The sequence below is a fragment of the Strigops habroptila genome, chromosome 16, assembly GCF_004027225.2.
Source record: "Strigops habroptila isolate Jane chromosome 16, bStrHab1.2.pri, whole genome shotgun sequence".
Lineage (NCBI taxonomy): Eukaryota > Metazoa > Chordata > Aves > Psittaciformes > Psittacidae > Strigops > Strigops habroptila.
In genome coordinates, this window is record NC_044292.2 from 5,328,116 (window position 1) to 5,448,750 (window position 120,635).

The window sequence follows — 120,635 nt, forward strand, 5'->3', positions numbered from 1 at the left end:
AGCTCTGCCTTCAGTGCCCCCTCTGCCTGCCCTATTCACCCTGATGGGCCTTGAAGACTCACACCTCATCCTCATCTTCATCCTCACTGGTTTGTGGTCCTCCATGTTATCAATTCACACCAGATAAGGTAAGGCAGAGACAGGCAGTGACTTGCCCAATGCCCAGCTCTGGGTGGCTCTGCTCTGTCTCAGCAGCATCCCTTCGCTTTGCAGTGAAGAGCAGGCAGCAAGAGGTTAACTCAGCCTCAGTCCCTGCTCCTCGTGTGTGCACAGAATAATGAATGCAGAGGAAAGCATTTGGGAGATGCAATGTGAGGCAGCATCGCCCCAGTGCTGGCTTCTCTCAGCTTGGCACTGAGAGGATGAAGTATTTCCTGACCATCCTAGGTGTGGACACTAAGAAATTGATTTTCAGATAGAAGAAGTCTTTTAAGTGCTGATAGTTTCAGTGTCTTTTTTTCCCCCCCTTTTTTTTCCCTTTTGCCCATGCTAATGGCAACAGCAGCAGCTGCATTAACTGTTTTGGATAAAACTCAACACAAAAGCCTCCATCTCCCTGAGAGTCTGGCTCAATCAATCCTGCCTTTAACTATGAAATGGGTTTAGGGGAGTGTGGAAACACAAGCTGTGAGGGCTCAGTCTCTGCCTGCCAGCCTGTGGGCATCCCAGCCCCGTAGCATCGCTGGGTACCACGCAGACCTTTTGTCATAGCCCAGTGAAGAGGAGCTGGGCAGCATCTCCAGCAGCTTTGCAGGGGTTGCCAAGGGCCTTCTAACCGAGTGCTAAAACCTTGGCTCCTCAAAAAAGAGGGGGCAAAGGAAAAAGCCGGATCCCTGCATGCCCTGAATCTTAATCTCTTCTCTTTCAGCTCGAGTCTTGCTTCCCAGCATCATCAATGTTTCCCATTAAAGCTGGCTGTCTTTGTGGTGTCTGCCAGCTCCAGTGCTGGGGATGCTGGCTGGAGCCTGCAGGACGGTGGCTGCTGCAGCCCTCAGCACCCAGGGCTATCATCCTGCACCCAGGAGCAGCGTCTTACACAGGCCAGAGGGTGTGATCCATAGGAATTGGGACTGAGCAGGGGGAGCGCTGGGATTCTTGTTGTTTGAAAGAGCTTGTTGCAGAAGGAAAATGGGATATTTCTCTCGGACAAGTGAAAGAGTGGGGCTGGGTTATTAACATTGTGTGTGCATCGTGTGTGATTCTTACAATCAAGCTTGAGCCAAGTTTGGTCTGAAGAGAGCTCTGATCTCAAAGAGAGTAACACCCTTTGGGTTGCCTTGGCATAGGGTGGAAACCAGGCCTTGCCAGCTAGGAGATCTAAACTGAAATAGCTGTCCCAGATCCTGAGGACACGCTGGGGGAACCCACGGAAGCTGTGGTAGGAAGTGGACAAGATGAGAGCAGGAACTGGGTGCATCCAGTTTCAGCTGGGTAAGAACTGCAGCATCCCTTCTGGATGAACATGCGTGGAAAAGAACCTGGTCTTTAAAGCAGGAAAGGCTCTTTGTGTTTCACTTGGACACTTCATCAGGGATTGTAGTGATAGGACAAGGGGTGATGGGTTCAAACTTCAACAGGGGAAGCTCAGGTTAGATATAAGGAAGAAGTGAGGATGATGAGGCACTGGAACAGGTTGCCCAAGAAGTGGTGAATGCTCCATCCCTGGCAGTGTCCAAGGCCAGGTTGGACAGAGCCTTGGGCAACATGGTCTAGTGTGCGGCATCCCTGCCTATGGCAGGGGATTGGAACTGGATGATCTTAAGGTCCTTTCCAAACCAAACCAGTCTATGATTCTATAATTCTTCAGCCCATCACTGCCATACCCGTGGCCCCCAGGTCAAAGCCTGAGCCATAGCTCCTACCAGGCATCATGCTGATGCTATAGGCTAACCAGTGTCCATGGGGCTGGCTTCTGTCTCTTCATCTCCACCTGAGCATTGGCGAGCTGAAATGTCTGCTTTATAGTAATGCTAAAGAAATGCTTTGGTTGCACTTTCTCGCCAGCTAATCCAATTTGTCTCCTTACTGCTTCCAAATGCCTTTTAAAGATCCCTAGCAATGTATTAGAGAAATCCATTTGGTGAGCTACAGCAGAGAGGGGCACTTTTCTTTTATAGTTATTAGCGAGTGACAAGGTAAGGAACTTGGGGAAGATTGATCACCCAACGAAGCATTTTTACTTTCTCAATTAATCCTGGCATGATTGTAATAAATCCTGGAGTGGGAGTAATTAGATGTGAACGGACCTCACTTCCTTCTGCTGCTGCGTGTCAGGGGTAATGGAGAGAGACATCTTTCTCTTGGAAGTGGCCTAAGGAGACGGCCAGTTAGATGGGATTTCTGGATAGAAAGATAGATGTCAGAGGCCAGCGTTGGCTTTTTCCTCAATGGGGAACAGATTTATGCTATCAATCCACATTAAGAAGACTTCATGGCTACATAGAAATCCAGCAAGAGTAATTCAATTAGCCCCGTGCACTTTTTAAGATGGGATTTGATAATGAAGGATCATTTGCCCCCAAGTTCACGCTGAATTTTCTTTCTCTTTTCTTCTTTTTTTTCCTTTTTTGATTAAGAGTCATTGTGGTTCAGTGGGTGCTTTTGCCTCCAAGCTGAGGGGTTGCTAGGTTAAGTCCGAAACCATGCTGGAGGTTCATGGCCACTAAAACCACAGTGAGATGGCACCTGTACGTGCATGAGTGCTCCATGCTGATGCCTGGTCCCTTTTGAAGTGCTAAATTGAGCCCATCTTTGCGAGCTTAGAGCCTGCCCCTTGTACTGAGCACTTACAGGGGATGACAAGAGGGGCTTTGGATAAGGGATGTAGGGACAGGCCAAGGGGAATGGCTTTAACCTGCCAGAGGGGAGACTGAGATGAGCTCTTGGGCAGAAGTTGTTCCCTGTGAGGGTGCTGAGGCGCTGGCACAGGGTGCCCAGAGAAGCTGTGGCTGCCCCATCCCTGGCAGTGTTCAAGGCCAGGTTGGACACAGGGGCTTGGAGCAACCTGCTCTAGTGGAAGGTGTCCCTGCCCGTGGCAGAGGAACTGGATGAGCTTTAAGGTCCCTTCAACCCAAACCATTCTGTGGTTCTGTGGGTGTCTCATGTTCCCCATTACCACACAGGGACAGTATCTCTCTGTGACTCACTCCACTTGTGATGCTGCAGTGCCCATTGAGGCCAATGTGTCACGAAGCCCCTGTCATGTGTGTCCATTGACAGGGAGCTGCTCCCCAGCCCTCAGCCCTGCTCCCACTGAGATCTCATTAATAGATTTACCTATTTGAAAGCCATTATAGAGGCAGACAGCCTCATAGATGTAGGATCCCAGGGGCAACTTGTTAGCAGCTGCTCTGTAGCTACATCAAGAGATTCTCTGACAGTACACAAAAGCCATTTGACAATGTCAAAAACCACCGAGAGGGATTAACTTAAAGGAGGAAAGGAGGGAGGGGGGGAAATAACCCACATTAAGACATGATCTTGGAGCTTATCAGAGAGCCTCAGAGCAGAGAAAACCAGGCAGTGGGGTGTAGAGGGAACCAATGCAGAAACCAGGGGCCAGCCCAAGAAGGAATGGGGATGCTGTTTCTCACCCCTGCTTAATGTTGGGGCTGTTCTGGTTTTCACCCACGTCTTTTATTTGCTTTGAAGGCTTGGCCTGAAATCTTGTTTCCTGCTATGACGTGGGTGCCATAGCAATGTGAAGGGCTCTGCCCTCGGCCCCTCGCTGTGCTCAGGGTGAGGATTTACACTGTGGTTACTGATCCTGGGGCTGCTTTCAGATACCAAATCTCATACATCTTAAAGGATCTGCTCAGAGCAAGCATTGAGCCTGCAGACATGAGGGCCCCACCAAGTTGGAGAATGAAGGTCTGACCCTTGTGATAGCCTCGGCTAAGAGCTCTGATAATGAATATCTTGAACGGGAAGTGCTTTAGGGTCAAGCAGCAGAGAGATGCTGGCATGAAACTGCTGAGTGCAGCAGGAGTGCCTGTACAGTCATTCTGAGGCGCAGTAACTCGCAATAAATGAGAGACCTTTCCAGAGTTACTCAGCCCAGCCTAAAAGAGGCTCATTTGCCTGTGTCATGAGCTGTTAAAATTGGAAAAGGAATCTTCAAAGGATGTGGAAAGAATTATAGTCCTGTCAAGAACACCACAGCAGCCACTGCTGGAGGGAAGAGACCGGATCAGGCAAAGCTTACCCGGGCACTTGACTTCAGATGTGGAAGGAATGACACGGATATTGCTGAAGCTTGCAGAGGGTTGGGAGTTAAATGGGTGCCTTAAGGTCAGCTCAGCCATGCAGCACCAGCAGCGGTACTACAGCACTGGGGGCTCACCAGGCCCATGGCATAGCGACGACCCCATTGGGAATAGCACAGTCTCTTCTCTCTTTTCTCTTTTCTCTTTTCTTTTCTCTTCTGTTCCTTTTTCTCTTTTCCCTTCTCTTTTCTCTTCTCTTTTCTCTTGTATCTCTTCTGTTTTCTCTTTTCTTCCCTCTTCTCCTCCCTTTTCTCTTTTCCCTTCTCTTTTCCCTTCTCTTTTCCCTTCTCTTTTCCCTTCTCTTTTCCCTTCTCTTTTCCCTTCTCTTTTCCCTTCTCTTTTCCCTTCTCTTTTCCCTTCTCTTTTCTCTTCTCTCTTCTCTTCTGTTTCCTATTCTCTTTTCTCTTCTTTTCCCTCTTCCCTCTCTTCTCCCTCAACATTTCAGGCCCCTCCAGCAAGCACACCCCAGGAATGCCATCCGAAGGTGTGCAGAGGTGTCAGGAAACAACCACCACATCAGTTCTTGTCACATTTCCAAGACCTCTTGATTTTTCAGAGCCTGACTGAGCCGCTCCATTGTGAGCTTAGCCCCAGGTTTACAATAGCTGTCTTGTAGAGAGCCTGGACCAGCCGCAGTGATTGATGTGTTTGTGGCAGTTAACACCGTTTATTTATCATCTGCACTGATTTGCCAAATAGTTTGTTTCACTTTTCCCACCATCAGTTTCTTGGCTGGTTTCTCCTCTTGTCAGCGTGAGGCTTTAGCACGTAGCAAAGCGGGAATGTGCTGCTCCGTGATGCTTCCCAACGCACGTTGTCTGTCAAAGGGTGCTCGGGATGGCTGTGCTCCTTCTTTGGGTGCTGTCCTTTGGAGAAGCCAACTGCCACGTGGAGTTCAACAAGGCCCTGCATGTGGGTCAGGGCAAACCCCACCAGAAACGTAGAATGGATGGAGCAATTGGTGTTGGTCAATGAGAAGCTCCCCATGACCTGGCTTCGGTGTACGCTTGAGCCCAGAACCCTGCTGGGGAGATCCCCCCTGCATCCTGCATCCAGCTCTGGGGCAACAGCACAAGAGGGACGTGGAGCTGTTGGAGCGAGGCCAGAGGAGGCCATGGAGATGCTGCGAGGGCTGGAGCAGCTCTGCTCTGGAGCCAGGCTGAGAGAGCTGGACTGGGGCAGCCTGGAGAAGAGAAGGCTCCTGAAGGGGAGACCTTAGAGCAGCTCCAGTGCCTAAAGGGGCTCCAGGAAACCTGGAGAGGGGCTTTGGACAAGGGCCTGTAGGGACAGGACAGGGGGGAATGGCTTTAACCTGCCAGAGGGGAGATTGAGATGAGCTCTTAGGCAGAAGTTGTTCCCTGTGAGGGTGCTGAGGCGCTGGCACAGGGTGCCCAGAGAAGCTGTGGCTGCCCCATCCCTGGCAGTGTTCAAGGCCAGGTTGGACACAGGGGCTTGGAGCAACCTGCTCTAGTGGAAGGTGTCCCTGCCCGTGGCAGGGGTTGGAACTGGATGAGCTTTAAGGTCCCTTCAACACAAACCATTCTATGACTCTTTATGATTTCTGTGACTCTATGATTCTTTATTAGCTTTATTATGAACTTTATTAAACCTGCACATGGACTGCGGGCTTAGTGTGGCAAAAAGCCTACAAGGATGAGTAAACCCACTGAAAGAACTGACCAAATAGGGGCAAACACATCAGAAAAGCCTGCGAAACCCATTTTCTCTCTTCACAGCTTTGAAAGCAGATGGTGGGGTGGGGCCAGAAGGAGAGAACCAACAAATAATACAACCCCAGCATAAATCATTCCTCCCCTCTCCTCTTTGCAGCAGTGTTGGGAGCAGAATGAGCACAGCCAGTTCCTTCCACCTTGAGCCCAGGTTGTTTCTGGGTTTACAGTGGAGCAGAGCTCAAGGACGACAATAAGAATTAAGAATGAAAATAGCAAAAGCAATGTGCCAGGCACTGGAATATTTTTAGCTGGTTGCTGGAGTTTCTAATAGCAGCAGTGTAATAATGGAGCCCTTTGTGCTAAAGCTCCTCTGTGTGACAGCGATGACTTCAGAGCCTGGACTCTGTGGTGCTCTTGGCTTGGGATGGAGTCTTCCCACTGCCCCTCATGCAGAAAACACATGTTTCAGTGATGGGTTTTAGTTAGCACAGGAAGAGAACCTGACATTGTGCGTCCTTTGCCCTATGGCACCATCTCAGCATCCTCACATCCCTCCCTGGGGTTTTCAGATGAGTGGTCCGGAGCAGGGTTTGAAGAGTTGAGCCCCATCAGATGAATCCAGGTTTCCTGTGTATGCTATGGGCCACTTCCTGCTGAAAACCCTACCTCTGAAGACCTCACTGAGGTGATTAAATACTCCATGCTTTTGAATAGGCAGCCTTCCTTCGGGATTAAACTGGGAACTGAGTTTTGTGGGATAGGAATGGAAGGGGACCTGTGAGACGGTGCTGGGTTTACACAAAGAGCCCCAGTGTTGAGACCAAAGTCACTGTGGAGATGCCAAGCACATGGTTTAAGACAGCATCCATACAATATGCCTTCCCTGTAGAACCCATGGCAGTTGTGCTGTCTGCAGGCAGATTTAGGCCATGTCTAGTATCTCATCCTCTTCATGGTAGCAGGTAGGCTTGGACAGCATTTTGAACACTCAATAAGATTCATTTATTCCCATTCTGGTACTTAATTCCTGTTTATGTTCTGGGGGGGAGAAAAGTGATTGCGCATACACAATTGCAGGGGCAAACAGCATCAACAGCTCAAAACTTCATGGATGGACAGGGTGGATGGGCATCTGCTGAGCCTTATGGCACAGGATGCTGCTGTGTATGGAAACAGAGCAGGACACAGGGGCACATCACTGGCACCGTGGGGTGGTTAAACTTCACCTTGGGTCACAAACACAAATGTTTGAGGCCATCAAGTAAAACAGGCTTGTAAAACGCCTCTGGGAGAGTGGTTAATTTATGGAGGACAGAAACACTATCCCTCCCCTGGTGCCACTTAACTTTTAGCTTTATATCTGCAGTAATTGCACATGACATCTGGAAATAGTGTGGTCCAGCTCCTGTGGGAAGCCAGGGCAGGAGGTCACAGTGCTCCAGGGGCAGGCAGTGGTGCTGCTGTGGGTCAGGCAAGGTATGGGGAGCCCTGGGTGCTATCTCACCCCATGGTAACTGAGGACACGGTGATGGGTGTGTGGGTGACTTGGTGTGTCTGGGGATGTGGAAGGGGTGCTGGGGGTGGCAGGGAGGGAGGCACTGGGAGGGGGTCATAGATGATGGGTGACATGATGGGGGTTACACATGATGGGGTCACACGTGGTGGGATCACGTATGCTGGGGTGACACATGATGGTGTTACACGTTATGGGGTTGCGCATGATAGGGTTGTACATGATAGGGGTGACACACAATGGGGATGACACATGATGGAATCACACATGATGGGGTCGCACATGATGGGGTCGCATCTCCCCCCCCGGGTGCGGTGTCCAAGGGGTGGCAGTGTCCGTGCTGCGGGACCCCTGTGCAGAGCCGAGGCAGGGGAAAGCCGCAGCGGGTGCAGGGGGTGGCGGAGCGAGCAGCCGCTCCTACACCTTTAAAAGTCTCCTCACGTTGCGGCGCTGATTATCCATTAACCTGATGCGAGCTCCCTTTCCTGGGGGTGGCGTCCGCGGCAGCGCTGCAAGAGGAGCCGGCAGCAGGGCCGGCTGCCTTCCTCCCTCCATTCCCCCCCCCTCTAACTCGCTCCTTCCTTATCAGCAATTCAGATTGCATGCAAATCTGCGCGCTTTCTTACAGGGGCAAAGCAGAGGACCCAGCGCTTGGCCGCGGCTTCAGGGGAGAGATATCTCCTCCTCCTCCTCCTCCTCTTGGGATTTTCTTCCTTCTCCCCTCCCCTGCACTCCCCTCCCCTCTTTCCCTCCCTCTCTTTCTTTCCTCCTTTTCACCTCCCCGAACAAAAGTAGCCCTTCTCTCCGCTCCAGCCCTGCTTGCGAGCGGCTTCGCTTTGTCTCCCCGCTCCGTCGGGGTGCCGGGGGCCGGGAGCGGGGCCCGCGGGCCATGGCGGGGCGGGCAGCGGCGGCTTCCCGGTTGCTCTCGGTATTCCCGGTGCTCCTGGTGCTGTTGGGTGGTGGCGGATGGGCGACGTGCCCCGAACGGGAGCTGGAGCGGCGGGAGGAAGAAGCCAACGTGGTGTTGACGGGCACGGTGGAGGAGATCATGAACGTGGATCCCGTCCATCACACCTATTCCTGCAAGGTAACCATTTGGGAATGGGAATGGGGGGGCTGCAGGGAAAGTTTCGGCCCCGGGCAGGCGCTTGCTCGGGCGGCCGCATGTGGTTCTTATTGTACGCTTTGGTGTGTAATTAGGTATTTTTAGCCTGCGGAGGCTCTTCCCCGCCGGGGCTCCCGCCGCTGTGCCCAAGGGAATCTCTCAAGGTTGCTTTTTATGGGCATTTTTCCCCTCCGTGCCCGGGATGAGCAGCGGGATCCCAACTTTTCTCCCCCGGCGGGGCGGTGGGAGCCGCTCCTGGCTCTATCCCTGTTGACTTTAGCAGCATCTTGAGTTCCTCCAGCTCAAGCTATTGTTTAACTACGAATCTGGCCTCTGGCTATGTTTTTTTTTCCCCTCTCCCCCCTCCTCCTCTAAGCTGAAAGACTCTTAAAGTACTGAGCAACCTGAAATACCATCCGCCTGGTTGTCAGAAAACGTGCTGTATGGCTTAACCCTTCCCGGGGCAGGAATCTCACTTGTGAGGACATGCTGCTACATTGCCTTTCCCTCTTCTTCTCCCCCTCCCAATCCCCTTTTCTGCTCATCCCTAAAAAGTGCTGCGGTTCCTGCCTGTGGTTAGTGCTAAGCAGGGCCTGGGGGTGATGCACAGCAGCGGTGCAGAGGTAGGTTAACTTTACCCTCTTGTTCTGGAGCATCTCTGCTTAGTAAAGTAGTTGAACAGCTTCTGTCTGTCCAGCTGGTGCCCGCTGCTTCATGCTTTGCTCCCACCGCTCTGCCTGTCGTGATACAACACGGTACAATCTGTCCCCTTGTAAATGAGATCCCAGATCCTCCAGGCTAGAGCAGGGACCGTATGTTTGCAAAGTGTCTGGCACATCCTGGGTGCTATGTGGAAAACTAATAAGCTGCTGCGAGCAGCCGGTGTCCTGCAGCAGCTTGGGGCACATATGGCTGGATGGATGCGGGCCACCTGATGCCAGGGCAGGGGTTGCCATGTAGGAGGTGGTCCAGCAAGGCTAGTGATGGGGTAGAAATGCTTAGCTAAGAAATAGGGCTCTTTCCTTCCACTGTGGACAAGCAGTGTGGTGTCTGGCTTCATCTTCCTGCATCAGAGCAAAGCTTTAGTCAGGAAAAGCATTTTGCTTCTGATGGAGAACCTGCTTGCTCAGCAGCTGTGCCTTTGGAAGGGTGCAATCAAATCTAAGAGCAGCTAGGGAGCAATGGGGAGGAACCTGGCTTTATGTGAAACCCAGTTTGCATTGCTCAGGTTGGGAACAGAGTCTTTTGCCTGCTGCTTCCTGAGCCATCCCAAGGAATGCGGTGGAGAAGGTTTGTGCTGCTTACTCATCGAATCATAGAATGGTTTGGGTTGGAAAGAACCTTAAAATCTTCAGTTCCAACCCCCTGCCATTGGCAGGGACACAAAGAGACAAGATGCAAGAGATGCAGGACTTCAGAGTTAATAACTGGTGCCGTAACAGCACTTGAAGGCCAGAACATGCTCCCAAGATACATTTGCAGCCCTGTAAAAGGAAGTGAAAGGAGCAAAACCTTCTAGCTTGGCTGGAAGTGCCCGTCCCATCTCGCTGTGGCAGTGCTGATGGCTCTCCTGGTCATGCTGTGACACTCAGATATTTCTTAGCACAGTGGCTCTTCAGTCCTTTCTATGTAATTCTTAATGGTATATTCATAGTGCGTTTGCAGGAAAAAGCACTTTGAAATGGGACTTGGGGGTGTTTTAAGAACCTGGGAGCAGATAAATCTCTCCTCAATGTGACTTAGAGTGTATTGCCGATAGCTTGTTTCACCCTGAGATCTCAAGGGGTTGCACCTTTGAAGGTCCCCTTCTAACCCCAACTATTCTATGGTTGTATGATTCTGTCTCTCAAAGTATTGTCATTGCTGTGATTCTGCTGGTGCAGGGAAGGACACATCTGCATTTTGAGTTGGTTTGGGTGTTCTTTTACCAAACACCTCGATTTCAAAAGGGCAGTTTGGGCATTAAACCTGGTGCTCTGTGGAGCTGGAATAAACCCAGGTGCAGAAAGGATGTTGCTAGTTAGCTGGTGAGAAGATACACGTCCACTTCCTCACTGTCATACTTTGGTAACTGTTCTTAGCCCCTGGGGTTGCCTCCAAATACCACAGTTATCTCTTGTCAGCTCTTTATCTGAAGGGCAAAGGCAAGGGCCAAGTGTGCGGTGGGAGTTCCCTAGAGCCCACACCCAAAACAGTGTTATTGGGTGGTCTGGGAGGGAGCAGGGATCTCCCAGTGCTGCACTGGTGTCTTGTTGGCCCCAGTTAAACCCTAAACCCTCCCAGCTGAAGCCTTTGATAGGTGAAGATAAGCACATTGCAGCTGAGAAGTAATGTGAAGTTCATGTTAGACGAATACCTGTGAAGAGCTAACAGCCATTCCTTTGTTGTTAGAGAAGATGGATAGTAAGGAAGAACAGGCTGACAGATCCCTTCACATTGAAACTAGCTTATGTCTCAGTGAGGGATGTGACGTGGGGACCTGGGCTCTGTGCTGGCTCCTGGCTTGCTCTTCCCAAGCTTTTGGTCCTGCTGTTCATCCCTATGTGCTGGCATTACCCCTGCTTTGAGCCCTCTGATGTGCTTTATTCTGCTCCGACCTGGTATTTATGAAGGGAGCTCCTATTTATAGGACAAATACAGGTTCTATAGGAAGTGTTGCCAAGGATGTGGATCCTGTTCCAAACAATAGAGCCTGTATTTTGGGGGGTAACAGCGGCAGTTCTCCAGCTGGGGTTGCATGTGGAAGTTGCTGGGGGAGGTGGGTTTGACTCTTCTTGCTCCTAGGGGAAGAGCTGCTGGCTTCTGACAGGGAAAGGCATGGAGAGGGACAAGCAAGAGGAGAAGGATGACAAAGGAAGGGTTTGGCAGAGCTGAGTGTGAAGCTGCAAGCAGAACTGATGCTAATAGTAGTGGTGACCCTACTTCTGCTCAGTGACAGCTCTCTTCCTATGAGGCTATGCTCTAACTCCTCACCTTTCTTTACAGCATCTTCTTTCTCAAAGCATCTTCCTGGCAAGGATCCTTTAGCACTGCACACGCCTGTGCAGGTGGTCCCGTTCCCTCCTGTGGAATGGGACCAACAGCACTTTGGAAAACCCTTTTACTCGCTGGTTTTGTGCAGCACTTAAAATACACCCTTGCAAGGATCTGCTTAAATAAAGTTTTCACTCTGCCTCCCTGCAGCTGCCAGGAGTCTTGTAAAACAGCCTTAATTCAGTGTTTTATGTGCTCTCTGGCAAGGAGTGAGTTAGTCTGCTCTAGGGAAGGCACCTCTTGGAACTAGGTTCCAGCCCAATTCTTTCTCTCTGCCTTTTCTTCCCCCATCCTTGATGTAGCCGGTGAGTCACCCCTGACAGAGTCTTAATTGCCTGTGATGATGAATGGGATGCCCTACAGGTAATTGCTCGGTCTTTGGTGCCTTCCCATCCATTCATTATAAGGGGAGTAAGGGTGGGGAGAAAGCTGGTGGACTCTGCTGTTGCTTGTGAACGCTGTGGCCTGGCTCCGAGGTGCATGACTACAACAGCCATGCCAATTAAATCAGATCACCATCTGCTTCAGAACAAGGGGGAGGCATTCCCCTTCCTTAGACCTACCTGTGAAATGCCCCACTGCTGTCTTCCATCACGAGCCTCAGGCTGTGCTCGCTGCCTGCTCCCTGTGTGTATTCCCCCCGTCTCCTACCTTTTGTCTCCTTTGTGTTGCTGGGTTCTTGCCCTGGTTGCTTTGTGCACCTCACTGCTCGCAGCCAGCGCCTGCCCTGCGGCTGCTGCTGCTGCTGGAGGAAGAGGAGGTGGAGCTGGTGGGGCTACAGGAAGGTGTCTTGACTTGACTGTGGGCAGGAGCACGACCGCAGGGAGCTGTGCTGATGATGGGGAGCAGGAGGATGGTGGTAGCGCTGAAGCTGTGCTCTTTAACACCCTTGGAGGTGCTGTGCTTGCTGGTGGCCACAGCCTGGCTCTTTGAAGGGGGCTGCCTCCCGTGGCATCGCCTGCATGTGGTGGAGCAGATGTCTGTGCGGATGCTGGGATTCCTGGATGATCAGAGGGGAGGGAATCTGCCTGTCACAGCTACCCTGCCTTGCCATCTGAAGCTCCCTCTGCTTGCTGGTTGATTGCCATCTCTCTCAAGAATAGAGCTCATGCTGACAGGGTTGAGTACAACCAAGCAGCTCTTTAAGAGGGCTTTTTGGGCTGAAATAAGCTGTGCAAATGGCTTCGAATTCATTGCTTCAGCCCCTCTTCTCCCCCCTGCCCAGCAGCTTGGAAGGGCTGGTACCCTGCATATAAGTTACTGCTTGCCCTCTGGTTGCTGGGGCATTGCTTAGGCCTGGCCCAAGGGGAGGTGATTCCATGCTGGAAGACAAATGTGTGTGGGAGCGTGTGGGTCCATCGTCTCCAGCTAACCTGGGAGCAGCTATGGCATGCACAGCTTCCACACAGGAGCTGTCACAGGGGTGTTGATGCCTGGGATGGTTTTTGATCTCAGGTATGCAGGAGAACAAGGCTCGCACCAGTAACGCACACGACCTGCTGGGCTAGGTGGGAGCTGAGACCCATCAAGCCCAGATTCCTTTGGCAAGGTGGGCAAATATCACACCTAAAGGAGAAGGTGTGAGAAGCAGGAGGATGTGAGAATAAAATACACTCCTAAACTTTGTTCTTAACCTTCAGATGTGCCTGAGGAGTAAAAGCAGCATTCAATGTGTTCCCTTTTTATGCTTGACAGGAGGATCTTGTGCTGAGCAGGAGGGTCTCAGCCCAGCTTGCTTGTTCCTATGGGAATGGCCCTGTTTGCTTGCCCCATCACCTATAGCTGCCTGCTCCTAGCTGTGGCAGGGACAATGTGTTGGAGTTAGGCTCAAGAGCATTGTGGATCTTGAAGCAATGGGTCTTGAACATCAGGACTGATCTCACACCCCTGAAGTTCTGGATTTAGGGTTTCAAACAGCAACAAGATTGATTAAAGGCCATGAGAGCTGCACTCCCCCTCGCCCCCAGCATGGTTTTGAACCATGCTTGAACTCGAACTTTGCACATCAGATCATTATGTGTGTCTTCTGTAGTCACTGAGTAATGGGATGGAGCTATTTGGTACAGAGTAAGTGTCTGAACAGTCTCAAGCCCACAAAATGCACTTGAAGGGCTGCACAGGGCAGATGACAGTGATTTGCACTTGCAGATAACTACAAACGTGGTTCATTCTCCAGTGGGATAATGTCTGCTTTGTGCTTTCCTCATCAACTATAACAAGTCCCCTCACCTAAACCCCTATGTCAAGCATAGAAGTTGTCCTATCACTACCTGCCCCTGCCAAAAGCCCCTCTCCAGCTCCCTTCTCAGCCTCTTTAGGCACTGGGAGCTGCTCTAAGGTCTCCCTGGAGCCTTCTCCAGATTGAACCAGCCCAGCTCTCTCAACTTCAACATATGAGCATCCTCTCTCTGCCCCTGCATTCCCCTTGGAACTGCACTCCTCAAGTACATATGTGCGTGCCTGCTTCAGGGAGGGGATCAAGAGCCCCTTGTCTGTGAGCTGCTATTTCCCTGGCTGCCTTGGTGCTTGGCACAGAGTGCTCAAGTGCTCTTTGGCCTGTGTAGACAGCCGGAGAACGCAGCCCAGTGGGCTCTTGGGCTGCTCTAGGAGAGGAGATGCTGGCAGGGAGTGTGATAAGCAGGGCCAGGGATGCCTGTGGTCACAGTAATGCCCATGCACTGCAGCAGCCACCCTTGCTCTGAGCTGAAACCTCAGGCAGCTCTCTGATGAGATGCTATTACGTGCAACTCGCCAACTCAGCTTTGTGTTGTGCCTGCTATAGAATTGCAGCAGGAGGAGAGTTTCTGACCTCTCCGTGGATGGGGACATGCCTCTGGTATCCCATATGCACTAAAGATCCATTTTAGTTTGCCACAGAGAAGCTGGCTTGTACTTGTGTCCAGATCATGCTGTTTTGGGCAGGGGGATGAGCCAGTGATGAAGTCCAAGGAGACTGTTCTAGAGCTGCTGGCAGCTCCAGTGGCCAGGACTTATTTTAGTTCCTGAAGTTTGGATGAGTAAAGAGAACAGGCTCCTCCTGCCAAATCCTCTATGTGTTTTAGCAAATCCAGCCTGCTAAGGCAAAGGTTTTCTCTACTTGTTCATAAGTTGAATAAGTAAAGAAACTTGAACATAAGTTGCTTTTGACATTTCTACATGGCATGTTATCTGCTCTGCCTTTTGTCTTCCTTGTCAGAGCCAGAAGATTCCCTCCTTTTATTCACCCAACCCATCTGCCTCCTCCTGCCCCTGTTTTAAGGCTCAAAGCCTCCCCCATGGATGCTCTGCAGCCTTCCCTGGTTGGGAGCTTCCAGCCATTGAATGTTCCCATCAACGCTTTTGTTTTATTCAGAAGTGTTTTCTTCTCCCTTGATGTATTTCACCACTGAGATTTTGGTGTGGATCAGGATGAACTGTACAGGCTGGAGGCTATCACCTCCAATGATGCTGCTAACACCAGCATCCTGCCCTTGGTAGGGCTTGAATCATTTCCCTGTGCTCTGTGGATGATGGATCACAGCTTCTTTACATGGAAAGGGTCAGTGGCAGGCGAGTTGGATCTCACTTTTAATCCAGGAGGGGATCTCCTGCTATCCATTTGGATTCTTTATTAGTAATGGGCAGAGAGTTGGGGACTGCTTTGGTAGAAAGAGCACGTGCTTTAGTCTTTGTTGTCCATGTTTTGTGCTTTTAGAGGAACGTCTAATGAAATCAGCTCTGTTGGAAGCCCAAACCACCCCTGTGCATCTTGTGACAGTGCGATAAAACTAAACCAGGGCCAGAGAGTGCTAATTGTGTGTGGAATGATCTCACGTGCTCCTTCTCATTCCAGGTGAGAGTGTGGCGCTACCTGAAAGGCAAAGACATCGTCACTCACGAGATCCTCTTGGATGGTGGGAACAAGGTGGTTATCGGTGGCTTTGGGGACCCTTTGATCTGCGACAACCAGGTCTCGACTGGGGACACGAGGATATTCTTCGTCAACCCTGCCCCGCAGTACATGTGGCCGGCGCACCGCAACGAGCTGATGCTCAACTCCAGCCTCATGCGCATCACGCTGCGCAACCTGGAGGAGGTGGAGCACTGCGTGGAAGGTGAGGCTGGAATGTGGCTGCTCTGTGGTGCTCTGAGCAGTGGTTCCATTGGGAATCGTGTGCTCTTGGCTGGTAAATGGTTGATTTCCCTGCCCATGGCAGGGGATTGGAACTGGATGATCTCAAGGTCCTTTCCAACCCAAACCGTTCTGTGATTGGCAAATGCTCTCGCTGGAGATGAGGTGGAGCAGTTCTGTGTGTGTCCAGGGTATGGTCATGCTGCTCTGTGGACTCTGCTGTCACAGGGACAGTGCCTGGCATTGACTTTGTTGTCAGAGACAGTGATTGCAACCAAGTTACAGCCAAGCAAAGTTGTTGTTACCCCAGATTTGATGTAGGTTCTCTCTGCAATGACCCTGATGTGGCTGGGAGCATCCCCACTGCAAGTCCCAATACACCTGTGTTGCAGGCATTTAGAAGGGAATTTAGGTTCCTCACACCTGAGTTAGATTTTCCTATAGGTTTAGAGATAAGTTAATGGGTTAATCTTGTGGTGAAGGCCTGTCCTTCATGGTAGTCACTCCCTGCTTTCCAAGTCAGCCCTGTGGACTCCTGCAGGGATCCAAGAAGCCAGCCAAGTTCTGCTTATGGGTAAAGCTTGCTTCTCCAAGGTGTAACTAAGAACCAAGCTGAGCAGCTAAGTGATTGGAGTGGGTATGAGGTGTGCTTCTGTGTTGTGGTGAAGCCCTGTATCCCTTGTACATTAATCTCTGGATCCTTTGTCTGCTCCCAAAAGCTCTCTGATGAGGCAGGTTGGAATGTTGTGGGGTGCTCATGGAGTACATGTGCATCATGTTGATGTGAGGGTGGCTGAGTTACTGGTGCTGCTGTGGGTGTAACAACATAGCTGTTGGGAAGAGCTGAGGGGGAGACAGCCCATATGTGCTCCTTAATAGTGTCTTAGACATTCAGGTATGGAGATGTGCCTCTATGGAGAGCAGATCTGGATGCCCAACCACCTTAAACATACTCCTGTAATAACCCATTCACTGGCTTCTCTCTTCCCCCTTTATGCTTATGTGTTCCAGCAAGAGCTCCAAGCTCATGCGGGAATGTGGCGCCCCAAAAGCCCTTTGCTGGGGTCTGAGTATGTCCTGGGAGCAGATAAGTAAACAAGGGAAGGAATGCAGGAATTCTGCACAGACAACAAATAAACAAGCAGATTGGCTCCCTCCTCCCCTTGGATGTGCAAAGGAGAGGCCATAACCCCTTTTTCCAGCTGGGAATGCTGACAGAGGTAAATGACCGAACCCATGGTCTGGGAGGCTGGGAAAGGGCTGGTTCAGCAAAGTGGCTCTCAAGAGGCAGTGACTTGAGCGGTGTTTCCAAGTGGGAGGGATTATATATATATATATTCCATATATTGAAAGGTATCAGTCCTTCTCCTTCCTTGCACCTAGTGGAGAGGGAGGGAGGAGAAAGAAGAGTGCATGTGATTTTGTTAAACCTAAGCAAACACTTGGAAGAATTCTGGCTTCACTACTTTGCTATGTTCTTTGTCACGCTCATTTTGCACACACTGGATGTGAGCTGGAGTAGCTGAGCTAGTTGGTTCCTGTTTGTGGTGAAGGATATTGTCCCTTAAGGCCCCTGGGATATAAGGAGGGATATAGTTTTCCTTGTAATACTATAGATTCCATGTAGAATTGGGACCCATTCCTGCCACAGGCAGGGACACTTTCCACTAGAGCAGGTTGCTCCAAGCCCCTGTGTCCAACCTGGCCTTGAACACTGCCAGGGATGGGGCAGCCACAGCTTCTCTGGGCACCCTGTGCCAGCGCCTCAGCACCCTCACAGGGAAGAGCTTCTGCCTCAGAGCTCATCTCAATCTCCCCTCTGGCAGGTTAAAGCCATTCCCCTTGTCCTGTCCCTACATCCTTTGTCCAAAGCCCCTCTCCAGGTTTCTTGTAGGCAAGATAACTTTTAGGAACTTCCTCTTCCTGATGGCTCACTGGGATGCTGTTGGATCAGCCAGTGGCTCAGGGCCATGGGCTCTGTGGGACATATGCTGCCTATGTGATAGCAGGTTTGCTGTAGAGCATGGAACAAATTGACCACCAAAACTGTGGTTTCCCTTGAGCCCTGCTTAAAGTTCAGGCTTCTCCTGAGGTCTGTAGAAGTCCCTTTTGGCTTGCCCATGCAAAACCAGGCATGAGAACCTGCTCCTGCCACGCTGGGAACCATTTCTGAGTTCGTGAGTGTGAGAATTTAGCTCCAGGACTTGTTTCCCATCAGCTCCCCACAGGAGGGTTCAAAGCAAAGCTGCCCAGAACACTGCTCTTTGCTGCACTTTGAGTTGGAAAACAAACTTTGGAGTGTTTCTGCAGAAAGAATTGGAAGAATGGTGGCAGCTGAGTGGAAAAACATGGATGTTTTGAGTGTCTTCACCTCCTGTCGCTTGGAAAAATCCCAGACATCGCAATCTTGCCTAAGAGGGGAGTTCAAACCAGGGCATCTCTGTGAAACAGCTCAGGTTAGAGTGAAAGGGGTGTGTTTGGGTTACACTTAGTTGTGGTCTAAATGCTTTGAGCAGCTGTAGTCCAAACACTTCACCTAAGCTCTGAAAACTGCCTTTAGCATTGAGGATGCCTGGAGGGGAGGTTTTGGTGCTGAATAACACTGGGACTGGTGTGGGATGCTGGGACACAGCTTGGACTGAGTCCTTGGATGAAGGAGGATGTTCTGGTTCCTCTGTGGGGGAATGCATGCAAAGGGAGATGGCCCTGAGCAGCATGCAGTGCCGTGGAGCATCAGGAGTGGAATTCCTCTTGTTCAAGACATCTGGATGAGGCTTCCAGGGGAAAGAAATGGGGGAAGTTCAGTTTGGATATAAGGAAGAAGGTCATTACTGTGAGGGTGGTGAGGCACTGGAATAGGTTGCCTAAAGAAGTGGTGAATGCTCCATCCCTGACAATGTTCAAGGCCAGGTTGGACAGAGTTTGGGCGACATGGTCTAGTGTGAGGTGTCCCTGCACATGGCAGGGGGTTGGAAGTAGATGATCTTAAGGTCCTTTCCAACCCAAACCATTCTATAAGTCCGGGGCTTGCTGTATTTGTGCCTTGAATGGTGGTCCTGCATGAAGAAGAGAGCTGGGGTGACCGTGCAGGACTAAGAGCATCCCAAGACGCACCACAAGCAGGCTCCGTGGTAGGTGCAGCAGCGCTCTCCTCGCCATGCCCTGCCCTGACACAGCCATCAAGCATGCTCTTGTAGAGCTCAACAGCTGACTAATCCCTGCGAGCTCCTTCCCCTGTGTGTGTGGGGCTCACATTTCCCTTTGATCCCAACTGCACTTGAGGAAAATCAGGGCTTTTTGTGTGTGATGTGGGAGGGGTGGCGTTGGCTTTGCGCTGAGCTGGCTGGGTGGAAGGAAGTGCACATTAAACCTGTGTTAGAGCCTTGGTTAATGAGAACCCAGAGCTCCTCTTCAATAACACCTCGCTTGTGGCATGATTTGCATTAACACTGGGGCCATTGCCCTGGCTGAGGCTGCTTTGCTGGCTTTGGAGATGTGTGTGGACTTTGAATTTCCTGAGAAAAGCCATGTTGGCTTTACAAGTATGATACACAGTGCAACCTGGTAGTGTTGGGTATGGTAAGCACACACTGTTATAACAGAAAGTCCTGTTTGGGGCTTGAGACCTTCATCCCAGAGCATCATCTTGAAGAAACAATTGCTCTGTGCAGGTATGGTTGCTCTTCAGTGTGCTGTTCCCTCAGTTTCTCAGGTGACATGGAAAATAGGGACTATGAACCTCCCTTGCCTAGGGGAGCCTACTGTGCATGCCTTAATGTCTATGTACTAACATGAATATGACGGGTTGTTAAGCCTTTTGGAAGGATGGATCTACACGTCTACATGTTGACCCTTAAAGCCCCTGGGAGACAAGAAAAGACCTAGTTTTCCTCCTAATTCTATAGATAGTTACAGATAGAGGTGTGTGGGTGATACTCTTCTCCCTGATAGGAATTATTCCAGCAATAAAGGCTGATGGCTGTCCCTCCGTGTGTGTATGTAGCATCCATCCCAAACCCTTGCTGGGCATCCCACGAGCTTCCTGGGCTGCTGAGAGTGGTCATGGCTGGTGCTTGTGCTTCTGTGGCATGCAATGGCTTCTCTGCTGCCTCCTCCAGCTCTGGGGCTGCTCCCTCTGTGTGGGCAGCAAGTGGGTGCACGCTGAGCTGGGGTGGTCACCTTTGGGTGCTGTGTCACCCAGCCTAGGATATGGAGGGGCAAAAGGGTGTCTTGGGGTGCTGCTGTGAGGATTGAGCCTTTGAAACTCATTCCTGTATCGATGTCCATGATAAAGCGAGCTGCTCTGGCTGGTGTTCAGCATGCAGCGCACTGCAGATGCTCCATGTGTTTAAAATGTCACTTGGCTCCTATTGGAATTCTCATTTACCCAGTCCAGAACTCTCCTCTGACTCTTCATTTCTGTGGCAACACTATTAATTACGCCCAGGGCAGAATTGCATCCATTCCTGCAGCCTCAGTTCTCCTTGTGACTACTTGGGAGCAGGGCTGCTTTGCAAGCATCTCCCTTTAAGTTGTACTGTCCATCCTGTTTTGTCTTCTCTCTGTTCACTTCTATTCTGTCCTCTCTTTCTCTTTTAGGTCTGTGCCTCCATAGAACTGAGGCGTTTTGTTCTTGTAAACCAGCCCATGCAAAATCATCTTTTCAGGCTCCTTACACAGACACTAAGGCATGCACAGTAGGCTCCTCTCAGCAAGGAAATCGCTGGCATGGGTTTGTGTTAGGTGATTTGGGCTGTGGTCACTTCCCATGCTCTGGTCTCTCTGCAGCCCTTCTCCACCCCTGCAACTATTCCTTTTCAATCCATCATTGTGCCTCGGAACAGGCGAGGGAGGGGGCTGGAAGAGGGTTAGTGTGTGGGTTTCTTCTTAAAGGAGGTTTTTTTTCTTTCCTTCCCTCCTCTTCTTGGCTCTGTTTTGCATTGGAGATAATGAGAACAGCATCAACACCTCGGGAGGGTGGCTGAGTTAGCCAGCAGCTGTAAAATGTAGTGAAAGGAGAGAATCCAGCCCTGAACACTCCTGGGGCCCTTCCTGCTTCCCCATCCGCAGCAGGCAGCTGGGGATGCTGCGGTGGCTGGACCAGGGTTCCTCTGCAGCTGTATCCAAGCGGCACTGGGGAGAGCAGGGACTGCTTGTGGGATGGATGGATGGATAGAGCCAGGTCACATCCGTAACCCCAACCAGATCCCATCCCATCGTGATGCTGCAGAAGCCTGCCCCATCCACAGCCCTGGCTCTGTGCACCTGGGGAGTGCTCTTGCTGTTATCATGGGGAACCATGTGCATACTCCAAGCTAAAGGGTCTGTTTCCTTCCCTCCCTTGCATGGTAGTAACACAAAACATCCCGTGGGTTTATGGCAGTAGCTGAGAGTCAATTTGTTTAGCAAATTCCTATGGAATTTTAATCTGGTGTGGGAGGCTACTGGTCTGGGAAGGCTCCTTTGGCCTCACTTCCCGCTCTGGCACATCCTGCTGCATTTCTGTGTGGGATCAGCTTTGTGGTCTGCAGGACAGACGGCGTATCTCTTGGCTCTGCAGCCCTGACAAGTGCTGGGCCCTGGCCATGTGCTCTTAGGTCTGTTTTCCCTCTGTTTGCTCCCCATATAACTTAGGGACACACACTGTGGTTTGCTGTCTGCTGTGCTACAGAGAGTCTGTGCCTCCTTCTGCTGCGTGTGATGCTATTCAACTGCTGGGTACTGGTCGGTGCTGGTACATCACATCCTGATGGTGGGATTGCACAGGGAAGCAGCATCTTCCCTCTTCCATCCTTTTTGTAAAGACATGGGGTAGAAGGGATGTGGAGTGGGAAAGGTTCTATGAGTTCCCATAGGTGACCTGTCTATGGCATTCCCAATTCCCACCCTTAATCCCTGCAGCCTCCTTTTGCTGCTTCCCACTGCAGGATGCTTGCACAGCATCAGCCTTGCTCAGGGGACTTCGTAAGAGACAGGGAGCTCCTCCATCGGCACATGAAGCCTTTGGTGGTGGGAGGTGCTGAGGGCTTTGTGTAGGAGAAGAAATCCCTCTGGGAGGGTGGCTGGTCCCATGGGATGGCCGGGAGTGGGTGTGAGTGGAGGAACACTTCTTACTGGCAGCATCGCAAGGCTGGCTCTGAATCTCTCCCTCTGAGCATCTCCCAAGCTGCCTGCCTGCACATGTGGAACTCTGGCATTGCCTTCATCCTCTTTGCATCACCTGCTTCGCAGAACTGCTTTTTGGGCTTCTTGATAGCCAGGCAGGACTCAGGTGCAGCTTTTGTTGTCTCCCTGATGCCTCCTTGCCCCCATCCTGCAGACACCATGTGAAATGGGGAGCTGCATCCCTCCCTTCTCCAGCTGGATAAGAGGTTGAGAGTCCCTTACTGACCCACACTGCTTTAGCCCATGTGCCAAGGGTCAGTCCCATTGATGCTTTGCAGACAGCTTGTGCTGTGTGAGCCTTTAACACACTGTCTTATGGTCATGGTGTCATAAAGTGTAAGTTTAAAGGTGTTGCCGTGCTTCTGTCCAAACCTTCCCTATTTCCCTACCTGCTCCCTATCTCCTTTGCACAGCACCAAACACGGGTGGGAGCAGTCAGCCCTGTCCCACCATATTTACCAGAGGTGTAAATGAAGTGTGCAGGCGTGGCTGCTTGCAGAATGCACCAGACACTCACATGCATGAATCTAAATCATTTTAATGCTGCAACCCATTTGCAGCTACCTAGCACCCTTCTGGCATGGGGACAACTCAGTTCTGTTTCCCTCTGCTGCAGATTGCTGGCTCCTGATGCTTGAGGTGGGTAAAGCTGTCCCTTTGGTGCTTGTGCTGCTTGGTTTGGACTCTCTCTGGCCAAGAGCTGGGGTATGGGATGCACAGATCAGCCTGGGTATCCATAGAAGCTATGCTTGCAGAAGGGATGCGAGGGAAATGGCTCATCTGGTTTCCAAATGAAGCCTGGGAGCTGGGTTCTGCTGCTGGAGAGGACAGAGCTGACCTGTCCCAGCCTTCAGGCTGCCCATAGCGGGGCGATGGGCAGCTCCAGTCCAGCTTTTACCCATCGGGAGCTGCCCGGGCTTGCTCTGTGCTAATCCTTACCCAGGAGTGGGACCTAAGTCTGTTTATCTTATGAAACACTCTGCAAAGATCCTGCATTCCTTTGGGATGACTTCCAGGAGCAGGAAGAGAGTGCTTTGATGTGCTGTGTGGCCAGGGGGAGGACAGATCTCCTCCTCTGTGGTGGGCTGTGGGTTGGAGGAGGCGAATGATGCTCTGCAAGCTGCCCCCTCCTTACAAAAGCCATTCTAGCAGTGCCTTGTTCTTTCTTTCCTTGAAAAGCTGCTTCTCTTCCTGCATTTCTCAGCTCCCTGGAATCCTTTCCTTTGATTAGCAAAGGAAATGGGACTCTAGTGCTTTCAATAATTCATACCCAATTTGGCTAATTCCAGTCTGGCTGCAGCACAGACTACAAAGTGAATAAGAACATGCGAGCTTTCAAACCACTCTTGCTTATTTGCTTCTCATGTTGACTCCCCTGGCTCTCCCTGTGTCCACATCAGCCTCTGTTCATCTTCCTACCAAACCATGGCAAGCTAAACAGTGTGAATTGCTGGTCTTCCTAAGCTTGTTTGCTTCCCACCCAGTGTCTTGGCCACTTTTTCTTGTTACTTGGTTGCTTTAGGAATGATCTCCATCACTGGTACAGCCGAGGTCTGGAGCTGACCAATATCCCTGTGTAAGTGCTTGTGCTTAAGGACTGGCACCACCAGCTGCTGCTTCTTATCCTGTTCCTTTCCCTGCATAGTAGTGGCTGTTGGAAAAGAACTGCAGGCTCCCAGAGGATGTTGTGTCATCTTGATGGGCTGTAAGTGCATCTTCTGTCTAATATTAGACCACTGTGCTCTCTCTGCCTTGCAGGGATGCTCAGTAGCTGAAGTGGGCTGGAGGGTTGGCTGTGCCGCAGCAACTTTGTGGGTGATACTCAAAACCAGGGGAGCAGAAAAGGGCTGAAGGAGTTTTTACTGATCTCTGCACTTCCAAGTGTGTTGTCTCATTGGGTATTTAGTCCTCAGTTCTGTGTTTTGGGTGAGCAGGGCCAGACCAGCACAGTGACCAGCTCACAACTCCCTTCAGATACACAGGAGTGCTTTGGGTTGGAATCGATCTCATCCGAACCGCTCCCTCCTGGGAAGAGAGGGAAGTGCAGACCCTCAGAATTGGTTGGAGAACAGGGTGAAGCAGTTCTCCTTTGTTTAAGGGCTTTAAAGCCATTTGCCTGTGTTAACAAGCCATCCAACTTCCCTGGGTATGGTAAGTAAGCAGCAGTATGGTCCCAGTTTGCAGAGGAAGTCTGTGACCAAGCAGGGAATGGGACCCAGGAATCCTAAGTCTGTAAGCTGCTCATGGCTCCAGCAGTAGAAGGGAAAAGCTCAGGATAACTGTGATCTTGACCCTGAATGGATGGGGACCAGCATCACTTGATGCTGCAGGCAGAATACCCCATGGCAGGGGGTTGGAACTGGATGAGCTTTAAGGTCCCTTCCAACCCAAACCATTCCATGATTTGCAGATTCCTTGGGACTCCCCTGGATGCACTGGCAATGTCCGTGTACTTTGATTTTCTTCCTCCCAGCTTTTCCTTAAGGCCTTTTCAGCCTGTTCCTGACCCCATCTACAGCAACAGAGAGCACAGGGATGCTCAGAGTTTATGCACAACCGCTTGCCGCTGTTGTGTGTTGAACTAAAGCGCTCATCAGAGGCTAAATTCATGTTCTCCAAACTAGTCTTTAACCATCTTTCCAGCCTCTTCTGCTGTGTCAGTGTTTGTTGCAGTTGGAGGGTTGTAACCAAAGCCTTTAGGCTGGTTGGGTGCATGTTAACTCCTACCAAAACAGAAACTGCTGCGTGCTCAGCTTTGGTAACCAAAGGGTTGAGCAAGTCATGGCACTTGCAGTGCTTCTGAACCCCCAAACTGCAGAAGAGGAGTCACTTGAGGGTGGTGGTGGGGGAATCAACCAATACGTCGCTTGCCAGCTTGAATTCAGCTGCCAAACTGTGATTGTCTTGGCTCTGAAGCTGTTTTCCTTGTCCAAGAAGCACCATATCTCTGTTTCTGGGGAAAGAAAACAATGCTCCAGGGCTTTAGGTTGGTTCAGGCCTTCAAGTACTGTAAAATCAAGGAATACAAGGAAGTATCAGCCTCAAAGAAGCAGTGGTGAGGGTGTAAAAGTGATCTGAACGAATCCTCTGACTGCATAAGGAATGCTGGATCCTGGATCAGACAGGACAGCCCCAACTTTCCTGGTTTGTCAGGATCGGGAAGCAGCTGGCAGTGATGGGCATGGACATGGAAAACCGAATTGGCCAGTTGGAGCTGTAAGGTGTGTTCTGTGTTAACGTGGTTCTTGTGCAAGGCAGAAATCGATGGAACTCAGGAAGAAAGGAGTGGAAAAGAGGTTAGAGCATCTTCTGGGGGCTGTGCCTTGGTACCTGGGGCTTCCTTTATTAGTACTATGGGTTCCTCTGTTGCCTTTTCAGCAGTGCCAAGACCCCCAGGGCTCTGCCTGGGGTCTGCAACTGCCTCCTGAGGACCAGGGCAGGATGAGGCTCACCTTGGCCTCATCCCATGGGCAACGTGTCATTTGGGCAACATTTCCCATGGATACCATCAGAAACTGAGTGAGAAACCTCTTAGGAGTGAGCAAATTGTCTGTGTATGGTGTGAGGTGTGTGGCTTGCATCCCTGTGAGTAGAGATGGATGGTTTGGGGACCCCTTCCTTGTGTTTCTCTGTGCTGGAGGTCATTCCCTGTGTCTCCATGCAGCCAGAAAGGAGAAAGGAACTTCCTTGTGCTCGGCTGGGCGATACCTCAATACAGTACAGGGCCCTTTGCCTTGCCCCTCTCTGTTGATAAACCTTAATCCCCTCCTGTGCTAACGGGCAGCGGCTGGGCGGGCAGCCAAGGGCGGCATTCCAGTCATAGCTCAGCCAGGTAGGCTGGCAGGAAAGGCTCGGCTCCAGCGGGATCCATGGAGCGAGGTGTGGGAGGCGCAGCCCAAGGGAAACGGGTGCTGTGGGGAGCAGGGTGTGATGGGGTGATGGCCCATAGCAGGGTGGCACTGAGCACTCAGGGTGGCATCCTTCCCTGGCATACGTGGCATCTTGCTGCTGATTGTCTCCTCGCTGTGTCTCTAAGCAGTGCAGCCTTCTTTCTCTTGGCTGTGATAGAATTAGACTGGTTTGGTTTGAAGGGACCTTAAAGCTCATTCCAGCCCCAACCCCCTGCCACGGGCAGGGACACCTTCCACTAGAGCAGGTTGCTCCAAGCCCCTGTGTCCAACCTGGCCTTGAACACTGCCAGGGATGGGGCAGCCACAGCTTCTCTGGGCACCCTGTGCCAGCGCCTCAGCACCCTCACAGGGAGGAGCTTCTGCCTCAGAGCTCATCTCAATCTCCCCTCTGGCAGGTTAAAGCCATTCCCCTTGTCCTGTCCCTACAGGCCCTGTTGACCGGGCTGCAGGAGCCATTTGTGTGCTTTGGGATTGGCAAGAGCTTGGCTTGGGATAGGATGTAGCTTCGTTTGCGCTAGTTGTGCTCATGGGGAGCCAGCCTTTGAGAAAACAGGTTCTTTGTCTGTTTTATTTGTCCATGTCCTGCTTACAGCTAGTTTCTCTCTCAGCTTTCCATGTTACGGTGGGCTATCTGTTTATGTAGTGATTAAATCCCTGAGCAAATTGCTTTAACTGATGCTGTTTATCTAAGAGATAAACCAGGATCAGTGGAAGCTCCTGGCAGCACATGGGGAAACTCTGTCATGAGGAGCCATTTGAGCTCTGTCTAGGTGAGCACTTCTACTTCTTTCAGCACAATCGTCATCTCTAACTTGTCCCAGATGAAGCAGAGACACCAAAACTTGCTGAAATCCCCTATTTCTTGCTGCTTTCGTCTTGTGGTTGGAATATGAGTGCAGCAGAGGCACGCTGATGGATGCATGGGTATATGCCTTGGCCTGGGGGTGCAGTGACTGTGTCTCAAGTGGTCTGTACCCCATAACGCTCCAGAGCTTCCCTTTCCCTTACCCTGCTTCTCTGTAGGGAACAACCTGCTCTCCAGTTTTAATGGATCAGGAAAGCCTGGGGGCTCCTTTCCTTAGCAGTAAGCCATAAAGCTCAGGTAGTTCTTATAGAGCATCTCCTCAGAAAGCAGAGCATCAGCTTTGTCTTTGGAAGTCTATAACCAAGTGGATTGGATAAAAGGTGGATTAAGGCATGGGGAACTTCAGGCCCAGGCTGTGTGCAGATGTGGCTCCTACATCTTTGCATGACCCGGTGCTCTGATTGTGGGCTCCTGGAGCCGCTGTTGTGGTGTTTCCTCACATAAGTAGCCAGGTCACTTGTGGCTTTGTTTAATGGATGTGCTGAGGAGTGGAGCTCTTGTGTGCAGGAAGCATTTCCCACCCTCGTGTCTCCCTGCCCCCATGGCTGCCGCATTCCTGGGCAGTGAGGTTGCCTGCAAACAATGGTGCTGGGATGCAATTCCCTGTGTGTGACTGGTGACTAACCCTGGTGAGGGATGGACCCTCCTTCTCCATGAGCTGCCCTTTGTCATCTCTGCAGCTCTTTGGTTAAATCCCCATCTTTCTGCATCCCCACAAGCTTGGGAAGGGGACTTGGAGCAACCTGCTCTAGTGGAAGGTGTCCCTGCCCATGGCAGGGGGTTGGAGCTGGATGAACTTTAAGCTCCCTTCCAACCCAGACCATTCCATGGTTCTAAGGAGCTGCAGTGTGGCAGCATGTCCCATCGCCAGGCACAGGGAAGGGGATGCAAAGCCAGGCTCTCCCAAGGGAGCTGCCAAGGCTTCAATCCTGCAGTGGTCCCTTCTGGGTGCCCCAGCCTGTGTGGAGCAGCCTGTGTGTGCATGTTTGGGTGCTCTGTTTGCAGGGCGGGCTTGTGGCTTCCTTGGGCAGGTCCTTGTGCTGCAGAGACTTGCCTAAGAAGCTGCCTCCTTCTCCAGTCCCCTCCTGGCCTGTTTTCCCTCTAGTTATGCCTGTCCCCTTGTGTTGCTGGTCCAGAAGGGTGCAGATTTGGGGGTGAATGATTGCTTGTTCACTGCTTGGGCAGCGCTCCATCCTCAGTGTACCTCTCCCTTGCGAGGAAGGAAAGGGGATGCAGCAGCATCCCAGTGAGTCCTGTTTGACCATGTGTCCTGGGTTGTGGTCACAGTGCCCAGTTGAGAGTGGCAATGCTGGCAGAACAACCCTGTTCCATTCCTGTCCCTGGGGGAAGTAGGGCACAATAAGGAGATGGGGTTGAATCTCTTCTTTCTCTCTCTGTGGTGCACAGAAATGACAGGTCTGTGTCATCCTGACTTGCCAGTGGTGAGCTGGAATGGTCAGAGTGCTCTGCTGGAAGGATTTAGTTTGATGACCCTTAAATGTGTAGGGGAAAAACCAGCTCCTTCTACAGTCTTTTTCCCCCTTTCCCTGCCCACAACCGCTCTCCCTCAGCATGTGTGTGTGCTCTGTTTGCATAACCTGTTCTGGCATGCGCCCTGGTCAGGTGGATTATGTGTGGAAAAGCTCTGCCAGGCTGGAATGCCAGGTATGCATCCCCTGAGCGCCCTTGGATGCAGAGGCAGGCATCCCTTCTAACGCTTCCAATAGGACCGGTGCCCCTCAGAGAGAACTTGGGCAATGCCAGAGCTTATCCAAGGATGCGATGGGAATGCTGGGGAGGCAGCACCTCTGCCTGGCTGGGGAATGTGCCTGGCTGGTGCAAAGCTGGGTCTGGTGATTGGAAAAGCAGTTGGATCCCTGCCTTGCTGGGGGCTTCTTGTATGAACATGCCCTGGTGCTGGGAGCTATTCCAGCTCTTAGAGCTACTCCTCTCCCTCCATGGAACATGTGGGATGGGGAGCTGGAGCTGCAGAGTGCCTGTGGAGCTCCAGCTAGGAAAGGCTGGGAAAAATCAGGGCAGTCCCATTGGGGAAGAATTGGGCTCTGCTTTGCGAGAGCTTAGCAGCTCATGCTTAAAGAGTAGGAGCATGATGTCCTGCGTGCACATGCATCCCATAGCATCCCCCTTCCCTCTCTCAGCACTTGTTGTGCGCGGAAAAAAGGGTTTTAATCTCTTCATGGCAAGAACTGCTGGTTATTTTCCATCACCACCCAGGCGGGACTGTGCCAGGCACAGCGCAGCTCTGTTCCCTGCAGGAAGCTCAGGCTGAAACTTCTAATCCTGTAGGAAAAAAGAGCAGTTTTCCATTTGAGGCAATGCTGAACTAGTCTGTAAATCCCATGTCCTGCCCCAGAGCAGCGGGTTCCTGGCTCCTGCTTGGTACCAGGGGCGTTGTGGGCAGGAGGGAGCTAATTCCCGTGATGTTCTCCTAAGCAGTGCAGTTATTCTTAGAGGGCTGGGTAAATCCCACATTATTATCAGGGTTCCTGCATTGCCAGAGCTTGTCAGGAAGCCCGAGGGACTGAGGCATATATTTAGCTCTTGGAATAGTATCATAGAATGGGTTGGGTTGGAAGGGACCTTAAAGCTCATTCAGTTCCACACTAGGACACCTTCCACTAGAGCAGGTTGTTCCAAGCCCCTGTGTCCAACCTGGCCTTGAACACTGCCAGGGATGGGGCAGCCACAGCTTCTCTGGGCACCCTGTGTCACCCTTATAGTGACAAATTACTTCACTACGAGGCAGTATGGCTGGAGACAGTTTGCTTGGAGGATGCCCAAGGGTTAACCCATGCCCCTCCTTACGGAAAGCAGAATTTTGCTCTACTTGGTGGCATCTTCTGCTCGCTGGCTGGGGCTGAGCTCCACTGCTTGGACCAAATCCTTAGGGTTAGGTGGTCCTGCTTCTTCTTCTGCTAATAGGGAGAGAACATGAGAGCCACTGCCTTGTGCTGAGAGGGCGCTGCAATGCTGAGGCATAGTACATCTACCATAATGCCATACCAGGGGACATGGTGCTTCTCGGACCAATGCTGTATAACACTGTCATCTAGGCTATCTGCAGCCTTCTCCTGGCAGGTGAACTAGAGCAGTGACTAGCAACAAACACATGGGATGGAGGGATCATGCTTCCTGGGCAAGCCCTGATGCTCACGGTGATGTGCTGTGGTCCCTCTCTTGTCTCAACCCACCATGGCAAGGCACAAAGCTCTGCCATGGAGCCTTCCTATATGACAGCTCTTCATTCAGCTTTGTAGAAACCTCCTTTTCTGCCAGTTTTAGGTGTTTATTGCATAGATGTGGTGGCAGAGGGCTCTGCTTACAGCTTAGATAGCGGAGGTGGCACTGCCAGACTGCAAATGAGCCTTGTCACTCATGATTCCTTTCTTCTGCTGCCTTAAACTGGGCTTTGCAGCAGCAAAGCCCCATGTTCTGGGCTCATCTGTGTCACTATTGAGCTCTGGGGCTCTTTTTAGGGGGCAGAGGATGGTGAGAGGAAGCAGGAGGGGGTGGCCGTGGGCCTAATGGAGCTTGGGAAGAAAAGCAGCTTTGTGAGGCTGCTCCACCAACCCAGAAAGAGCCTGGCTGGAGCATGGTGTTGATGCAGGCACCTTCCCCTTTGCTGTGCTACCTGGGGGGGTGTCATGGGCTGGGCTGCTGGAAGATGGAGCCAAATCTGTGAAGCTTTTTAATGGCTATAAAGAACATTAAAGGTGGGGAAATGGCTACAGGAATATGATGGGAACTTGTGTTCTGGGATGGTCTGAATCAATGGTAGCATCAATGAATCAATGCTCTTGTCCTCTTGGGTTAAGATGCTCTTGGGTTAAGAAGTACAGAGCATCTTAACCCATCCACCCTGATGCAGGGGCCAGCCTGTTCCCTTTTCTGCTTAGCTCCTTATGTACTTTAAGCAGTTGCTCACCTCTCCCCTCTGATGCCATTCTCTAGGACGAGCAGCCACAGCTCATTTGGTCTGTGCTAGTCTGTGATTCGGGTTTCCAGGACCAAAATCCATAGCAATGGATTGATTCTGTTATTCGCATGCTGTTTTCATCCTGCTTGCTTGTGTCGGGTGGCCATGGGAATGATAAGCTGGAGAGCATCCCGTTGCAGGTACCTGGGAAAGGCTTTTTCTCTCTGTGAAGGCTGAGATAAGGCTGTGGGAAGCTGCTGCCTTGCCCAGAACTGCCTGCTGAGTGTGTGTGCAGGGAGTGGTTTTGTTGGGATAGCTTTTCCTATGCTCCAACATAGGTTTGGAGCATTCTATACCACCCAGTGCTCTGCCGGTGTGATGTGATTCCGTGATGCCTGTAGCAAGCAGCATGTGCCGGGAGTGGAAAACATGGACCACATGCAGTCTGCGTTCCATGGAGACAGAATTCTTTCCCACTTTATCTACCGGATGTATCCTGGTGTGCAGTTTGTTTGGTGTGCTTTATCTCCCATAGTCCATCTTTGTTTTGGAGCTGTGCTGGGGAACATCAAAGGCTGGGTTTTCCCACCCAGCTTCTTGGGGAAGTACATGGCTGGCTGAGCCCAGGGGCAGCGCTGCTTGGTGGTAGAACCATAGATAGAATCAACTGGGTTGGAAAAGACCTTTAAGATCATCCAGTCCAACCGTTGCCAAGCACTGCTAGGGCCACCACTACCAATGCCTGAGCACTCTCTGAGGAAGGAATTGTTCCTCATCTCCATCTAAACCTCCCCTGGCACAGCTTGAGCAAGAGCCTCCATTGGAGCAAGTGCCCACTTCACTTTTACATGTGCTGAGGGATCTTGGCCCAGACCAGCCTTAAAGGTATTGACAGAGTCCTGGGCAAGGCTTCAAACCTGGGGATGTGAGAGAGCAGCTTCTGCCTCCAGAAGCGGCTCTGGTACGTAGGAAAAGGGATGTCTGAGATTAGACCCCATAGCTGATGCTCTCACTGGTTTGTGAAAGCTGAGCCCTTGGAATTCCCTAGGAAATTCTTGGTCCCCAGGTCAAATTGTACATCCTGATGTCAGACTGCAGAGGGGTGAGAACTGTGAGTGCCTGAGCATCCCTCAGGTATTGAGGACACTTTGAGCTGCCCATCTTGGGAATGGTTGGAACAGGTTCCTTGGACCCATGGCCATGGGGGCTGGAACTGCTGACCCTGGCAATGGCCACTCACCAGCATGGGGAGAAGCAGGAGCTGTGCTGGGCCGGAAGCCTGAACATGGCAGAATCCCACTTCTTGTGGCTTCTGAGGTGCTGCCTGGATTACAAGGTCCCTTGTAATGGATGGCAAGACAAGAGGGGGTCTCGCAGACCCAGGTTGGTCCATCAGCCTCATCCCAGCAGTTTTCCCATCACTGGAGGGAAGATGGGGCTCTGGACTGAGCTGCTTGGAGCCAGAGGCTCTGGAGTGGTGCATCGCGGCTGGCAGTGCAGAGGGGCTTGATCCCTGCCTCTCCTCACCTCACCTGCAGGGAGACATTCTTCTTGCATCTGCTCATCGAGCCCTGTGCTGGTCAAGGTTCACCTGCCACCTTCTTGGTCTGTTTCCTAGGCAGAGGTGTGCTCCCTGTGGCAGCTGAGGCTATGCACCTTGTTTCATATGGTCATGGAATGGTTTGGGTTGGAAGGGACCTTAAAGCTCCTCCAGTTCCAACCCCCTGCCACGGGCAGGGACACCTTCCACTAGAGCAGGTTGCTCCAAGCCCCTGTGTCCAACCTGGCCTTAGCTGGCAGCTTGGTTTCCAGGGGCTGTCCTGCATCAGAAGTGGGGAGCAGACCACAAGGCTCTCCAGCTGATACTGCAGTGGTTCATAAGCCTTCACCTCTAGTTAGAACCCAACCACTCCACTACTAATGGCTTCCTCACAGGATGCTCTGTAAGAGCTGTCTGATGTGATGCGTGTATTACCCAACCTCGCTCCCTGTGGGTTTTCTTTTCAGATGAACTTTGGTTTTCTTTCTCTCCCCAAGCACGCTGGGTTCTCATCCCATGGGAAAGCACTCGCTTCCTCCTCCTTCCTTGCAGCATCCTGCCACAAGTTCTGCTCTCACTGGGGCTTTAACAGCTCCCTGGTTTGCGATGTTTCTCTCCTTTGGCAGGGCAGTTCCCAACTCATGTTCCAGCCTTTATTTGCTAACAAACTACAAGAGGGATCTCTGAGCTGCCCCAGTGGGATGAAGGGAATAGCTGCACATCTTGAGCTAACCTGTTGTTTCAAACCTGCCATTCCTTTTGCTAGTCTCATTGCTGCTTGAAGTGTGCTGCAGACAGGCCCAGGTACCTGCTCTGCCTTCCCAAGGTAACACCTTGTTTGCTGAGTGGAGAGAAACAGCAGCTTCCTTGAGGCTTGGTTGTGCTGTTGTGCTGCCTATAGAGTGGTGGATGTGCAGATCTTGAATGCTCTTTGGAGTGAAGCACCTGGAGCCTGTGTGTTGTCAGCAGGGTTTCATAGCAGCATCAGCAAACTGGTTTGGACAGAACATGACCCTTCCCTTTGCGGGTGAAAGTGAAGCTGATGATAGTTAGAAATAGCTCTGAGGTCTGTTAGTGGATGAAACTTTGGTTGCCTGGGAGAAATCTCTGCTTTGGATTCAAGCTTGGGGGGGGGGGGGGCATATCTGCCAAACTCCTCCTAAACCCTGCCGTCGGCCCAAGCTTCCTACTGACACCAGCTGATCTCCTTCATGCTCTTCTGGCTCATGAGAACCCTTGCCTGCTGAGCTCAGAGCTGCTGGCTGGGACCCAGTTCCCAGGCACTGAAGCAGGAGGGAATCTAAAGAAACCCAGCCTGGAATTGTTTTTCTAAACTGGTAATGTCTCCCAGACAGCTCAGTTCCACTCCTCCCCAGCTGGACTTGCACTTTCTTTGCCCAAGGGAGTCTTCCCTAGACTCCCTGTGGAAGTGCAGCCTGCCTCCCTTAGGGCTGCAAGTGATGCTCTGCTTGTGGCATCTGGATTGAAATGCCACAGAGCCAGAAGGGAGCAGGGCAGGATGGGGGGGAAGAGGCTGGCTGTGCATGGATGGTGATGGATAGCCTTCCAAAAGCTGGAAGCATCCTCTGCTCAGGGGTGCAGTTCTGGAAACAGCCTTGCTGGTGGGAGTATAGGATGTGCAGTGTGGCCTTCTGCATTAAGTGGAGCTCTGAACTCATCTTAACATTGTACCTATCCTTGTACTACTGTCATGCATAGTCTAATGCAGGAGCTACAGGTCCATCTGGATTTAGCCTGTCTTCTCCATATACTTGTTTTCCATGGAGCATTGCTTTGGTGCTTCAGGCTGGGCTTTTACAACACTTTTACAACAGGAGAGCAACCAGAAGAGTGGAGGAAATGAAAGAGATGTTTTAAGATGGCAACTGGACCACTATGTGTATGTCCTCATCCTACCTGCCTGTTTATGGCTGTGCTGCTTGTCCTCCCACCCAGAGGGGCAATGGCCATAGTGGATGTCACCTTGATGTTCTCTCACTCCTGGTCCTGCTCTCTGGGAGCATCACACTTGGCAAGGAGCAGCACTGGGAGCATTGGGCTCTCGTGCGCCCAAAGGCAGCTGCCTGGAGGCGCTGTGCGTGCTGTGCTATATCTCCTCTGCAGGAAGAGGAGTGTGATAAGTGCTTTCTTCTTCCCCAAAGAAGGATGTTGGACACCCCAGCCGAAGCGTGGGAACCCTTTGGTGAAGCGCTGCCCCGGATATCAGCCACTTGGAGCTGGTTGATGCCTTTCTGCTTCAGGGAGAAGGGAAGCAGCAGTGTGGGTTGGAGCTGCTGCCCTGTGAACCCAGCCAGCGAGCCCCCAGGGACCCTCTGGTCATTGCATCTCTCGTGATAAGAGAACATACTGCTCTGGGGCTTCTGTTTCCTGAAGTCTAGTGGCTGGCTGGCTCCTTCACACATATACTGTGCCATTTGTTCTGCTTTCCAGCGGGGGCTCTTCCTCCCCACCGCAGAGGTCTGTGCTCTGACCCTGTGCACACAGCTTTGCAAGGGCTCGGGTGCAGAGCTCTGCTTCCCAGTATCCTGCCTGTGCAGAGGGCTCTGAGAGTGTGGATCCAGCCACCTCTGCCTGGTGAGGTGGTGGCCAGTGTCACAGGGATGGAGGGGATGGCAATAAGGGTTTGGGTGCAGGAAGGGGTTTGTGAGTTTGATGCGCTTGGAGAGGAGGAAGGATGCTGGAGCAGCTATGGAAGGGCACTGGGATGTGCAGAGCATTAGTGGGACCCGTGTTGTTTCTGCCTGAACAAGAGGGGTGCATGAGGGCACCCTACAAATGGGCCTTGGACACTACCCAGCATGATCAGAGCTTTGCACAGGGAATGTTGGCCTCTCAAAAGGAGTTTCTGTTCCTCCCCTTGGCTGCCCTGCCCTGTGCCTTCTGTGCCACGTTACATGGGGCATAATGGGACTTAATAATTGGGCTTGTTCAGCCTGGAGAAGAGAAGGCTCCTTAAGGGGAGACCTTAGAGCAGCTCCAGTGCCTAAAGGGGCTACAGGAAACCTGGAGAGGGGCTTTGGACAAGGGCCTGTAGGGACAGGATAAGGGGGAATGACTTTAACCTGCCAGAGGGGGGAGATTGAGATGAGATCTTAGCATATGTACTTGTGCACTTCTGGCTTCAGCCTGATGCTCAGCAGCCCCGCAGCACTTTATGGAGCTGGGAATCTGCACCGCCACATCCCATAAGCACTGCCCTTGCTCCTCCTGAGGGACAGCTGCTCCTCCACCAGCATGGCAGTGTGTATGTGAGGACAGGGTTGAAAGGAGCTGGCACTTGCTTGAAGCCTGCCTCAGGATTAAAGGCTTTCCTTTCACAGCAAATCCTGCATGTCTTATATCTTAATGCATTATGTTCTTTGCCCTGGAGCAGGGCTGGAATCAGGCCACTGTAACACTGACCTGTTACAGGAATCACAACGTGGGAGATCTGGGTGTTGTGCTGGATGCTGCTCCCAATGGGCTGGGAACCCATTGGCCTCGCTATGTGGGAGTCTTGGTTGGTGGGATGGGCAAAGTCACAGCTTGGGCTGTGGGGCCTGTACTTAATACCCGTAGAAGACAGATTAGTGGCTCTTCTGATTCATTTTAACTGCATCTTAAGTTGTTATGTGTGTTTGGAGGGGCTGGTGGTTGTTTCAAACTAAGCCTAGTGGCATCTGCAGCTAATGGCAGTTGAGCACCAGTTAACAGCCTCGCAGTTCAGACAGATGGTCTTGGCTGCGCTATGGGGGTGTCAAAATACAGGAATAATTGTTTACAGGCAGAAAACTGCCTACGTGGGAATCAACACCCAAAACGGGGTGGAATTTGTTCAGAAGGAGTGCATGGCCTCAGTCAATGAAGGATTTGTGCAGCCCCCGGAGGAGGAGCTGGCAGAGCAGCCTGGAGATGGGAGAATCATAGAATCATGGAATGGTTTGTATTGGAAGGGACCTTAAAGCTCATTCAGTTCCACGGGCAGGGACACCTTCCACTAAAGCAGGTTGCTCCAAGCCCTGTCCTTGAGCACTGCCAGGGATGGGGCAGCCACAGCTTCTCTGGGCACCCTGTGCCAGCGCCTCAGCACCCTCACAGGGAAGAGCTTCTGCCTCAGAGCTCATCTCAATCTCCCCATGTCAGTTTAAAGCCATTCCTCCTTGTCCATCATGCAGCTGGGAGGGGAGATGTGTCCCCTGGTGTCGCAGGGTGACCTGGCCAGGCTGGTGCCACTGTCTCTGGCTCCCAAGGGGACAAGATGCTTTGTGGCTGCTCCTTCTGCCCTCCTGTGTCTCCCCGCCCTAAGGCACGGTGTAGACCCTACTCCTGTCTATGGTGGGGATGGTCCCAGGCTGCGCAGAGCAGCGCGGTGGCTGCAGCGCATGGTCTCTCCTGCCCTGGCTTGGAGAGCAGCGGGGTGCATTCCTCTGCCCTGACTTCAAAGGTTGTTGCTGCATATACAGAGCCCAGCAGCCTTGGCAACCCTCACTGCTTAGAGCCTTGGCAGCAGCTGTTTGCTGCTGCTGCTCTCGGCCCTGCCAGGCGTTCGCTGCCCTTTTGGCATTCCTGCTTTGGGAGAGATGCCCGCTCCCTCGCTCCGGAGCCAGGGTATGTGCTGTGGGTATGTGCTTTCCCTTGGCCTGCTGCTCCCAAACCCCTTTGTGTTGGTGTCATTTCTACCTGCTCTCTGTACTGCCCACCGTGCGGATCTGAAGGGAGTTTTGGAGCACCTCTAACCTGTGTTTCAGTTTGGAGGGGTATCTCCTTGTTAGCTGAGGAGGGAAGCTGCAGGAATGACACCTTCAGCTTAGAACCTTATAATAAAATAGAGTGAGATAGACCCACAAGCATGCCCACTGCTAGGATGGGATTCTGCTCCCAATCTGGAGCATCTTCATGCCACACCATGTCCCAGAGGGACTGGCTGGGTGATGGGTGGCTGGGCTGGTCCTCGGGGCACGTGAGAGAGCACTGACTACTGTCTTGTGTTCAAGGCCAGGTTGGACACAGGGGCTTGGAGCAACCTGCTCTAGTAGAAGGTGTCCCTGCCCATGGCAGGGGATTGGAACTGGAGGAGCTTTAAGGTCCTTTCCAACACAAACCAGCCTGTGATTCTTGCTTCTTGGCTATTCCCAGTTCTTGCTTTTCTCCCAAGGACAGTTAATCCAGGTCTGCTCTGCTCCTGGGGGGAGGATGAGCTTCCTGCATGCAGGCTAGCAAGCGGACTTATCAGTGTTCAGAGCTGTGTTATCAGGGCTGGGGCAGGATCAGTAAGTGCAGGTCCTCCTCCATTGTCACTTCTCTGCATGCAGTTAACATAAGAGCTGTATTTGTTCCTGTTGCTTTGTATGCCAGCACTGGGTGGGGAGGGGGAATTGTTTAATTGCAGTGACAAGATAAGGAGGAGCAGCTTTAAACTGACAGAGGGTGGGTTGAGATTAGATATCAGAAAGTTCTTCCCTGTGAGAGTGCTGAGGTGCTGGCACAGGGTGCCCAGAGAAGCTGTGGCTGCCCCATCCCTGGCAGTGTTCAAGGCCAGGTTGGACACAGGGGCTTGGAGCAACCTGCTCTAGCGGAAGGTCTCCCTGCCAGTGGCAGGGGGTTGGAACTGGATGAACTTTAAGGTCCTTTCCAACCCAAACCATTCCATGATCGACAGGCTGATCTCTTCAGTCAGGAGCAAACCTTTCTCATGCCTACCATCTACATCCTTAGGTCACCTCAGGTGAGGCCCTGTTATCCCATGGTTTCTCCATGGGATTTAAGTAGATCAATACCCCTCTATCTGCAGGGGAGGTCTGGGTTGTCCTGAGTGCTTGTGGAGGTGTTGGGGCTTTTCCAGCCCTGGCTTCTGGCCCAGCTTAGAGCCATCCTGGTGACTTCAGCTGCATAACCACATCCCTGTGCTGGGAGCATCACTGCAGCCCAATTAGCAGATTAAAACCTGTTGTTAGGAGATGACACTGGTGCAGTGTGGGCCAGCAGTGGTTCTTTGCTTTCAGCTTCTCCTGCTGACTGTGGTTCACTGGATCCCTGGAGTCTCCTGGGGTTTGTCCATCTAATGCCAGATTAAGAGAGGGGGGACTGCAGAATAAGAGTTGTAATAATTGTGTGTTCCCCCCATGGAGCATTTCAGGTATATCCTTTGTGCCAGAGGAGAAAAGGGGTCTGTATTGTGTGGAACAGACATCGTAGGGAGGTTGTAGAGGAAGAGGTAATAATGGAATTGCCAGCAACAGCCTTTTGGAGGTCCTGCTAGCCTTTGCTGTATGAGCAAGGTGTCTGTGGTGACACAAGACAGATGGACCTGGTTTTTAGTGGGCATCTTCCTCCTTGTCTGGGTGGCTCCAGCACTGCTCGGGCATCTCCCCTTTGTGGTGAAAGGCAAGTGCTCTTCTGCCACTTAATGTGCTGCTTTCCTCTGTATTGGGTTAGGTTTTGTTGTAGCACACAGAAGAGGAGGTGTGGGCTACCCTAGGACTCAGGATGCTGCCCGAGTCAGCAGGGTCAGACCCATCCCTAAGCTACTTGTCAACAACATGACAGGAACCGGGGACTCCACTGTCCTCTGTGCTACTGATAAGGCTTATCTGCTTCTGCCGGAGCCCCTGGCTTTGGTTTCTCCCTTGCTTTGATCCAGGCTGTTCTTCACAGGGCTTTGATCCACACTGTTTCAAGGGCTTGGAGTCAGGATGGGTGCGGGATGATGCTCTGCAGGTCCATTGAGCTGCCCTTGGGGTGACCAAGAGGGATGGGAAACCCCTTGTGCAGGGGCTGAGGAGCCAGATCCAGGGTGGCTGAGCACAGTAAACCATCCCTTGTCCCTGCTCCAGCAAGCTTTTCCCTATGGACAGCAGAAGCAGCCTGTGCTGCCCAGGGAGGAGTGGAGCAGAGCTGCATGGCAGGTCTGATATACTCTGGTCTAACCAAGTGTTTTTTGCTCTGTTTTCTTTACATGTGCTGTCCTCTCTCCCCTGTGGCTTCTGGATTATTCATTACTAGGTAAGAACAGCATTTATCTGCTTTCTCGGCTGGAAAGTGGGACAGAGGGAGGCTGGGGTGTGTTTGGAATTGACACAAAAGGATACCTCGTGTGATGGGAACTTTGCAGCTTGCAGGGAGCAGAGTGTGTGTGTACGTGAGGCTGATTGCTTGGTTAGAACTCCCATGTTGCAGAAGTGGGATGGGCTGTGCCTGAGCATCAATTGCTTCATCAGTGAGCCTGAAATGCTTGATCGATGCATCAGTGGCTGGGGAGGGACCATGATGATGGAGATAAGGATACTTGGAATGCTTTAAACTGGGGCTTTCTGCTGCATCTCTGTACCACCAACCAGAGTTGATAGTGATGCTTTCCACTGAGGAAAGGTGACAGGGCTGGCTCCTCTTGATGCTCCCACTGCGTGACTGGGACCTGCACCAGACATCCTTGTAGATGAATTGAATCTTATCTATTTGGTTTTAAATCTGCCATTATAAATAAAAATGTAAATCCTGGCTTTCCCAGCCTCCATGAATGCTCTATGATCATAGGAAAGCCCCCAGCTTGTCTTCCTGGCCCTCCTGAAGGCAGAAATGGTGCAGAGCCTTTTTTGCTCTGCAGAAGAGCATCTTATGGGCAGGCAGGAGGAAATGCCAAGAGGTGCAGGACTCTGCAGCAGAAGGAGCTGATGCTTTCAGATACTGTCAGGCTTTTGCTTTTTGTACCACCAGCTATGCTGGCTGAGAGAAGTAGGGCAGGAGGCGGTTTTGCATGAAGTGTACTTTGGGTTTTATCTTGTTTTACTCCTATGGCTCTGGAGTGGGCAGCAACAAGTCCTTCAGGAACCTCACTACCAGCTCTGCTGGCCCAAAACTGGTTTGCTCGGAGTGACTGGCTGCTGCCTCTCCAATCCTGCTTTACCTGGCTGTGGGCTTTAGTGCCGTGCTGTATCCCAGCCTGTTTCCTTTTGAGCTAATGGCCCTTTATAATTGCCCTGTTTTGCAGCTAGAGACTGTTCTGCATCCTGGCATCTGTCTCTTGGGTTTTACTGCACCCACAAGTACCTGATGTACCTGGAGAGGACTATAAATCTCTCATGGTTTGCCACTCCTGGTCCAGAAGATTTTGTGGTAGTGAGAGAGATCCTGCTGGTGTTCTCCTCTCATCTGCTTGTGTGCCGGACCTGAGCTGTATTGGTGGATCGGGGAGGGAATGCTGCATCCTATCATAGAATCCCAGACTGGTTTGGGTTGAAGCTCATCCAGCTCCAACCCCCTGCCACGGGCAGGGACACCTTCCACTAGAGCAGGTTGCTCCAAGCCCCTGAGTCCAACCTGGCCTTGAACACTGCCAGGGATGGGGCAGCCACAGCTTCTCTGGGCACCCTGTGCCAGCGCCTCAGCACCCTCATAGTGTCTTTGCCTTGTGTTCTATCTCTTGCCTGGTCTCCTGAGGCTGTAGTCCTTGGTTGTAACTGCTGGGCACAGTGGCTGTAGTTTGTTCCTTGTTATATTCCCTTGGAAGAAGGAATGTACCAGCCCTGCTGCTAGAAGAGAGCCCTGAGAGCAAAGGCAGCCTCTGCCTTGGCTCTTTGCAGCTGGAGAGGCACCGGTGTTCCCTGTAAGGGTTACACAAGAATGAGCATGTGGAGAAATGAACTCTCTGTGCTCATATTGCTGCTGGGAGCTTAGTGGAGTGTATGTCTGTTCTGAAGTGCCAGCTTACTCCTTTACCAAGAGCAGAGAAGGGTCAGCTTCTGCTTAAAAGCAAAGTGTGAGGTTAATGGTCAGTGAAAGCACAACATTCTCACTCCTTGATAACTTCCCTTCTGGAAACAAAACCCACATGGGTCTGGCTTGGTTAAAGATCAATAGGATTTATAGAGGCTCTCCAGGGTCACTTGGTCAAGTGGGGCAAATTGGGAGAGCTTTGCCAAAGGTTAGAACACTTAATTGGCAACAGTGCCTCCAGTCTGGTGCTGTGATTTAATGGGGAACCTGACCCTCTCTGTGCTGTTAGAGCAGGGGCCTGGGAACTTCAGCTGCTGAGGGTGCTGCTAAACAGAATAAGCCCAGTAGGGCTGGATACCTCAGCGTCATTTTAAGAGCACTAACATTAGCTCTAGCCTTTATATTTTGCCTGGTCTCTGCTGTTTTCTTTGTGTGCATCAGGTTATCTGGTGGTCCAAGCATTGCAGATGGCCCGGGGAAGCACATTTTGGCCTTTTAGAGACAACTTGGGAGTCTTGCAACTTAAAAACATGGATTTCTATAAAAAACATTGCCGTTTGTCTCAGGTTTCCTGGTCTAGGGTGGTTCTCCTCATGAGAAACTGAATTGGACTGTTAGGAAGGACCTGGGGCTAGCAGCCCTTCGCTGCTCTGGGAATGGAACACTTGTGGGTGCAGAACCTGTTTTGTAATGCCCCGCAAACCTCCTTCTCCCCTTCCTGCTTCTCCAGGGCCAGCTTTGTGCCTATGCTCCCACAAGGCCATGTATTCCCACTAGAGCCGTGGCTTGGAGCACATCAAGTTGAGAAGGACCATGGATGGCCATGAGCATCCTGGAAGGAACTGTGGTAGTAGTGCATGAAGCTTAAATGGGTTGAAGGAGGTAGGGTAAAGGCAAGATTTGTGCTGGAATCAGGTGGGAGTGGGATTAGGCTGGTGATGGGGAGCAGTGAAGGATGTTATTTCAGGGTCTCTATTAAACAATTAAGAGGGAATGTTCTATAGGCAGAGAGAATGGAGTTGGATGCTAGGAACGGAGGCAGCTGCTTGTGCTGGCTGCCCTACATGGGATTCTGGCAATGTCAATTCTCCAAAGGGAAAGAGAATGAATTTTAATGAAATCTTGAAAGTCTTTAAATTTTCATGTTAACGTCAATTATTCAGGACAGTCAGAAATCATCTTTAAAGCTCTGTAAAAAGAAAGGGAAAGAAGAGGCCAGTTTGATTGGATTTGATTTCATTAGAGTAATTGATTTGCATTTTGTTCCACTGCAGGAGGGCTCAGATCTCAAAGGAGGGGACAGGGATGCCCAGAGAAGCTGTGGCTGCCCCATCCCTGGCAGTGTTCAAGGCCAGGTTGGACAGAGGGGCTTGGAGCAACCTGCTCTAGTGGAAGGTGTCCTAGTGTGGAACTCAATGAGCTTTAAGGTCCCTTCCAACACAAACCAGTCTATGATATGATGCTGCACTTGCTGCTTAACCCATAAATTGCCTGCCTCAATAGGGAGCCAAGGGCACCTCTTGTCCAGCCCATGGCACAGACATTGAGTGCTGTGATGTGGAGCTGATCCCCTGGGACTGTGCTCAGGCTTGGCAGCAGTGAGTGTGAAGAAAGGTCTGGCAAGACACAGGGCTCCAAACCCGCTCCGCTGCAGCGGGGATCCCTGTGGTTCATGCTCAGACAGATCCTGCTGACGTGCAGCTTGCTCTGGTGGGGACTGCACTCCAATACATCACTGCAAGAGACATTGAGGTGCTGGAGTGGGTCCAGAGAAGGGCACCAGAGCTGATGCAGGGCCTGGAGCACAAGTGTGATGAGGAACGGCTGAGGGACCTGGGGGGGTTTAGTCTGGAGAAGAGAAGGCTCAGGGGGGACCTTATCGCTCTCTGCAACTGCCTGACAGGAGGATGGAGCCAGGAGGGGGCTGGTCTCTGCTCCCAAGGGATGGGACAAGAGGAAACGGCCTCAAGCTGCCCCAGGGGAGGTTTAGATGGAGATGAGGAACAATTCCTTCCCCAGAAGGTGCTCAGGCATTGGAACAGGCTGCCCAGGGCAGTGCTGGAGTCACAGTCCCTGCAAGTGTTCACACACCGGGTAGCCGAGGTCCTCAGTGCCATGGGTTACTGGTGGTCTTGGCAGTGCTGGGCAATGGTTGGACCCGATGAGCTGAAAGGTCTTTTCCAACCTGGTTGGTTCTGTGATTCTATGACTGTGACCATGCCCCTGCCTCCTGTTTCAAGTGATTCCAGTGCTCAGAGCATCCTCAGTTCCCACCAGGCTCAGCAGCCTGATGCGCTGCAGCCTTGGCTCTCTTAGCTCTCTCAGATAGGGGATGCTGTATGTCTGCCTGTGCCCAAGAACCTGGCTTGCTGCTGGTGCACAGCTTGCCTTCTTGAACAAGGCACTTGCTTCTTCTCAGTCCTGTGGCCTTTCTCACTCCCCTCTCACCAAGCCCAAGGCATCTGTCTGCGTCTCTGTTCCGCATCCCCAGCAGGCTGATGCCTTGCCTCCCTTTGAGGGTGCCCCACTGGTGCAGAGGGGCTCCGTAGCACAAACACGTCTTTTATTCCCTGCTGCTGAGAGCTGCCAGCCCTGGCTCTCTTCCCAGAAAGCAGCGCTAGTTTAGAACATAAGCAGCTATTGTCTTAGCCCTGGAGACTGTGATCTGAGCTCTGCTGGTATTGAGGGGGGGGGGGGGAGAGAAGGGGATGCAGCATGCTAAAGGGACTTGAGAAAGGAGCCCAAGGAAGAGGCGAGATTTGCAGGCTCTCCATTATGCTTGTCTCACCAAAAGCAAAGCGGGTGCCCACTCCTCCTTTGACATTCGAATCGCTCTTCCACCCTGTCCCTGGGGTGGCTGTTATAGTAGTTTATGTCTAGCAAAAGACTGGGGCCTTTGTCTTGCGGGGATGGAGAAGGAAATGGGGGGGAGAGTGGCCCTACAGTAAGGGTGTCCTCATGGGACTGTATCCCAGTAGGACTGGCGTCCCTTACGCTAGCCTGGTTGTAGTGACTGGCACTTGAGACAGGGAAATTGCTTAAGGGATGGATTCCCATCTATAGCAAGGTGACAAAGTGCCTGGTGAGCATCATGTTGTGAGTGGCACCACACATTCTCCCATTCAGCTTTATCCTCATGGCTTGTTCCCATCACTTAGGGATGCATGGAGGGGTGGTTCTGGTGGGGGCTTAGAGCACAAGGTGCTGCTTAGGGGGGTTTTCTGCCTTGGATAATAAACCACAGGTCCCTGCAGTGAGGGATGAGACCATGGAGGGCAGCAGCATGGCCCATCTGGGTGCTTAATCACTGTCTGCTTCCCTCTGTGTTTGGGGTGTGAGCAAAGCTCGTGCTGTGTGGCAGAACTGCTCTGAATTGGAGATTCTGCCTGTGCTTTTACTTGAAGAAGTTGAAATTCAGCACAAGAATAAAGGCATGATTTAGTAAAATGAATGGGTGGGAAGTTGTTACCTCATGTGGGAAACTTTAGCAGCATGGAGAAAATAGTGGTTCTTGATGCCACAGGGGCTCATAGGGGCAGAAAGGGTCTCATCCAGTCACTGAGATGACTTATGGTTCTCCTGCCTTGTTTTAGGTCTCCCTATTCAGGGCAACAGAAACAGCTCTGCAGTTCTTAGCTGGGACCTGCTTGACCTGTTCTCATTTGTGTCTTTGGCTTTGATTGGGTCTGGGTTCAGCCCTGTCATCCAAGGAAAATCACTCCACAGGTAAAATGACAAGCAGGCTTGTCCCTGGAGTCCCTGCCAGGTCCTCTAATCAGCCTGGAGTTGTGGGGAAGGAGCTCCTGGAGTGTCTTGTGCCTGTTTTCCCTCTTTGTGAAAACAAGGGAGCTGCTCCTGAGGCTATTTCATGACTCATTTGGCCCTGATGAGCCGCCCTTAAGGCAGAGGGGTCGAGATGCTCAGTTTTCTCAGCTTAATCTGCTGCAGTGATGATCCTCTGCCACTCAGCAGGCTGATGCCTGCAGCCAGCCTGCTCTGAATCAACTCGCCCTGGCTTCAATCAAAACCTTAGTGTAGTGGAGGCTCTGTCCTGCGGGTTTTTAGCTCCCCTCCACCAGCGCATCCTGGTACCCAACCCACAGCAGCAGCTTAAAAGGGTGTTTGGTGGTGGCACAGAGGGGAAACCTCAAATCCTTGCAAAGCAATTACGGCTAATGAGACACTTCCTACACATCTGGTTTCAATCAGGGCTGTGTTTTAGGCACTGTGCTGCAGAGCTTGGGAGGGGAGGAAGGTGAGAAAACCCCTTCAGCATCACCCTCCTCCCCAAGGTGGCACTTGGGCTGCTCCCGAGCTCCCATCTCTTGCCAAGCCTAAACAATTAACACATGGAATCGCACCTCTCCGGGGAGGTGGAATTGCAGCAGCAGCAATTATTGGATGCTGATGGCAGGCTGATTGATATGGGGTTGAGAGCGGGTGTAATGTGTTTAATGAGTGTGTGATTTACGTGTGGATGCCCCAGACTGAAGCAAATCTCTGAATCAACTGCCAGCTGCAAGGAAAATAGAGAGATTTTCTTCCTTTAGTGTGTGTTTGTTTGGGTTTCATCTCTTTGTGTAGGGATTCAATATTAAATTGATGGAAACAGGCTATTCAGACCTTCTCCTGCCCCTCTTCTTGGTCACTTTGGGGGCTGCATCCCACTGTGGATGGGGAGCGGGTGCCTGGATGCCCCTGGCTTTCAATGGGACCTTGGTACCCAGGCTCTGAGCTCTTCCAGAGATCCCACACTGCATTAGGTAAGCCTGAGCCACAGGGTTCATCTCCAGTTTGGGACCATTCAGACAGGGTCTTTGTTTGAATGCAGATTTGTGTGGATCCCGGGCCCCTCCGGCTGCTGGTTTTGGCAGCAAGTGCCTTGTTATCTCAGTACAGAGGGTGGCCTTGGAGCAGGATGCAGGGAAACAGTAGGGAGGGTCACGGAGAGAGGGATTTCAGGAAGTCTGTGTTGCCTTTGTGCACCGAGCAGCGGGAAGGTGGCGTGGGAACCCTTGGCTTGTTTCCTTGGGAATGAGGCAGCCCAACCTGGATCCCGCTGCCAGGCTTATCAGGGCCATTGGTGTGAGGGCAAAGAAAACATGGTGCTGTTGCAGTCCTGGGATCCATCAGGATCCAGCTTCATCCCTTGGTGCATGTCCTCTTACTGGGGGGGTGCAGGTGGACAATACCCACTCCCTGTCCCTTCACTGGCATGCATCCCTTCAACTCAATCCTGATTAGAGGGTCTGGCAGGGATTCCATGCTTCCCTTATCCAGCCACATCCCTGCTTGTAATTATACCCGTGGAGTGATTTTTCCTTGGATTAAAGGGCTGATCTCAAACAATGTCTTTGGAGGAAGACTTTTAGAGGAACTCCCCACCCCTGCCTGGAGCCCCAGAATAAAGCCGGTGTTTGGTTAGCATTTGTCCTTCCGCAAGGCCAACTTCCAGGTCTCTTCTTCAGGTTGGGATCATTAAGCAGGGTTTTCCCAGAGGAAAACTTGCCTTGGTGAGCTCTTCTGACCCGAGAGGCAGGGAAATGCTCTGGGAAAGAGGGTAGATTTAGTATGGATATAAGGAAGAGGTTCTTTACTGTGAGGGTGCTGAGGCGCTGGCACAGGGTGCCCAGAGAAGCTGTGGCTGCCCCATCCCTGGCAGTGTTCAAGGCCAGGTTGGACACAGGGGCTTGGAGCAACCTGCTCTAGTGGAAGGTGTCCCTGCCCATGGCAGGGGGTTGGAACTGGATGAGCTTTAAGGTGCCTTCAACCCAAACCATTCCATGATCCCTGTTGGTCAGGAGATCATTCTGGCCTCGGGTCACTTATCCAAGCCCCATATGATTTCTCAGAAGTTCCACTTTTCCTGACACAGAAAAGGAAGCCAAAGGCACGTCCTGGGTGCTCCAGTGGGTTGGTGCGTTGTGTTCCAGCCATGGCTCCATGCCTGGTCTGTGCTCCCCAGGCATCGCATAAGCACCAGCTTCCTGCTCTGCTCTGCTTCTCTGCAGAGCTCGGGTGTATTCCCTTGCTCTGGGTGGGTTTCTATGCAGGGAAATGTTCCATAGTCAAGTGCCTGACCTTGGAACAGAGCCTCCCGCTCGCCTTTCTCTTCTGTTGTATTTAATTTAGAGTAAAATAAACTGCCTTTCCCGTCCGTGCTGTTAACAGCTGCTTCAGTTACGCCACAGCATGATGAAGGGAAAATCAAAGCCCGCTGAGATTTGCTGGGGTTGAAAGGCAGGTCAGGCTCTGGGGTTACTCATCTCAATTGCACTTTTGTTCTCAAAATGAGAAGAAGAACATGTGCATCCCACCAGACCTTGGGCTTTGGGAGGAAGGAGCAGGAGCTGCGGGGTGGGAAGGTGCTGGGGTATCCAGGACTCCATCCAGCTTTGGTGCTTGGGTGGCTGTTGCTAAGCAGAAGAGTGGTCCAGGCTGCTTTTGGCTCTGAGATGTCCATGAGTCACAGGCGACTTCTGGCTCCACAGGGTCAAGTGTTGAGTCTTGCTGTGGCTACACCAGCCTGAGTGGGTGTCTGGAGTCCTTTAACCCTTCTGGGATTCTGTTCTTCATCCATAAACTAGAGCCAGCAGCACTCACAGGGATCACCGACCCTGTTCTCCATCCAACCCTCATCCCTATTGCTCTGCATCCCAAGTGGGATTTTGGAGCAACACAGATCTCTCATCCTGGTGCTGCAATTCCCACTCTTCGGGGCTGCACCACTGACAATGGCAGCTTGGGGGGGGCTTGGCAACTTCATCTTCTCTCTGTTGCCATCTCCTGGTTTACCCCTGGCTCAAAAGCAGCCGCTGTTGCAGCCCAATGAACACCAGGTTTTGGTGTGTGCACGTGAAAGCTTTGGTTGGTGTCGAGCAGGCAGTGACACTTCATTACTGTGGAGACCTGAGGGTCCTCATTGGACCTCCCTGTGGGGTTCCTTAAAGGTGCTGCTTTGGGAATGCTGTGCTGTGGCACATTGGAATGAGCTCTTCTTCCAGCCTGACCTTTGCTTTGTGTGCTGCATGCCTCTGCCACAGTTTGTCACTCGGTGGCCTTAGGCATGTCACTTGTCCTCTATGTGTGTTAGGTGATGCAGAGTGGCTCTCAAGGGTGGTGCCAGGGCTGTGCCAGTGCCTGAGGGATGTGTTGGCTTGTGAAGCTGTTGGGTGAGAAGCGCTGTGTGTGCAGTACATGGTGTGTGACCCAGTGCTTTGCTGCTGCCAGGCACATGCTGCCTCTTTGCCCCAGCGCCTGAGGTGGCCAAGCTGAGCTGGGTGAGCTGCTGGGCACCCACACTGCAAAGGGGGGATGTGAGGCTTCCTCTGCTCAATGGGGATGTCCCCCAAAGCACACAACACCTAACGACTGTTCCCTGCAGTGACTGCCTGTCTCCACTGTGGCATTCACATCCTTTTCTTTGGCAAGGGATAGTGATCCAGGTAGATCCCCTGAAAGAACAGTGGCCAACAGGTTTGTAGAAACCCCAACCAAGTACACCTTATCCCCAGGGCTGCACTGGCTGTATAGTGATCTATTGATACAGTATTGATGCTGATCTTCATCTACTGATCTCTGTTATATCTCTATTGAGTCACAGACTGGTTTGTGTTGGAAGGGACCTTAAAGCTCACCCAGCTCCAAGCCCCTGCCACGGGCAGGGACACCTTCCACTAGAGCAGGTTGCTCCAAGCCCCTGTGTCCAACCTGGCCTTGAACACTGCCAGGGATGGGGCAGCCACAGCTTCTCTGGGCACCCTGTGCCAGCGCCTCAGCATCCTCATAGGGAAGAGCTTCTGCCTTATATCTAACCTAAATCTCCCCTGTTTAAGTTTAAACCCATTCCCCCTTGTCCTATCAAGTCTATTCTGCTGCTTGAAATGTGTTGCTGCTGCTCTTGTGCCTTCCTTTCGCCTCAACAAGAGGCTCTTCAGAGGCGCTGCCTTGGTGTGAAGGGGCTTCTCCCCAGCAGGAGGTGGCCCCGTTCCCTCTGCAACCCAGACCATGCTGCCCTGGGTCCCAGAAGAGCCACCTCTTCTGCCGGGTGACAAAAGGGTGTGATGGAGATGGCACAATCCACATCGCTTTAATTTGGAGGCATCAGAGCAATAGGAGGGAGTGTTGCAGTCCTGCAGCCAGACACTAATATTTCATCTGCACCAGAGCTGGCCATAGGGTCTTGGCTTTCATTTCTGTTTTTCTTCCTCCTGTTATAAATTAAAATCCCAAAATAACTGTGCTGCTCTGGGATATTTTTAAGCTGTTTTTATCCCCCTCTTCCTTTCTTCCCTTCATCTCCCAACAGGTTATAACTGAGAGGGGGCTCCCTGTTGCCAATGGAGAAGGCTGCACGTCACTTCCTTGGCATGGGGCCGTCTCCAGCCCTCAATACTCACTTTGTTTTGTATCCCTCACAGCCTCAGTGAGCTGTCAGGACTCTTCACAGCGTCACATTACCCGTGTCCCATTGTGGGAGCTGCTGCTGATGTGGCGCACAGAGCACGGGGGGAGGCCTCAGCATCCCTCAGCCTGGGTACCAATGAGTGCTCAGTGCTCTGTTCCAGCTGCATCCTCGCACAGGGGGAGGCCTCAGCATCCCTCAGCCTGGGTACTGATGAGTGCTCAGTGCTCTGTTCCAGCTGTATCCTCGCCTTCCTCCTCCTCTGTTTCCTCTGCTCTGAGGCCCAGCATGATCCCGTTCCTTGGGAAGTCACCCACCTCCATCCCTTGCATCCCACCAGGCTTCCCTTGGGGCTCCATGTCCAGAGTCCAGCATGAGGAAAGCACATGAGCATCACCACGTACTCCAAGCTCCATCCTGCTCTGAACTACGTAGTAGCTATTGTGTGGCTCTATGAGGAGGCAAAGCAGTCTGGGTGGAACAGAAAAGAGAGATTGAGTTGCATTTCACCCTAGGAGATACCCTTGTCCTGGTGGTGTGGGACAAGGACCTGAGCTCCTATTTCCTATAGGCCTCTAGAATGAATGTTCTAACGGTTACAGGACTTCCATACTGCCATAGATGACTTGCAGATAAATAAGCTGTGCTGAAGAACGGCTATTAAAATGCTCAGCTGTTTAACTGTGAACCTCCTCTTTCAGCATGCGTGTTGGGTTGTTTCATCTCATGCTCTGGTTTCCTAGGCTTCAAAAGTAGCTTCAGTCCAGGTGATGGATTTGGGTAGGAGGTATCAAGCTGCGGTGGCAAAGGGTGATCCCTGTATTGGGAAGCTGGCATGGCTGTGGATAGCTCAGGCTGTTACAGATAGAGAGTTTGGTTTCAGAAAGTCACCTATTGATGAGGCAAAGTTTAGCAGTTAATACATGTTGGCTTCTGAACTTTTGGCTGCGTTTGTTATGCTCCCCAGGACCTCCTTTAGCTGTCCTTGTAAGGAAAGAGTGCATGCTTCTCCATGGATCAAATCACTGTGGAATCTGCTCCAGCATGCTTGTGTTGTGTGGCTGATAGCAGCCACTGCTGGGATGTTCTGGATGGGGTTTATGTTGTTGTTTACATGTGTTTCTGGTCCTGGGGCTCTCTGTTTATCCCTTGTGCTGCTGTTTGGGGTTTAGGCTGTTGCACTGCATCAGGATCCTGCTGTTTTCTGGCTATTTATAGATTTGGGAGCCTGTTGTGTCATGAAAACATGTTTAAATCAATGGGCATGGAAACAAACCCAGAGGGGATAAGTGATGCTCCTGCAATGAGGGTTAATACTGGGAGAATCAGGGTTTTACTGGGGATACCAATAGCATGTTGCTGTGTTGCAAGTGAAGGTGGCAATGCCAGTTGTGCTGTCCCCTCTGTCCAGCCCTGGCCCACATGTCCAGAGGCACAGCTTGGTGCTACACATGAGCTGCTGTTCTCCTGCTTCTTCAGTGTGAGATGTAGGATTGCTGGACCAGGGATAAGGAATTCCTCCTCAGGATGCAGGTGCTGGCAACCCAGCCACCATCTCCTGGAGTGATTTGGAAGCTGGTGCCCAATGGAAAGGGCTGGAAGAGATGGATGGAAGCTGCCCCATGTGGTGTTGATTGCAGAGCATTGGAGAGGGAGGATCGGGAGGGTAGGAAAGCTTTGGGTTAGCTGTCTGTTTCCTTGTTTCTAACTGTTTTGTTCTCTCCTTTTTCTCCTCCCCTGCTTTCTAAAGAACATAGGAAGCTTCTTGCTGGTAAGTGGTGGTGTGTCATGCAAAGAAATACCATTTATTCCATCCACCATCAGATTCACTGGGTAGTCGCTGTCATTCTTCCATCCATCCAGGATGTGCTGGAGCAATAGGAACCTTTTGGAGGTGGCTACATCCCCATGGCCTCTTGGCTGCTGAGTATGCCCTCACTTCAAAGGGAACTATTGCTCTTAGATCACAGTTTGAAGAGCTGCTTTCCCCTCTGCCTCCACATTGCCCAGCCTGATATTGGTACCTGGGCTCCATTGGATTGCTCCTGACCTTGCACAAAGCAAGTGATGGTGCTGCAGCACCAAGGCTCTGGAGTGCTGTGGGCATGAAACTGTGATCTAAGGACACTTCTCACCTAGTGCTTGTCTCATCTCCAACTCCATCCTTAGCCTCTCACCTTCACTAGTTTTCTGGGGAGGGTGGGGGAATAGCATCTTCCTAGCTCATACTGGAGCTGAAAGGGATGGGCTAAAACCTGGCCTGGGGGGTTTGTGGCATGTGTTGTACCTGATGTAGTTAATGAAGGAGGGTAGAACCAGGTTAGACGGGGCTTGGAGCAACCTGCTCTAGTGGAGGGTGTCCCTGCCCATGGCAGGAGGTTGGAACTGGATGAGCTTTAAGGTCCCTTCCAACCCAAACCAGGCTGGGATTCTGTTAAACAGTGAATCTCAGTCATTAAAACAAGCCATGTGTGTGCTGTGGCTGATGAGAGCAGCCCTTAGCAGGCAAGGGCAGGGTGTGTGGTATATATGGCTGCAGCCTGGCTGGGTGCCCACTTCCCTGTGATCCCCGGTGTTGGGAATCCCGGCAGCCTCGTGGCCAGCTCCTTTGTTTGGTGGCTGCGGATATGGAGCATATGTAGGGAAGGCGTTTGGCATGTGCCTGGGGCTGGCGCTTCATCTCGCTCCCTTCCACTGCATGCACAAACCTTTGTGCACATCCACTCAGGATGGAGATTGGGGCAGCACAGAGCCACTAGAGCGGGTTGCTCCAAGCCCCTGTGTCCAGCCTGGCCTTGAACACTGCCAGGGATGGGGCAGCCACAGCTTCTCTGGGCACCCTGTGCCAGCGCCTCAGCACCCTCACAGGGAAGAGCTTCTGCCTCAGAGCTCATCTCAATCTCCCCTCTGGCAGGTTAAAGCCATTCCCCTTGTCCTGTCCCTCCAGGCCCTTGTCCAAAGCCCCACTCCAGGTCTTTTGTAGCCCCTTTAGGCCCTGGAGCTGCTCTAAGGTCTCCCCTTCAGGAGCCTTCTCTTCTCCAGGCTGCCCCAGCCCAGCTCTCTCAGCCTGGCTCCAGAGCAGAGCTGCTCCAGCCCTCGCAGCATCTCTGTGGCCTCCTCTGGCCTCGCTCCAACAGCTCCACGTCCCTCTTCTGTCCCTTATATATATAGTGTTGCCTCCAACACAAGGGCACACTATATAAATACACATATATATAGCTGGATAAGCAGCTGGCTCTTTGGTTTGACATAGGGTGGGACGGAGCTGTGGCAGCTCAGCTGGCCTCGGTCTGGGCATGTCCACCAGCACTGGGCCAGCTGTGGCTGCTGAGCTGTTTAAAGCTATTGCAGCTGTATTTCCTGCCTGTTTCGTGCCCTTATGTATAATATATAGACTGTGCTGTGCAGAACGGGAGGGGTAGGCGAAGGGTCTGCTTGGAAATGTGCCCTTGCTGGAGAGGGAACAGAGGGACATACAAGTTTTATTGCAGGCTGCTTACTCCTGGCCTGGACCTCTCTGGATGCAAGAGGAGGATGGAGAGAAGCTGTCCAAGCCGACAGCATCCTCTGCTGGCTAACACTCCCTGTGCATCAGCTCCGAAATGCATAAACCAAGTCCTGTGCATTTCCAAGCAGGAGAGCATCCTGCTCTGCTCCTGCGTGCTGTTCACTGGCACACAGTGGTTTACTTTGAGCTCTGTGTGGTTGGCAGCGTGGTGGCTGGATGCTGCCTGCTTTCAGCTCTCAGACAGCAGGTAGGCAGGAGGAAAAGGGTCTGGGTTCCCAGGGCTGCTCATTCCCCTTTGTTGTGTCTCCTTTCAATGTGCAAGCCCTCCTGCTGTGCCTATAAGCAATCTCCAAGCAGGACCATAGTTGCTTATAGAGGATGTCCCTGCCCTTCTGCTCCTTCCCATAGGCTCATGTGGCTCTCCCTGTCTTCTCAATGCAACTGGAGTGGCTGCACCCTTCCCTGTGGGCATGTCCAAGCACATTTTTGCTGGGTGTGCTTCCTTTCTCCTTTCTAGTGATGTGAGCTCTCTTCACCTCACTGTGTAGCTCAGGGGGGTTTGCTCTCCCTATGGAAGCAGCCTGGGTTTGACTGAGCATCACCACTGCAGGACTGGGTGATGGGCAATAGGCTGTATGTCCTCCCATGCTGCTACAGGAGAGGACAATGCTGCCAGCTCTCATCCTGCTGCGGAGCATGGCTCTGTGCATTCCCAAGAGCCCAGTCTTGCACCACTCCATGGCTCCTGTGGTTCGTTTGCTCTATGGGAAGCGGTTAACAAAGCTCTGCTGCACCAGAGAGCTTGGACCAGGGCCTGGAACTGATGCTTTGTCTATGGTGGGTGCTGGACGTTGCCACAACCAAGGAGCTGCTCCATGGGAGTTCAGTGACAGGAGATGGTGGTGACTGATACAGAGCTGCATCACTTCAGGGTACTGCCCATGGCAGGGAGTTGGAACTGGATGATCTTAAGGTCCATTCCAACCCAAACCCTTCTATGATTCTATGATTATGGGCTCTCTTATGGCTGGACTGACTGTGGCAACCAGGGGTAAACCCATTGCTCCCGTGCAGAGCCCTGGCTGGGATGAGGTGGCAGAGGGCTATGGGGCTGCCCTGTGCATGGGGTTCAGCTTCTGCACCCCAGAGCAGCTCTGGCTGAGGGCTGGCAGGTCCTTCCTGAATATTGCTGCCAGCGCTCCCTCTGCCTGCAGCACTTTGTACAGCTCCTATGGCAGATGATGCTGCTTCTGTTGGGATGTGTCAGGATATGCGCTGGCCATTTCTATGTCGCCCCACTGCTGCTACTCAGCTCCTTGAGGGCTGGTAAGTAGGAATTGTCACAGAATAATGGAATGATTTGGGTCGAAGGTGCCTTAAAGCTTACCCAGTTCTAATCCCCTGCCACGGGCAGGGACACCTTCCACTAGAGCAGGTTGCTCCAAGCCCCTGTGTCCAACCTGGCCTTGAACACTGCCAGGGATGGGGCAGCCACAGCTCCTCTGGGCATCCTGTGCCAGCGCCTCAGCACCCTCACAGGGAAGAAGTTCTTCCTTATATCCAACCTAAATCTCCCCTCTTAAAGCCAGTAGTCAAGGGAGGCTGTTCCTCTGGAGGGAGTTGATACTGTCCCAGGGAAACAGCAGCCATGGGACAATATAAGTTATGAGCAGACTGGCCTGTGAAGTGTTTGAAAGGTCTGTTGTTCCCCAGCAAAGAGAGGCTTCCCATCCTCATTACCCTTCTGTTTCTCTACCGTCATCCCCTCCCTGCCATGGGGATGCTGTGGGCAGCCCCACCGCACTGCTCTCCTCTCGGTTGGAGCTTCCTGCAGCGCGATCCAGGCTGGTGGGAGCAGCAGATGGCAGTGTGAGCCTGCCAGAGGAGCCCAAGGCTGCAGCTCCACAGCTCCAGCCTGAGCAGCCGCAGGGTTGGGGCTGGAAAGTGCATGCATCCTGCTCCGGACACCCTTGGAACACTGGGAGAAGGCAGGAGGACAGGCCCATAGTGACATGGGTTAGTGGTGGCCTTGGCAGTGCTGAGAATGGTTGGACTTTATCATCTTAAAGATCTTTTCCAACCTCATTGATTATATGATTCCTGAATGCAAGTTCCGCAGTGGGCAGCATGGTTCTCCTGGGAATCTTTGTGAAGGCAGAGGATGATGGGGCTGCACAAAGAGTGCTTGTCTGGAGCTGTGTGTCTTAGCACTGAAATGCATCATCTCCCTCCCTTGGGTCGCTTTGTCTTTGCTGTGTACCTGCTTTTGATCTGTGCTGAATCTGGACAGCTCTTCAGATGTGGACACCAAGTTCTGAGTACACACCTTGGTTTGTCTTTTCTTGTTTTAATCAGGGAGGCAGAGACATCATAAACTCACTCACCATTGGGTGATTAGCTGGAATTGGTATGGGCTTTGTGCTATGTGTGCGAGGAACATCTGGGGCTGTCTGGCACTTCCAATGCAGCACAGGCTGTGGCGTGATAACTGATTGATGCATGGGAAAGGGTGACCTGTATTCCCTGTGGCACACGCATGTGGACCACTCCATCCCATAGCACATCTGGAAAACAGCTGCATGGTCTCACACCGCATGGTAAGAAGGGTTTGTTTCAGGACAAAGTCATTAAGTAGGGAAAATCCCCTCTTCAGAAGCAGCACCCCTTGTCCAGCATTGCCTGGCATGGCTGTTTATTGGGAATGGTGTGGATTAAACCCCTTTTCCACTCCCTGCGCACTCGCATCCCGCTTCCCCATCTCCCATTGATAGGGTTTCAAAGCTCTTCATTCCCAAGCGCTGCTCAGCAGGAGTCAAGCTGGGTCCTGCCAAGTGTTAAATGAAATAATTAAAACCCCCACTTTCTCCCCCTCCTGCTCCTTTCTCTGCAATGTCGGTAATGAGCCTGTGAAGCTGCAGGAGGGGATGGGGAAGGGAGGACGTGCAAACGCCTTCTGCAGGGCTCCCTCCTCCTCTTCACCCTCCCTTGGAGGAAGCACAAAATGGCTCTCCAGGCATTGGGTGCTGACAGATAAATCCCAATTAGCTCCCTGCCAAACAGGATTAGGGAGAATGGAGCCAGGTGGGTAATCAGCTTGGAAACAGCAGGAGCTGGGGGCTTCTGTGAGGTCTATAGTCAATGAGGTGGGAGAGACTGACATCTGTCAGTCACTTCCCAAAGCAGCACTGAGTTTTGATGGTGCAGGCTGGTAGCTGGTAGAGGCAGAAATTAAGGTGAAGGAAATGAACCTGGTGTTATCTCTTCCCAAGTAAATAGGGCAGAATGTGTGTCTGTGCTTCCGAAGCAAGAGGATAACCCCATCATCCTGCTACACTGCCTGTGCTGCTGCTCTCACATCCTCGCTGTGAAAGCCCACAAATAACCCCATTAATGGCAGCAGGCTTTAAGCTGGCTGGTGACCACATGGAGGCCTTAATGCATTGAGCACTGATTTAGAAAACTGGCTGGGGGGAATATGGGTGAGCTCAGGGATTATGTTTTCCTGCCTGTAGTAGAGGAATAGCTGTGTTTGAGGGTGTTATACTGGGGGCTATCCCTGTCTTTCCCTCTTCTTCCTTGGCAGATGTGGCTTTCTGCCTCTTGCCCTTTGGTGGGGCTGGTACCCATCTGAAAACCTGCAGCTATAGCCAGGATGCTTCCAGTCCCAAGGAGGAAGAAAGGGAGGAATGCTGCAGGGATGATGAGCAATGGATATCCCATTGCGATTGAACCAGATGCAGAGGTACAAGGGGGACCGAGCTGTCCTGATGTCTCCGGTGCCTTTGGCTCATGCGCAGCCACCTCTTTCCACTTCACCTGGAGCTGCTGGTGCTCACTGGCCACCTTCCATCTTCCAGGCTGCTCACTTCTAAGCCAAAGGTGGCTTTCATGTGCTCCTTCACCTTACTGGGGTCTTGCTGTGTTTTCCCACCTGGTTCTTCATGTGTTGATGTAGTGTAAAGGGATGGGATGAGCATGGCGGGCATGGTTGCCAGAGGGAGGTGGTGGGAGGCTGGCTGTCCCTATGTGCTGGTGCAGAAGGATGCAGGCATGAAACGCTGTACAGCATCCAACTCTGGAGAGGTGATAACAGCCATGACCCACATGGATGGACCGGGCAATGTCTCCCCAGTGCACATGGCTCTTCTGATTATCAGTTCTCATCTGAAAGACTTACAAGAGGCAAAGGTGTGAGTATCTGATCTGCCCATGCTGCATTTGAACCTGCCTCCTCCAAGACACAAAGTCGTTCATACATGAGGCAGTGCTGCCCCTAAAAGTGGCCCCTAAAGGGCTGAAGGGGACAGAGTCCTGGCAGACCTGGGAAGAAAGGGAGGAGGACTGTGCAGGGGCTGATTTGCATGTGAAAACATGCAGGCAGGAGGATGCAAATGGCCTTGCTTCCCTTTGGGATTTGTTCCTTTCTTTATTCGAAGCCTTTGGCCTTAGCCTGCATGTGCTGGGATTGCTGGGGGAGCATGGCTGTGAGCATAACCCAGGGAGCGGTGTGTGCAGGAGGACAGGAGGGAAGAGGGATGCTGCTGGGCCGGTGTCAGCATGGGGAAGGAATCAGGCAGGAGGTTGGCTCCTGTGTCCCGGGGCAGAGCAGAAGGATGCAAGACCATGCAGTGAGCAAGCAGAGGAGAAGGCCAGGGCTTGGGAAAGTCTTGGCTTCTTGTGTGATGCTCCAGAAATTCCCAGGGGCTGCAGTAGCTGGGGAGGATTCAATAAACACAGCAGAGACTTGAGCTTAACTTTGAGGGTAAAATACTGGGTTGGAGGGGTTGGAGGGCTCTGTGCTGTGAGGTTTGGGGTCTCCATCCAGTTGCCGTGTGCTCCAACTTGCTCAGCCAGCCCTTGTGCTTCATCCCTGGTAATGGAGAGGTGTTGTGCCATGTCCCATGGCCTGTGGTGCTGGATGAGGAGCCCTTTTCCACCTGACAGGGCTTTGCTTGTGGGGGGGATCCTGAGATGGGTTCTTAGTAGGAGACTGCTTGGGAGAGGTGGCTTCATGGAGCTCTTGGGTCTCAGGAGCTCTTTGCAGCCCCTGCATGTGTTGGGAGGAGAACAGCCCTTGGGATGCACATCAATCTGCCTCGCTGCTTGGACGTGACATGGTTTTCTGGTGGGTAAAGCTTGGACTTGGTGATCTTAAAGGTCTTTTCCAACCCAGTTGTTCTATGCTCAGGCATCCTGCTCATGTGGGCTCTTCTGGTTAGGATGCAGCCTGTGCCGTGCAGCAAGCTGGGATCATGTTCTGCGAGTCCCCAGGGAGTAATGCAGGTTTAAAGAGGAGCAATACCTGGGACGTGACTTGGATTCTTTCCTTCCTTCCCTGTTTTTCTCCTTCCCTGTTTTTCTCCTTCCCTGTTTTTCTCCTTCCCTGTTTTTTCTCCTTCCCTGTTTTTCTCCTTCCCTGCACTTGGCACGTTGTACCTGCGGTGCTGGGACACGCAGGATGCTCCCAGCCCGCATCTCCATCAGAGAGGAGCAGCTTTGCGGTGTAGCTATAGGGCACCTTGTGCCAATCCCATAGGGAGATCCCACAACCTGCTGACTCCTGGTGCCTGCCGTGCCCTGCTAAGGGACCACCCAGTCTCCTCTACATCTCCCCACCAGCGGGGAGAGGAGGTGGATTCAGCTCCAGTGTTTGTGTCCCGCAGGCTCCAGGCTAATTGCCAAGGTAAGGGAGGAGCGAGGCTGGGATTGGGAGGGATACATGCTGCCAACGGGCGTTATTCTCCCATCTCAGGTTGCTGTTGTCTGTTGGAGGAGTGGGAATTTCCATGCAGTGAGCATCTCCCCAGGCTGTGCTTCCCTTCCCAGCTGCCTGGTGGGTGCTGAGCACAGGAAGATGGGAGGAACTTAGAGCAGCTTCTCTACAATGAGCTTCCCAGTTTGACCACAGCGGGATTACCCGCTGCCACATCTCCACAGTGCTCATCTTGCCCTAGGAGCATGGGATGGGGGTTTGAGGATGTGGTACAGCAAGGGCAGCCCCTCCGCAGTGCCTGGGGGACAGGAGAGGTGTGAAAGTCCTTGTGTCCCATGGCTCTGGTGATGAACAAGCCTCTGAAACCGCAGGGCTGTGTGTATTCAGGTGGCTCTGTAACCAGAGAGCCTTCCTCTTGCAGGGTTTTGTTCTGAGTCTCCAGGGCTGCTTTGTTCCTCTATGATGAGAAAGAGCTTTAGAGACACGGTGGCAGATCATGTTGCTGTGAATGCATGGTGCCATGGGCAGGGGGACAGCTTGCTGGGTGGGAGCTGTGTGTTTTGGCAGGGATGCTGTCTCACCAAGCTGGGTCTTCAGCCTGGAGAGGTGCTGTGTGGAGCAGGTATAGTGTGGAGGCTCTGAGCCCTAGCTTGTCTTGTGGGTACCAGATATCACTGCCTTTGGGTGGCCGTGCCCTGCTCCTTGTTCTTGCCCCATAGCTGGACCTTTACTCAAGAAATCTGGTTCTTGGGGCTGACATCCCTCTGACTTTCATAGGATCCCAGACTGGTTTGGGTTGGAAGGGACATTAAAGCTCATCCAGTTCCAACCCCCTGCCATGGGCAGGGACACCTTCCACTAGAGCAGGTTGCTCCAAGCCCCTGTGTCCATCCTGGCCTTGAACACTGCCAGGGATGGGGCAGCCACAGCTTCTCTGGGTACCCAAGGAAGTTGGTGACCAGAGGCTTCTGCCTTCGTAAGGGCAGGAGCACCCAGGTAGGCGAGGAAGGGAGCAGTGGATGGTGCATCTGTGTCCCAGCACCTCTTTTCACCCCCATACTCTATGTCCCCCCATCCAGCTGGTGTGCTGGCTGTGCAGGAACCTAAGAGAACCCACTCTGGTCCTGCTCCCTCTGAGTGCTAGTGTGGGGCTGCTGTGGGTTGGAAAAGACCTTTAAGCTCATCAAGTCCAACCATTCCCCAGCACTGCCACCACTAACCCATGGCACTGAGGCCTCGTCTGCACGGCGTGTGAACACTTGCAGGGACGGTGACTCCAGCCCTGCCCTGGGCAGCCTGTTCCAATGCCTGAGCACCCTTTGGGGAAGGAATTGTTCCTCATCTCCATCTAAACCTCCCCTGGTGCAGCTTGAGCCCCTTTTCTCTTGTCCCATCCCTTGGGAGCAGAGACCAACCCCCTCCTGTCTCCATCCTCCTGTCAGGCAGTTGTAGAGATCGATAAGGTCCCCCTTGAGCCTTCTCTCCAGACAAAAACCCTCCCTTTACCATCAATACCCAGACAATAGTCACGGGGGGGGGGCCGCTCCTCGCGGGGCTCAGCTGCCCCCGGTGGTCTCGTCCCTAACGCTGGGGAGGGCTTGATGCTCTTCCCCGCCCCTCCGCCCCGCGGTGGGCGATCGGGCGGGCGGGGCGATGGGTCCCGGCCGGGCTCGCCCCGGGGGAACGGGGCAGCGCGACCCGCTCTTTGTCTGCGCCGCGCCCGCTCCTTTGTTGTCTATTGGGGGGGTCTCTCTCCCTCCGCTTACCGGGGCTCGACCCGCGGCGGGCGGGGAAGGAGGGAGGGGAACGGGGACAGAAGGAAGGGGGGGACACGGCGGCCGCCGGGGGCAGCGGAGCGGGCGGGGAAACTTCAGGGCGTGGGGCGGGCGGGTGCTCCGTTGTCTGATGCTGCGCGGCCCTTCCACGCGTGAATCCCGGGATTAGGGAGCCGGGAACCGGGATTCGGGAACGGGGCTCCCATCGCTGCACGCAAACCGCCCCCCGGGCAGCGCCGCTGTGTCCCTCCATCCCGTCCGTGCCGCTTCCCCATGCCCGGCTCGGCGGGGAGCCGGGATCGCTCCGGGAAGGACTGGCATGTCCTTGCATGAGGAAGCGTTGCGGGTCTGCCCCGGTTGCTCTCCGCCGGCGAGGTGTGCGGGGCGGCAGCGCGCCCAAGGGGAGGACCGGGGCGGTGGAACCGGCTTGTTCACCGGAGGCTGAGGAGCGGCGGGGGAGCGCCGTGAGGCTGCGGGAGCGGGGTGGAGGAGCAGCGGCTGTGAACGGAGCCACACGGGCTGCGGGGCTGCTGAAGCATCCTCCGGTACGAGGATCTTCCTGGAGGTTCAGAAGCTGGTGAGCGTGGGATACCTGCTCCGGAGCATTCGCAGCTAAAGGAGACACAGACAGCGGAGGAAGCTCGGTATTCCTGGAGTGAGAGGCTGCTACACACCGCCGGGGTGGTGAGATTTCACCTCCCATCCCCATCAGGAGAATACTGAGAGGATATCAGGGGGATACAGATATTGCTGAGGCTGTGAGCCCAAGAGGGGTCCCATGCTGGCACCCCTCGCACTGTCTCTGTCCCAGCCCTGCTCCTGGGAGGCAGCGTGCATCAGGGCTGTGGCAGCCCCCACCATTCCCACACCAGTAGCAGCTTGTCCCTATCCCGGTGGTCTTGGCCACAGAACTTGAGCTCTCAGCACTTTTGCCTGGGGTTGTTTAGTTTGCTTTCTGCAAGGTGTGGATTGACACGGATTCTGTTATTCCATGACACCTGCCGGGCTGGAAGAGGGATTGCTGAGCACAGGACTGTGTGTGCCTTTCCAGAGCAGGCTTGGACCTGCCCCTTAGGCATAACCCTGCTCTGAGATGGCAGATGTGGGGACAAACTCCTGCTCCTGAAGGTGCCACCTTGCCCTGCTGTGAGCAGAGGATGGGAACCTCTGGGAGAACTTAGGTGTTGCTGCTGCTGAAGACAACCGGGGAGGGGGAAAAGAGGGATTCATGTGAGCTTTGTGGCTACTCTGCCTTGGATGGGTCTTCGGTGGGTTGAGCTTTGGCCTGCAGCATGACAGCTTGCCAGTACCCCATGGCGCCGGGGGCTTTGGAGCGGGACCGGCTGTACCAGCACAAGGTCTCCTTGGTGGTGCGGTACTTCATGATCCCATGCAACATCTGCCTCATCCTCCTGGCCACCTCCACGCTGGGATTTGCCGTTCTGCTCTTCCTGAACAACTGTAGGTGCCTCCGGGTGTGTGGGAAGAGCAGGGGAGGGAGAGGTAGGGGTCAGGTCAGTGTGGGAGCAGCATCCCAATGCTGCCATCACTTGTCTGCTGCTGTCTGGGGAGGTGACAGCTCGCTCTGTAGCTCTACCCCCCTTTTCCCTTAGATGATGCTGTGAAGGTGGGTGTGTGTGAGCCAGCTCCAGCTCCCCACTGCGTGCTCATGCTCTTGGCTGCACCAGCACCCTCTGTGTTCTGTGTCCCCAAAACACCGTGTGTCCTGATCTGCTGCTTCAGGTCTGAGTGTGGGTGATGCTCCGGGGGGATGCAGTTGGTCTGGTTTGTGAGGTGGGGATCTCAGCAGAGCTGTGTGGGAGGTGAGGGGCAAACGATGGGCTCCTGCCCTGGCCAAGGGCTTCTGCTGCTTCCTTGTGGTAAGGAAACTCAACCTGTGACTATATGCAGTGGGTGGGAGATGTGTCTGCTAAGCTGCTCCAGGATCCCTGCTCTCTACACACGCTCTTGCTCTGAAGTATCAGCAGGGGACTGGAGCAAGACAGAGTTTTCCTTGAGGTCAAGTTGCTGATCTGATCTCTGGTGTGGCTGAGTAGGTCACATACTTGGCTGTGGGTACATCCATGTATTGCCAGCTGCTGTAGGTACTGTGCTCTGTTCCCACATCCTTGCATAGGTGCTCACCATCCCAAAGTCTGAGGAGGAAGACTCCATCATGAGAGGTGTCTTTGACCTCCTTGATGCTGGAAAGTGCCAAATGCCTGCTGTGAGGAAAGCCTTTAGAGGGCAGGCAAATCCTCCAGCCTGGCTCTGGGCTCAGCTCCCTGGTTAATCAGAGGATATCCACATGTAAGTGCTGGTTGGTGGCAAGGCAAGGTCCCACCTTGCTCTGAGACCTGTGGTCATGTCTATGGGAGCTTTCACCTTCTGCTGCCCCAGGTTACCCCATTCTCTCACCTTTGCCTTCTTGGTTGGAGGTGCAGCATCCCTACTGCTGTCCTGCTCAACCTAGATGACTTGGTGAGTTGGTACCCAGGTACGTGTGAGAGGTGATGCACAGCGTGACTTGCATTGCAGCCCTGGTGAAATGCGCATGATCCTGCCAGGCTGCCCGATCCCAAGCCAGAGATGCTCCATTGATACAAATGGGAGAGCTGGAGCTCCTGTTCCCGCTGTTCCCTTCTTGTTGCAGGACCTCCTGTTCATTCACCGGGGGTCAGCGCCTGCTTGTGTGCTGAAGGAAGGAAATGCTGGTCCAGAAGCTGCTGGGAAGCTGTGGGCAGAGGTGTGGGGGGCAGAGGAGAGCGTGTGCCAAAGGGAAGTGCTGACAGCTCTGTGTTTTGTGTTTCTTTGCAGATAAGCCCAATAGTTACTTTACTCAGACGCCACCAACGCCGCGAGATGGTAAGTACCCATCGCTCGATGGAGCTCTGCTCCTGTGCTCAGGATGCACTTGGGAGTAAAGCACTTGAGCCTCTCGTGCTCCTCCTGACCCAGTGATCTATTTCACTGTGCTGCATGTCCTTGTCCCTGCCCTGGGGACGCAGGAATGGGTTGAGGATGTTGGGCAGAGCGACTGTTCCTCCTGGCTCCCCTTCCCTGTGGAAGGTTTCCTGGGTGGAAGCGGGAAAGGGCTGGAAAGGGAGATGGGATCATCCAATGGTTTGCAGAGCTTTATTGGTTCATGAGGCTGCGAGAGGGAGAGGACTGGGGAAAGGGACCTTATCCTTGCAAGCAGCAGTGTTGAATCCAGTGGTTATTCTGTGTTTGTCCCCTGAGGGTCTTCCTGGATGTTGGCAAAAGGAAGGGGGAAGCAGAAGGAGCTTGGTGCTCTGCAAGCACAGAGCGAAAACAAGGTTAAAGATGCAAATGGCATGGATGCCCATGGTATGTGATGGGAGGGAAAGGCCATGAGAAGGTGATGGATTGTTGTTAGCATGATGAAATAGGCAGAAACAGTGTTCTGCCTCCCTTGGTTCCTCTGGGGTTTTGGTGTGGCACAGGGAGTGATGTGGACAGAGCATCTCCTGCTTTAGCAGGTCTTGGTCTTGCTGGCAAAGGACTGGAGTGGGTTGTGCTGGCCCATGGCAGGAGGAGGTTAAATGGGCATGAAGAAAGTAGGAATCTCCACAGCACAGGCATGTGGGATGTGGAATAAGCAGGGTTTTGAGGCTAGCAGAGGTTGCTGAGATGCTGTTGCCTGTTCATTAAATCACTGCTTCTGCTGTGCAGCCAAAGTTGAATCATCCCATCCCGGCCCATCCAGCCTTGGATCAGTCAGCTCCTAACGCTGTCTAAATGCTACCACAAAATCTGTTGGGCTCATGTTCCAGCTGGCAAAAGGTTTCAGCAATACCAGCAGCAAGAGCCAAATGGAAGCTGGTGTTCAGCTTAGGTTGCTTGGGTCCCACGGGCTTCTGCTTCTGGGCTCTCCTGGCAATTCTCTTTCCACCTCACAGTTCTCTCCTTGCTTGTTATGAAGCACTATGATGCTTTCCTTATCTTCTTCTAGAGTCCTTCCCAGGCAGAGACAGCACCTTTGTTTCCTATGGGTTTGCATTTTCCCTGGGCCACTTATGCATTGTCTTTCACCTATGGGTTCCCTGGTGTCTGATGAGCACCTCACACCTTTTCTCTGAGCTTCCTAAAGCCTTTTGGTCTCACAAACCTGCAGGAACTTTGCTTTTTGAGGCCATGCTGTTATCAGTCAATGGCTTTAAAAGCTGTTGGATGCAGGCAGGCACATGCTCAGATGATGTCGTTGTAGGAGCTTTGTTTTCACTGGGAATCAGGCTTCGAATGCCCTGCTTTTTGCTGACAGGCTCTTCAGTCCCCTTCCCCATGTTCCACATGCACAGATAAGGAGCCAGGAGAAAACAGCAGCCAATTAATAACACGTTTGTTTCTTTCCTTCTTGCCTTCTCTTCTGGAGGTGGGGAAGGAGGCGGGGGAGAAACGGATGCTAGATAAAATGTGATTAGTCTATAATTGGACCAGAGGAGACATCTAAGGCAAAAATAAAAGCAGACGTAGGTGTAACTCCTTAGCTTAGGGCTCCAAAATATTAGCAGCCCAGCCCATCCAGATGACATACTCCAAAAGATCTCTGGTCCCCACAAGAGATGGAAAACTACTACCCATGGGGGTGGCTTGCCAAATGAGGCACCTCCTTTGGCAAGTTTAATAGATGCAAACTGGGCTAGTGGAAGGTGTCCCTGCCCGGGGCAGAGGGTTGGAACTGGATGAGCTTTAAGGTCCCTTCCAATCCAAACCACTCTGTGATTCTATGATTTAGGCAGGGTTATGCTTGTACTTGCAGCTGTGAGGGCTGTGTCCCAGCACAACAGTGTGACAGTGCCAGCATTGGGCACAGCAGGGCCCCTTGATTGCTGCTTCTCTGTCTGAGCTCCTCGAGGTTCATCACCTCTTCATCTCCTGGGGCAGACCCTCACCTTCTATAAGCTCTGTGGTGAGCAGTGGGTTGCCACTAGCTGGCAGCGTGTGCTGTGAGCCAACAGCTCTCTGCCCACCGGTACCCACTGAGGATGTGCACCTTGGTATTTCTATCTGTGGACCCTGCTGCGGGGAGGTTTGCTGAGGTCCTTTCCCCTTCCATGCCGCTGTTCTTTCCCCTTCCAACCAGTGGTTCTTTTTCCTTCCAAACAGCGGTGCAAAGCTGGGCAGGAATCATTGTCTGCCCAGGCAATGTCAGACCTGTTTTCCTGTGAAGGAAGTGGCTTCATGCACCTTGGGCATCATCTCTTCTGCAATGACCCTGTCCTGCACACCTAAAAGGTGCTGCAGCCACAACCGCTCCCCGGTGATGCTGGAAGTGAAAGACACTGCAAGGAGGTGTCTGTAATTAGCACTTGTGTGCTATTTATCTCTTCCTCTTCTTCCCATACCCATTTCTACCCTAGAAAACTGTCCAGCCACACATTGATTTATAGAGTGGTCTCTGTTTCATTCTGAATCAAGGCCGTTAATGCTGTTAACTCACTGCTTTCTCCCTAATTTCCCACGCCGCTGGCATTCCTGCAGCTGGGAAGGGGATTGTTAAGCTTTATAGAGTCTTAAGGCCTGGGTGACTTAAATGCAGTGCTCTGTGAAGGCTGTTGCGTTCTCTCCAGCTGAAGGACTGGCCTGGGGCATCCAAGCTGGTTAATTCTCCTCCTTTCTCCTCAGTAAGGGAGTGTCTGCATGGGGAGCTGGGTTGAGGGTGGATGTTGGCTCAGCTGCATCCCCCTAGGGCAGGATTGCAGGTGTGGTGCAGGGGATAGGCAGGGTGGGCTGTGCCTTCCTGCATCCCCTGAGGTGCAATAAGTGGTGGGAGGGTACCTCCTCCCCTCTCCTTGTTCTTGCAGCATCTGAGAGGAGAGGCTTGATTCCTGTTTGTTTTCCGTATCCCTTGGTGGAGTTGTGTGCGGGAGGTAAGATTGCTTTTGCTGTTTGCTCTGTGGAGGGCAGGGAGAACAATAAAACCTCTCAGAGCCCTGAAGCCAGGCTGCTTAGGTGAATCAATAAGATAAAGCACTGGGTTCTCAGCGTTAGCTTCCCATCATCCCTCTTTCCCTTCTACCCTCCTCCCTGGGTGCTCTGCTGGGGTCCCCTCTCAAGCCAGCATCCCTCATGGATGCTCAGCAGGGTGGTGGGAGCCACCCCTTTCGCTGGCATCCACGCACCTTTGCAGATGTGTTAATGGTACCAACCAGTCTCTGCTGGGTTTGGAACCAACCGAGAAGGCTGAGAGGGCTGGACACCCATTTCCATTTGGCGAGCATGGATAGAGTGATGCTGGCCCGACCTGTTGCCCCAGGCTGAGGGAGCAGCGCTAAGCACTTATTTATGGATGCATAAAAGCAGCAGTGACATGTGGGATGAGGACATCTGAGAAATTAAATATTGGGAAAATGCTTTCTTGTGCAAGGCAGCCCCATAAATACAGGGTTTACAACACTGGGGTTAGGCAGAGACATAGCTGGTGCAGGTGGCTCTTCAAGTGTGCATAGGAAATCAGTTAGTGGATTAATCCTACAGTGCTCTCAGTCCTGGGTGTTGTGTTTCTCCTGGCTGCTGGATGCTCTCTTTGGCACCCTGTTATGGCTTTGTCTTGTCAGATCCAGCTCTCTTTCCCCTCCAGTGGCTCCCCATCCATCTCGTGTCCATGAAGAAGGGGATAGACACCTGCAGTGGCGTGAACAGGGACAGGTTGCCCATGTCCCTGTTTGTGGCCATCTCTGCCTTCATGGGGTTTAAATGGTGCTGTGTGTTATGGAGCATCTGCTCTGTGCCAGGGAGGTGTTAGGGAATGCTCCCCACCTGTAGATGATGAGATTAGTGAGTCTGGTCCTCCTCCTGTTTGATACTGTGAGCGACCTGCTCTAGTGGAAGATGTCCCTGCCCATGGCAGGGAGTTGGAACTGGATGAGCTTTAAGCTCCCTTCCAACCCAAACCATTTTATGATGCTTCATCAGAAAAAGATGTTCCTTTCTTTTACTTAATCATTTTTAATTAACATCCCATAATTCTGATTACAGCTTCCTTTGGTCAGTAACCCATTGGCTATTAATTGCCTTGGGGTTAGAAGTCATGCAAGGTGCTTGCCTCCCCTTGCCTGCTCTGCCTGGTGGCTCTCTGGGCAGCTCGGTGCCTGCCCAAGGGAACATTTGGCTGCTCTGGAAAGAGAGCCATGAGAATATAACTTAACCCACAAGCTCTTCAATGTTGTTGCCTCTGTGCATGGCAGTACTGGAACACCATGCTGGCTTTGGCTGCTGATACCAGCCTATTTCTCTTTTGACACAAGCCAATTTAAGACTTGGATGCTACAAAATGAATTCATTCCACAGGCTTTGTGATGGGGCTGATCTCAGGGAGGTGCTTCAGACCTGTGTGGTTTTGTCTGCTTATAGATGCATTTGGCAGCCCTTGGTCTTTTCTGACCACCCCACACTCCATTCCTTTCACACTCATGGTTTTTCCAGCCCCAGTCCTCCCCTACATGCGTGGTTTGAAATGGAACTGAGTTGTAGCAGCAGGAGTGGAGAAAGTGCTTCTTTCTAGGAGTAATCCATCTCTTTGCAGCCTTGGGCTATGGTGTCCACATGTGCCAGCTCCCCACCTGACAAACTCAGGCAGCAGGGATGATGTTAAACCTTGAGGATGCTCTTTGCAGACCCCCAGTCAGATGCTGTGACCTCTCCTCTCTGTGTCAAGAAGGGGTGCTCCATGGAGGCACAGCTTCCCCTAGGGCCATAGTGGCTCAGTGGAGATGCTCTCCTGCTTGATTGTGCTGTCAGTATTCCCCTCACAAGCTCTGTTACACTGGGGAATGATTCCTTACCTGCAGGGAAGCGTGATGGGGAGCAGGGAGAGCTTTGCACCCCCTGAATGCCTCATCCCTGCTGCATGGCGCTGGGGTATCCTCTCCTGAGGCAGTGTGAGCAGTGCTGGTGTTTCTGCACTGTGCCAGCCCCCAGGGAGGGACTTAGAGCATTGGAGCGTGGTGGGAAGTCTTGTCACACATCATGGAACAGGAGAAAAATCACTCTCTCTGCGCCAGGTGAATTTCTGTACCAGGCTGATGAGCTCATTTTTAATTACACACTGCCTACTCCTTCTCTTCAGAGTTTGCTGCAGCACACACTGAAGCGCTGACCTCCTGCACTGCTGTTGTGATACTTACACCCCACTGCCTCAGTTACGGGGTGTGACCTGGGATGCTCTTCTATTTGCCCCAGCGTCCTGGGCAGTTTATGCCTCCATCCCCTAACGGGTCCACGGAGTCCCCAGATGACCCTGGTTATATCTTTGTCTCCTTTGTCCTTTTTCTTGCTTGTATTTACACCCTTCGGCAGTGAGGCAACAGCTTGGGAGCCAGGACTGGGGTCTGCTTGTGGACCCTCATCCCTATTCCCCAGCATGGTTTTTCTTGCCCATTGCTGCAGTGGGGTGACTCTTTCCCTGCTGGGGTTTCGCACCCTGAGCAGCAGCAAAGTGTGTTTCAGCTGAAGCAGCTCAGGCTGCTTCAGGGTTGCTCTGGAGAGAGGAGAGATGCTAAACATAGCTCTTCAAAAGTTGAGCGGTAGATAAGGTAGTAGCAGTTATTAGGCACCACTTTTGATCTCTAGAGAGCATTTTTTTTCTCTGTTTACAGTGAAGTTTGAGCTTTCTCTTGGGGATCAATTTATGCACTTTCATGTTACGTGGCTTAAGTGTTAAAGGAGGAGTGGGAGAACTGCTATGGGGTTCCTGATTTTCCCTGTGTCCTTGCTCAGGTTGCAGATCCCCAGCCTTGCCTCACTCTCTGCCTTCTGGCATTTAGTCTCAGTGTTGTGACAAAGAAAGCATTTGTCTTGCTTTGTCTTCTTCCCTTCTTCTTGTCTTTTTCCTTCTTATTCCCTTGGCCGTGCCATGCTGAAGTCAGCGTGTGGTACCTAGAGCATCACTACCAGCTCTAGCATTAGCCCAGTGCAAATACTCCCTAGTGCTGTGCTGTGGCAGAGGATTTCGTGCCAAGTGAATATTGGTTTTGTAGGAACATGCCCAAGGTCATAGTGACACAAAAAGTCTTGCTGGTTCAATGGCAAGTAAGTGTTTGCTGAGAACAGGAGTGGCTGGAGTTACCTGGTTCAGTGGCTTAGGGGTGCAGTCGCTATGTTTAATGCTTCATGTGAAGTGCAGATGGAGAGGAAAGGAGAGCAGGAGGTGTGAAGCTGGATGAGATCTGCAAGGGATGAGCAAGCTCCTTGCAAAGAGCATGAGTAGACCTTGCAGCATGCCTGGGAAAGCTTGGCAAAGGGCAGTGTGCTGGCTTTGGGAGGAGCTGGCATCCAAAGGTTGCTCAGCCTCGTTCCCTTTTCTTCAATCTCCCTGGTTTGAAAACACTCTGTTTTGCTTCCCTCTGTGGAAGCAGGTTAAAACAACCTCCTGTGTACAGGGTGCCATCCATCTGGGTGCACTCTGTGCGCGCTGAGCTCCTTGCTCGCATCCCTTGTGGATCCCATTTCCAAACTCCATCCGATGGAGGCTGAGGAATTCTTCCCGTGATGAGGAGCTGTGGCAGAGCCGCTCGCACAAGGGGCTTGTGGCAGATTAACGAGAGAGTCTTTTAAGATGATGTTTGATTTGCAAGAGGGACTTTGATGTTTTAGACCCAAGAACATGATGCTTTCAACTCCACCCTGCCCTGCCTGCCTCCAGCACTGCCTTCATTTTGCTTGCTACCATCTCTCTGCCTCCAGCACTTGATTTTGCTTTTAGATCTTCCAATGGTCCAGCTTTTTTCCTTGCTGCCCACCCCTCCTGACTCGCAGTTATAGACTGTGTAGTCCTGTTCTCATCCTGCTCCTTCTCTATCTACTGTGGCCTATGCTGCTGGCATCACCAGTGTCAGCCCTGTGAGGTTCTGGGCTGTTCTTTCCCAAGTGGGGACAGGCTGCTGTGCTTGCAGTTTACATTTCAGTTGTGGTGGCTTTTAGAAGTGAAGAGATAAGTGACTCTATCACCATATTCCAGTGTTTAAAGGGTGGCTACGAAGGAGATGGAGACTCCCTTTTTACAAGGAGTTATGTCTTTACAAGGGATGATGGGCACAAGTTACTCCTGGGGAGATAGAACTTGGCAGTAGAAGATTTATCATGATGAGAACAGCCATTGGAATGATCTTCCCAGGGAAGTGGTGACTCCCCAGTGTTGGACACTGTTGAGATTGGGCTGGACAGGGTGCTGGGACATGTAGTCTAGGTCATGCTTTGCTAGAAAGGTTGGACCAGATGATCCTTGAGGTTCCTTCCAGCGTGGTATTCCATGATCTGACAGCCCTGTGCCGATGTCGGTATGGCCTGGGATGTGCTGGGCTGTGGGGACGACACCTCCTTGTCCATCACCCAGTGAGCCCTGGCTGATGTAATTAATATTGATGGTGGGGAGGCTGGTCCTGGGAAGAGGAGTAGATGTGCACAGAGGAGTAGATGTGCACAGAGGAGTAAATGTGCACACGAGTAGATGTGCACAGAGGAGGAGTAGCTGTGCACACAGGAGTAAGTGTGCACAGAGGAGTAGATGTGCACAGGCGAGATGGGGCTGGAGCAGCCTCCCCGGTCTCCATGGCAACGGGCACCTCATGCAGAATTAATGCCAGCCTTGGCTGGCCTGACCCGGCTCCATCCCCGGGGCCTCGCGATTCCCTCTGCCCTTTTGGGAGCAGGGAAGCCCCCGCAGCAGCTCAGCCCTGCTCTGTGCTGGTGTCCTTTGCCTTTAGGCAGAGGCTGCCCAGAGAAGCTGTGGCTGCCCCATCTCTGGCAGTGTTCAAGGACGGGGCTTGGAGCAACCTGCTCTAATGGAAGGTGTCCCTGCCCGTGGCAGGGGGTTGGAACTGGATGAGCTTTAAGGTCCCTTCCAACCCAAACCATTCTCTGATTCTATGATTCACCCTGTGTGGCCTATATCCTATATATATCCTGGTGTAGCCCATGAGTGATGTCCCCATCCTTTGGACACCCCTTGCTGCAGAGATTCAGGGCTGTGCCTGCCCAGAGCACAGTTATCATGTATTTGTTAGCCTTTCCTCTCTCCTACCCTTCCCCATCAGTGGTCCATCCCACCCTCCCATCTCAGTCGTGAGCTGTAATCAAGTCTCCCGCTGTGCTTCTCTGATTGCTTTCCTCAGCCTGTTCAGAGAAGGGATGCACTCCCCTGGGATCTGGAGCAGGTCCAGGCTGGCAAACACATGCTCTGCCTTCAGCAGGCAGGTCTGGCTGGGGGCATGGAGCTGCCAGGAATCACCTGTGCATTTCCCACATTGAGGGCCCTCCTCCCTTGGCAAGATTCTTATTGAGGAGAAAGCTTTGGTCCAGGGGAAAGGAATGCACCAGAGCCCCTCTTAGCCAGGCTCTATGGCCAGGGAATGGAAGCAGGATGCAACAAGCAGTCAGCAAGCTGCTCCTGTTGCACTTTCTTCTTTTCAGTGCAGTGGAAAAGAGCAATTTTGACATTACATTTATGATTATTGTTATTAAGCCAGAGAAACATTTTAATGTGAATGCTCGGGGCTTATTAGACAGACCTCTTCACCCCAAGATCTCAAAGCACTTGATGAAGGCAGCTTGTTATTAATCCCTACTAGTTGTATTGAGCTACTTACCTGCTGACACTGGGGGGTTGGTGATTATTGTTATTTGCATGTTTTGTAAATGGGAGAACCAAGGTGCAGAACTGGATGGGGAGAAGCTGGAAGCAGAAGCTGCTCTCCATTCATCCTCCCTGCCTGCAGCCTGTTGCCATCGCCCTGCTGCTTGTCCTTGCTCTGGTCCAGGAGGCTGGGAAGAAGGCTGGGATGGATTGAGGAGCTGGCCAAGGGCTCTACCTGGAGCACTGGGTGCAAATGGTGCTGGAGGGGGACCAGAGAAGGGCAATGGAGCTGGTGCAGGGCCTGGAGCACAATGATGAGGAACGGCTGAGGGACCTGGGGAGGTTTAGTCTGGAGAGGAGAAGGCTCAGGGGTGACCTTATTGCTCTCTACAACTGCCTGACAGGAGGATGGAGCCAGCAGGGGGCTGGTCTCTGCTCCCAAGGGATGGGACAAGAGGAAACGGCCTCAAGCTGCCCCAGGGGAGGTTTAGATGGAGCTGAGGAACAATTCCTTCCCTAGAGGGTGCTCAGGCATTGGAACAGGCTGCCCAGGGCAGTGCTGGAGTCACCGTCCCTGCAAGTGTTCACACACCATGTAGCCAAGACCCTCAGTGCCATGGGTTAGTGGTGGCAGTGCTGGGGAACGGTAGGACTGGATGAGCTTAAAGGTCTTTTCCAACCTGGTTGATTCTATGGTTCTGTGATTCATTTGCCCTTTCTCTTGGGACTTCCCTTCACCAGCATCCTTCTCCCTGCTGCCCGCAGCTCCATGTGTGGCTCGCTGCCATTCCGGCGGTGGCTCTGGCCATCCCTGTTGGCCACGGCAGAGCTGTCCTATTCTCAGCTGTCCTTCCAGCCACTTTGGGCATCTGCAGGCACTGTTGGATGCGAGGAGGTGGAGCTGGTGCCATCTGTGCCCGCGCAGCCCGCTCACGGAGATGCGGAGCTGAACCTTGGCAGGGGCATCCCATCCTGCTCCCTCCCTGCTGCTCACTAGGGGCTGCTTGAGGAAGTGTCATGGATAGGGGGGGATGCCTGGAGCTGAAGCAGTGTCACTGTTCCTGGTGCAGTGGGTAGTCTGTCTGTGTGCAGGAGCAGCTCGGTTTGGATCAATGCTGGCAGCTCCTGGCCTGGACCACAGCAAGAAGCGCTCTCCTACCCTGACTCTCACTCTTCCCACCCCAGTTTCAGGTGCCAGCATAGATGGGATCCCAAAGGCTCCTCTCAGCTTGTCATCACTCTCCTTTCCCCTTTTCTTTGCTCATGGTTTTCAATGCAGGCATCCCGCTCTGTGTTGGTCCAGGCTGGGAAAGGTGTTTCTGTCACTTGGTTGCTATCCCTGTCTGGCAACGCTGCCTTTTGGAGTAGCCAGCCCCTTTCTCCCAGTGTTTCCTATGACCACCCCACACTGCAGCCCCCCGGGGCCAGGCAGGATCTGCCCTGCAGATGGCCGTGTGGTAAATGGACACCATGGTCCATTTACTATTACCATAACCCCAAGTTCCCTCCCCATCTGCTCGTCCCTGGCTGGCAGCAGGCATACAGCTGTGGCTCCAGCTGTTGTGGGGTGGATGCTTCCCAGCATGTTCCCTTTGCCTGTTGGAGAATGGCCTGTGCTCCACTCTGGGCTGTTGGGAGGAGAGGCCAGAGCACTTTGATGTGCCCCTCACCTTCCCCAATTAGCCAGAGGGCAAGAAACCCTCCTTAGCATCCCTCTGTGCTCTGCCCTGACCAAGGGGTCACTGCAGGCCACCAGGCAGAGCCTCAGAGCACAGCTTATGTGAGCTGGAGCCAAGGCTCTGAACACAGTCAGGTCTTTCCCCTAGCCTTGATCTCTTCTAAAAGCCTTTCTTGCTTTTGCAGGCTGAGCCTGGGGCTGCTGAGGGAGAGGAGACTGCTGTGTCCCCCCCATGCTGACTCAGGTGTGAAGTATTGATAGCAACACCTTCTCCTTTTCCCTCCTCTCCAGGAAGTGCACTGCTTCATTATTATTATTATTGTTGTTGTTATTTATTATCCTGTTTCTGCTCCAGTGCTGCTAAGAGACACGGCGAGGCTTGGCTGCTATTCAGCGTGCTTACAATAAGCCCGAGCCCTCCCTTTTGTTCTATACAGCTTGCTGGAGTGTTGTATAAATACCTCACTTGAGCTGTTTCTCTCCCTCATCTTTGGCAGCTCAGGAGGTTTGGGAAAGGTCAGCTCCTTGCTGTAGCTTTTTGCTGCTCCAGACAAGTGCTGCTCTCATTGTGTGCCAAATGCCTCGCTGCGCCTTATCCGTGCAGCTCTGGAATGGTTCAACCAGACCGCTGCTTCGCTTCAGACCCAGCCTGTTCTCTGACCTCACTGCACAGCCTTGCCCTGTGCTTTGTAGGCACTTTTAAGGCAGTTTTGAGCAAGCATTGAGAGATCCCACCTCCCTTCTGCATCCAGGAACAGGCTGCAGCCTCCAGCATCCCAAGCAGGCGCTCTGTTGCAAGCCTTCCAGCGTCTGCCCTGCAGAGGTGTCCATCATAGCTGGCTCAAAAGCATCCAGCTGCAGTGTTGCTGTGGGTAAGGCAGGCTTTGGGCTTGGTTTCAACCAGTGTATGTCTGTGGGGTGATGTAGGAGGCATGCTGGTAGGGAAATGTATGGTCGCTACCCTGGTGATGCTATTCAGATGTCCCTAGAGGGGCAGCAGACAGAGCCCTGGTGCCTCTGTGCATTCCTGGTCACTGGTGCTTGTTCCAGTTGGGTAGGCAGGTAGATGATTTCCTTGTGGGGTGTTTTGGATAGCAGAGTCTTCACCAGCGCCAGTGGGAGTCAAATTTAAGAGGTCCTTGTATCTCTGTACACTTTATCTGCTGCCTGGGGTTTATTCGGGCTGTCACATACAAGCATGAGGACAAGAGCACTTTGTGCCTCACTTACGACTGCTTCTGCCCACACCCAGCCAAGTGCTTCTGTCTGTGGTGGCTCTGAAAGGGAATGGGTTGTGAAGGCTTGGTTGGTGCTGAGTACCCTGGGACTGGGCTGAAGCCCTTGCCTTGGATGTGTGAGGCTCCTTTCCCATACTCTATGAGGCAAAAGATGAGCAGAAGAGCTCAAGAAAGGAGAGACATCCTTGTCTGACACCCTAGACGTGCTTTCCACTGTGGTTTCCCTATCTCTAAGTGTGCTGGTGAGCCTCAGCCAGTGTGTCCTGAAGACAAGTGTCTTCAGACATGCATCTCTTCCCCCTTGCATTCAAGCAGGCACCTGATTGAGCTCCTTTCCAAGCTGCATCTTCATCCAGCATCTTCTGTGCTCACCAGCTCCCGTCCCATCGCTGGGTCTGATCTAAGGCAGCTCCATCTCTGCCTCCCCTACAACTGGTGGCAGATAATGCACTGCACAGTTACACTAATGCTCCACAGGCCTGTGCCTTGGGATTAGGGGACAGGATGAATCCCTGCTTGTCCTGCATTGCACATTACTCACTTGCACACCTCCCCTCTAATATCAGAGCTCAACATGTTCATCTGCATTAAGTGGGGGGGAAAAGAGAAGGAGCAGCGATGGGAAGAGCAGGAGAGACTACCCAAGCGCTTCATAAAGATGATGAATTGCCTTTAGATATTGGGCAGGAGAGGGAGAGAGTTCTTTTATTTGATGATATTAGTCTCTTAGTGGCGCGTTGTTGCTGTTCATATGAGCTCAAAATCTTCAGGCAGTCAAAGGCAAACGCTCGGGAATTGAAGTGTAAATGAGCCGCTGTCGAGCGGTTTATTTTGCCTTTTATGAGTTCTTGTTCTCTCCTTATGTGGGTCAATCTGCAGGGATGGAGGAGCTGCTGCTGCCTGGGGGTGCAGTGGGTGCTGGGACTGCGCTTGGTTCAGCGGGTGGGCATGTAGGATGATGTGCATGCAGCACGATGCAGGGGGTGATGTGCAGGAAGGGTGATGCAGGGGGTGATGTGCAGGCAGGGTGATGCAGGGGATGATGTGCATGAAGGGTGATGTGCAGGCAGGGTGATACAGGGGGTGAGGTGCATGCAGGGTAATGCGCATGCAGGGTCATGCAGGGAGTGATGTGCATGTAGGGTGATGTGCATGCAGGGTGGTACAGCAGGTATGTGGTGCCTGCCTGCATGCGCATATTGGGAGCGCAGGGCTGTGCTCATGGCAGAAACCACCAGGTAGAAGCTACTCTGGCATCTCTTGCCCTCACTGTGCCTGGAGACCCCTGTTCTCTCCCTTCCTCCTTCCCACTGAAGAATGCCGTTTCCCCCCCACATTAGCAATTCAGATGCTGAACTGGTCCGTGCCGGCTGCTCTGATTAGTGCATGTGATAAAAAGATGTGCATCTTCTTCAGAGAGACACCAGCCACGTGGTTTGGCTGCTTTGCATAAACACTGATGCATAAAACAGTGTGTGCGTGGGGGACAATCTGTCCCACACTGGGATAGGTGAGGAAGGGTTCTAGGGAGAGCAAGTGCTTTCTGGAGCCCTAGGGATGCTCCTCTATGTCTGGAGGGGTTTGGAGGCATCCCCCTGCTCATGAGCTGGTTCTTGACTTCCTTGCTGTGGGGCAGAGCTGGTGACAGACCTTCTTTCTCCAGTTCACACTGGCAATTAGTAGAACAGGCAGCATGGAGTGAGAAGGAGCACTGAAGGGGTTTGATAGCTCATTTTGAACCATGTACCCCAGCCTTTTCCCTCCCTGTCCTTGCATAGCGTGAAGGTGCTTAGCACACATCCTGCCTTACTTGACCCCTCTCAAAGGGCAGCAGGGCTCAGTCACTCAGGAGAAGCTGTCATGGAGACAGTGTGGATGGTTGTGCGGTGCCTGAGGACAAAAGGGGGTGCTGCTTCCAGGGGAGCCTCCCTTCAGAGGCAGCTTTCTCTGTGTCACAGCCTTTATCAGCCCCACTGTCCATGCTGCCCTTCCCCATGCTGCCTGCTCTTCATGGTACCAGCACGATGGAGGAGGTTAATGTCCATGCTATGGGTACAGGCAAGAGATGGGGCCTTAGGGTGCATCAGCCCTAGCAGGGCAGACCCTTGTCCTCAGGCATGGGATGAGCAGCTCAAATGCATCCTTGGCGTCCCTGGAGGACAAAGCTTAACTACCTGGTTCCTGGATGTGTCGGGATGCTGACACCCCTGCCTTAAGCCAAGAAAGGACCTTGCTGTGCCTTGAGGATCCTCTTGCTGGCACTGCCCTCGAAGTCCTGGATGGGTGCTGGTCTGCATCCTCCTTTTCACAAAAGGCTCATCCATCTCTATGTGTGTGCCTGCAGCGTGCCGAGGGATGCTGTGCGGGTTCGGGGCGGTGTGTGAGAGGAGCCCCACCGACCCCTCTCAAGCCTCGTGTGTCTGCAAGAAGACAGCTTGTCCCGTGGTGGTGGCTCCTGTCTGCGGCTCTGATTATTCCACCTACAGCAACGAGTGTGAGCTGGAGAAGGCCCAGTGCAACCAACAGAGGCGGATCAAAGTCATCAGCAAGGGACCATGTGGTGAGTGTGAGCTCTTCTGCTCTCAGGAGGTGACCATGATGTCCTGAGCTCATGTTATCACTGTGGTGCTGGTGATGTACTGGTGGATGGGAATAGGTCTGGTCTAGTGTGATGTGTCCCTGCCCATGGCAGGGGGTTGGAACTAGATGATCTTAAGGTCCTTTCCAGCCCAAACCATTCTGTGATGGGAAGGGACATTGAGGGAATCACCAACAACTCCTTGATGATCACCAGAGTGCAACAAGAGGCACAATGATGGCCAAAGCCATTCAAGAGGTGTGCAGCAACCCAGTGACCACAATACCTCCCTACTGTGGGTCATATCTACTACAGCTAGAAGCTGGAGGGACCAGGCATATAAACAGGCTGGGTGGGCTGATGAAAGCCAGCCTGGCATTCCCCAGCTGTGAGCAAGGAGCTGTGTAAATGAGACCCCAGTCTCCTCATCTCAGAGTAAATTAACTTGACCTTTCTCTCCTGCAGCGCTCTGCCTTGCAATAAATCCGCACCCAGTGCTCCTGCTGAGCTCTTGTCAGAGGGAGGAGAGCACCGAGTGATTTATTCCAAATCAGAATCATAAAGAAGTGACAAATAAGGAGGGGAAAAAAGAGACCAAAAAAAGAAGCTGGCGAATAAATTTTGGCCCTTCCCTGTCACTGAGGAAATTGTTCCTTGAGCTCTGCCTCTAATGATGGTTTGCAGGAGGTGCTGTAAGGAGCCTTTTTCTGCTCATCTGATGGAGCAGGAGGCCGGTGGAGAGCATGTGCAGGGAAGGGAGCTTGCAGCAAGGCTGAGGGGTTTGGAAAGGAAGGGCTCTGCCTGGAGTGCCAGGTGGGGAGTGAGCTCCCTTCCTTGTGAGTCATGGGTTTGGGTTTGGGGTTGGTCCCACAGCCGCACGGTCCTGCCTGCCTCTGTGGACATCCTGGTTGCTCAGGACCAGGTAGAATCATAGAATCAACTGGGTTAGAAAAAACCTTTAAGCTCATCAAGTCCAGCGTTCCCCAGCACTGCCAAGGCCACCACTAACCCATGGCACTGAGGACCTCGTCTACACGGTGTGCGAACACTTCCAGGGACGGTGACTCCAGCATTGCCCTGGGCAGCCTCTTGCAATGCCTGAGCACCCTTTGGGGAAGGAATTGTTCCTCATCTCCATCTAAACCTGCCCTGGTGCAGCTTGAGGCTGTTTCCTCTTGTCCTAAGGTACATGGGTCCAGCATCCACTGAAGCTGATAGAAGGACGTCCCTTGCCATCATGTATGATTCTTGGCACTCAGAGGGACTGGGGATCATAGAATCATAGAATGATTGGGTCAGAAAGGACCTTAAGATCATCCAGTTCCAACCCCCTGCCCCGGGCAGGGACACCTTCCACTAGAGCAGGTTGCTCCAAGCCCCTGTGTCCAACCTGGCCTTGAACACTGCCAGGGATGGGGCAGCCACAGCTTCTCTGGGCACCCTGTGCCAGCGCCTCAGCACCCTCACAGGGAAGAACTTCTTCCTTGTATCCAACCTGACCTTCCCCTGTTTCAGTTTAAACCATCTATAGGTAGCTATCATGGTGTGTCAGGCTTATTCATCCCATGGGAGCAGCTCACGCCTGTGCCTTGCCCTGTCCTTTCCTATATAGGCTCCAAGGACCCCTGCGCAGAGGTGACCTGCAGCTTCGGCAGCACATGTGTGCGCTCCACCGATGGCCAGTCGGCCAAGTGCGTGTGCCCATCGTCCTGCAGCGGCGTGCCCGAGAGCCCCGTGTGCGGCAGCGACGGCAGGGACTACCGCAGCGAGTGCCAGCTCAACAAGCACGCCTGTGACAAGCAGGAGAATGTCTTCAAGAAGTTCGATGGCGCCTGCGGTGAGTCCTCTTGTTGCCTTATAAACCTTCCCCCTTGGATTGAGAGCAGTGGGGAATGGCAAAGCACATTTGCTGTCATAGAGTCACAGACTGGTTTGTGTTGGAAGGGACCTTAAAGCTCATCCAGTTCCAACCCCCTGCCACGGGCAGGGACACCTTCCGCTCGAGCAGGTTGCTCCAAGCCCCGTCCAACCTGCCAGGGATGAAGCATTTACCACTTCTTCGGGCAACCTGTTCCACTCGTCACCACCCTCACAGTAAAGAACTTCTTCCTTATATCCAACCTGAACTTCCCCTGTTTAAGCTTAAACCCATTACCCCTTATCCTATCGCTACAGTCCCTGATGAAGAGTCCCTCTCCAGCGTCCTTGTAGCCCCCCTTCAGATACTGGAAGCTGCTCTGAGGTCTTCACACAGCCCCAGTGTTCTCAGCCTCTCTTTGTATGTCTTCATCAGCTCAAAAACAGGCTGGGCAGAAGAAGGTCACTTTGTGGGTGATGGCTTCTGAAACTCGGATCAAACCTGCAGCATTTGGCTGTGGTTGGTTGTTCTTGGGACCCAGTGACCTACGAAGCAGTGGGAACATCTGTGCTCCCTCCTTTTCCTCCTGCTATTTCTCGGGCTGGAATGCCCTGGCTGCTGGCTTTGGCAAGAAGCCCTTTGCTAGGTGACATCCGAGGGCCTGTGGGCAAGCAGCTCCCTTTAATTAAAGGAGCCCAGCAGGCTCAGATCCCAGAGCACAACCACTGTGAGGACAGCTTCCTCTTGGGCTAACAGTGGCTGTGGATCCTGGTAATTAAAAGCAACTGTATTCATTAGGGAAACCATGAGATCAGGCAGGACATGTGCCAGACCAGTGTTTGTCCCCGGGGGAAGGAGTGTGGGAGTGTGTTTGGGCAGGCTGCAAACCCCGAAGAGCTTGAATTGTGTTTGCACTGCTCAGTCCCAAATAGGGTGAGATGGGTGCAAGTGGGAGGTGCACAAGACGTGCTGTCACACCAGGTTTGTAGGGCAGAGAACAGGCTTTTGAGCCTCGCTGCTCCTTTGAGGTCCTCCTGGTTTTAGCTGGGCATCAGCAGGAGCTCAGGCAGATGGGTTACAGAGCCTGAAAATAGCCGAAGGTCTTTGTGCTCTGTTGGGTGTGCATTGTAGGGCTTGAGGATGTACTCCAAGGTAGAGGAGGGAGCAGGGATGAAGAGTCACACACAGAGTCCCCATCATACGGTCCCTGAGATAAATCTCTGCATCTGCCTCATCCCCAACCCCTCTGATGTGGTCAGTCCCCACCTCCTCATCTGTTCCGCATCCCTGCCCCACTACAGCAGCCTCATTTACCCACAGCCCCTTGAGTCCACACAAGATGTTCTTGTTTTATTAGGGTTGTAGAAGCCTCCAAGGAGGTAACACATCCCTGTCTGTTTGCTGGTGGGGCAGCAGCGAGCACAGGCAGCTCTTGCCAGAGGGGGAATAAGAGATGGATTGGGCAGGTCCTGTGGGAGCTCCTCCGTCTGCTTCGTTTCCATGATTACTGCATATGCTAAAGTGGTTAAAGCAAAAGACTTCAGCTGTGACCCTGTCCTAGGCCAGCCTTCTCCAAGGGATGTAGGGGTGGCCAGAAGGGAAGTCCCTTTCCAGCTTGTAAGAGGCTGGGGATATGGGGTATTGTGTTGTTTTCCCACCTTGTCATCCTGGGACTGGTTGATGCAGGGATTTCAGAGTAGTAGGATTAAAGGGGGGAGAGATTTGATCATGTTTCTGCAATTGCAGACAATGAATCAGCACTCTGCAGGTTCCCTGCTTGGCAAGGAAGAGGAAAACCTGGAGTCAGGGATTAGTGAACAGTCAGCACCAGGTTTACCCGTGTCTTTGGTATGCTAATATGAGCTCAGCTCATCAGTGAGGGTGATCCGGATAAGCCTAGATTAGAGCAGTGGTGCAAGGCAGTGTGTGGCCCTGGCTGCCTTCCATGCTCTTCCAGCACTTTGGGAAGACAGGGAGGGAGAGTGGGATGGGAGTACCAAACATCTTGTAATGCCCTTTGGACTTAGGAGGTTTGCCTGGGTCAGGGTGCCCTTAGACAGAGGGGAGTGAAGGCAGCTCAGGATGGGAAAAGAGGCAGAGCTCATTCCATCCAGCCGTCACTTTGGAATGGGTGAGTGTGTGCAGAGTCCTTACGTGCGCGGATGTCCAGTCTTGAGGAAGAGCACTGAGTACCCTTGGGGAAGGATTGGAGGCTCTTGGTGCCAGCCAAAGGGAAGGAGGGCAGGTCAGGAAGCACCCCTGTGGGCAGGGTGTGATTGTACCTAACTGTGTGCCCTGTCTCTGTGCACAGACCCTTGTAAAGGCGTCCTCAACGACATGAACCGTGTGTGCCGGGTGAACCCCCGCACCCGGCGGGTAGAGCTGCTCTCCCGCCCCGAGACCTGTCCCCCAAAGAAGGAGCTTGTGTGCGGTGACGATGGGGTGACTTATGACAACGAGTGCGTGATGGGGCGCTCGGGGGCCATCCGGGGACTGGAGATCCAGAAGGTGCGTTCAGGGCAGTGCCAGCATCAGGGTAAGTACATCCCTGCTTCCTTGGGAATGATGGGAGCGTTCAGATTCCTGCTCCCTGCCCCTGCGGTGGGTTTGAGCAGTGCTGTCGCTTCTCCCCACAGACAAATGCAAGGATGAGTGCAAGTTCAACGCTGTGTGCTTGAACCGCCGCGGCACCACTCGCTGCTCCTGCGACCGCATCTCTTGCGATGGTACCTACCGGCCCGTGTGCGCCCGCGACAGCCGCACCTACAGCAACGACTGCGAGCGCCGCAAGGCAGAGTGCCACCAGAAGGCTGCCATCCCAGTAAAGCACAGTGGACCCTGTGGTAAGCACTGGTGCCACCAGGCTGGTCACCCACAGGAACACTGGTACCCCCACATCACTCGCTTCCCAGCCCCAGCAGCCACTTTAAGCCCAGACTGTATCAGTCCATTCAAGGCAGGTGATGCTGGAAAGCTGCGGGTAAGTAAGTTGTGAGTGGATGCTCACCCTGAGCAAGACACAGGTTCTCTTCAGTGGTGCGGCCAACAAGCCCTGAATATCCATTCCTGCCTGTTGGTTTTCCTTTCACAGTCCTCCTCTGTGTGTGTGTGTGTGTTCCTCCTTGGTCTTGTTTCTGATGTGCTCAATAACACAGGGAGGAGTCATTTGTGTTTAAACAGCACCAAGTGTCTGTGATGTCCAGCTGGTTTCTCTCATTCACCACCATGGCCAAGGGCACATCCACCACCATGCAGTTCCCGTGCAGCCCATGCCATTCATTTCTCCTCCCAGGGTAGTGCCAGTCCCAAGCTCCTTCCATGCTTCCCCCTCCATGCCTGCCTGCTTCTCTCAGCTCCAGGTATCTCCATAAGGAACTCTTCCCAGCGTACCCGCTCTTTGGACTTCTCACCGCGTCTTTGTCTCGTCTCTGGGAGCAGCTTTTGACCTTTTCCAATGGATGCTTTTCAGGAGGATGTGATAGGATGGGACTTTGTGTCCTTAGGATGTTGGGAACATCCAATTTTAACATCATTGCACAGAGAATGAAGGAAGTTAAACACAGCCACTGAATTGATTTGTATGAGTTGGACTCTTTCATTTAAGCTCAAATTGGTTTTTCCTACATCTGGAACTGTGTCCTATTATTTTAACCTGATGTTTCATAAGGTATCAGCTGTATCAAACCTTCTGAAACACTTGGAAATTAGGCCCCATGTTGTGGATCTGTTTTGTTGGCTTTGTACTCCTGCAGTGGGTTGTTAATGCTGCCAGCCCAGCTGCTTGAAACCCCTTTTGTCAGGCTCCCAAAATCACACTCAATACAATCACAAACTGTGATTTTTAATCATCCCTTTCACTGTGTTTCTGGTGGATGAACGATTAGGAGTCATTTCCCCACGTTCTCCCTATAGGAAGATCAACACAGGCACTTTTCAGTCCTCTCTGCTGCAGGGAGCTGGTGCTGGATGGCAACCAGAAGCCTTGCCAAGAAGCTGGGCAAGCCTGGAACTCATTTTCCTGCCCTGTTGTGCCCCTGTGGAGGTGTGAGTAGCCACTGGGGCTGGCATGGGGCTGCTCATGGCGAGGCAGGCTGCCTTGGTGCAGGCACACAAAGTGAGGTGTCTGTGGCTCCTGAGATGCACTGGGGCCAGGAGATGGTGTTTGCAGCTGGGTCATTGGGTGCTGATGCCCTGGGCTCTCCACAAACCCTTCCTGTACCTCCTTTAGCATCAGGACCTTGCTGAGGCTTCCCAAATTCCTAGGGTGAGCAGAGGACTTGTGCTGGTAGTTATGAGCTGTCAGACATGACATAGATCATTCCCAGCCCATTCAGTGCAGTGAGGCCAGTGGGCAGTAGGATCTGGTCCCTATACATCTGCTGTTCCTCTCTTTCATTTTAGCCTCTCTTCCTGCAGGCGAGGACAGCAGATGCGCACATCTGCTTTCAGGAGCTGCACCCTTATGGGGTGGGAGCAAACAGAGCCTGTAATCCAGGGAAGCAGATCAAAGCTGGGGCTCTGCCTGCCAAAGCCGAGGCTTTCACATCCACACGACAGCTCCAGGCAGCCCTGTAGCAAACCACCATGAGGTGTGGGCAAGCCTTTGGTCTCCCCATCAGCTTAGGAAAGCATGTTCTGCCTGAGCCTGTTGGAAAGAAAGCATGTCGTCCTCTGTGGCACCAGTTCAGGCTCAGTGTGAGATGGGAAATGGATTTAGAAGTGGAGATTGGGGCGATGATGCTGCTTTCCAGCTGGTGTGACAACATAGATCACTGTTGGTGGCACCAGCTTCTCTCCTGGCTGTTGGAGGTTTCTGTGGGCTGCAGGGTGCAGTCCTCATGGCACACTCAGCAGTGGGTGAGACCAGGGGCTGAGGGAGCCACAGGCTCTGTCTGCATCCAGCATGCATAATGGGGAGCATGGGGACTTCATCCATGTGCTGTGAGGATGAAGGAGATGCACGGAGCTGGGGAAGGAAAGGGAAAAGGAAAGGAAAAGGAAAAAGGAAAGGAAATGGAAAGGGAAAGAGAAAAGGAAAAGGAAGGACATTAGTATGGTCACTGTTTTAATCTCCCACACATACCTGTCTAAGAAACTCTAAGCTCTGCTGCTCTTTTCCTGCAGCAAGGCAAAGGAGGCAAAGCCAAACAAAACAGTCCAGGCCTTGTTTTAACCCTTCTCTACTTTGGCACCATGATGGTGCAGCCGAGAAAAAAGGGATGGGATGAGACCAATGTGGACAGGAGGTGGAGGGAAGGTGTCTGTAGTTGCATCTGTCTTTTCCTCTCTGCCTCTCTCTGCTCTTCCTTCCCCGTCTCTTTCTCCCTCTGCTTTCTCTCTCTTTCCTTTCTCGTCTGTGTCTTGTGTTTTACAGTGTTGCCTGTTTGGAGGAAGGAATTGTGTCCTCGCAGCACCCTCCTGCTCCCTACCCGGACATCTCTGCTAGGAGGTCGGCTCTCTCCCCTTCTCCATAGCCAGGGACAGTCCTGGCCTCTTCTCAGTGCTCCCTACCTCTCTAATTTTGCTTGAGAGCCCCTGGGATGGAGACATTGCCCTGGGTTTGCTCCCATCCCTCATCCCAAACACTTCCTGCTGGAATGGAAATGCCTCACAGTGCAGTGGGGTCTTGTCCGGTGCTTGCTGTGGCTTGACCCTCCGAGGCACATGAGAGTGGGAGCAGAGGTGGGTGCTGTGAGCTCCCTGCTCCTTAGCAAGCCCCTCTTTGGCTCGTACATCAGTCTGGATTGCTCCTGGTTGATCTTACCTCTCCTTTTGCCCTCAACTAACCCCCCGTTCTTCCCCACCTCCTCCTTCCCAGAGACTTCTACCTGCCTGGGTCTGTGCTGCTTGTCCCTCTGCTCTCCATAGTGTGTGTCACGCTTGTCTGTGCAAGTCCAGCGGGCAGGGGATCCACAGGGATTGCAGCTCCTCTCCCCAGTACCCAGCAAAGCACCATGTGCCTTTTGGAAGCACTGAGGAACTGTACTCAGATGTGGTTCTTCCCTAGGAATACTCCCTGTGGAGCTGGTGCCGGAGCCCGCTGGGTGTCATGGGCACAGATTGATGGGGTGTGATGGGTTACAGAGCAGCTTCAGAGCCTCTTCTCCATAGCCACCCATTGAGCAGGAGAGCTCAGTGTCCCCAGGGCTTGGTTAGGGCTTGGGAGCAGGTAGGGATCAATGCCGAATGAGCATTTAGCTTGCTCCGTGCCTCAGTTTCCCTGCCTACAGCATGGAGATGGGCGAGGAATCAAAGCAGGTCTTGATTATAGCACAGCTTAAGGTCCTTGCTCAGTAGGTCCTCATTATATCCACCCACATCAAAACTGGTTCCAGATCTGAGGGTGCCCAAGGCTGCATGTGATAATTCACAGGCTGAGTTTCAGGCTGTGAATGAACTTCATGTGCCCCATCTCCGCAGGTTTGCCTGCTCCAGGAGGGCAAGGAATGACAGGGTAGTGTTCTCCATCAGGCCTGGCACCTCCCTGCACTCTCACTCTTGCTCCCCAAGACAGGAGAGTGAATTTGGACTTCAAATGAGTGAATGCATTTGCTTCGTGCTTAGCTCGTTGCATCCTTACTGCCTGTGTCCAGCAGAGGAGCTTTCTCCATGTGTCTCTGTGTTTGAGGGACATCATTATGGCATAGATGTTGTTTTAAAGAAGAGAAACACAAGCAGGAGATGGGAGCAGCATCACAGGGCTCAGCACAGCAGGGAGCTGGTCCTTGGGAACTGCTCAAAGACTCTTCTGCTGCAGGGAAGTTGGGATGCAGTTGAAAGAGCTGGATTGAATTGAAGTAGTGTCCATGTGCCTGAGCATCTCCCTCTTCCCTGTTCCTATGCAGACCTTTGGCTCTAGGTTTTGACTTGGTAGGTGCTTCCCAAAGAGCCAAATCCAAAGTTCAGGCTTGGATGTGCCCATGGGCCATTTCTTGCTGGTTGAGAGCATGCAGCCAGGCTCCTGAGGGCTCAAGCCTTGCTCTTGCTCTGCAGATACGCCACTTGGTCCTTGCTCAGTCCTTGTTTGCCTGTTACATCCGTCTCGTCTTGGCTGCATTGTCTGTTCCCCACATGTGTTTTGTCATGTGTCCTTGTCAGTGTTCCACACGGATTAAATCTGTGCCCTTTGCTTGCCCCACGTCCTCAGGGTCTTGTCCTGAGGCACAAGAACAGGTTGTTGGCAGTGCTGGGTCTCTCCCCAGCAGCATGGCCAGTGCTTCTGGGTGGTGGAGAGCATTCCTGAAGAGACATGTGAGCAGGCTGGGAACTGAGGGGACCATAAGTAGGGCTGAACATGGAGTTGGATGCAGCCTTTTCTCTTTGCTATCACCATCATTGGTGATGGGCATCTTGAAGGAAAGGTGCCATGAGCTTGGCTAGCAGCTCCAGTCTGTGAGCAGAGGGGACTGCTGCTACCTCTCAGCCTGCAACACATGCTATGGGGCATTACCCATCCCCAGGGAGCCAGATTCCCAAGGACTGGGCTGAAGCAAGGATACCAGGTCTCTTTTTCCTGTTGCCCAGCAGCTCCGTGTTCTTTCCAGCATCATGGAGGCGAAGGGAGCTGACATGGGGAGAGGAGAGACAGGCTGTGTGGTGAAGCCCAATGTCCTCTCTAGCCAGGTCTTCCTGGGTATTGCCATAGAGGGTATTAAATGAGCTATTCAGGAGGATGTGGACCTCAGTGAAGGGAGCTGTCCCTCTGTGAGCTTTTTGGCTACTGGTGCCAGGTATGATGTGATGATGCAGTGAGAGTCCTGGAGCACCAAGAACCACACTGAGAAGGGCTTTCTGCTGCCTCTTGCCCTGTCATCTGCCACAGAGCTGGTTGTTCAGATCTGACTTTACAGCGTTGTGGCACCACTGCTGCCTGCAAAGTGCCAGCAATGAGGAGCATCAGTCTGTGCTGCCCTCCCTCAACACATGATGTGAGCTGCTGGGGACACCCAGACAATGGGGTTTGGTGGGATGATCCCACTTTAAGCCAGCCCCTTGAGGCAGAGTGTAGCTGGGATGGGATGGAGCAGACAAGTCAGGAATCCTCTTCACAGCGTGCAGGGAGAAGACCTTGTGCCTGCTTCCCATCCCTAACCTCTGCCACGCATGGGGATGATGCTGAGGGTGGCATGGAGGGTGCAGGGTGCCACGGGCAGGAGCAATGTGCATTTGCCATGGCTTGGGGCAGGCAGGCGCGGGGCTGAGGCTGGGGATGCTGGCATGCCTTGCTGTGCGCAGTGCCACGGGATGCTGTGGGAGCAGCGGATTCAAACCAGTGTCTTTCTCTCTATATCCCTATGCAGACCTGGGCACGCCGAGCCCGTGCCTGAGTGTGGAGTGCACCTTTGGGGCCACGTGCGTGGTGAAGAACCAAGAGGCTGTGTGTGAGTGCCAGCAAGTGTGCCAGGGCCGCTATGACCCAGTGTGTGGCACTGACAACCGCACCTACGGCAACCCCTGTGAGCTCGACTCCATGGCCTGCGTGCTCAAGAGGGAGATCAAAGTGAAGCACAAGGGGCCCTGCGGTAAGAGCTGATCCCATTGGAACTCATCCAGCTCCAAGCCCCTGCCACAGGCAGGGACACCTTCCACTAGAGCAGGTTGCTCCAAGCCCCTGTGTCCAACCTGGCCTTGAACACTGCCAGGGATGGGGCAGCCACAGCTTCTCTGGGCACCCTGTGCCAGCGCCTCAGCACCCTCACAGGGAAGAACTTCCTAATATCACATCTAACTCTCCCTTTTGTCAGGTTAAAACCATCCCTCCTTGTCCTGTCCCTACATCCCTTGTCTAAAGCCTGTCTCCAGGTTTCTTGTAGCCCTTTTCAGCACTGGAAGGCTGCTATAAGCAGCCCCATTCCCGACCTGCGGAGCGCAGGCATAGCTGCAGGCTTTGTGCTCTAGATAGAAACCTCCTGTCCAACAGTCTGCACAAACCAAGCAGGGGGCTGTAGCATCTTCCCTCCCCCATGCAAAGACAGCAGCTGCTGTGTGAAAGAGAAATAAGAAAGCCCATCTTGGAGCCAAATTCCTCATGCACTGAATGGCAGGGAAGGAAGAGGGTGTTTGAAGGGGAAAATGAAGCCGTGAATCACTAAATACCCAGGAGTCAGGGGATGTGCTGGCTGGAGTCTGGTCTCTCCTGCAGTGAGTGATGGCTCATTGAGTTATTAGGAAGATAAACGTCTTCTCTGACCCAGACTGCATGTGATGTGTGTGTTTGCAGCAGGCATGTGAGGGTCCCTCTATGGGATGTATCAGGGTGATGTGAATGCTGCTGTGGTATCCATGGGTCCAGCACTGCTGCACCCTGATGAACCAGGGGAAGACAATATCCGCTTTCCCATCCAACTCCATCCCACCCTGATGTGTGAATCCTGCTGCCTCTCTCCCCTGGGACACAGGCTGCTGGGATGCTGCTCCCTCCTCCCAGGGCTGGGACTGATTTATCACTCCTCATAATTTCCCCCAGCCTCGTGCTCTCTTCCACCTCCTATTTAGCTGTGTCAGCTCCAGAGACACTTCATCACTGTTACTCCTGGTTCTGATGGCTTTTATGGGTAGTTATTGCCTCGGACCCTGACTCTTCCTCCTCCTGCAGCCCTCACCTCTGCTCCTTCCCTTGCACTGCTTCTAACAAGGCTGCTAGGATGAGGAGGAGGAGGTTGCTGTGGGGCTTTATTTCATAGCATCACTGAGTGGTTTAGGTTGGAAGGAACCTTAAAGCTCATTCAGTTCCAACCCCCTGCCACAGGCAGGGACACCTTCCACTGGATGAGGTTGCTCCAAGCCCCTGTGTCCAACCTGGCCTTGAATACTGCCAGGGATGGGGCAGCCACAGCTTCTCTGGGCACCCTGTGCCAGCGCCTCAGCACTCTCACAGGGAAGAACTTCTGCCTAATATCGCATCTAACTCTTCCCTTTGCCAGTTTAAAGCTATTCCCTTTGTCCTGTCCCTACATGCCCACATCAACAGCTCCTCTCTCCATTACACAGCGATGCCTTACCTGCTGTTCTAACCTCCTGCTCTTGTCCCTTGTGTGCACAGACCGCTGTGGCAAATGCCAGTTTGGAGCCATCTGCGAGGCGGAGACGGGGCGATGCGTGTGCCCCACCGAGTGCGTGCCCTCCTCGCAGCCCGTCTGCGGCACCGACGGCAACACGTACGGCAGCGAGTGCGAGCTCCACGTGCGGGCCTGCACGCAGCAGACCAACATCCTGGTGGCAGCACAAGGAGACTGCAGTGAGTCCGGCACCGTCCCCTTCTTCCCTCCTCTCGTTCCCATGGCATTTCAGAGAGGATGCTCAGCCCCGCTGACCACCCAGCCCTGCTGAAATGCTTGGATGTGCCCATCCAAGGCTCCCCTTCTTCCCTCCTCCCATTCTCATGGCATTTCAAAGAGAAGATGCTTAGTGCCATTGGCCACCTCAGCCCTGCTGGGATGCTTGGATGTGATCATCCAAGGCTCACCTTGTAGCATTGTAGCCCATGGGTTTGCCTAACCCTAACCCCAGGGTTGGGATGTGGGTCTCCCTAGTGCTCCTCCTGGTGCCTTTAATGGTTGTTTTGAGGGCTTCCCAGGAGATCAACTCCAGAGTAACAGGGTGTCATGGTTGAGACCCCGTGGAAGCAAGGACATAGGGACACCCAAGAGCCTGGCCCTGGTTTGGTCACTTGGACACCCTCCCTGAGGCTTTTCACCTTGTCTGGTGTGATTTTTCCCTTTCAGCTTTACAAGAATTGGGCATCTTCAGTCTCTCAAGCAGTTTCTCCATTTAAAACCCAACTGTTATGCTTTTCCCATCATAGATGGTATCTGCCCTCTGAGCCAAGCAAAGAAACTGGGTTAATAGCCATTGAGCCAAACAAATTGGGTTAAAGCCATGTTAATAGCTACCACCAGAACTGAAAGCATTGGGGATCTGTTTGATAACACAGTTCATCTCAGTAGCTTTCCTTTCCTTCCATCCTCTGGGGTTCATTCCTCTTTGCTCATGTGTTTCCTCCCCACTCCCCAGCACAGGGAACTGTCTGTGCTCGTTTCTTAATGAATTAAAAGCCCTGCTTAGGTTCTTCGTTACGATAAATGCTGCTTCAGTTAAAGCAATGCCCTGAGCCTCATAAAACCTGTCCAGCTGGGGCTGGTGTTCCAGGGCTGAACTGTGCATGGAGATGCTCTCTACATATGGGAGAGAACCGAGTGTGACAGATCACTCTCATTGCTCTGCGGGTGCTGTGCGCAGGAGGAGGCTGAAATCAGAATACACCATGAGAGTAAATGGGATTTATTACTGGTGGCCTAGGAAAAGCTTTGGGACACAACACCTATGCTGATGGGAATGAGGAATGCTCAGGACTGACACAAGCAGGATGGAGAGAGGAGGTGGCTGGTCTCTTCCAAGGAATGACGGATAGAACAAGAGGAAACGGCCTCAAGCTGCCCCAGGGGAGGTTTAGATGGAGATGAGGAACAATTCCTTCCCCAAAGGGTGCTCAGGCATTGGAACAGGCTGCCCAGGGCAGTGCTGGAGTCACTGTCCCTGCAAGTGTTCACACACCGTGTAGCCGAGGCCCTCAGTGCTATGGGTTAGTGGTGGCCAGGGCAGTGCTGGGGAACGGTTGGACTTGAAGATCTTAAAAGTCTTTTCCAACCCAATTGATTCCATGATTCTATGACACCTTTCCATTGCAGACTCTTTGCATGCTTTAAACAAGCAATACCAAACCGCTCTGGCGAAGGAGATCTTCTTGCCTCTGAGGGCACGTTGTTCGCAGTCCGCATCGCTATGCCATGGGGCAGTTGTCCACAAAAGCCCCTTCAGTGCATGACCATGGTTCTTTCCTGTCACACAGAGTCCTGCGGCAGCTCGGTGTGCTCCTTCGGCAGCCGCTGTGTCGGTGGGCAGTGCGTGTGCCCGCGCTGCGAGAGGCAGCCCCTCGCGCCCGTGTGTGGCACCGATGGCATCACCTACCCCAACCAGTGCGAGCTGCGTGTGGCCTCCTGCCAGCACAAGAAGAGCATCGAGGTTGCCCGGATGGGGCCGTGTGAGGATGGTAGGTTAACGCCGTCCCTCCAGCCGTGAAGGTGGGAATGGGGGGGGAAAGGGTGAGGATGGACACAGTGTGCTGCTCGGCTGTGGCCAACTGCACCATGATGATGGACACCCTGACATCCCCAGCAGGTCCATGCCAATGATGCTCTCCTTCCCTCCTGGAGAGCCAGCCCCTATCACCCTGCACACTGCGTCCCTTTCCCCTTTGTCTTTCTATATCCAGCAGTAATGAGAGGCGACACCACTTAATGAGCTGGGCAAGGAGCTGATCACTGCTTTAATTTCACACTTCAGAAGGTCACGGGAAACAGAGATGTTCCTGGAATAGGGAGCCTGGCTGCTGCTTTGCTTCCCCCTGCCCCAGGGCTGCTCCCATGGCCAGGATTGAGTCAGCACTGAGCACCAAGGAAGGTCCTGGGGTTGGCTGCACGATGCTTGGCCAGGCTAAGAGCTAAGAACCTGCTGAGTTTTCCCACTGCAGGGGGATAGCTCTGGGTTAACGCTGGCTGAATCCAGGAACCAGAGGTGCTGACCTGTTGAGCTGATATTCTCCGACTCATTGAACATGTAGTCTAGCTGGAAAGGACTTCAGTGCCATGGCAAAGTTTAGGCAGAGGAGAAGACATAACATGGTGTTTGATCACAGCCCTCCTTGGGGAGTTTCAGGCTGATGTCCCTCTGGGAACGGATCTTAAATAATTCTCTGTGTAATGCCAAATCCCAGCCTTTGATCAGTCAATAAAAAGGGCCAGGTTTTCCTTTCTCCCCCCTCTTCCCCTTTAAGAAGCCTTTGAAATCAGGAACATATCTCTCTTGCTGCTGGAGCTCTGAGCATCTAATGGAGAGGCAGCCAGGGTAGGGACAGGTTTTATATATTGTTATGAATATCTGCATAACTGAACTTCACATTAACCCCAACCCCATCCCTCCCTCTGCTCTGTTTTCCATGTCTATATTATCAGCAGCAATCTCTCTGCTGCACGATGTGTTTGGGAGGGCAGAATGGGAAGGAGTCAGATCAAAGCATGGAGTTAAGCTGTCACTAAGTCAAGTGGCATCCCTTCCTCCTGTGCATGGCTATTAGATATCTGATCTCCAGGTAGCCTACAGGGTGCTGGTAGCTGCAGGATCCTTGCTTTAGGTTCTGCAGTGATGCTGTGGAGAGGAATATCTCAGGCCAACTGCTAAAGCATCACTTTGCAGTTTTCATTATGTAGGCTTGTGACAGCAGTGGAAGAATCTGTGTTCTCCAAGGGAGAGGGATCTTCTTTGAGGTCCAGCATTAGCATCCTAATATATATGGGTCCAGGATTCTGGGGTTGCAGAGGGTAAATCTGCTGTGATTTGGATGGTTCTGTTGACTGCAAGGGCACAGCCTCATGTCAAGGTGAGGGCTTTGTCCCCGTGCCCTCTGCTTTCCCCCTTCTCACCATCATCCTCCTTCACTGCAGAGTGTGGCTCGGGGGGCTCGGGCTCCGGCGACGGTAGTGAGTGTGACCAGGACCGGTGCCGGCAGTATGGGGGCTGGTGGGACGAGGATGCAGAGGATGACCGCTGTGTGTGTGACTTCACCTGCCTGGCAGTGCCACGCAACCCGGTAAGCACGCTCAGCACCGCCGGGCTGCACGCTGCTCCCCTCCTCTCTTCTCCCTGATGCCTTTCCTGCATGCTTCCTGGGCAGGAGAGAGCATCCCGTGGATAAGGAACCTGCCTTCCTATGCCAGGGGCTGCCCTCAGCGGCTTCCCTCCATGTCCTGGCAGGTTTGTGGCTCTGATGGTGTGACCTACACCAACGAGTGTGAGCTGAAGAAGACACGGTGTGAAAAGCGCCAGGATCTCTATGTCACTAGCCAAGGAGCCTGTCGTGGTGAGTCCCCAAAGGCAGCCGGCCTGGTGTCCTGCAGGGACATGTCCCCTGTCCCTGGGGCTAAGCAAGGAAGTGCTCACTAAGGACACAGCAGTGTCTGTGTTGGTTTAGTTGATCCCTGCTGCATCATTCCTGTTTCATGCCCTTTGTTTTCCCTTGCCAAGGGTAGGACTTCTCCTCATCACTTGTTCCCAGCATCTCTGTAAGGACTATGTGGCTTTGCAGGGTGGTACTTTGGCAACACTGCCCTGTGCCAAGGATAACCTGTGCCTCTGCCTTCCCCTGCAGCCCTTGCCACGACCCCACCACCTCTCCTGGTTGTGCACTGCAGCCAGACCATCTACGGATGCTGCCCAGACAACATGACCTTGGCGCTTGGAGTGGGTGCTGCTGGATGCCCAAGTGAGTGAATATTGTGTTCCCACCTTGGTGGGCATGAAGGACCTTCAGGGATGGCTGGAAGGCAGGAGAGAGCAGGTGGAGCAGGGATTTGGGGTCCCATCCCATGGGAAACATCCCATTCTTCAGCTAACTAGTGACTCTCAGGCTCCATTTACCCCCAGCTCCAGGCTTACAGCATGCACAATATGGAGATGTGCGCACATGCTTCACCTTCTATATCTACTAGTGATGCTCTTGGTCCTTGCAACAGCCCCAGGTTGATTTCCAGGTCTAAGTCCATCTCAAATGCAGGAAGACTGGATGGTGGCACCCCTGGCAGTGTTCAAGGCCAGGTTGGACACAGGGGCTTGGAGCAACCTGCTCTAGTTGAAGGTGTCCCTGCCCGTGGAACTAAATGAGCTTTAAGGTCCCTTCCAAAACAAAGCATCCTATGATTCAGCTGCATGCATGCTGGATGCCCCAGAAGGTGCCCTAGGGCCAGAATTTGCCTTCAACCCATTGCTAGAGGCTGAGGGCTTTTACCTGGCCTGAGCAACACAAGTATTGCTTGTATCCTTGCACTGCAGGCTGAGCTTTCAGGTCCACCTTCTGCAGGCCACCCCATGGCTGGTGACTGCAAAGTGCAGGAAGCTGAGCTGGCAAATGCTTCATTAATATTGATTAAATGATTGTCAGAGCGAGCACTTAAGCAGGAGCAGCACTTTGAAAGGCATTAGCAAGCTCTTACCAGCTGAGGCTGTGACCACCTATTCGGGAAACCCATTACCCTGTGGTGGCATGGTTCACACTATGCTTGGGCCTGGCTAATGCCCTCCTGGTGAGGCTGTAGTGCTGTTTAATGCACTGTATCATTTAACAAGCAGCATTCAGAGAGGGTCCAGAGATGTCCTGGCAGGAGGTGCATGGGATGGGCTGGATGGGTGCTGGAAGAGCAGGGACCAGAGCAGGGAGGAGCTGGTTAGAGTGATGTAAGGGAGGACACAAGTGTTTCGCTTCCAGCATCACCCTGCTAGTGGTGCTTGGTAGCAATATTCCTGTGTCTCTAATGGAAGTCCTGTCCTCTACCCTCCAATCCATGGACACAGCTTCCTAACTGGCTGGGATTCAGTATCCTACCAGTTTCTGTCCCACCTGTGTTGGCAGCAAGCATATAACAGGATGTACTTACCACTTAGTTTGAAGCCTCCGGGGCAGATTTATCCCTTGCTGCCTGTTCTGGACATGCCATTTCCCTGCCTCTGGAAGTCTGGGGATGTGCTCATACACCCGACTTTCTGCTCCCGAGCTCTCCCTTTCTCTCCATCTCTGCCCCACGTCCCCTTTCTACTGCTCCCTGGGGATAAAGGCAGCGTCTCTCTGTCTATCTTTGGATCACTTCCCTCCATCAAGTTCCTAATTAATGAATTAATAATAAACTTTTAATAGCTTCCTTCCCCTTTGATGGTAATGAGAGAGGAGTTCTTGATGACAGCAAAGCAGGCAGGTTCATCCCTGGAGGTTTAGTTCCCCCCCTTGTAGATGGAGCAGAGGAGAAGCGTTGAGAGCAGATGGTGAAACCTCCTCCTGCCCAGCATGAGACCGTGGTCCAGCCCTGGCTGAGCATCTCAGTGGTCCCTCCACCACGATGCAGATGCCATGGCAGGGGGTTGCATCTAGATGATCTTAAAGGTCCTTTCCAACCCAAACCATTCCATGATTCTATGTTTACTCACAGGTACCTGCCAGTGCAACCCCTATGGCTCCTATGGGGGAGCCTGTGACCCCACCACGGGGCAGTGCTCCTGCAAGCCCGGTGTGGGGGGCCTCAAGTGCGACCGCTGCGAGCCTGGCTTCTGGAACTTCCGTGGCATCATCACCGACAGCAAGAGCGGCTGCACCCGTGAGTGTGGCCATCACCCCCATCCCAAAGGGATGCTCCCGAGCATCTCTCCTATGAGGAGAGGTTGCAGGAGCTTGTTGGGTCTAAAGAGAATGGGATCTCATTGAAGGACTCTTCAACAGGGACTATAGTGATAGGACAAGGGGTGATGGGTTCAAACTGAAACAGAGGAAGTTCAGGTTGGATATAAGGAAGAAGTTCTTTACTGTGAGGGTGCTGAGGCGCTGGCACAGGGTGCCCAAAGAAGCTGTGGCTGCCCCATCCCTGGCAGTGTTCAAGGCCAGGTTGAAGCAACCTAGTCTAGTGTGGACATCCCTGCCTGTGGCCGTGGGTTGGAACTGGGTGATCTTAAGGTCCTTGGATTGCTGGGCACCTGAGTGGATCTGCTGTTGGCTCCACAAACCACCAGCAAAGCAGCGTCTTCTTTCCCTTTCTTGCCCAGCCTGTAACTGCGACCCGGTGGGTTCAGTGCGTGATGACTGCGAGCAGATGACTGGCCTGTGCTCCTGCAAGACTGGTATCACTGGTATGAAGTGCAACCAGTGTCCCAATGGCAGCAAGCTGGGCATGACTGGCTGTGAGAAAGGTGAGGCGCCAGAGGGATTGCGTGGGGCACCAAGAGTTGGGTGCTTGGATAATACTGACCCTGGAAGAAAAGCATCCCTCCCACCCTGCATGCTTGTGCTTTGGGGTGAAGGGGCCTCCATTCCTAGCTGGGTTCCTGTTATCTGTGCATGAGGGACTCTATCTGTTTGGGGAAAGACTGTCTTGTCTATCAGTCTGACCTGTGTGGTGAAAAAATACCAGGAGGAGAGAGGGATTTCGTTATGCAGCCTGTTTCTGTATGCTTGGTATGTGCTTTGTTGGTCATCTCTTCCCATCTCTTCCCCCTTCTCTCCCTATCCCAGACCCATCAGCCCCAAAATCCTGCGAGGAGATGAGCTGCGAGTTTGGTGCCTCCTGTGTGGAAGTCAATGGCTTTGCCCACTGTGAGTGCCCGTCCCCGCTCTGCTTGGAGGCCAACATGACCAAGGTTTGTGGGACAGGCACCATGGGGGCTGAGCAGCATGCTGGGAACGGGTGGCTCATTGGGATGGTGTGGGCAGCATGAATCTGATGGCTCTTTTCTGCCCCAAGAAGCAGGAGGGGATGTTTGGTCACTCTTTGAAGGGTGACATGAGTTGTAGATGTCCCTCAGCAGAGCTGGATGCTCTGAGCATTATTGCTCCTGGGCTTCCACAGTGCTCCCTCTGTGCACACCTCTTTGCCTCTAAAGGACCCTACAAAGCTTCCAGCACTTACAGATGGGTTTATTTTGCCCAGTGCTTGGAAGAGGCCAGAGGCACAGCTCACATTTCCCCTCTGCATCCCAGGTGTGTGGCTCTGACGGTGTCACCTACGGGGACCAGTGCCAGCTGAAGACCATCGCCTGCCGGCAGGGGCAGCTCATCACAGTGAAGCACGTGGGGCAGTGTCATGGTGAGTGTTTGCTGTTCTCAGTGCTGTGCCACACACTGGTCATGGGTCTGGCTGTGGTTCCTCACTGTGCCGTCACTCTTCATGGCAGGGAAGGTGCCTCCTTACCTCCCCTGTCCTCCTTCTGCTTTCAGAGTCCATCACTCACACCAGCCACATCTCACCACCAACACCGCTGCCAACACTGCCCTTGGACAAGTTAATGCTCCCTCCACCACTGCAGCTCACCACCCAGGCTCCAGAGCCCACCGAGCTGCCTACCAGCTCCCTACTGTTGGAAGCCAAGCCTACTGAAAGAGGTCACCCTACAACGAGGCGCATCACGACTGCCAGACCAGCCACCACACCATGGATGACCCACGGGGTGTTTAAGACCACTGTCCGCCCTCTTTCCACTGCACCAGTGGTCCTGGCCACCACCCAGCCTGCCTATGTTGAATCAGGCAGTGCAGAAGGCAGTGGAGACCAGGAGATGGGTATCAGTGGAGACCAGGAATCTAGTGGGGCAGGTTCTGCCGGTGAGTGTGTGCTTCTTAGGCTTGGCAGGTTGGTTGTGGGCTAAACCATACCCTGTGTCATGAAAACATGAAGCTGTGAAGCTCTGGCACAGAGGTGAGGTCTTGCCTCCTGCTGGTGAATGCTCCTCTTGATGCCCTGCAGGGGAAGAGGAGGTGGAGGAAAGCCAAGTAACATCCACCCCAGCCATCGAGAGGGCGACGTGCTACAACACCCCGCTGGGATGCTGCTCGGATGGCAAGACTGCAGCTGCTGATGCTGAAGGCAGCAACTGTCCGGGTGAGTTTATCCCTAGGGATGGGCTCTGGGGTCCCTTTCGGTGGTCAGGGGTCAGACTGAGCTCTTGTAGGGTTCAGGAGAGGGACTGATGCAAGAGGATGTTCATGGAGAGATGCTGAGCCATGGATGTTATGCCCATCGCATCCAGCAGCCACCCTAGTGCTGGGGTGGGTGCTGCTGCCCTGAGAGCCAGGGCACTGTTTCTTCCCTTAGGTGATCCCTTTCTTCCTTAACAACTTGCCCAGTGTTCTGACCAGGCTTCTGCCCAGCTCCTGACTGGCACTAGGGAGGATGAGGGAATTCCCTGGATTCCCGTTATCTATGTTGATGTCTATAAAGGGAGCTGGGCTGACCAGGACCAGTTCAGCCCCAGGGGGAGCAGCTGTATCCCCAGTGTCTATGGTGGGCATCCTGGGGAGCTTCTTGACTCATGCTGTGGTTCCCAGGGCTGCTCATGACCTAGGTGGAATCTGTCTTCCCTGCATATAGTCCTTTCACACTGTCCACGTTAAGGAAATACAGAGCTACCTGTGCTCGGTCACAGTATAGGTTGTCCTATATATACACTCTTGTTACCCTAAAACTTGTTGCTCTGGGGCCATCTCCCAGATGCCTCCTCACTGTGGTCTTCTCAACTGTCCCTGTTCCAACAGAACATCCCCTTTTCCTCTGGACACCACATTTTAACCAACAAAAGCACAGCTTCTGGGAACCTCCCGTGTGGTTACCCACAGCAGGGATCTTCTATAGCTGCCTCTGCACTCCCACAGCACCCCTGGAAAGGAACCAGCCCTTGGGTTCCTCTTGCACTTTCAGGCTGGTTTATAGCAAGGCTGTGGTCAGCTTGTTGTTAGCTGGTTACTTCCCTGTCACAGCACAGGTCTTCTTGTCCAGAGCCCACTTTCTGCCCTCCTCTCTGCCCCTGTTTGCATGCACGTGTGTGATCCTGCCGTGTTGACTATGTGCTGCTCTGGCTAATGTCTTTCTCTTGTTACTCAGCCGGTGCAGGGGGGCTGCTACCCGGGCCGGAGCTCAGAGGAACCCGTATGGTAAAAGCTGCCATCTCCAGCCTGGTCTTTGCCATCTGCTCCAGCACCCTTTGATACTAATCCTCCATGGTGCAGACCCATCCAGACTAACCCCAACACTGGCACTACCCGCACACTGCCATCACCCTTTCCCCCCAGGGACTCGAATGCTGTCAGCCACACGCCTGTCCCCTTGCCCACAAGCCAACTAAAGGCGTTTGTCTTGTCTGCCCTCCCTCCCATAGCTACCAAAGTCTTCCAAGGAGTCCTCATCTTGGAGGAGGTGGAAGGCCAGGAGCTGTTCTACACACCCGAGATGGCTGATCCCAAGTCAGAGCTCTTTGGAGAGACAGCTAGGAGCATTGAGAGTGCGGTGAGTCCTTTGCCCTTGATCTAGGGGATGGATAGGGCTTTGGCATGGATCATGGATGGATAGGGCTTTGGCAGAAGAAGACAAGACCCTGCCAACCTCTATCTGCACTATGCTGGGCAGATGACTAATCTGTGGGTTTCATTCTGCTTTGCCTCCTTGTTTGTGATGGCTTCTAGAGAATTCTGTCATTGCTCTGTCAATGGGAGCACAGATACCTTGCTGCAAAATGCGTTGAGCATCCTGGAGGAGCATTGCTCCATGTTATTGGGTTTTGGGGCTTATTTGAGATGGATTTAACCTACAGAAGTTGGGGTGGACACAACTTATCACCAGGGCCATTGCTGTTATAGGGTGGGCATTAGGAGTGTAAAGGAGATGATGCGCCAGTTCTAAGAGGTACCCTGTGTGAATTGTGTGATCTCTTTTTAGTGTGTTATTAGCCTCTACCACTTGCTGTGTCAGTTGACTTCATCCTTTGTTATGTGCCGGCTCAAAAACCAGCCTTTTTCAGCTTGATCTTGGTGGTGGGGCTGTTCAGATGAGAGGTTCTGCCTTAACACCATGGATTTCCCAAAGTGTCCTTATCTCCATGAAAAGCCCTTAGACCAAAACATGTCTAAACCTCCTTTGTCCTCCAGTTCAAGCACACAACTTGGGAAGCTGCTTCTGTAAATCCACTCTCCCATCTTTAAGGAGAACTGCATTGCCAGCTCTTTGGGAGTAGTGGACTTTGCATGGCACTGTGTACATACATTATAGTATGGCACAGCAAATATAGAGCATCTTTGCAAGGAGATGAATGTATTTAAAGCTGGTTCCAAGCTGCGCTTAGAAGTTGGCAAGCCCTCAGTGCAGTCATATAAGCAGATGAGTGGCTGGCATATGGACCATATGGTTCGTGCAGTTCTGTATCACAATAGCAGTATTTCCCAATACAACAGTGGCTTCTATCTGAGGATGCAAACAAGCACACAAAAGCTTCATTCACTGGGTCATCCATTCTCCCCCCCCTCAAAATGGCTGTTTTCCCAGGCTGGGGGAGATGAAGGCATAGCACAGCACCTCTGTCAATGTTCCTGCCATGGCTCAGTGCTGCAGAGTCCTGTTGTCCCTGTGCAACTCACCTTCAAATGCCCATGGATGTGATGTGCTCCTTTATCCCTCTGAGATCACTGTTCCCAAATGTAACACTATTCCATGGGACTATTAACCAATTATTACTTTCTTCTGTGTTTTCCTTGAGGGAAGGTCATGGTGGCCTCTGGCTGTGATGACTTATAGACAGATAGTAGCAGGGCTCCATGAGGCTGGGCCAGTAGCTAGCAGGGGGGTTAAAGCCTGACTGTAAGCCTTGGACTGTCGCTGTCTCCTTCCTATGACTTCAGACAAATCCTGCAGTGTCTGAGAGCCAAGTATTAAAAGGCAATCAGGTACTTAAAGATGCAGAATGGCCCCTTATGGGATTTTCCCAAGGTTTACACAGCTTTAGAGGAGATCAGAAAGACTTAGATGCTACACAGTAGAAAATCCCTGTATGAACTGCAAGGTGTCTCTGGTCTGCCTCTGTTCTGCTCTTCTTCACCATGGGGATAGCTCACTTCCCTGTTTCTGGAGCCTGTTCTTACCCCTGACTGCAGGCCATAAAGAATAGGGACCAGACGAACTATCACCATAGGCAATGGAGCTTGTTCTCTGCATGTGTCACTTGGATGCGTGCAAAGGTCTGGATGCAAACCCTTGTGGCTTGAAACCAAGGAGACTCACTGGGATTCAAGATCTCCTACTGAAAGGACCTATCTCCTAGGATCTCCCCATTAATCAGTTGGTTTCTCTTCTCTCCTTCACCTCTGACCAAAAGCTGGATGAGCTTTTCCGCAATTCTGATGTTAAGAAGGATTTCAAGAGCATCCGTGTCCGAGACCTGGGGCAGAGCAGCGCTGTCCGTGTCATTGTGGAGGCCCACTTTGACCCAGGTAAGTACTGATTCACTGTGGAATGCAGGCAGAAGCATTCCCTAGGAATAGGAATGATTGGGATGCATTGTGAGGACATCATGATAGGGAAACTGCTAGGTGGGCATGCATCTTCACTCTTGCCTTTCTCCTTTCTCCTCCTGGCTATGGTCAGCCACTTCCTACACGGCAGCGGATGTCCAAGGGGCCCTGCTGAAGCAGATCAAAGCTTCCAAGAAGACGACCATCCTGGTGAAGAAGCCCCAGCAGGAGCATGTCAAATTCATGGACTTCGGTGAGCCCCTTCTATCTGTGGCTATTTCATGGCAGGGTGGGAAGGAATAGAAGGGCTTAGTGCAGGCAGCTTCTGGACTCATAAGCTGGGACATGCAGTGGGATGCATGATCTTAAGGTCCTTTCCAACCCAAACCATACTATGACTCTATGAAAAGGGTTACAAAGCACCAGCATCAATCTGCATTATACTGTTTCAGACTGGATCCCCCGGCTCTTCACCACCACCATCACCACCACCACGGCCACCACCATGGCACCCGCCACCACCCGCAGGTACACCACGGCTGCTGCTGCCACCACAGTCCATGTCCTGCGCCAGGACACCATGGGGCGACCCAGCAGCAAGATGTCAGGAGCTACGAGCACCAGGAGACCTGCATCCACCCTCCCGGCCACCACACGTCGGAAGCCCACGCGCCAGCCCCCTACCACGAAGAAGCCCTCACGTCCCTGTGACTCTCACCCCTGTTTGCATGGTGGTACATGTGAGGATGATGGGAAGGAGTTCACCTGCAGCTGCCCGGCTGGCAAAGGGGGAGCTGTGTGTGAGAAACGTACGTGTTTCTGACCCATCTTGGTCCATACACCAATGGACTTGATGGTGTTGATGGAGAGATGTGGGGGAACATGCAAACCCAGCCCCATACCTGCACCAGGCAGGGATCAATCCAACCACCTTTCTTAACTCAGCCACAAACAGGTTGTACACACACTATGCGTGTTAAAATGCAAGCACAGCAAGGCTGCAGGGTAAGAAGATGCCTGGAGCAATTTCTTCCTGGCTTCACTTGTGCTACATCAATGCCCCAGAGCATTGGAGATTGAGTGTCTCTTTTTAATCTCAGCTCATGGCATTGTTGCTCTCCTGCAGCTAGTGACTGGTTGTGAGTGTAGCCGAGACAGGTAGTAACTATCCTGTCGAACACCAGGAGATGTGTGATGATAGTAGCTCCTAAGCAAACAGCTTCATCCTGACAGCATGTTTAACCAGAGCTGCTGATAGTGACTGTGAGCTCCCACGGGCAGTTTGGTGTCACACCAGAGGCTTTTCAGTGCTTATTCCTAACCGGCTTTGTCCCTAAAGCCATAAGCTGGAGCGTTCAGAGCTGCTGCTGGATGTGGGTGTCCAGCCCTGTTAATTTTAATAGGGCTTGGTCTTCCAGATCCCTTGGAAAATCTCAGCTACACTAAATAGAAGCCTGGAGTGATGAATGTAAATCTGTCATGGGATTCTGGGATATTTATCCCAGGGATTTTATCTCCTGAGATAAAATCTATCTCAGGAGCAGGGGAATTGAGTTATGAGGAGCTGTGTGTGCAGCAAGGGATGCGATAGCTGAGCATGGAGAGGATCAGCAGCACCAGTCCTTAACTGAGAGGAGCTGGTTGGGTCACCACTGAAGCTAAGTACTGGAGGAACAATACCACAGATCTCTAAAGCTTGGGAGCAATCTTTAGGGTCATGCCACCATGATAGTAGTTGGTTGATACCAGTATGCGTGTCTGGAAGGGGATAATTGTATAGGAGCATGGGTCCAGAGGAGAGGGCAAGCTATTTGTGCCATTTCACAAGAGCTCTCTGTGCAGGTAGGAAAGTGTTCAACAGGCTCATGTCAGGCATTTATCTGCTCTCCATCCTTCTGTCCCCTCCTCTACTTAATCCCTACTTCCTTTCCCTACCTGTCCTGGCTCTTGCAGCTATCAGGTACTTCATCCCCAGCTTTGGTGGCAAGTCCTATCTGGCCTTCAAGATGATGAAGGCGTACCACACCGTGCGCATCGCCATGGAGTTCAGGACTGTGGAGCTCAGCGGGCTCCTGCTCTACAACGGCCAGAACCGTGGCAAAGACTTCATCTCCCTGGCACTGGTTGGCGGCTTTGTGGAGCTCAGGTGGGTGCCCTCAGCCCTGTGTGGTGAGGAGGAAGCAGAGAAGCTGCGAATGGTCCTTGCAGAGCATCAGGAGGATGCTGGGCTTGAGCTTGCAGGCTAAGATACGGTAGCATGAAATGGACAAGAAGAGTGGTTTTCCCAATGTAATAGGAATGCAAAGGGGACTCGATTCACTTAGTTTGAAGTTTGGAAAACTAAAAGCTGTGGAAGGTCGGTTTTTTTGAGCAAGGGAAAGGTCTTTTTTTGGTGCTGTTTTTGTACTGGAAAAAGAAACGCAGGGAGGGAAAAGAAAGGGAGAAAGGCCTCAGAAGTGTGAGCCTCAAGTTACTTTTCTCATCCTAAAAGCCAAAGGTGCAGATTCCAGGCTTGAAACATGGAGAAGGGCTTTTAACAAGGGCCTGTAGGGACAGGACAAGGGGAATGGCTTTAACCTGCCAGAGGGGAGATTGAGATGAGCTCTGAGGCAGAAGCTCTTCCTTGTGAGGGTGCTGAGGCGCTGGCACAGGGTGCCCAGAAAAGCTGTGGCTGCCCCATCCCTGGCAGTGTTCAAGGCCAGGTTGGACACAGGGGCTTGGAGCAACCTGCTCTAATGGAAGGTGTCCATGCCCATGGAACTAAATGAGCTTTAAGGTCCCTTCCAACCCAAACTAGTGTGTGGAAGGGGGATGCAGCAGCCCCCATGCCATGGCACAGATGTCCCTTGTCTGCAGGGTGGCACAGCCCCAGGCCTCCTCCTCTTCTGCTCCAGGTTTAACACTGGCTCCGGCACTGGCATCATCACCAGCAAGGTCCGTGTGGAGCCCGGCAAGTGGCATCAGCTGGTGGTGAACCGGAACCGGCGCAGCGGGATGCTGTCAGTTGATGGGGAGCCCCACGTCAGCGGCGAGAGCCCCACCGGCACCGATGGGCTCAACCTCGACACCGACCTCTTCATCGGGGGAGCACCTGAGGATCAAATGGCTGTGTGAGTGAGGGTGCTGGGTGCTGGACCACTGCCCTGGGCATCGCTCCATCCCTGGCGGTGCTCAAGGCCAGGTTGGACACAGGGGCTTGGAGCAACCTGCTCTAGAGGAAGTTGTCCCTGCCCGTGGCAGGGGGTTGGAACTGGATGAGCTGTAAGGTCCCTTCCAACCCAAACCATTCCCTACTGCTACAGGCAGAGCGTCCCTGGGGGCTGAACCCTCTGCATTCAGGCTCCGGCTGTTGGCTGGAGGGTTGTTGCGGAATGGAGCATCGCTGTGGACCACAGCCTGACACTGATGCTTGGGGAGCCTCAATGGGGGCAAACCCCCCATTGACTTTGTCCTCTGTGCCCTCAGGGTGGCAGATCGGACCACGGCCACCACCGGCCTCAAGGGCTGCATCCGCCTCCTGGATGTGAACAACCAGATGTATGACCTGCGGGAGAAAGGCAGTGACGTGCTGTATGGCAGCGGGGTGGGCGAGTGTGGCAACGACCCCTGTCACCCCAACCCCTGCCACCACAGCGGCATCTGCCATGTCAAGGAGGCTGAGATGTTCCACTGCGAGTGTCTCCACACCTACACCGGTACGTGCAGAGTGTGCCGGGGCTCCTTATCCCACTGCCTGGTCCTGAGGGGTCCCAGGATGGGTTTGGATGGGGATCAGATTGGTTATAGCACTAAAAAGTGGGGTTTAAAAGCAAAAAGCTCTGAGACCTTGTCCCTGAAGGCATTTAAGGCTGGATGTGGTTCTAAGCAACCTGATCTAGTTGAAGATGTTCCTGTTCATTGCAGGGGGTTGGAACTGGATGAGCTTTAAGGTCCTTTGAAACCAAACTATTCTATGATCTTATGGGCTACAGCAGGGAGGGATGTGGTGTGGAGTGTCAGCAGTGGGTTAGAGGACAAGTGTGGGGTGAAGCCACATCCAATGAAGTCAGTAAATATTGATATTTACATAATACTCCCTGCCCATGGCAGGGGATTGGAACTGAATGATCTTAAGGTCCTTTTAGGTCCTTTAAAGTCCCTTTCCAAACTTTTCCAAACCATTCTGTGATTCTATGATAATACAAGGGCCAGGATCTGCTTGTTCTCATGCACAAAAAAATTTCCCCTTGCATTTTAGGAGTATAAACTAGCAAAGGTATTATCTGCCATTTGTGGGGTTCAATGTGGGGTGTTTCTGCATCATGGGAACCCCAACCTGAGATGGGATTAAAAGGCTGGTAGTGCATCAGGAGACATCAGAGACACTTGCCTCTGGCCAAGTCATCCCTGTTGGCTGTTGGTTTGAGATGCTGATGTGACGAGCTGCCCTCTCTGCTGCAGGTCCAACCTGTGCCGACGAGAGGAACCCCTGTGACCCTACACCCTGCCACGTCTCTGCCACGTGCCTGGTGCTGCCGGAGGGAGGTGCCCTATGTGCCTGCCCCATGGGCCGGGAAGGAGAATTCTGCGAGCGAGGTGGGACAGGAGCGGGTCTGGGAATGGGGTGGAATTGAAGGTGCTCATTGCCCCAGCCTGGGGGGGGTGGCCAGGAGGCTGTGGGGCACGGGCTGGAGCTGCTCTGCCTCTTCTTCCTCACCATGCCCCTGTCTGTGCTCAGTGACAGAGCAGGACCACACCATGCCTTTCCTCCCGGAGTTCAATGGCTTCTCCTACCTGGAGCTGAATGGGCTGCAGAGCTTCGTTCCTGACCTGCAGTAAGTGCCAAGGGAATGGGAGAGGGGCAGGAGAGTGCAGTGATTTGGGGTCAGAGCTCGCGCCTGCTTTTCCCTAGAGGTCTTCCCTTTGCCTGCTGCAGGTTTAGTCCAGAGGGAATGGTTGGATTTGATGATCCTAAAGGTCTTTTCCAACCTAGTTGATTCTATGAATGCCATTGCCAGAATCCCTGCAGCCAGCACTGTGCCCTGGGTGCTTGGTGTTGCAGCAGGCTGGGTAAATAGGAACAATGGAGCAGCATCCTGAGCATGGCAGATGCATGTCTTACCTGGCAAGTGTGTCTTACAGGTGTGGCATCTCTGCTATACCAGGCAGGCAGAGGTATTCCAAGGGCTTGGGACATGGGAGTGAAGGAAGAGAGTGCCTGGATTGGAGGGTATCCATAATACTTCTCTCCTCAGGGACAAAATGTCCATGGAAGTCGTGTTCCTGGCCAAGAACCCCAGCGGTATGATCTTCTACAACGGCCAGAAGACGGATGGCAAAGGGGACTTTGTGTCTCTGGCTTTACACAATGGTTACCTGGAGTACAGATATGACCTGGGCAAAGGGGCGGCTGTGCTCAGGTAGGGCGAGTTGTGGGGCTGGGGACCTGCTCGTTAGGGTGGTTATGACGGCAAGGGCATGAGGGACATGGTGGCTTTAGCATCCAGCACTGGCTTGGAGCTCTCCTCCATGAAAACCATAAGGAATGGGGGGAAGCAGGCTTCATGCTGGCCTTGGCTGCTTGTAGTAATGGTTTTTGGTTAGATATCCCTTTGTGGGACAAGGCAGAGCTGGGTCTACCCTGCTTTGTCCCTCTTTCCCCACCTAATGCTGGCTGTGTGTGTCACTGCGAGCTGGGGCAGCCCAAGCTGGTCAAGGGAGCTTTACACCCATGTGTCTTCTCCTCTCTTCCCACCACCAGGAGCAAAGAGCCCGTTCCCCTCAACACTTGGATGAGTGTCTTGTTGGAGAGGAATGGGCGCAAAGGGGTAATGAGGATCAACAACGGCGAACGGGTGATGGGAGAGTCCCCGGTAAGTGATGGGTCAGGGAGAGCTTCCAGCCCTGTTCCTCCCATGTGTGAGATGAGCTGAGAAGTCCCCAGGGCTTTTACATAGCTTTAGGGGTGGAGGAAGAGTGGGCAAGACCTGAGGGACAAAGGATGCTGTGGGGCAGAGCTTGCCTGCCTCTCATAGCTGCTCTGCAGCCTGGCCCTGGTGCTGTAGGACCAGCACCCCTCTTTTAGCCCTTCCTCTCTCCTTGCCCCCATCACACAGAGCCTGATGTGGGGGCTTTGATTGCAGGGGTATGTTGGACTGAGCTGCCCTCCCCACATGGACACCCCTGCCCTTTGTTGCAGGTCCTTGCTTGTACCTTTGGACCCTTTTTGGTCCAGGCTGTGCCCTTGATGCTGGGCTCAGGAGCCCTCCATGGCTGTGCAGAGAGCTTGGCCAGGAGGAAGCAATGGAGCAATGGAGCAGTAAAAGCCTCATTGCACTGTTGCTGCTGAATCCATTAGTGCCTTCTCTCCTCTGTTCCCAAGCTGGCAGCTTACCTCTAACTTCTCCCTGTGCCCTGTCTGCTCTGTCTCTGCACAAACAGCAGCTCCTGGGGTTCCATAGCAGGGCCACTGACCTTCCTTTCATCCACCTTTCCAATGGGGAAGCTGGTAATGCAGGAAAAACCCCAATTGCTGCTGAACTCATCCACCTAAAAGTGCAGCATCAAGGTTAAGCAGCATTCCTGCAAAAGAAGGGATCTTTTCCTCCCCTAACTCATCTTTCCAAGCTTCAAGCTTACCCTGGTTGTCAGCCACCCTTCCTGTTGCTTTCTGCAGCATCCCTTGCCCTTCCCTGGCTACCCTGGGCACTGGTGCTCTTGCAGCCCTGCATGGTATGATGTTACCCACTGATGTCCCTTTTCTCTCTTTCTCTCCCTTTGATTGTCTTTGTATTTTTCCCTTCCCCTGCTGTCTGGATCCCAGAAATCCCGTAAGGTAAAGATAAGTATGACCCACTGCAACCTCCATCCCATCTGCCATCGGCACGTGTTCCTTGTTTTCCATCCAGATCTCAGTGTTCCGTCTGACCAAGCAACTTTAGGATCTCTGTAGATTTAGAGACACTTCTTTCCTTTTCCATCATTAGTTTTCCAGCCAGTCCTTGCATTTTGTTTCGGAAGCATTCCAATCCATCCGGTCATGTTTCTCGTGTTAACTCCACAAGGCATTAGCTAGTGACTCATCCAACTGCATCCCTGCCTCACTGCTGTGCCTCTGGGTCCATCCCAGGAGCTCAGGAAGGGATATTGCTCCTGTTATATGCCCAGTGAACCATTGAGACTGAAGACTCACCTAGTTGGGGCTGCAGGGTGACAGCAAGGAGTCTTTCTCCTCTAAACACGCATGTGAGATGCAGGAGAACCTCCTCCAGATTTGCTATAGGGGATCCAAGCTGAACATGGTATGCTTTGGGGTGTAGGGTACCCAAGCTGAACATGGAATGCTTTGGGGTATAGAGGACCCAAGCTGAATATGATATGCTTTTGGATTTAACCATTAGCCCTGGGGAGGCTGAAGCAATATGTACTTGGTTTTGGCTACCACACAAAACCAGAGGCTTCCATGCCTGAGAGCATCAGAATAGCATCTCCCCCAACTTAAATCCATGGGGAATCTTCTCCTTGTGTGCTTGCTGCAGGCAAGACCTTGCAGCTTGGCACAAAGGTGTTCACTGGAGGCCTCTTTCTCCCATTGCCCATAGGGGAGGAAGGCAGGGAATGGGGATGAGCAGAGGACAACCAGTTGTGGTCGTGCGGCGCTACCTTGAGGCGCAACCTCATGACGTCTCCATCTCACCTTCTCCCCTCTCTACCCCAGGTGCCTCACACCTTCCTGAACCTGAAGGAGCCATTTTACGTGGGGGGAGCCCCTGATTTCAGCAAGCTGGCTCGAGCAGCAGCCATCTCCACCAGCTTCAATGGAGCAGTGCAGAAGGTGGGCAGCCTTGGGCCAGGAGTCTTGTTGGGAGAGGTGCCATGGGTGCTGGCATCACTGGAGGATGAGCCTGGGAGCAGGTTGTCTGTAGGATATGGATCCATGTGCATTGGGAAGGCACAACTGGTTGAAAAGTGACAGCACTTGGGGTGCATCACAGGAGAACACGAGCTTGGGGCTGGTCCTCATCTTCCCCGTAAGGATACTGGTCTCTGTGCTGCCACCAGCCCCATAGAGAGACAAGTGGGTGAAGGCTGACTTGTACTTCCTCTTGCTTGTACCTGCCAGATCTCCATCAAGGGGGTTCCTGTGCTGAAGGAGGAGAACATCCGCAGCGCCATTGAGATCTCCCCCTTCCGAGGCCACCCCTGCACCCAAAAACCCAATCCATGCCAGAATGGGGGTACCTGCAGTCCTCGGATGGAGACCTACGAGTGCTCCTGCCAGAGGGGCTTCTCTGGGGCTCACTGTGAGAGAGGTGAGATGCCAGGGTAGGGATGGATGTGGACCTTCACTTGCCACACACAGCAACGGAGCTGCTTCAATGGCTAGCTGGTTGCAGCAGGACAGTGCATGGCTTTGGCCAAGCCTGAGGTCTTCTCCTTGTGGCTGTGGGGAGGCATCTGGGGGAAACAAGCTCTAAAGCCACAATAAACCTTTCCAGGGGCTTGCTTAGAGTGCCACCATGCTGATGTGCCCCAAGGGATGGCAGGTTTGTGCATGCCTTCATCCTGTCATGGATGCTCAGTGTAAAGGGGGATTTTCCTAGTCTCCAAGGATGGACAAACCGTGCTACTTTGCTTGACAGCTCTTCTTTTTCCCACCTCCAGTGATCATTGAGAAGGCTGCTGGAGATGCAGAGGCCATTGCTTTTGATGGTAGGACATACATGGAGTACCACAATGCCGTGACAAAGAGGTAACTTGAATCAAGGTCAAAACAAGGGCTTTAGGGCTGTTAAGCAGAAGGAAGAGGTTGGGTTGGAGAAGCCCAAGTGCAGTGTTCAAAGAGGGACAAACCAAATTGGAGCTGTGAGCAGTCGCTTCCAGCCCTGGCCATTAATGCTGCCTTGTTGGCTTTCCCCTCCATGGCCAGGGATATGTGTTTGGAGCCTTTGGTCTCTGTGGCTGTGCTGGTCCCTGGGGGTTCTCTCTCAAGACAAGCAGAACCCAATACACAGCTACTGACTGAGGTCCTCTGGGCTGGATATTTCTCCTACAACAGACTCTTGGTCCATCACGGTCTGGCTCAGAATCCTACCTCAGCACTGTGCTCCTATAGCCCCCGTGGTTAATTCCCAGCTCCACAGCACTGGGACAGGATATTGGATTAGGCTCCATCCATCTGCCTCTATATCCTCAGTGCATCTGTGTTGAGCTGTTGTTTGTCAGTCTCTGTCTGTCTCTTCTCAATGTCCTTGTTTCTTTGTTTTCAAGCCACCTCACCAATGAGATCCCTGCGTAAGTACTGTCCTCCCTGCAGCCATCTGCCCTCTATGTATCCCATTGCCACCATAAGCACCCATAGGGGAGCACAGGGCAGGTTGGGAGGAGGAATATGGGTGCTCTGCCATGGTTCAGGGTGAGGAGGACACAGGCACTGACTGCAGGGGCCCAAACACAGCCAAGATGAAGCAGGAGCTACATTGCTTGGCTCTGCTGCGCTCAGACCTTGTCCCAGCAGCATGCTGAGCTTTGTTTAAGCCTCACCAACCTCACAGGGAAGAACTTCTGCCTAAGATCTCATTGCAAAAGCCCCTCTCCAGGTTTCCTTGTAGCCCCTTTAAGCACTGGGAGCTGCTCTAAGGTCTCCCCTTAAGGAGCCTTCTCTTCTGCTGTTGATTTGCTGTCTGTTTGTCTTGCTGAGCAGCAACAGTAGAAGAGAAGCACTGGTTCAAGCAGCTTCATTCCCCACTATGTGTGGGAGAGTTTGAGTGATCCCTGCCTGTCACATCCCCATTTCCCCTTATTCTCCACAAGCTGGGGTCAGGCAGAGGCTTGGGAAGCTGAGCTGCTGCATGCGTGTTAACGCCAGGACCCACAGAGCCCATCACCTGCATGTTCACAATGGTTTGGGAGATGCTCTGGTGTTTTTGAAAGGGTTTATTTAGGAGCCAAGCATCCTCCTAAGCCAGACTATGCCCTACAGCAGCAAGGGGCATGTAGTGACCTGCACGGCAGCTCTGCCACGTGGCAGTGCCCAGCTGTCCCCTTGCAGAGACACAGACACATCCCTGCAATGAACCCGCTACCTTTGCGTCCTGCCTCTCCCAATGCTCCGCAAAGGGAAGGTCACCATTCCCAGCCTTCTCCCTGCCTCAGCCAGCCTATTTTGGCTGTGCGTGCCCCATCCTGCAAGGGAGCTAAGCACTTTTCCTTGGATCCCATAGCTGCGGTTTGGCCGCGGCACCCGTGAGCCTCGCCAGGGCTGAAGGACCCATTGGGATGCCCATAAAAAGTAGTTTCTTCTGCCTCCAGGCAGACACGGGGTGTGCCTTGGGCAGGATGAACACTCCAACTGCTCCTCTGGGATCTGCTGGCCATAACATGCCAATAGTTTTGTTCTGAATGTATGCTTTTGTAGGGTTTTAGAGGGACACCGTCCACTGTACCAGGTTGCTCTAAGCCCCGTCCAGCCTTGCCTTGAACACTGACAGGAATGGGGCAGCCATAGCTTCTCTGGGCTTCTCTTTGTATAGTCCTGGTTTTCCTCATCTCTATGCATGTCCTGCTGCCCAAGTGCCCCAAGGCTGACTTAGAGTCCTCGGGAGACAACTCAGCTATCTGGCTAGATGGAATCCCATTCTGCATCCCAAAGAACCAGCCTGAGACCTGCCTGCAGGTCTGCCCAGGAAAGGGTCCTCCTCATGCAGGGCCATGGACTATAGCTCCCTTCCCCAGCAATGCTGCTCTCCATCCTATTCCAGGATACACAGCCCAGCAGGACAGTAAGGGGAACTGATAGTCCCATGAGCAGGAACACTGATAGTTCTGATCCAGAAGAGTCCCAGCATCACTGGGTATTCACTCATTGACATTCTTATGCTCGCCCTGGCTAAGCAACTACTTGCAAACTTGGCTTCCTGGATTGAGGAAACTCATCCCAAGGGACAGCGGCTTGTTCTGGATGGTTTTCTCAGCTTGGGCATTGTGTAGGGTGCAGAGCTGTCGCTGTGTCCCCTGTTGGAGCAGGGATGGGAGGGAAGGGTCTCCTGCTGTCCTGCGCTTATGGCATGCTCCCCTTTCTTCCTGCATCTAAGTCCTGAAGCACTGGACTACCCCATGGAGCCCAGGTGAGTCTGTGCCAGGCTTTCCGCTCTCGTGTCTCGTGCTCTGCTCTTGCTGCCTCAGCATGTCTCTGTCTGTGTCCTGTGTGTCTGTATCCTTGGCTTTTTATTTATAAGGGATACAGCTCTGCTGATGATGAGATTAAACATGAAGGAAGCCCTGTCCCTCCAGCATAGGAACAGCAGCTCCAGCTCTGGCCCTTGCTCCTGGGGACCTACATAGCTAATACCTACCAGTGAGGGGAGAGGCTGAGTTACCTTGACAGAACAGCGGGCTTCATGCAGAGCCCTCGTCCCTTTGGATGCAGTGTCCCTTGGGAATAAAAAGCTGTCTGTGTTGTGCCCATGTTGTCTGGTCTATGTGTGCACATGTGTCAGTGTGTCTCGGAGCATCCCAGCAGAGTGGAAGGCAACCCCATACGGCAGCCTCGCCTGTTGTCAAGAGCCTTTTGCCTGTTCCAAAAGGGACTGAGCAAAGATGAGGATGCCAGTGTTGGGGGAAACCTGTCCTTCCTTCATTCCTTCCTTGGGAAAAGACAACACATCTAGGAGAAAGAAGGTTTTGCTACCTCTGTGGGCAGTCTCTATCACCTTCAGGGTGCTTATCATCTCACAGCCTTGGGTTCCCATTGGGAATCAAAGGCATCTCCAAGACGAAAACCCTTCTGCTGTTCACCACCACACCTAAGAGACCCCTTCCTTGAGTGCTTGCACAATACCAAGACTTGTTGCAGGAATGGATGCATCTGAACTTGATGCCATGGGTCAGTTGAAGGTTATCCTTGGCTGGTGAGCTAGTTGGCTGGGAACAGAGAAGACTGCTTCGAGGAGCTGACTGCTCCCTGTTGCTTCTGTAGCCATGTTTTTAACTCTTGTCTCTCTTCCCCCCCTGCTCCCATCTCCCCGTGCAGTGAGAAGGCCTTGCAATCGAACCACTTTGAACTCAGCATCAAGACAGAAGCCACCCAGGGGCTGATCCTGTGGAGTGGGAAGGGACTGGAGCGATCGGACTACATCGCCCTCGCCATAGTGGATGGCTTTGTACAAATGACCTACGATCTGGGCTCCAAACCAGTCATCCTACGATCCACAGTCCCGGTCAACACCAACCAGTGGATCCATATCAAGGCATACAGGTGTGAAGACAGCAAGAGGGCACATTGCTCTCTATGGGCAAGCTGTGAGCTAGAGGAGCCTGAGTCATGGCCATGGCTTCGTGCCCTACGGGTCACTCCTGTTCTTGGATGATAATAATAGAGGAGAGGCATGTGGGCAGTGCTGTGTTGGAGGGGCGCGTGTTGCGACACGCCTGGAAATGTCACAGGGGCAAGGAGGGACGAAAGGTTCTTCGTGCCTTTTCTTGTAGCCGGCCGAGGGTTTGACATTCTGCTCATGTTGAGCCCGAGATGTCCCCTTTTATTTTTACTGGTGGTGGGAGTGGTGAGCGGATCATGCGGCTGGAATGCTAGGGATTTCTGCTCATGTGTATGGAGGGCACGAGGGGAAGCTGCGGGATGCCCATGGGATGCTAGAGGAAAGCGTTCGTTTCTGGCTTTCAAAGGAGATGTTGCATCAAGGACCACTCTGTGCTATATGGGTTGAGGGAGAGCTCTCCTCCTCTCTGGGTAGAGAAGGGCTGATGGTGCCCAGTGTCTGGATTAAGTGTAAAGCAGAAGGCAGCTCTGTATTTTTCCTCTTATCATAGAACGGTTTGGGTTGGAAGGGACCTTAAGATCATCTAGTTCCAACCCCCTGCCATGGGCAGGGACACCTCACACTAGACCATTTCATGTTCTCTTTCTTCTTCCCTCCCTCCTGGAGCAGGATACAGAGAGAAGGTTCCCTTCAAGTCGGCAACGAAGCCCCCATTGCTGGCTCTTCTCCGCTTGGTGCAACACAGCTAGACACAGATGGGGCCCTGTGGCTGGGTGAGTCGGTGTGGAAAGGGTGGACCTCATGGTTTGGGTTGGAAGGGACCTTAAAGCTCATCCAGTTCCAAGCCCCTGCCACGGGCAGGGACACCTTCCACTAGAGCAGGTTGCTCCAAGCCCCTTTGTCCAACCCGGCCTTGAACACTGCCAGGGATGGGGCAGCCACAGCTTCTCTGGGCACCCTGTGCCAGCGCCTCAGCACCCTCACAGAGAAGAACTTCTGCCTAAGAGCTCATCTCAATCTCCCCTCTCACAGGTTAAAGCCATTCCCCTTGTCCTGTCCCTACAGGCCCTTGTCCAAAGCCCCTCTCTAGCTTTCTTGTAGGCAAGAAGCTCCTCTGTGCCCCTTCCTGAGGGGATCAGAGCTGGAACACTGATGTTCCCATCATTCAATGCAACACTGGTACCTCCCAGATGGCTTTGACAAGTTTGACCTAAAAAGTCCCCTACTTGTTCTCTGCCTACTATGGCAGGATGCTGGTGACAGCTGAGTGACAAAGGGTTGGCTTTACCAAAGGCCAGTCCTTTCCATGTTGTCGTGTCCCTTGATGACAGCCATTAGCTGGCCTATGGCTCTGGATTCCCTGGTGCCAACAGCATGGAACACCCTCTCCCTCTTCAAACTATGAGTGCTCCACCTGCATCCCCCTTGTCCTTCTCACCAACCTTCTCACCATCTCTTGCAGGGGGAATGGAGAAGCTGAGCCTGGCTCACAGGCTGCCCAAGGCCTACAGCACCGGCTTCATTGGCTGCATAAGGGACGTGCTTGTGGACCGCCAAGAACTGCATCTGGTGGAGGACGCTTTAAACAACCCCAGGATATTACACTGCTCAGCCAAATAGCCCCCCAGGGACCTTCCCTTCTCCTTCCCTCCCTCCTGCCTATTGCTGTAATTATTTTCTATTTTTGTAAACTTATTGCTTTTTATATTTTTGGGGGGGAGGGGGGAAAGGGAGGGGAGGAAACACCTTTTCTTTTGGGTTATCTCTTCAGTTGCAGTCTATCCAGGTCAGTCAGACTCTACTCAAAACAGCAGCAACAAAGAACAAACCTTGAACCAAGTCTCCCAAGAAGTGACAGAAGAACTTCGCCGTCGCATTGTAAATCTTCTTCATACTTGAAGCTTCTTTTGGGGTGGTTTTTCCCCCCTCCTCACTTGTGTTCTTGGGTTGTCGTTCACGCCTGTGGGGGAAAGGATGCTGGTGCTGGCGAGACATGTGGCCTTCGTGGATTCACTGCCTTCCCACCTCAGTGCTGCCTGAGCAGGGATGTGGCCATCGGAGAAGCAGGAATTGTCACCCTGCTTTGGTGCCTGCCTCTGCCAAGCCTTCTTCTGGCCCTATGTTCACCCTATCTCCCTCCTCCCTCCCTTCCTCTCACTATAATTTATGTGTGTAAGAATCTCAAGTGCTTTTCTCCTTTATGCTCTGTTAAAATCAGGGATGCCATGCACTGGAAGAGAGACCAAGGTCTGCTCTGAGCAGGCAGAAAAGCATTGCTCTTTGGTTGTCTTTATGACTGTTTGCTGGACTGAGAGGTGCTGTGGGGGAAACGTGGATTTCTCTTGTTGGCTCTCCTCCTCCTCTTGGACATGTGCAGAAGCAGCTGTGAAACCTCATTTCCACGCTTTGTGTTTATCCAGACATGTCCTAACCACCCGCTTGCCCTGGCTGCTCTTCCCAAGGGCTTCTATGTACCAAGCGTTGCCCTCCCGTGCACCACTGAGAACCTGCAGAACATCTTCAAGAGCTGGAAGTGCTCTCCCTCTTCCAGCCATGTGAAATAGGCTGCGAGGGCACAGGGACCATGTCCGTTTTCACTTGTTGGATGTGTCCTTCCATCACTCATGTCCATTTTCCAGCCTCTGGGCATGACTTGCCCTCTGTCTACCCTGAGGATGCTTCCAGCTGGCCAGCATGTGAATGTGTAGAGCTGGTATTTGAGCCTCTCCCATGAAGAGTAATTGGAGTTGTACCTTTGACTTCAGGTCTTTGCAATGCAGGGTCTTCTGTGCCATGATCAAAGCTCCTCTGGATGATGCCAGCCCAGCAGCAATAGCCTCAATGGAAACGGGAATGGGGCACGAGTCGGCTGTTGTGTTTGGGAGGAGGTTTAAAAGTGTTTTCTTCCTCTCTAAAGACCTTAAAAGCAAATACTGTGGTGCCAGTTACAAAGCCAGTATGTGTGTGTCTGAACGAATGTGTGCGTGTGTCTGCCAACCGGCACACTGGAATCTCCTGGAAGCAGGAGAAGAACAAACACATTGAAATGACCCCACTTCCATTCAGTTTCCTTCTCCATGGGAAGAATTTACTGATGCTGTGTAGCATCTATGGCCCTTTCCACCACTGGGCCACAACTGTGTCCCTTTCGCACCCTGAGATGGTGTTGATTTGGGTGAAACCAGCTTTATGGAGCATATGGAATTCAGCTGAAGGATCCCACCAGGTATCAAGTGTTTATTAATATAATTTTGCAGTTTTACCTTAAATTTTAGCACACCTTTTAGTGCGCCTTTATAATAGCGCAGCCTTTAAAAGTATTGGGTTTTAGCACTGAATTTTGAGCCATGAAAAGTCAAATTACTTTCCTCAGGGTGAGCTCTGAACACAGATGTAACAAAGGGGAAGAACATAGTGAAAACCCACTTTTCTCTTCCATTTTATCATTAAAAGACATCTACCACCACCCCAATCCCTGCCTAATCCATTGGCATTCCTCTCAACATCCAGTGATTAAGTATTTCACAGGGGGCTGTGCCCTCTGTGGGATGGAGACCCCACTCTGTGTGTGTGTGCGTGTGGTTGTGTGTGTGGCGATACCACATTTTAAGTGGATTCTGTATATAACTTGTGATTCCTGGTGGGAAGTATCGTGACTGTGTCGTGAAAGGGATGGGCTGCTGTATTTTGATCACGAGGGGTAGATAGATGGGGGCTAACTATGCAGGGTGGGATGGGAGGGAAGTGTGAGACCCTTTTGAGGACACAGGTTCTAGCTGGGCAATGCCTTGGCTGAGATTTGAGGGCTGGATGGTCCAGCTCCAAAGGGAGAGGGGCATGCACAGAGGAAGCTGCTCATTTTCTGGAATGCCACTGACATGAAGCCAGGGTCACTGCAAAAACAAATTACCCCACAACCCCAACAACTAAACAAAATCTCTGTCTGCTTTTGCTGGGGCTTGGAAATGCCTTAAAACAGGACCTTGCGTCCTCGTCAAGCATCTTGAACCAAGGTCAGATTCAGCAGTGCTCCCTAGGGGCTGTGCACTTAACTTCAGCTTTATTTTTAATAGCATTTATAACATGTATGTACAAAAAACAAAGGACATTGAGGTTTGGTTTTGGTTTCCCTGGGTGTTTTGGGGGATTTTTTGCCTTTTTTTTTTTTTTTAAGGAAAAGATGTCCATGTGGCTTCATTTCTAGGGTAAAGTAATGACCATTGTGAACTGCTGTATGAATTCTGAAGGGCAATGCACAGTAGAGGAGCAGCATGATATAACCATTACTAACTTGTGTCTTTCGTCAATCACCATGAAATAAAGTTTGAGAACTATTCAATACGTTTCGAAGGGACCTGGTTTATTCCTTTCGTGTGCCCTGTTTGCTTGTATAGCCATCTCCTAGGCAGATAACGTGTGAAGTCAAACCAGCATCTCCCTCTATTTCCTTTAGAAACAGAGTGGTTCATGCAGGTACATGCTGTATCTTCTAAAGATGGCCTTTATGAATGCCAACCTCAATCCTGCCTCCCCAATGTTTGCATGAGGAAGACTCTTGTGTGTCTTCCTGTTGTCTGTGGCCATCTGAATGGTTTCACCTACTCCAGCACCCATTAGCTTTTCCTTCTTTGCCATACATGCTTTTATCATCTCTTCTTAGGCAGCATATTCAAAAGAGGCTCTGTATCCCATTGACACCATGTCAACAAGGCTGAAGTGATGCTTCTGTGGCCTCCTCCTCCCTGGTGGCAGCAGTTTCCCCCTGGGTTTTACCCTCTAAGCTGAGGAGCCATGAAAAGTCAGTCACAAGCATGCAAGCAGGATGTGGTTTGAGATGTACCAGCATCTAAGTTCCTGCTTTAAATAGCTCTTCCTAATGGGGCCTTTCCATCTGGCCAGAGCCCTATCTCTGATCTCTGCAGCTCTGCAAGAAAGGGTGGGAGGTGGAGAATTTTGTTCAGCGAAGAGCTCATGTTCATCCAAGTGCTGTGAAGCAAGAAAAGAACGTGGGGTTGGAGGCAGCTCATTCAGCAAACGGAGTCATTTTGATACCCAGCAATGATGCACAGTCAATTGGTGTCTGCATCAGCTCAGCAGGAACCGGCTTTTCCGTGGACAACGAGACGCCCAAGACTTACAATGGGAAACAATGAGGCCAGTGTCTGCACAGCCACAGGGGTTGCACAGCTCACAACCAGGGCCATGTTTTGCTCCAGATCAGCCTCCTGGTGCAGCGTCTTCTTGACAATGACCTTATTATGCCACAACAGGCATGGACTTGCAAAGCCAGTGCCTCTTGCCAGCTTGCTGCAAAGCAGCAGGAGAAAAAGCCATCATTGTCTTGGCCAGGAGGAAAAGCTCTGGCAGCTGCATGGGGATTTTACTGCAGGCTAGAGAAAGCCATTGTGAAAGGAAAGAGGAAGGAAAGAAGCGCAGGAGCCACATGGAGGGCACGCTTGGGCAGGCAGCAAGTGTGACTCAGGAGAACAGCCTGGCCACACTGCCTGGCAGCCCATGCTCTGCTCAATGCCATCAGGAACACGCCGTGTGTGCAGTGAGCATGATGGCCCCATCTGCTTGCTCAGACCAAAGAGAGGAAGTGTCTTCGAGGAGGAGAAGGCAGTTGGGGTTGGATGGTCTTGCCCATCCTCAGCTTGCTCTGGCATCCCTAGTCTTTGGGAAGAGTGAACCCCAACAGCCGGAGCTTCTCTGTGCCAAGGAGCTTCAGTCTGGGGCTAACTTCCATTCTTAAACCGCTCCACTTAAACCACTGAGCTGAGGCTTCAGCAGGATCATAGGATCATGGAATGGTTTGTGTCAGAAGGGACCTTAAAGCTCATCCAGTTCCAACCCCCTGCCATGGGCAGGGACACCTTCCGCTAGAGCAGGTTGCTCCAAGCCCCTGTGTCCAACCTGGCCTTGAACACTGCCAGGGATGGGGCAGCCACAGCTTCTTTGGGCAACCCCATCTCTTATGGAACTAAATGAGCTTTAAGATCCCTTCCAACACAAACCATTCCATGACCATTTTCACCAGTTACCTGCCTCTCAGTTGCATAGTCTAGAAACCAGTAACTTACAAAGAAGTGGGGAGATCTATTCCAGGGGTTTCCTTTTGACCTGTCTTTAACCATGAAGCCAAACAGCATGTCCACTGCCCTGAGAAAGGGTCTTGTTCCCCCCAGCCATATGAGACAAGCACACACAGAAATCCCAGTCTGGGCTCTCACAATGAAGTCTCAGTACAGAAGGACACTGGGAGCCTCAGTGGCAGGGGAAAAGAGGAAGGAGAGGACAGAGGTCATTGTTATCAGGGTTGCTATTTGGCCTCTGTGGTCCTTGTTGCCCTGTGAGCAATCCGGTGGCATGCAGGACAGCTATGCAGAGATCTGAGCTGGCTCCTGCCACCAGCTCGCTGGGTATTCCCCGAATAGACATGGAATTTGCTGAGTCTTATTATAGTTATAAACCTGCTATTTTTGCCACTATGGGTAGACTGGCGGGGGGGGGGCGGGGGGGCTCGCTGGCTGCATCCTGTGTTTTTTCTCTCTCTTGGACAGCTGGCTTGATTTTCTCACCCAGCATTCATGGAAGGTGCCAGATTCAGGGCATTTCTTTGGGTTAATTTCTGGCTTTTCTGGGAAGCAACATGTATTTGACATGAGTTTGTTGGAGGCCTCTGAATTTACACTTCAAGTGGGCAAATGTGCTCTAGTTGTATAAAGGGTATAGCATGCCTATAGCGCACCTGATCCCTGTCTTACCATAGACATTGGGATGAGAGCAGGGAACCTGCCCCAGGGACATTGTACCCTCCTGACTCCAAAGTGTCCCCTGAGCTGAGGGTACCCAGGGATAAGAGCAAACGTGGCTGAGCCTCGCCAGGTTCAGCTCGGTGTCTGGTGGCTGCCTTATTCTCTTGGCAGCATGGTCCTCAAGTCCTTCTGAACCCAGCAATAAAATCACAGAACCTGGAATACCAGTTTGGAAAGGACCTCAAGGATCATCTGATCCAAAATTTCTAGCAAAGCATGACCTAGACTAAATGTCCCAGCACCCCGTACAGCTGAATCTTAACAGTGTCCCATGTTGGGGAGTCACCACTTCCCTGGGGAGGTTATTCCAGTGGCTGGTTGTTCTCACTGGGAAACATTTTCCTCTTGTGTCTGCAATCTCCCCAGCAGCAACTTGTGCCCATCATGCCTTGCCTTTTCCATGTCCTTTGTGGCCACCTTTAAACACTGAACATGGAGACAAGGTCTCCTCTAAGCTTACTTTTCTCCAGGCTGAACAGACTCAGCTCTCTCAGCCTTTCACAGAATCATCACAGGATCACAGACTGGT

The 120,635-nt window shown here is 52.7% G+C and overlaps 1 protein-coding gene across 5 annotated transcripts; it reads left to right on the forward strand.

Moving 5' to 3' along the window:
- Positions 1–7,988: 7,988 nt before the first annotated feature.
- On the forward strand, positions 7,989–117,632 carry AGRN (agrin). 5 transcript variants are annotated; one of them, XM_030507765.1, is made up of 39 exons: positions 7,990–8,538; positions 15,422–15,683; positions 50,985–51,005; positions 63,048–63,095; positions 77,084–77,299; positions 78,930–79,154; positions 81,487–81,711; positions 81,812–82,018; positions 87,476–87,697; positions 89,218–89,412; positions 91,024–91,224; positions 92,675–92,820; positions 92,985–93,090; positions 93,379–93,492; positions 95,207–95,371; positions 95,814–95,957; positions 96,280–96,404; positions 96,745–96,850; positions 96,982–97,365; positions 97,508–97,642; positions 98,916–99,043; positions 100,902–101,016; positions 101,171–101,290; positions 101,490–101,846; positions 102,991–103,183; positions 103,932–104,147; positions 104,503–104,732; positions 105,478–105,612; positions 105,755–105,851; positions 106,272–106,436; positions 106,778–106,889; positions 107,840–107,851; positions 108,734–108,850; positions 109,139–109,328; positions 109,681–109,768; positions 113,048–113,272; positions 113,961–114,064; positions 114,754–114,958; positions 115,063–117,632. In XM_030507765.1, the coding sequence occupies exons 1-38, from the start codon at positions 8,341–8,343 to the stop codon at positions 114,909–114,911; spliced, it is 6,207 nt and encodes a 2,068-aa protein (XP_030363625.1). In that variant the 5' UTR covers positions 7,990–8,340; the 3' UTR covers positions 114,912–114,958; positions 115,063–117,632. The 5 variants fall into 5 exon arrangements, with proteins under 5 accessions (XP_030363626.1, XP_030363629.1, XP_030363625.1 ...); XM_030507766.1 differs by lacking the exon at positions 107,840–107,851 and having other exon boundaries at positions 7,989–8,538; XM_030507767.1 differs by lacking the exon at positions 50,985–51,005.
- The last annotated feature ends 3,003 nt before the right edge of the window (positions 117,633–120,635 follow it).

Excerpts from the sequence above, each read along its gene's own strand:
- AGRN (XM_030507765.1), top strand. The coding sequence starts at position 8,341 with ATGGCGGGGCGGGCAGCGGCGGCTTCCCGGTTGCTCTCGGTATTCCCG. Across the intron at positions 91,225-92,674 it reads GATGGGGCCGTGTGAGGATG|AGTGTGGCTCGGGGGGCTCG; the intron begins GTAGGTTAACGC and ends CCTTCACTGCAG. Across the intron at positions 96,405-96,744 it reads TGGAGGCCAACATGACCAAG|GTGTGTGGCTCTGACGGTGT; the intron begins GTTTGTGGGACA and ends TCTGCATCCCAG.